The 144,179-nt window shown below is 40.3% G+C and overlaps 10 protein-coding genes and 1 long non-coding RNA gene across 11 annotated transcripts in view; 7 read left to right on the forward strand and 4 right to left on the reverse strand.

Moving 5' to 3' along the window:
• The window catches only part of LOC143266074 (uncharacterized), a 10,102-nt gene extending 1,145 nt beyond the window's left edge, over positions 1–8,957 (forward strand). The window contains exon 2 of the mRNA XM_076541647.1: positions 1–8,957. This exon is cut by the window's left edge and continues 727 nt beyond it. Within this exon, the coding sequence (XP_076397762.1) occupies positions 1,639–2,439 (801 nt within the window). The 5' untranslated portion in view covers positions 1–1,638 and the 3' untranslated portion in view covers positions 2,440–8,957.
• Positions 8,958–14,310: 5,353 nt separating this feature from the next.
• On the reverse strand, positions 14,311–15,287 carry LOC143265856 (uncharacterized). The gene has a single exon (XM_076540218.1). The coding sequence runs from the start codon at positions 15,232–15,234 to the stop codon at positions 14,650–14,652; it is 585 nt and encodes a 194-aa protein (XP_076396333.1). The 5' UTR covers positions 15,235–15,287; the 3' UTR covers positions 14,311–14,649.
• A 14,088-nt stretch (positions 15,288–29,375) lies between these two features.
• On the forward strand, positions 29,376–32,720 carry LOC143265855 (uncharacterized). The gene is made up of 3 exons (XM_076540212.1): positions 29,376–31,795; positions 31,882–32,010; positions 32,155–32,720. The coding sequence occupies exons 1-3, from the start codon at positions 31,757–31,759 to the stop codon at positions 32,617–32,619; spliced, it is 633 nt and encodes a 210-aa protein (XP_076396327.1). The 5' UTR covers positions 29,376–31,756; the 3' UTR covers positions 32,620–32,720.
• Positions 32,721–44,325: 11,605 nt separating this feature from the next.
• Positions 44,326–45,788, forward strand: LOC143266605 (uncharacterized). The gene is made up of 3 exons (XM_076542021.1): positions 44,326–45,231; positions 45,343–45,683; positions 45,771–45,788. The coding sequence occupies exons 1-3, from the start codon at positions 45,210–45,212 to the stop codon at positions 45,786–45,788; spliced, it is 381 nt and encodes a 126-aa protein (XP_076398136.1). The 5' UTR covers positions 44,326–45,209.
• A 17,812-nt stretch (positions 45,789–63,600) lies between these two features.
• On the forward strand, positions 63,601–65,442 carry LOC143266626 (uncharacterized). The gene is made up of 4 exons (XM_076542070.1): positions 63,601–64,303; positions 64,392–64,520; positions 64,836–64,997; positions 65,344–65,442. The coding sequence occupies exons 1-4, from the start codon at positions 64,280–64,282 to the stop codon at positions 65,440–65,442; spliced, it is 414 nt and encodes a 137-aa protein (XP_076398185.1). The 5' UTR covers positions 63,601–64,279.
• A 28,075-nt stretch (positions 65,443–93,517) lies between these two features.
• Positions 93,518–95,119, reverse strand: LOC105664099 (uncharacterized). Its single transcript, XM_012297065.2, has 3 exons — positions 94,167–95,119; positions 93,958–94,080; positions 93,518–93,814 (listed from the first exon to the last, which is right to left on the reverse strand). The coding sequence occupies exons 1-3, from the start codon at positions 94,203–94,205 to the stop codon at positions 93,518–93,520; spliced, it is 459 nt and encodes a 152-aa protein (XP_012152455.2). The 5' UTR covers positions 94,206–95,119.
• Positions 95,120–109,159: 14,040 nt separating this feature from the next.
• Positions 109,160–109,774, forward strand: LOC143266627 (uncharacterized). Its single transcript, XM_076542071.1, has one exon. The coding sequence runs from the start codon at positions 109,160–109,162 to the stop codon at positions 109,772–109,774; it is 615 nt and encodes a 204-aa protein (XP_076398186.1).
• A 731-nt stretch (positions 109,775–110,505) lies between these two features.
• On the forward strand, positions 110,506–111,303 carry LOC143266628 (uncharacterized). The gene is made up of 3 exons (XM_076542072.1): positions 110,506–110,640; positions 110,725–110,937; positions 111,088–111,303. The coding sequence occupies exons 1-3, from the start codon at positions 110,602–110,604 to the stop codon at positions 111,301–111,303; spliced, it is 468 nt and encodes a 155-aa protein (XP_076398187.1). The 5' UTR covers positions 110,506–110,601.
• Positions 111,304–113,590: 2,287 nt separating this feature from the next.
• On the forward strand, positions 113,591–114,351 carry LOC105663971 (uncharacterized). The gene is made up of 3 exons (XM_076542074.1): positions 113,591–113,665; positions 113,752–113,919; positions 114,184–114,351. Exons 2-3 carry the CDS (start codon positions 113,752–113,754, stop codon positions 114,349–114,351), a joined length of 336 nt encoding a protein of 111 aa, XP_076398189.1. The 5' UTR covers positions 113,591–113,665.
• A 5,080-nt stretch (positions 114,352–119,431) lies between these two features.
• LOC143265867 (uncharacterized) lies at positions 119,432–124,014 on the reverse strand. The gene is made up of 2 exons (XM_076540282.1): positions 122,106–124,014; positions 119,432–121,827 (listed from the first exon to the last, which is right to left on the reverse strand). Exon 1 carries the CDS (start codon positions 123,869–123,871, stop codon positions 122,345–122,347), a length of 1,527 nt encoding a protein of 508 aa, XP_076396397.1. The 5' UTR covers positions 123,872–124,014; the 3' UTR covers positions 119,432–121,827; positions 122,106–122,344.
• Positions 124,015–134,005: 9,991 nt separating this feature from the next.
• LOC143265868 (uncharacterized) lies at positions 134,006–138,297 on the reverse strand. The gene is made up of 2 exons (XR_013040633.1): positions 137,992–138,297; positions 134,006–134,123 (listed from the first exon to the last, which is right to left on the reverse strand). It is a non-coding gene; the product is annotated as an uncharacterized LOC143265868 (long non-coding RNA).
• Positions 138,298–144,179: the final 5,882 nt, after the last annotated feature.

The raw sequence follows: 144,179 nt of genomic DNA on the forward strand, positions 1-144,179 counted from the left end.
TTTCGCGCCCGCTGCGATAGGGAAGCTTCGCTCGAGTCCTTAGTCCTACAAATTTTTTGATTTATAAAAATACATTGATAAATATAGCAACAACGTGTTTTAAATAATTATCAATAATTATCGTTACACACGAAATCACTCAGTTTGGGTTTTAAAACAAAACTTTATTTCTTAACCCGTACTACGTTACAATGTTATTGATTATTGTTACAAAAGTGTTAATCGAACAATCTCGAATGACTGAATCACAATATCCGACTCCGCGGTATAATCGATGATCTGTCTGGCTCGCAATATGATCTGACTGTAATGTCTTATTATATCTGTCTTGCACGCGCCTACCTGCTTCTGTTTTTATACTCTTTCTTATCTCCAAACTGCTAATAATGCTGTTGCAGTATCACTTTACGTTTCTGAATATAACCAGATACGACGTAAAATTAATAAATGCGGTTTTTCATTTTTTACAACTACAGTTTGCAATATAAAAATTTGAAAAAATTCTATAATATGCGCTATATGAATCTCAATGTTTTAGAATTTTTATACGAGATTAAATAGACGAAATAGGCCAAAAACCGAAATTTTGTTTTTCCCTTTTTACTGCCCCCATGGTTGAGATAGGGGGTTGAAACTTGGTGTAAGATGTCTTTTTTTTATATGCTATCGACTGCCGTATTGGATATTTCATCTGTCTCAAGTGCATTTCTGATCATCCCCTCCCTCTTTCCTCGTGTTGCGCTCGCTAGGCTTAGGAAACTTGGCTCGAGCCCGTATTCCTACAAGTTGCTTGACGTCGAAAAATAGATTTACATCCGGCAATGATGCCTTTGCGTCCTTTGTCTGCCAAAAGTTGGTTGGTAATAGGAATAGGAATAGGTGGCTAATAAAGTTTAGATATATTTGTAGATCTAGTCGATAGATGACGCAACGCGAGTTGTCTAGTTTATAGATTTTTTATTTCTAGTATTCTCCGCTCATAGACATCATCGCTTCGATCGATTCGGAGGTAAGCCAAAACGGGGTCCTGCCCTTAAATAACGTTGCTCTAAGAACAGATAATAACAAAAGAATTCACAAGTACCAGAATAAATTGAAAACAGCCTATATGCAATAACCATAGTTTCTGTCCTTGCAGGTCATGGGTCAAATCGTGGTACTGTTGCTACTGGCAGCTTTTACTATCGGGGTGGATTCAGACGCCGCATATGAAGTAACAATGTTTAAACAGAATACAGGCCTTTACTACGAGAAGCTACCATCGTTGAAGATCTTTTACACTAAATGGAAATTGGTAATTTCAGTGGAGATCAAGAATTACCTTCGTCACCGACCATTGTTAGAGGAGCATTTCAAGAGGATTCAAGAATTTTGTCACGACAACCAAATACAGAACTGCTCAAGCGACCAGTACGGACCACAACTCCGACGTAAGTTGGAAGGAACAAACCGGTACAGCGACTTCCTGAAGGCATCGATTGGAGAAATTCCGATGGAACAGTATCATCCAACCAAGTCGAAGAGGAACGCACCACTCTTGTTGGCGCTGTCAGCAAGGTGCTCTTTGGGACCCTCACCGAAGATGAAGCCCACTACTACAATGAGGAACTGGACAAGCTCTATGCCAACCAGCGTCAGATGGCGGAGTTGGTGGCCAACCAAACCTATATTATGCGATCGGAATTCCAACAACTCCATAACCAGCTAATTAATACAACCGTTAAAGCACACAGAATATTGAACAGAGTTGCAACTCTTGCTGCTGTTCTACAGGAAACGCAGGCAGAAATCAAGGAGAGGCAGATTAACGATCTTCTGCTCCAATCGATTAATCAATTGGACAGGACGATCGAGGAATACGGATCACACTTAATAATAATTATAGATGCCATTCTTTTTGCTAGACAAGGGGTTCTTCATCCGGCCATTCTGTTACCTCAGCAGCTTTTGAAATCTGCCAAGAAGATTCGCCAGTCAACATCATACGATTTCCCTTTAACACCAGCAGAGCTGTTGGCTGAAGAATTCAGTGGAATCACCGAACTACAGGTGGCCTACTCTAAGGGCCGAGTTCTTTTCGAACTCGTGGTCCCACTACTAGACACGGTCACCTACGATCTTTACAAGAAGCATCCAAATCCGTTAACTGAAGTCCGGGAAACAACCACGGTAACCGGTTACATTAAACCTAAAACACCGTATATTGCAGTCTCAACCGATGGCCTCACTTATATCACCTTGAGCGAGGAATACCTGCAGCGATGCTGCCGGCTCCACGGAGAATACATTGGATCAGCAACGATTTCTATTAGTAACCTGCACAAGAAGCCCACCTGTGAAACAGAACTTCTAAACCACATAATGCCAAAGACATGGAAAATATGCGACATCCGTTTAAGTTTCACTCTCAAGTACCTCTGGCAACCCTTAAAAAGTTAACAGGCCTGGCTCTTCTTCGAACGAGAAGAGGTAAGGGTACAGTTCTTTTGCAAGGCACGTCCCGCTGGGTCAACGTATATACAGAGAGCCGGAATAATAACATTAAGGGCAGGATGCACCGCTGTTACAGACTCTACAAAGGTTCGAGCTCTAGACGACGTCCAAACAACAGAAGAGTTTACTTATTTCCCTACAATAACATTAAACTTCACGAAGATCTCCCCAAATTTTGGCGATCAGCATGTCAAGATCATAGAAGAGCTCAGTCACACCACTGCGCTTCAAACCAACTGGGATTGGGCGAAGAGCGACGCGGCCGTTTTCTTGGTACAGGTGGAGGAGAAGGCGAGAGCCTTAACGGAACAATATAGCATACAAAAAAGATTACATATTGGGGCGTATGCAGGAGGAAGCATCGCCGTCATGCTCACCATCGCCATAATACTAAGCTTCATCATTTTGTACTTTACAAAATTTAAAACTGTACCGGCAATAGCTGAACGTTAGGTCACGAATCTTCGGAACAGGGCTCTCGAAGATGCAGAGATGACTACTATTGAATTGGAGCCATCAGGACCATCCGTGACAACCCAGCGCAGTGGTAGAACCATAGCTCGAACACTAACAACAATAATATAAACAAACTCAAACATCCTAGGAGACGAGCAAGGAGCCAAGCAGGACCTTGCTACAGTCTTCGGACAACCTTCCGACAGGAAACCTCGCAGCTAAAATGGAAAGCCGTAGCATTCAAACCGAGCAAAGAAAAGGTCGGAGGGACATCGCCCAGCAAACGGGACAACGGGGCAGTTGGCGAAATGAGAAGTGGTGTGGAGTCATCAAATTGGCCACGGGGCAGTTCGTGCCAGGATCAGGGAAATGTATCCTGGGACGAACAAGCCAAACTCGCGTTCCCAGGACTGAAGACAGGAGCATCTCCACCAGTGACAACCCAACAACTGTACGTCTCTGAAAATGCGCTGATCTTGACCCTTTTGACGGACGAAAACATCGCCTACTGGATGCCAGGAGACTCGCTGGGAAAAAGGAGGAAATATCACACCAGCATCCAGCCGACCTCTCTACCAGCTAGTCAGCCACCTGAGAACCAGTGAACAGCCTCACCAAGGTGTTGCCGAACGGGACGACCAGCCAGTCTCTAGTCACCTCCGGACAGACACCAGCCAGCCGTCTTACAACTAGTCATCCACCTTACAACCACTCAACCAATTACTACCTCAGGAAGATACCCCAATTAAAGTTTGTTTCCCCACACATACCCATAAACAACAGTACACTACAGCGCGGCTAAATTTTGCCATGTACTTTTTACAAAACATTTCTTTTGCTTGAATATTCACCTCCAGGGAGTCAAAAGCATCGGTTACCACGATGTTTCCTCTATAAGGGGGGAGATGTTACGTACGCCGATGATTTTTATTCCTTGGAGATGAATATTCGAGAATAGTCGAAGACCACCGCGAAGAGAGAATTTAGTCTTGCCTAGCTTTCCCGGTTACCAGGGTTTCCTTATTAGGCTTCGCTCGAGAGCGTCTTCAGACTAACGCGATGAAAATTCGTTAGAAAACGTCACGTTGATTCGTTCCCACCGTTTCCACCACTACTCGTTTTCTACCCATTTTTTGGGTATAAAAAAGGTTGTGGAGAAGACGCATTGGACCCATTTAATTCGTGAACGTCGTCTAACGTGGAACCTTTGTCCGTGGACCCAGTAGATTATTAAACGTCGTCTAACACGGAACCTCTGTCCGTGGACCCAGTTAATTCTCGAACGTGGAACTAACGAGGAACCGCTGAGTTTAGTTAGAATCTTTCACGTTGAATTAAAACATAGTCACTTTTGAGCAAGATCTGGTTAGAGTCCCCTTCAAGCACTATTAATCATACAGTACGTATAGCCTACTGTTAAGGCATTTTTTTTTTCAAAGTACTTTTGGGTCCCCGTTTCGCTTGTTTTTCGTTAATCCCCACAGTTGGCAATACGGCCACGCCATCTGTGTGTCGCGAAGTGTAATCTTAACCTAATGTAACAGGCGAGCGAGAAGCTGCCCTATAATATACAGTACTCTCTCCATAAATGTTACAACTGCCAGTCTCGATTGTAACATTTACGGAATAGGTACTACATTCTTTGCAGTGTACCGAACGTAGAAAGAGATAACGACACAAAGGACAAAAAGGGACTGAGTTTTGAACGTTCGGCAAACATGAAAGACTCGTGCGTGTTCTGTCTTCTAAATTCAAAAATCAAAATTCTTTATTTCTGGTTTTTCGTTAATGGAACTTTTACCATCATATTTGTCTCGTTCTTCTGATTAAAATGACACCAAACATTATATGATTACGATCGTAATTACTTATGTAACAAGCCATAAAAGTTTTGGATGTAACATTTACGGTAGAGATACGAATTCTTAACATTATCCGTTCGAATTGGAGCAGTGAAAAAGAAAATCTTGCACCACACGCGGTTTTTATGCAATATGTGCATTGTGTCTTATTATTTAATACAACTAATTATTAATTTAAAAAATATGTGTTAGAGTTTCATATAGATCAGGTTTACGACATGACGAAAGAAAGCGGTCACTTTTGAACCCTATAATTTAGTATCCGTACCATCTGCATGCCAGCACTACGATGGTACGTGACAATTTGTAGTTTTTAGCAGATTTATTTAGCACTAGTCCTTAGAGTTTTTGGCTTCAGTGACACAGGTCATATCATAAACCTCGAGGCTTAGAAGATCAGAGGGCGATTCGGCCCTTAAAACTAAGGGTTCCAGCAGACCGGGAACCACGTCACAGGTTTTTAGAAAAACTCAAATTCTCCCCGGAACGCCGCCTTCCCCTGTAGGAACTCCTGTTCCCCTTCCAAACAGGATTGACACATATTTTTAAAAGATTAAGGCAGATGCTAATCTAAACAAACAAGATGACAGCAAAAACAGCTCCAAAGCATTTACCTTAGGAGTGCACACATTACAGTTGCCATGCCGACATTGCAAACATCGGATTTCGAGCTGTATTCTTAGTGCAATTTTCAAACGGAGCACATAATTTGGTGACTTGAATTGTGACTCTTAATCTGTGTTAAGACATCAAGGGGACAACTTTACGATATAGCCAAATATTCATAGAGTCATTTGTGAACCGTTAGTTTTTTCTTCTTTGTGAGTTCAGCAGGCCGGTCTGCAGCCAGTATGCGGCACATAAGGGTCATTTTAGAAATTTAGCTATTGTCCATTTTTTTTATTTAGCCCGGGTATCATAAAGTCGTATTCCAGAGGATTCCTTAGAATTTCAGAAATTAGTGTCCAGGGATCTTGACCTGACGGAATTTCCCCGATGTTGCCAAACATGTGTTAACGATAGTGACCAACCCGTCACCCCCGCTCCACGGATGTACCGCACTTTGGGCGCACTGGAAGGGGATGGCAAAGTGCAATATATTTATCTTATAGTGTTAATTTTGTATATATACATAGTGTTAAGTTCCCATAAATAGTATTTATTTTTTTTAAATAGTGTGAAGTGCCCATAAATAGTATAATAGTGCATAATAAGTGAAGTGATATGGCGGCTAAAAAAGTCACGCTGAGTATGCAGCAACGTTTGGATGTTTTAAAGGACTTGGAAACGATACCAATATCAGCAGTTGCTGAAAAATATCAAGTCAGCACTATGACTATTAGGAGAATCAAATGAAATACTTCAAAAATTATGGAGTTTGAAAAGGAAGATAAACGGTAGAAGAAACGGCAACGGGTAAAAATTCCAGTTTACTCCGAAATAGATCGACAGTTGTACAGCTGGATCATAGAGAGAAGAACACTGAGGGATTATGTAACAGATGCTTTGCTTTTGGAAAAGCCACAGGAACTAAAAGTAAGTATGCCGCCGACATCCGATTTTAGTCAGCCATGAGCGGCTAGCAAAATTTAAAAATAAGCACAACATTTGTTTAGTAAAAATATATGGCCAGGAAGCCAGTACTGATGAAGATGCAGCAAATACATTCACACAAAATTTTAAAACATTTATGAAGAAAAATGATAACAACACAGTAAAAAAATAACTGGACACAAACAGCGGAAGGAAAGAATTATAGTAGCTTTTTGTGCAAATGCAAGTGGGACCCACACATTAACGCCGTTAATTATTAATAAATATAAAAAACCTAAAGTACTAAAAAACATAATGGATAATTTACCCGTTGTTTATAAGTTTCAAAAAAATGCTTGGATAACTCGCGAGTTATTCGCAGATTGGTACGACAATCATTTTAAACCAAGCGTCCGAAACTTCTAGTTACAAAACGGGATTTCAGGTAAAACAATTTTATTAGTTGATAACTGTTCGAGACATAAAATGCCAGAAAATTACTCAGAAGATGAAAGTTTTATGGTAATGTATTTACCGCCAAATACAACGTCGATAATTCAACCAATGGATCAAAGCATTAATGAAAAACGAAAAGACGTTTTCGACATCAACTGATGCGTCTTGTATTACAACACTAAGATGACATACAGTCATTTTATTCGCATTACACGGTAAAAGATTGTCTACAATTAATAAGTGAAGCATAGAATACTATAACCAGTTATAACGTTAGGAATTCGTGGAAGAAAATAATTAAGATTCACACAACAGAGGAAATACCAGAAGATGAGATTATACAAGCATGAACGGAAATGCAGGAACTGCAGGACATGATTAGTATCATTTCAGTTGAAGAATCAAGTTATGTGGACAATAGGGAAAGCACGAATACAAAAATCAATGAAGAGGCAGACAATAATGGAGCAAAAGCAGAAAAAAAGGTAATGAAGATGGTAATGAAGATGACCAGTCGCCAGAAGACAGTGGCATAAAATTAAATCTCGAAGAAAGAGACGAATTAAATTCATTATTTGGCAAATTAGAAAATTATGTGCCGCGGATGCTACCATCAGCACGACTACAAGTTCAGGCATTGAAAATAACCCTTTTAGGAAGTAAGAAATAAAACGAAGATGCAGACGAAATTTTCTACAAGGGCAACGGCATTAACATAAAGAGAAATTGTATGAAAATTCTTATGCAGTTGCATGAAAATTCTTCATTCCGTTTCTTTCACACGTATATTAGATATTTTTTAGATCCGTTCCCAATTAACCTTTTCGTTACGGCGGTCCTTGCCACGGAGTGCCTCGTGTGGAACGGAGCACCGCACCGTGCCGAAAATGCGAACATTAGGCGCGCGCAGTTTTCAACGTTCGGAGCCCAAGACTTTTGTCTCAAAAACTACTTTGTAACATTACTTCTTAAAAGTAATGTTACAAAATGATTTCTCTTCATAATTTTACCAATAACATATATATTTAATTCAACAATATAATTAATATTTTTACACAACAAAATAATATCTATAATTATAATATATTATACAATAATATAATATACAATAATTTTTTAATAATTAGATTCTGTATGATATTTTTCAAAACACGGATACACACATAATTCAACATCACAGTCCTTACATTGATATCGCGTTTGACTGCCATTCTTTTTGCACATCACACATTTTCACAACGGATTTCTTCGTTTCGTTTTGTCGTTTCCATAAATTGATGGAAAATGTGTAACAACCCTGGAGCCTAAGTTCAGATAGTTACAAGCGCTAAAGAGCGGCTTTTATCCCTAAACGACTCGATTTTGCAAAATAAAGATTGTGGGATTCGTGTGGTGTGCGGTTAAGGAGTGAAATCCAAAGGTTAATATCTTTCAACAATTAGATTTATTCAATAAACGATAAGAAATGAAACTAACAAACAATAACAACAAAATAAGGAAAAGTATATAATTATAAATGATTAATTAGAATAAAGAAACTAAATGGATCTTGATATAATAATAATAATAGAAATAATAGAATTTGACAAATTAAACGAATGTAATAGATAATCGTGAATTTAACGAGTACTTTATATTGGACCGTATCTAATTCTGATCTCCGATAAAATTAACTTCGCTTTTCGTAATATTAACTAAATTTGACATACTTTATATATATATTCGATTCTCGTGTTCAAAGCTATTGCAATGACAAGATTTTACTTGATTAACACGTTTATAATTTATAATGAATCCTACCTAAGTGTAATTCGGTTTATAGATTTATATAAATGAAATTTTACAAAATTAATAATGTTAGCGCTTTATAGTCTACTGCAGCGAGGAATTCGACCTAACAAGGGACCATCCCGAAATGATAATTTCCGATTTTGATGAAACTTGGATATAATGTAGTTGTCGAAAAAATATTCGACACGTATTTTTTTTTAGCTGCCATCATTCATGTTAAGGGGGTGAAAATAGCCCTCAAAGTGGGGGGTGAGAATCACGTTTTGTGGAATATCTCGGGAACCAGTAGAGCTAGAGGGATGGTTTAAATTGCAAAGTTGTGTATTTCTTAATGTGGAATCCAACTGTCCAAATAGATTTTAAAAAAATCGCATTTGTTTAAATAATATATTAAAAAATGACGCTTTTTTGTTAATTTTTCTATTTAAAAGTTGTTGTATCTTCTCGTAATTTTTTATGTGAAAAGTATACTAGTAAGTATAACATACGGATAAAATGGAATTTTCATTTTTACATTGTAAATATTGTTAACGAAGTTGTATTTTTATCGTACCTTTGCGGGACGCGTCCTCGAATACATATAATCAAGTATGTAAAGAGCTTCTACGTCTTTACTGGTAACTCTATTACAGTTAACTTAAAAGTATTGCCTCAGGAGGAATAAATTTGGAGATCTTAAAAATCCCCAAAAATACTACAGGTTTAATTCAATCGTTAGATGTTTCCAGTTGTCGCGCTTGGAAAAATTTCGTATAAAAATTATCAAATTTGGTCATAACATTAAATATCAATATAAATTTAAATGCCAGTGATACTATAATAAAAATTCAATTACACACACACAACCAATTATCAACACCTCGATAAACAATATTGTTCCAATATGCATGGTTTCGATGCAGCTATACATGTTGACGAGAGGCTAGGAAAGTTTGAAAACTTCGTAGAATTTTGTTTCACCAACACATCAAGCATAACTTGTAATCGTTGTAGTAGCGTTATTTGTATAAAATGTTTGTGGTGTCAGGAGCATTTCTAGTGGAATATCATTATTGCAATCAATATATTGAATGAACTAATACTTTCACGATGTTCAACCTTTTAAAAAATTGCAGGAGCTAATATTAAAACCAACTCTTTTCAGAGCTCCCATATATTCGTAAACGTGAAACAGCTTGGTTTCAGTTGCCAAAAACTTGAAAAAAGTTGGGTGCAATAGCCCCCTCTATAAAAGCCTTGTGACCGCGCGAAAAAACCTTCGCGGTCATCGCCGGCTAACTCTTATATCTGAGACGGTAATTCTGATCCCAATTGAAAAAAATTTGTCAAGTTGACTGTAATACAGTTACCAGTAAAGATGTAGAAGCTCTTTACATACTTGATTATATGCATTCGAGGCCGCATCCCGCAAAGGTACGATAAAAATACAACTTCGTTAACAATATTTACAATGTAAAAATAAAAATTCCATTTTATCCGTATTTTACACTTACTAGTATACTTTTCACATAAAAAATTACGAGAAGATACAACAACTTTTAAATAGAAAAATTAATAGAAAAGTGTCATTTTTTAATATATTATTTAAACAAATGCGATTTTTTAAAATCCATTTACAGTTGGATTCCGCATTAAAAAATACACAACTTTGCAATTTAAACTATCCCTCTAGCTCTACTGGTTCCCGAGATATTCCACAAAACGTGATTCTCACCCCCCACTTTTTATTTTCACCCCCTTAACATGAATGATGGCAGCTAAAAAAAAATACGTGTCGAATATTTTTTCGAGAACTACATTATATCCAAGTTTCATAAAAATCGGAAATTATCACTTCGGGACGGTCCCTTGTAAGTGAAATTCTCTAACAAGTAAACCTACCCAAGTGTCACTCTCCGATTTCCATGAAATTTGGATATGTTGTAGTACATGGAAAATTAGGGGACACGTATTTTTTTTTAGCTGCGGTAAAACATACTTAGGGTATGAAACAACCCCCTAAAGTGTGAGAGTAAAATGGAAAAATTGCGATATTTTCGAGATCAGTGAAGCAATTTTGATGATTTTTGGTATGAAAGTATCTTTCGATAGAAGACAAAAATTGGCCTAGGTATGTTGGAAGGGGAGTGAAAATTAGGGGGTGAAATACCCCAAAGCGACCAATTTCTTGCTATAAAAAAATCGGTTTTGATCTGATCGAAATAAAATCTATTAAAACTTCAAGAGGAAAGTTAATTAGAGAACACGTATTTTTTTTTTTTTTTTTACATAAATATTTGGGACGTAAGTAACTCCTAAATTACCGCGCTCGTTCGGCACTACACATGAAACACCTTGCAAAACTGTATCTCTTAACTATTCGATCGTTTTAATATATCGGTTTTTTAGGTTACTGAATGGAAATCTGAAATCAAAATTCAATATAAAGGATCCTTTATGGCGGACGAAAACTCGAAAACCTACTTAAATAGACTGTATCTGTAACATGCGATTTTCAAAATATAATATAATTTCTGACATTCATTGTTAGGTGTGTAAGGTGAATCAAGCGTGTTAAGAACATATTGTATATTGTTTATAACAAAATGGTTTGAACAATATAGCTTAAAAATGAAATTTTTTAAAATCTGATGACAGCATTCATTGTATGCAAAAAATGTCTATGGAAACATCGATCACATATTTTATTAATTCCTTTGTTCAAATAATTTTGTTATAAACAATATACAATATGTTCTTAACACGCTTGATTCACCTTACATACCTAACAATGAATGTCAGAAATTGTATTATATTTAGAAAATCGCATGTCACAGATACAGTCTATTTAAGTAGGTTTTCGAGTTTTTGTCCGCCATAAAGGATCCTTTATATTGAATTTTGATTTCAGATTTCCATTCTGTAACCTAAAAAACCGATATATTAAAACGATCGAACAGTTAAGAGATACAGTTTTGCAAGGTGTTTCATGCGTAGTGCCGAACGAGAGCGGTAATTTAGGAGTTACTTACGTCCCAAATATTTATGTAAAAAAAAAAAAAAAAATACGTGTTCCCTAATTAACGTTCCTCTTGAAGTTTTAATAGATTTTATTTCGATCAGATCAAAACCTATTTTTTTACAGCAAGAAATTGGTCGCTTTGGGGTATTTCACCCCCTAATTTTCACTCCCCTTCCAACATACCTAGGCCAATTTTTATCTTCTATCGAAAGATACTTTCATACCAAAAATCATCAAAATTGCTTCACTGATCTCGAAAGTATCGCAATTTTTCCATTTTATCCTCACACTTTGGGGGGTTGTTTCATACCCTAAATATGTTTTACCGCAGCTAAAAAAAAATACGTGTCCCCTAATTTTCCATGTACTACAACATATCCAAATTTCATGAAAATCGGAGAGTGACACTTGGGTAGGTTTACTTGTAAGTGTATTAGGATACGCTTTCGCAAAATTAGACAGATTTATCTAGTATCTAACGCGGTGTAGTCGACTACGTAAATTACGCTAAAGTCAGAACAGTATTCTTTTAATAACTCGAATTATCAAAATTTATCTGAATCTAGATGAATTATTCTTCGGAACAGTTACTCTTTTAATTTGGCTCGACGACTAATAGTTCATGACCCTTTTAGCCAAAACGAACACTGACAACCAAAACCAGATCGCTTAATTGGGGAGCCTGCGTTAGCTAGCTGCTAAACAACCCAACGATCCAGAGTCAGATGAAAAGTATAAGTCTGACAGGGTAGCAAATCAATTAATTCTAACGTAAAGTCGTGATTGCTGAACGGCCACCAAAAAAACACGGGCTTCAGAGACCAAGCCGCTCAAATGGGGAGCCTGCGTTAGCTAGCTACGAAACGACCCAGAGCGAGCTCCGAGAATCTGAAGGCTCGTTAGCAATTCGACGAAAAAATCAAATATGAGTAGCTGAGAGCAATCGTTTCGATATCTTAGCCGTTCTTGGCGCTAAGTATAGCTCTCTCCTGACGGAGTTTCAGATACGAGATCGTTTGAACGGGGAGCCTGCGTTAGCTAGCTTCTGAAACAACCCATGACCAAGTGTCCAAATGGTATATACCCGCTTGACCAAGATTCGTTGCGGCTCTTGACAGCGAAAACTGTTCCTAATTATTCTTATCAAAGAGACGTGTATCGTGCTCGACTTCGAAGACTGTTCTGATTTTAGGCGGGTTTCGCTCGCCCTTTTACACTCGCAGGTTCGCCGAATTCCTGGAATTTCTGTGACGTCAGAATATCTAAATTTTCATATAACTTCGTTATTATACATGAATTATCAAATTTAACGGTTTAATTATATTTTAAATATTGCTCTCCAATTTCTGGCTAACAGTTCGATATTAAAATAGTAGTACAATGGTGTTTTAGCGACAAATACGTTTTCTGTCCTTTTCTAATTAACTGCATACGAATTCTATGTGAGCCGAATCTATTCCGATTTACAGCTTTTTAATTGAAGAAAATAATTGTGGTTCCGGCCATGAATAGTTTATTACTGGTTGATTTTACGTATATAAATTGATTTAGTTAATTAATTAATTTAATATCTGATAATGCCGTAAATAGAAATAGTAGCTCCATCCTTTTCTAGGATTAGCGCTGATCTCAAGGATTTCGGGCGAGTATCGCGGCACGTAGGCACATCATAGCGTAACGGAAATTTCTCATACAGAATTATATATTTATTAGAATTAAAATAAAATAATACATAATCTGGGTTTTATCATTCCAACTTAATATCCAATTATTGGTATGAAAAATATTACCTACTCTAAACCAGAATTATAAGATGATTAATATAAATGAAAATATATATATATATATATGTATCTATACTGATTACCGGTAGTCGAATCTAATATAATCGGTAATGGATGAGTAACCTATTGTCGGTAATTTGGCAACTACTGTCGATAATTGGCTATTCTAATCGGTGGGCAGAAGATTGTCGCGATGATGAAGGAACACAAAAAAAAATTCTTCCCGGGGACGTTACACCTTCCTCCTCATTGAAGTCTCTTGTCCTCAAGAGACCGTTCCTTAGCTGGTAGCTCATTGGTGGTGTTTTTCTGGCTCTGGCAGGACTCCGGGTTGCTTTTGGGCAGCACTGCACCTTGTACAAATAACCACCGGACTTTCCAAACCTTGCGTCGTGAATCTCCCCGTCTGATGTCCTTGTATGCCTCGTACGAGGGTTTGGGCATGTCGATTTTTATTAGCCTCCACTCGTTAGTGGGTTTCTTCTGATTAAATTGTAATCTTGATTATGTGTATGTGAAATATATATATGTATATGTATCTATTTTACCTGGGTTTTAGGCTTGGTAATATTTGATTTTAGATTTCTTAGCCAGCTTCGTTTTCCTGCTCTCCGTGCCATGTTAAATGTAATTCGTGATGTTGTCTACTGTTATGAGATCTATTGTGGCGTGATCAATTATGGGGGTCGTCCTATGTGGCGGCCAGTTTTTTTTGCTTTTTTGGGAAATTTTTTTAAACGAACTATGGAAACACAGTGGCTTGGCATTTTTACTATATATTTATTAACATTTTAACAGTAATCTAGAATTTTTTGAAGCCAAAATATTGAATACAATTGCCTTTACAGCTATCGAAAGAGACCTGTGCGAAGAAATAATCGATCGCTGGCTGACATGATTCAGGCTGCTCTGCTCATCTGAAATGAAAAAGTCAAACGGTATTTTAATCTGTAGACCTATGGCTATAGCCGGAACTAGAACTAAGTCAAAATATTGAAAATTAAATGTTTGGCGCAGTTTCAAATGTGTAATTACGATTTTTGTGTGTTTTTTTTTAACTTTTCAGTATGTGGAAAAAAAACTATGACAGATATTACAATAATTCTAGTTCCGGCTAGAACTATGAATGTACTGAACACACCACAAAAGTTTGAACGAAATTAATTCAGTGGTTTTTGAGACATCGTGTCAGCCAGTTTGAAAAATACAATTTTGAGAAAAACGCAATTGAAAGTTTAAATACGTACTACACACAGAAAATGTTGACCCACTATTAATCTGCTATGCCTGGTCCATACAGTTGGCCTTCCTCTTCCTCGTAAAAGTCATGTAAAGCCGATTGCTCTTCCCTGTTATCAATCCTGGCTAGTTTTGTATATTTATCTACGCGTCGCTCCGATCGATCGATACGGGCTTCGTCGCGATAGCGAGCGTATGTTTGGGCATTGAAGCCAATTTGACAGCCTAAAACATCCATTGTTTTTAAAACAGGCTCGAATCCTTGGTTAAAAATAATTACAGCTAAAGAAGTGGCAATTTCGACAATTTTTGGGCCAGAATGAAGGTGTTTCGGTGCAAAAGTCCAGATAAGCGAATTCAGCGACTCGTTGTTATTTTGAGTTTCCGCTCCTAAACATCTGGTTAATAGATCTTCTCTTGACAAATCTTCATAAATAGGTTTAATAATATTTTGCACTCGTTCTGACAAAGGTTCCTGATGATGATGAAAAGCTATTCCTTCGGCTTCTGCTTTGCGCCACTTACACCAACTGTTTTCGCCTACTGGACAATATTCGTGCTGTGGATTCTCATTTGTAGAGCACTTATGGTAGAATGTTGCCCAGATCTCTTTTCTCATTTCTTCAACGGAATTGGGATGTCTACGAATTGCTAACCCATAGTATTTTGTTAGCTCACCTATGAGTTTATCTGTTAATTTGCCAGATCCCTTGCCACCAATCCCTTTATTGGCTTTTTTTACATTTCGGAGTCGGGACCCCATCCTTTTCTCTACATGCTGTTGGGGCAATATCGCTCTTGACGGGAATCTCGTGGAGTTAGATATTGTTCCCGAGGAAATAAAAAACGATAGGTTTTGCCGGACTTCCGACGGAACAATAAACTTATATTTTAAACGAAAAAAGAACTGTACATTTGTCAAAAGTATTAAATTTTAAATCGCACGATACACACACAAATCAAAATGTCTTTTAATTTAACTAAATAACTTATTAAATAAAAAGGGAGAAGTCTCCGAAGCAGTACGCTCTACTGTTCGTCTAATTGATCGCGAGGATATCTCAAAGGCGAAAAAGCGAAATATCGTTTAGTTTGCCGAAGTTGATAATTACAATTCGGAACGACGAGTCAGTTAATCGTCGCGGAACCAAGACATATATCGTTGGAGGCTACCTCCCCCCCCCCCCCCCCCCCCCCCCCCCCCCGCGTCACCCTCGCCAAGATGCTCAGCATTCGCGCGAGCGAGACAGAACGCTCGTTCCAAAACATTTTAACCGTTGTTCGAACATTCCGCCCGCCTTCTTCGTGCAGCGAAGAATTCCATTCATAACCCAAAGACTCTCTCGTATACGCAAGCCTTAATACTACTATTTACAAAACAGAAAATATTTACAAGTCCGAATCAACGGAACAGAAACGTAAGGTGTTAGACTAGTGAACAGAAATTCGTAGGAAAGTGCTTGTGCGACCATAAGATTGCAGTGACAAGAGAAACGCAAATGAAGCAACGCGCGGACGGACAATAGCAATTAACGTAAAGCAAAGCGATAAATTCAAGGTAAGTATAAAGATGTAAATACAATATAAAGTAAATTGTTAGAATTTAGAGACCGCCCGCCGTGAATAGCTTAATCTTACGAAACGACGCGGAATCTATTTTTTCTTGATTTCTGAAGCGTCGCGTTGAGTGACGTCAGCGGTCGGAACTGGGAGGGGGCACAGTTTGACGATTGGTCTCGTCACTGAGCCGTTAATAGTGCGTAGCGTTACCACTCTAGTTTCGTCGTCTTTCCCTGGATGAACGCGTTCGACGCGGCCCATCATCCATTTTGCCGGTGGTTGTAGTTCGTCGCGCAAGAGGACCAAACTGCCCACCTCCAGATTTTCGGACCGCTGGCGCCACTTCGGAAACGGTTGAAGGTGTTGTAAAAACTCTCGTCTCCACCTGTGCCAAAATTGAGATCGCATGGTTAAAATTTTTCGCCAACGCGTTGTTAGGGATACATCACCGCTTTCCGGTTCGGGTTCGGGGACGTTGCACGTCGGCTCCCCGATAAGAAAGTGTCCGGGTGTGAGCGCCGACAAGTCCGAAGGATCATCCGAAAGCGGTTGTAACGGTCTGGAATTCACGCACGCTTCTATCTGGCAGAGAAGTGTGGACATTTCTTCAAAGGTTAGTTTTGCATCTCCCATAATGGGTCGAAGATGGTGCTTGACCGATTTAACGCCCGCTTCCCACAGGCCCCCGAAGTGCGGAGAGTAGGGGGGAATGAATTTCCAGTCCGTCCCGTCTGTTGCGAGCAAAGCGGCGGCCTCTTTGTAGAATTTCGACGCGCTGCTGAACATGGATCGCAATTCCCTGTCCGCGCCATGGAAAACGGTGCCATTGTCGCTCCACATGGTGGCACAGCGGCCTCTTCGCCCCACAAATCTTCGGAAAGCCGCGATAAACGATGCTGAGGTAAGTGATGAAACTGCTTCCAAGTGTATTGCTCGTGTTGTCAGGCATACGAATACTGCAATATAACCCTTGTATGACTTGTGTCCACGACCCGCAGAAGTAAGCAGCATTATGGGCCCTGCATAGTCCACGCCTGATGTGAGGAAAGCACGCTGCGGGGTCACTCGGTCCAGAGGCAGCTGTCCCATCAATTGCTTGGCTGGAACTCCACCGTATCTTGCGCAACGAACGCAATTTTTTATGACTTGACGGACCAAAGGACGGCCATGGAGAATCCAAAATTTTCTTAATAGCAGGCTCCTGGTCAGTTGCGGTCCACCATGGAAAGTGTGCAGGTGAGCGTCTTCCACTAATAACTTCGTCAAGTGACACGTTTTCGCCATGATCGCTGGATGCTTTTCTTCGTAGGGAAGCAGCGCGTTCCCCAGTCGCCCCCCCACCCGAAGCACCCCATGAGGATCGAGAAAGGGCTTCAGGGAGGCGAGAGGCGACGTCTTCTTTACTTCGCTGCACTGCTGGAGACGTTGAATTTCCTCCGGAAAGCTGGTCCCTTGGGAAAGCCGAATGAGACTCAGGAGTGCATGGGCCCGTTCCTTGGCGGTCAGGTGTCCAGTCTCGCAGGTTTTACGTCTGGTGAGTAGGCTGAACCCAAGAGGTTTGCAACTTTTGTGGCAGGTCCTGGTCCCACTCCACGCCGAGTATCCAGAGATCCTGCATCAAGACCTTGGCGAAAATGAGCACTGGTGCAGCCCATCCTAGCGGGTCGAACAGACTGGCCACTTCGGACAGAATTCGCCTCTTGGTATATCGAGCGGACGGGTTTGCGGGTAAGTTCACCCGGAGTGAAAATGAATCGGTTTTGGGGCTCCAGAGCACCCCAAGCGTCCCGATTCCAGAGGCCTCCTGGAAGAGACATTCTTTGGACTGGCCCTTTTCTTGCAGGCTCGGGGTGTTGGAAGCCCATTTCGCCAAGTGGAACGCCCCTGCCTCGAAGATGGCGACGACCTCCTTTTTTAAATCCTGCAGCAGTCCCTCGTCGTCCGCCCCCGCCAGTATGTCGTCAACGTAGGTGTGACGCTTGACGACGATTGCCCCCGATGGAAACCTTCCTTTCTCGTCTTCGGCCAGCTGCTGAAGCACCCGAAGGGCCAGAAACGGAGCACAGGATGTCCCGTAAGTGACTGTAGATAAATCGTAATCTTGAACTGGTTCATCTGGTTTTTTCCTCCACAGGATGCGTTGCCATTGTCGGTCCAGAGTGTGCACCCTAATCTGGCGATACATTTTGACGATATCCGAGGTGAATACGTTTCGGAATAGTCTCCAGCGAGTAAGTACGAGCCACAGATCCGCCTGAAGTTTCGGGCCCGTGCACAAGCAGTCATTTAGAGAATTTCCCGTAGATGTTGGAAATGAGGCGTTGAAGACGACGCGCAGCTTGGCCGAAGGGTCGTGGCGCTTCACCACGGCGTGATGCGGCAGGTAATAGGCGTTGGTCTTCTTCTCTAAATCCATGACGGGCTCCATGTGGTCGAGGTCGAGGTATTCCCCCATAAAGGCCCGATAACCCTCCGCCAGTTGGGGGTTGGAGGCCAGTCGACGCTCGCAGCTCAACAGGAATTTTAAAGCCATAGCTCGCGTCGACGTCAAAGCGCTGCTGGGATCCTGCTTGAAAGGTAAGCGTACGCAGTACCGACCGCTTTCATCTCGGGAGTGCGTGTCCTTGAAATGGCGTTCGCAATTCTCCTCCTCGGGCGACAAGGGCGATCGATTGGGAAGTTCCTCCACCTCCCAAAATCGTTGGAGTAGTTGTTCCGTGGTGTCGTCGCAACGACAATGATACGTCCGAGCGACAGAACCAATCCCAGCCTGGCGTCTGGAGGTGGGACCTAGTAAAACCCAACCGAAAGGCGTTAATTTTCCCACTGGGGTACCTGGCTGTCCGCTTCGAGTTTGGTCCAGGAAGAGAGCTCCAGAAACGTCCGCGCCGAGTATAAGATCCACTCGGGAAGGTGTACCGAAACCAGGATCAGCCAGTGTAACGCCGCGTAGATGATGCCAATTTTTGTTGTCCATCTGCTGGGACGGTATCAGCGAGGTCAGACGCTGGAGCACCAGAGCGCGGACGGGAAGTGTGAAGTCCTTTTGTAGCTTGGAGCGCACCGAAAATTGAACCTCACTGGTCGCTGCGCCGGCTTCCCTATCCTGCACCCCCGAGATGGCCACTTGAACCGCCCGCCGTGGCAAGCGTAGAGTTTGTACGACCCATTGGCTTACGAGGGACGTGTCGGAGCCGGTATCCAGCAGCGCCCGAATTTCAATGGAGTCCCCCGATGGCGCCTCCACCTTGACCCTCGCGGTGGCGAGTAGCGCAATTCCCCGGTTTGTGGCAGATGACGTACATGAAGTGGCCCTGAAGAGATCTTCATCCTCGGATGGCCGTTGTACCGTCGATGCGTGAGACACCGTTGACCCAGGGAGAAGCATCGCCTCGTGGAGTAACGTGTGGTGACGCTTTCCGCACGCCAGACAACCCTGTTGCGAAGGGCATTTCGCCATTTCATGGCCTGCGTTTAGGCAATTGAGACACGCCTTTAATTGAATGGCTCGATCCTTTCGCTTCGAGGCGGAGAGTGCTTTGAATTTTGTGCAGTAGCTTATGTTGTGGGTTCCGCTGCAGGAGAGGCACTTCCGAGATGTCAGATTTTTTGCCGATGCTGCGTAGATCGTTGAGTGTGTCTTTTTCACGCTCGACTCTCCTTTAATTTTAGGCGCAACGTCTTTGACTTGCGGGGAGGATCTGATCAACGATTCCGGGATCTGAGCAGCGTCCAAAGCCTGTATCCGGTTCTCGAGGAAATCCGCCAATTGCTGGAAGGACGGGATTTCTCGGCTTTTCGCGAGGGACGTCTCCCAGGCCAAGTGAGTGGTTCTGTCAAGTTTCTGACTTAATAAAAACATGAACCACTCGTCCCACGCCGTTACAGGTTTCTTCAATGCTGAATAGGCTCGAATGGTCTGTCTGAAGGTGTCCAACAGGCGCTTCAATTCCGACGTCGATTGCCGTTGAGCTGGTGGACATGTCAGGATGGCTCGGTGATGGGCGAAGGACAGCAGCCTAGTGTTTCCGTACCGGACCTCGAGGTCTTCCCATGCTCCTTCGTACCCCGCTTCCATGATGGGAGTGTTTTGGATGACCTTCAACGCTTCGCCGGACAAGCTGGACTTCAGGTAGAGAAGTTTCTTGGTGTTGGACAGGTGCGGAACATCGTGTACTAGACTCCTGAACAAATCGCGAAAACTCTCCCATTCCAGTGGGTTGCCTGAAAACGTAGGTAGATGAATTTTCGGCAGATGAGGTTGCGAAAGAATAGATAAGGGATTAGGAGCTCCCCCCGCGGCGCCCGCGTTGGGGAGTTCCTCTACCAGTTGATCTATTTTTGCAGCGGTGTCAAGATAGGCCTCTTCAACTTCCGAAAAGAGATCATTCTGCACGTAGGTTGACTTTGATGCCTCCCTGCACCGCATCAACTGTCGATGGCCCGAGAAGAAGGAATCCCAGTACCGCTCCAGTAGGGTTTTCCTTTGAACCAGCACCGAGCGTGTGATTTTTTCCTTCCCTAATTTGCATAGATTCGTCCAAAACCGTTGGATCCAACCGGCCAACTCCGTTTGCTCTCGCAGTAGATCGTCGAAAGTGGGTGAAGACATTTCGTTATTATGGAGTTTTGAATTTGTATCGAAATGGTACGGTTGACAAAACGTTATGTTCCGTTTTTGTTGTTAGAAGCAGAAAAACAGCGAGCGATAGAAACGGTTGCGCGCTGAGGTCGACCGTTGTCACCTCTTTGTTATGGGTGACAACAATACGGAGTCGACGACTGTTAACGTCTCGCCTCCACGGTAAGGTCACCCAGGAAGTCGATTTAAATGCGCCCGTTACTAACGGCAATGTAACGTTTTGTAACCGTTGGCAATGAAAAAGATACAACGCTTATTTTTTCTTACCGCCACTGCGCTCAAAAATTTCCAAAAAAACTGATCTTCCTTTTCCTTTCCAGAGCCACGAAGTCCAAGTCGTGAAGATTGGCAGGAACCGGCGATGAGTTGCAGTCTTCGAACGATTATTTCAAGCACTCACGAAAATTGTCACAAGATTGTTCGTCGAAATTATCCGGCTCGAAGGACTAAATGTTGGGGCAATATCGCTCTTGACGGGAATCTCGTGGAGTTAGATATTGTTCCCGAGGAAATAAAAAACGATAGGTTTTGCCGGACTTCCGACGGAACAATAAACTTATATTTTAAACGAAAAAAGAACTGTACATTTGTCAAAAGTATTAAATTTTAAATCGCACGATACACACACAAATCAAAATGTCTTTTAATTTAACTAAATAACTTATTAAATAAAAAGAGAGAAGTCTCCGAAGCAGTACGCTCTACTGTTCGTCTAATTGATCGCGAGGATATCTCAAAGGCGAAAAAGCGAAATATCGTTTAGTTTGCCGAAGTTGATAATTACAATTCGGAACGACGAGTCAGTTAATCGTCGCGGAACCAAGACATATATCGTTGGAGGCTACCTCCGCCCCCCCCCCGTCACCCTCGCCAAGATGCTCAGCATTCGCGCGAGCGAGACAGAACGCTCGTTCCAAAACATTTTAACCGTTGTTCGAACACATGCCCAACACATTCTTTTTTAACAATACGATGCTCTGTCCCGTATGGCTCAATTTTCAAAATCCCATTGAAAGTTTTACTGTCGCCATCACCTATGTATGTTACATATTTCACACCGTATTTATTTAGAGATCGAGAAAACATTGTGACGATGGCATCGATTTCCATTTTTCCAGAGCTACCAGTGTGATTGATAATGCATCCATCCTGATGAGAAGCATACTATTCTTCATAGCCAATTGGATCACTCATTTTTTTTGCTTTCCATACATTACATCCACCACAAAAACTGCTCATTACACACGCATCCAGAACTTTATTTGAACATTTTCCAATCAGTGTGGAAACACCAAACAAGGATGAAAATCCACGCTTTTTCCATGTGCTGTCTCCAGAAACTGTCAGTTCATCTTCTGGCTTTCCGGCTTCTTTATTCAAATCTTTTTCCTGAGAAACAGCTTGTAACAAAACAGTTTCATAAACGGCCGATACTGCTGTATGAATATTCTCTAAGCACGCGTAGTATGCAGTTTTACTAATGCCTTGACATATATCCATCAAGCCACAAAAAATGTTCAGCCCTTCACGCCCTATCCCTAGTAATCGCATTACAAAAATCAAGCGCCGATTGATTTCAGCTGCATTTCTAATCATAGGGCACGAATTAATCATTAGTGGCGAATCACACTTGCAACTCATACAAATTTTAAAACTAACACCTCGAACACTGGACGGTTTGAAATTCACTTCACCTTTACATTTCTTACAGATTACACCTGATGAAATAGCCGAAAATACAGACGTGAATTCCAAGATGCAATAAACAAAACTTGGGGAAATTGCCACGTTAAAGTCCTTATTTTTTAACAGCTTTCTCGCCGATGTTGAAGCAAACTCCGTACTTTGCTCGGCCGTATACCGATTACCATGAAATTTTCGTTTCTTGCTTCGATCAGCATGTAAATTTAAATATTTACTTCCTTTCTTATCACTCATTTTCGCTTTCTCAAACTGCTTGTCAACGAGGTACTGAACTAAATGCTGAGCGGTCAGTCACAGTATTTTTACCAAAAGACACCCCCGCCTTTCCTTCTTCGTAACTAGATCCCCAGCGGACAGCATTTCTACTTTTTTTCTTTTCTCTTGTAAGCAATACAACGTCGGGTTACTTACCTTTTCCAAACATACCCGTGCCTCCTTTTAAACAATCAGTCCTGCAATCAGTCCTGGCCAAGTCAAGCCAAGGGCCATCGTTAAACATCAGGACCGTCATTCCTAAAAGAACCTCCTCAGGTCACACAGAGGTTAAGTTCCTATCATAAATTATACTAAAGTAAAATACTGTAGGCTAGTTGTCTTCGACGACCTTCAAAAATAAGCTGCCGCAAACATGTGTAAAACGCGGCGAGCTCGGCGCATCTGGCGTGCGCTCCGAATACCTGCTCCGTTCTAGGTCTGTAACTTTTTAACGACGTCGAATATCGAAAAATCCTTTTACCTGCATATTCTATAGACATTATAGAAGTAATCTAGCGGAAAAAAAAAATTTCGATTTTTTGGACCCATCACACCGGACGACCCCCTTATGGCGCGATTAATCATGGCGTCGCTGATTACGACGTAATTTAGAATTTATTATCTTTATTATGCGTGTCCGGAATTTATTATCGTTTAACGGGGTCAGTAGTAATTAACATTATTTAGAGCAAAATGGTTTTATTATATATATTATATATATATAAATTTTTTATATTTTTTTTTTTTTTTTTATGTAAATTCAACCGTGATGTTTTGTAATTCGATTATGGGTTCCACAATTGAATTCATTAGCATCCCTCCTTCGAATGCTTCTTTTTCTTCGATGTCCATAGTTAAAATTTTGTTCCTGCACGTGGTGCACGCTATGGCAGGTCGCGTGTCCGCCAGCCGTTTCCTGCAGCGGATGCAACGGAGAATCCTCCCCACTGCTTCATTCACAACATAGTGATGGAAGCCTATGTATAAGCGCATTTGTGTGTGTTAGATTGTGTCGTTATTTAAAGGAAAAGAAAAATAGAGAAAAATGCTGAAGAGAATTTTCTTTTTTTTACTTGCCTAAACTCCACCAGTCTTTCCTTGCCTCCTGGCAAGCTCCCATCGCGCAAATGGTGCACAATCTTCCCACTTCAAGGCTGTACTTGTAGGCGAAAATGTACTCCTGGTCTCTTACACAGATCCCATTTTGGATGGGTGCGGCTCTGTGACTGCTCATCTCGTCTTCGTGTTCACGTTACTTGTTCGAAAGTTGATCGACTAACGATTAAGGGTTAATGGATACCGTGCTTTGAGATTCCTCGATCGCGTTAGGGCTCATCTTATTGCCGGTCTCTGATTTATGATTGGTAAATAGGCCCGCTTAATTCGGTCCTTATGAACGATTCTCCTTCTGTTCCTGTTGTCTATTTGTAATTCCACGTTATTGTCGCCTATGGTTCTCGTAATCCTGTAGGGACCTGAGTATTCCTTCTTAAGCTTATTCTTCCGTGCCGGATTTAGAAGGAATACATCATCGCCTGTCTCGTAATGAATCGGGTGGATCTTCTTGTCGTATTAATGTTTCTGTCGGTGCTTCGCCTGTTCGAGATTATTTCGTGCGGTTTTTCGGAAATTGTGCAATTTTGTAATAAGATCGTCGACGTAGTCCGGATAAGTGCATATTGCATCTTCTGTTGGAAAATTGGATGGTTGTCGTGCTTTTCTGCCAAATATTAATTCGTGAGGAGTAAATCTTGTACCTTCGTGGAGACTGGTGTTATAGGAAAACATCGCCTGAGGTAGCCATTCGTCCCATTGTTTCTCTACTATGAGAAAATGTTTTAGATATTCGATTAGTACTTGGTGGCTTCTTTCTAGGGATCCATTTGACTGCGGGTGGAAAGACGATGTCCTGTATGTTCGTATGTGGAATATTTTAGCTAATTTCTTCATTAGGGCACTCATGAAACATGCCCCTTGGTCAGTCAAGATTGCTTTTGGACAACCAAACGTAGAGATAAAATGTTCCATGAATGCCTTGGCTACGTCTTCTGCAGTCATTGAGGCGATGGGTGCTGCTACTGAATATTTCGTTAAATTATCCTGGATGGTTAATATATAGCTGTATCCTCTTGATGTTAATGGTAAGGGTCCTAATATATCTAATGAGATTTTATCGAATGCATCTAGGGGGGTATCTGTAATTACCATTGGTTCTTTATTCTTTACGCGAACTAATTTGTTTCTTTGACAATCTATACAGGTTTTGATGTAATCGGCTACGTCTCTCTTCATATTTTTCCAATAATAATTATCTCTGACGCGATGGTAAGTTTTCCTTATTCCCTTATGTCCCCCGGTGGGTGTTATATGATTTTCTTGAATTATGGGGATTCTTTCCCCGAACGACGGAGTCTTAATATCCCCGGTGCAAATGGTGATACGTATAGGCATGTCAGCAAAAGTTAAGTGTATTAATTTTTTAAGGTTTTTGTCATCTGGTACGCTAAGATCACTAATTTTATGTATCCGAAGGAGTAACGCGAGTTTCTTAAGGGTTTGAGGTAATTCTCTTTTTGATATGATAGTTACGCCGAATATCCATTGCTTTTTTAATTTAAGTTGAATTATTTCCTTTTCAGGTGCTGTCTTAATTTTCTTTCTCTTGACGAATAATTCCGATTCGGGATCCAGAGGATTTCCTTGGGAGTCCCAGAATACTGCTATCGGTCCCTTTCTCGTCCAGAGATGATCCTTTACTTCAATTACCGAGCTTATTATTTCTTCGGTTATTCTCGGTTTTCGCACTTTGCTTATTTTAAGTTTCCCATCTTCTCTTTTTATTTTAATGGGAGTTATTGGATCCGACTTATTTGGTATTTTAGGTGTGTAGGGAGGTTCTTCTTCTTCTCTTGCGGATTCTGAAGACGGAGGCGCAGCATTAATTCTTGGCGGATCTCTAAACAGATGCTTGGGAATTATAGTATCTTCACCGCATTCTTCTATCTCATCTCCTATTACCAGAGGGTCATTTTTCCTCAATACTAGTGGCGGCGGAGTCTTCGCTTTGAATTTGTAGGGTGGTTGGTGAATCTGCGCTTGAACATGCATTTGATATTCTTTATTTCTTCCGTGGTTAATAATTTCTTCATTTTCCTTTTCGTTAATGATGTCTTCATCAGAACCGTCCGTATCGTAATAGTTTGATTCGTCGGAGCTTATTTCCCCTTCTTTTACTCCTTTCCTGCGTTTGTTAGGTAATGGGTAGGGATTTTTATCTTCCAGTGGGCGAGTGGGGTATTGGTGATACTTCTTAGCCTTTTTGACTTCTCTCGAACTAGTGGTAGCTGATTCTCGTGATCGGGTTTTGTACTGATGCCATTCCTTTTTCCTTTTGATTTCTCGCGAATTGGATGTAGCTGACTCTCGTTGTCGAGTGTTATAATGGTGAAATTCTTTTTTCCTTTTTATCTCCTTTGAACTGGACGTCGCTGACTCTCTTGGTCGAGTTTTGTATTGATGGACTTCTTTTCTTTTCTAAGGGTACGGTCCCGTTTGAGTCTTTCTCCGAATCGATCGAAGCGACAATGTCTATGAGCGGTGACTACTGGAAATAAACTAGACAACTCGCGTTGCGTCCTCTATCGACTAGATCTACAAATATACCTAAACTCTATTACCCACCTATTCCTATTCCTATTACCCACCAACTTTTGGCAGAGAAACGACGCGAAGGCATCGTTGCCGGATTGTTACGTTGTTGCCATATCTATGAATCTATTTCTAGGCGTCAAGTAACTTGTAGGAACACGGGCTCGAGTCAAGTTTCCTAATCCTAGCGAGCGCAAAAGAAGGAAGAATGGAAGGAAAGTAGTCTAATAAAGTCAAAGGGTTGGAATGTATAATAGGACAGTATTGGAATGTGAAATTTGTTAAAATAAAGATTGTGAATAAATTGAAATTACAAATTGACAAAAATTGTAACCAATTTTAGGTTAGGTTAGATTTATTCTGACAATAAAATAAAATTTATTACAAATTACATTCATTTATTGTAGAATAATATTTAATAATTAAATATAATGCATGTGATTTATTAACAAAATATTGCTGGGTATAATTAATGAATTGCAACACAAAAATGAAACTTCTCAAATTACAAAATTCTCACGTCTTTTCCTCTCAAACTCTAACAAAGCAATGCCCTCTCAGCTTCTTCTCAAAACATTCAATCGCACCCAAAAAGACAATCTTCTAGCAACCTTCATTACATGCAAACTTCAATCATACCATACGCAAACTTCATTCATATTGTGCACCCATGTCAAACACACAACTACGTAATACATACACACACACATACCACATTATTGTTCACTTTTATATGTACGTAGAAATCTAACATGTTTTTTATAATGCTTGATTTCTTATAACATGATACAATACAATATAACAAATTTGATTAAAAATTACATTTATTTATTGATAAGCACGTAGAAATTAATGTCACGTTTTATAATTATATCTCGTTCTCTTATTTTCTCTCGCTCTGTTCTTTCGCGTCTTTGTTCAATCCTCTTGCTGACTTATACCTGCCTCAACACACCGACTTACTCGAACGTCGCGTGCCCAAGCAGATAGTGGGAGAAACTGCATCTTTCCGTGTCACTGACTTCGTTTGGTGTTTGCGCCGCACGAGTGTCAGGTAGACCTTCCAATGTAAACAAAATCTTCGAACTCAGGGCATTGACCACAAAAGGCAGCTCAACTGTTAGACGTCGCTACTTGGCCCGCATTTTTTATTTACGAAGTATCTGCAACAGATGAAATGATATCATTACATAATTATTATTTTGTTACATAATCTGTAACAAATTATTGGCAAAAAATTATGACAGGAAACCCACTCTTAGCCAGTAACACTTCTTTTATGATAATCAATTTCAACAACTTTCTTTTACTTTATTATTATTTTAAAAGAAGAATATTTGTTAATGTTAACATTGTTTTAAAAGAAGTGTTATCGCACGATGGAAACCACGAGAAGGTGGTGGGCTTCTTCCATCAGGATGGGATGAAAAGGGGACAGAATGGATAATACTGGATAAGATAATTTGGATAAAATAATTTGGACAAGATAATTTGGACAAGATAATTTGGATAAGATAATTTAGACAGTCCGACGTCGAATCCTTGCAACATTTTTTGATTATATTCTGAACCCGTGAACGAATCAACAGGCGCACGCCAAGCAAGGGCGTGCGAGAAAACGTCGAGCGACTGCACTTTGCAGCACAGTCCGACGTTGAATTTCTGCGACATTTTTTAATTTTTATATTCTGAACCCGTGAACGAATCAACAGGCGCACGCCAAGCAAGGGCGTGCGAGAGAACGTCGAGCGACTGCACTTTGCAGCACAGTCCGACGTTGAATTTCTGCGACATTTTTTAATTTTTATATTCTGAACCCGTGAACGAATCAACAGGCGCACGCCAAGCAAGGGCGTGCGAGAAAACGTCGAGCGACTGCACTTTGCAGCACAGTCCGACGTTGAATTTCTGCGACATTTTTTAATTTTTATATTCTGAACCCGTGAACGAATCAACAGGCGCACGCCAAGCAAGGGCGTGCGAGAGAACGTCGAGCGACTGCACTTTACAGCACAGTCCGACGTCGAATCGTTGCGACATTAGTATCGTTTTCGCTGAGAGATCTTTTTCGTTTTTTCAGGCGCTCTCTTTCTTCCATTATAAATTGGGGTTCTCTAATGGACATACCCCTGTTATACCGGCTGTCTATATATTCCGGTAACATGCACTCATTGTAAAATTGAATCAATTTCGGTTCCATCTGATCCTTCCAAAACACGTCGTCTCTTTCGACGGTAACGCATTTTATTCCTTTCCGTGTCCAAATGCAAAATATGCAGTATGATCTGCCTGTTACGTGCAGCTGTCCTTGCACTTGGTAGTAATACTGATGGGTTTTATTTAACGCAGTACCCGCATCATTTTCAAATATCCGCCGCATTGATGGAATTGTCTTGATCGCCTCCTCCGGCAACAAATTCTCTGCTGTCTTCGGGCACTTTATTTCCACGATGCCCTCTTCATCGATAACACCATCCGGCGATGCTCGTATGAACGGATGAGCACTATCGATGAAGATTCCGCATTCTTTAATATTTCTCCCTGTATATTTCTTCAATTCTTCACGGGCAACTTCTTCGTACTCTTGCCCGTATTTAATTGCAGGAACGTTAACAATTTTCGGATATATTATTCTTTTCACCAAATTACCACACAACGTTCCACTTCTTCGACGGCACACACTTGCGAAATTGGATGCCGTTAGAAGTTTCGACTTGTAGGTATACCATCGCGGATTTTTCGATTGTCCGATTGTTTCTACTTGAATGGCATCCTTCTTTTCTTGCCAATTACGGAGCATCTCCATATGTTTTTCTTGTTGCAGCTTATAAATGGTACTATCGATGTCCGGTTTCGCTGCGTTTGCTCCGTAATCGGAATCTTTTTCAGAACGGAATTGTTTGCTTATGCGTGTCGCGACTTCTGTTTCCTTTCGTCTCTCCAAAGTTTTTTCATTTCTCTTCTTTCTTCTTGCTTCCATGTTTGATGTAATTACAGCCGGTTTCTTCTTCATCGCTCTATTTATCTGTGAAAGTGGTTCCTCCGTGTTGTATTGTAATACGGCAGCAGCACATCTTGCCGTGTAGGAACCTCTTTGGCCGAAATTTAATCTCTTCCCACCGATGTACTTGGCAAGGACGCCGTTGAAACTCTCCACAGTGTTATTGTTGCAGTTGTACAATAAACTCTCTGCATGAGCTGTTAGCGGCTGAAGTATGTCCTTTATCAGCTCATATATTCCCATACTCTTCAATTATGGGACGATGTTTGTCTCATTTTCTTTGCTTTTTCCATCGCAGAAGTAATTTATTCTATTACATTCTGCGTGTTCGCCAAACACGTGACTGGGAATATTATAAATGTCACAGTATAAATTTGTAATTTTTGTGGCGATTGGTACATTTTCCTTACTTCTATACCGTGCGGCTTTTACAATTGCCGTTCGCATCCGTCGAATGCTGTTTTCTACAGCTTTCCTCAGTGTGCCTGCGGTCGTTTTCTTCACAATTTCTTTCATTTTTTTGCAGAAATTCCGTAGCAAATGATTCGTGCATTCAATTTTTTTTACACGAATATCTGTCTTATACGGATCTGCGTCTAAAATCTTTTTATAAACGCTGCTATCCCCGTCCGCGATTAGGGTCGAATAAATTAATCCACGCTTTGCCACGCTGGTTTTAAATCCTTCCACAATTGCATCGCTTTCCATAGCAGTGGATGCTCGACTCTTGCTCCAATTCTTGAAACACACGTGTTTTCGTGGTTCTTTCTAATCTCTTGCAGCATATTCGCATATTGTGCATCTTTTATTTCGCACGCCAATGTATAAAACTTTTCGGGTGTGATATCCAACTATCACACCAACTCCCGAAGCAGAGTTATATGCGCCGGTGCGATATGATCTCTTCATCCAGCTCCCATCGGCGACGACGGGAATGTGTGGAATTCCAGATTGCGGGATGATATCGCCTCTTTCAATGGCTAATCGTTTTTCTTCTGCAGCCGCTGCTATCATTTCTTCTTCCGCAGCAGCAATCAACGAATTTGCTATTTCGTCGTGGTATTTTACAAATTGACGTTTCGGCATACATTTTATATTCATGGCTGCCAAAAATTCTTCCATCTGTGCATAGCTGCCTCCAGTAAGCATTGTCCCAGCCACGGCACTACGATTTATATCCATTTCTTCAACATCGTCAGGTTGACTTTTGATTTCCCCTTTGTAGTGGCACATAGTGCACACTACGGTGAGCGTTGTCTTCAGACCCGACTGTTTTACGCCAGTTATTTGCAAGTATTGTACACCACAATTTTCCCTATTATCCGCATGGTGGCTTATTTTTTTCATTTCTTTAAAGATGTGCTACATATTTACAATACTTAGTCCATTTGGAAAAGACGGCGCTTCCTTTGGCCCGGCTGCTGCTACTTTTTCGACTATCAAGCCATCTTCTCCGTCGTCTGAAAATTGTGCCGACGTAGTTTCTTCTGAAGTTTCTACTACTTGTGCTGTTGTAGTTACGACGCATGGTGGAAACATGGTGGATATTTCTTTATGTTTTTCCGGAGCAGCTAAACGACGTCGCATTTCAAGAGTTGCTCTTTTCTTTGAATACCTCCTCGTCGAGGGAAACAACCGTCTTTTTTGCTTCTTCTTATCGCTTGGTCCATTCATCGTTCCACTCATTGCAGCTTCCATTCCACGTATAAATAATGAACACTAAGTAACACTAATCACTAAAAAATACACCTAAAAAATTCACCTAAAATATACACTTAAAAATGAATCACTTAAAATTACACTTAAAAAATATACTTAAGAATAAATCACTTAAAATTCACTTAAAAAATACACTTAAGAATAAATCGCTTAAAATTACACTTAAAAAATACACTTAAGAATAAATCACTTAGAAAGGAACACCTAAACAATTTTCCGATGTTCCAAAAAGTAATGTAATGTAATTTTTGCGAATTGAGAGACGATGGTGGAACTGAGGGATGGGGGTGGCACTAAGGGATGGTGGTGGAACTGAGGGATGGTGGTGGAACTGAGGGATGGTGATGGAACTGAGGAATGGTGGTGGAACTGAGGGATCGTGGTGGAACTGAGGAATGGTGGTGGAACTGAGGGATCGTGGTGGAACTGAGGGATGGTGGTGGAACTGAGGGATGAGAGTGGAACTGATGGACGGGCGTGACACTGAGTGATATTGGTGGAACTGATTGATAGTGGTGGAATTGAGTGACAGTGGTGGAACTGAGGGATGGGGTGGGGTGCATAGCTTCGAACCCTGGCATCGATCGACGATCCAGTAATTCGAAAGTGACCATGGACAAAGTGGCAACATTACAGAAAGCTGTGGAAGAAGTAAGTAGTTCGCGTTTAATGACACGCGTACGGTGTTTTGTCAGTATTAATTACAACTTTACAATATGTAAATTATTTATTTCTAGATGGAAATAAAAGGCGAAAAACAGAAAGAAAAAACGCAGGAAGGAGAGAAGAAGCCTCGAAGAGAAGAGGATGCAAAAGAAAAAAAAATTCAGGAGCCAAAAAACGAAGAGAACCTGTCTAATAACAAAGTAAGTAATGTCTCTAACATTTATTTATTCCGATTTATTTCCCTACGATAAATTACGTATTGGCAAAACCAATACGAACCCATATCACATGTTGACACAAAATGTGGAGAAAAAATAATTTACATTTTCGTATTTCTGTTTCAGATTAGAAGAATGATAAAACAAGTCATTCATCATAGTGCATCAGCCCGGCATGAATTCCGCCGCCAGGAGTTTAGCAGACGAGTACGTGAACACCGTGAACGCGAAATGCTAGAAAGAAGAATCCGGCAATGCCGCGAACGCGAAATGCTAGAAAGAAGAATCCGGGAATGCCGCGAACGCGAAATGCTAGAAAGAAGATTCCGGCAATACCGCGAACGCGAAATAGTAGAAAGAAGACTCCGGCAATACCGCGAACGCGAAATAGTAGAAAGAAGACTGCATGAACATCGTCAACGCGACGTCCTTCCCACAAGATGGGATAATTATCGGGAACGCGACGCGCCGCGTACAAGTTATCGTGGGCGTACCACCCACCACGGGCGAAATGGCCAGCGCCGTGAATATAAACCCAAAGGCGTACAAATTTATAACAATTGCACAATTCAATGTGTACAAAATAATTGAAATAAAAATAAATTATAAACTATTAATAAATAATTTACTATTTCATTTGCGGACCTCATCCCCTTTCGGTCGCGATATTCTTTTCGGATCAATTGTTTACGATGTTGATGCGCTGCTAACTTTCTTATTTTTAATTAATGTTTCATAAGACTTTCGTCATTATATTCAAGACATTTTCCTGATTAAAATAAGATTAACGACGTAACTCGGTTCATGTTTATTAGCAGTAACTTATTCAAGTAAAGTTTTTGATATAAGCGTAACATTTGAAATTACGAATAAATATATTGCAATAGTAGATTCTAACAGCTGTCCTTTTCTATGTTCGGTGAAACATTAATCAATGTAGGATCTATACGATATAGGCAACAGTTCAGATGTAGACAAGTTTTGTTAAATTTTCAATTTAATTAAATTAGCCAGAATAAATGTATATGTATTGAAAAGTCGATAATCGAATTCCTGCGTCGATCAATTAATTCTGAGATACCGCTCGATTTTAATAAACAAATATATTGCGTTGTTAAGATATTTGTAAATCAAGTTTAATTAAAATATTTTAAAGAGGTCCTTCCAAATCATTTTTTTAATAATAAATTCATTTAATTCTTTTAAAAGTTACTGTGTTTCAGTTTCATTTTAAATATTATTACCACTCCATATCCCATCAAGTATTACTTTTTAGTTTTATTGGAAAACCCTTTGAATCGTATATTAATATTATTACAAAAGAAAAGAAAATGGAAAACATAACGTGGACAACACAAAGTCCATCGGGATTCGAACTTGTGACCAAAGAGCATGTACCGATTACGAATTAAGACTCCCAATTTTTTTTTAAACCATTTTTTAAACGCACAAAACAATTCATTTTTAACAAACGAAAGTAACACGCTAAACAACAAAACTTTTAATTAACTATTTTAAACGAAATTAATACACTCAAACGCTATTTCTAATTGTTCTCGACAACTTTCTCGTATTTTTATTCGTTCTCGAAACGTCTTTCGCCTCTGAAATTCGCTCAGAGATTTCCTGATTAAAATGACACCAAACATGATATAATTACGTTAATAATTGCGTGTGTAACGAGTGATTAAAGTTTTTAACTTAAAGGAGGACGGCGAATGGAAAAGAAAGAGAAGCAGAAGGTTGACGCTTTCGGCAAACATGAAAGACTCGTGCGTCTTCTGTCTTTTAAATTCAAAAATCAAAATTCTTTATTTTTGGGGTTTCATCAATGAAACTTTAATTATCGTATTCGTCTCGTTTTTCTGATTAAAATGGTACTAAACACGGTATAATTAAAATCATAATTACTTGTATAGCAAGCCTTTAGGAGGAATTCGCACCTCTACCGTAAATGTTACAATCGAGACCGGCAAAAGTAACATTTACGGAGTGAATACTGTATATGTTTCGAATTCGTCTCGATGTCCTCTAAAGCTATGAATAAAAAAAAATGTATGTTCCTATTTAAGAAACCCAAGGTGACCTTGACTTTGCCAAGAGAACAAACTGTTTTCAAAATTTGCTTTACTAATATCTATTGTGCACTTCATACCCTGCAAATTTTATTCTAAACTTTTTTTCGTAAGGTGGCTGCAAGTGGGAGAAAAATCGTGAGTAGCGTTACAGGTAACACCCTGTATATGTATGCATTTTGTTATTATTGCTATTTTAATTTGTTGAAATAAAATACTCAAAGAAATATTTATGTCCAAAAATGATAGGTCATCGCCGTTACTGCGGCAATAAAGTAATTGGGAAAAAGTTACGGTTGAACGTGCAGCTAGTTTTATTACGATCACATGCGATAAAAGTTGACCGCTTGTAGATTGAAACCATCGAAGACTGTCATAATTCGAATAAGTTAAGTTTCAAAATATTTAAGACAAAAACTATAGATTAACAAAAAATTATAGATAAAAATTAACCACAAATTATTGATCACTGTCAGCCATTAGCTGTGGAAAAGATGCATATTAATATAATTTCAATGAATATACTTTTCGTAATACGACAGAATTACTATGTATCAGAGTGAGAAAACCATATATATGTTCTGTCCTTTTTCCACTAAACTGTTTGGTCAACCACGAACATTTATGATTTCCCCGGTTTCATGAACTTGCCACTCTTTTTCCGATCTCTCACTCAGCCACATAACTGTTTCTTGTTACGAATCAATACCGTATAACTTGAATTACGTCCTGTTTGCTCTCAGTTTAATCAGGAAAATGTCACGAATATGATGAAGCAAGTTGTATAAAAAATGGATAAGAAATAAAAAGTTAACAAAGCATTAGCATTGCAAACAATTAAATTTTTATTCTTGTACCACAGTGCCTACTCTAAGGAATTTCTTTCGGGACGGCACGTTAATTCATAGTACAGTATTGCCTCGAAATAAACAATAGTTTCGAAGCCTCGAAATTAGCAAATTTTTATCCCCACTTCTTTGATTGAAGCCCGCCGCTGAGTGAGAGATCCGAGAAGAAATGAGAGATCCGTGAAACCGAAGAAGTCATAAATTTTCACGGTCGACCGAACAGAATAGTATAGAGAGGACAGAACATATATATTGTTTTCTCACTTTGATGCATAGCGATTCTGTCGTATTATGGAAAGTATATTCTCTGAAATTATATTATATCAATATGATTTTTTTTAAATCTAATGGCTGACAATGATCAACAGTTTCAGGTACATTTTCATTCATAAATTCAATTAATTTATTTAACAAAAATAAAAAAATGTTGAAGGAAAAATTATTTAATAATTTTACTTTTTTTTCTCTCCGATTCCGTAATATTATATCGTAAATGAAATCTGACGATTCTGATGAATTGTGAAGAATACACAATTCTCCAAAATCTAACGTTAAAATATTTTTATTCTTGCATCACAGTGTCTATTGTAAGATTTTATTTTGCTTTGGTATATACACTACACGGTACAGTATTGCCTCGTAACAAGCAACACGTTTGGGACCGGCCAGTTGATTATTTCGAGGGTGATATGCTATTCGGCTTGCCTTTGTTCCCGAGCGCGCTGATGGTGGCGGTAAACTATAAAGTAATCGGTCGAGCAGCGATGTTATTCTTTAGACAAGGACAGAACATAGTATGCTTTCCTTTTTTAATACAGTAAATATTCGATATGTGCACAAATGATAAGTACGATATGTGCACCAAAGTTATCCCCATCACTGGGGGGGAAGACCCCTTCAAACGCCAAGAAGTTCGATCGCCGAGAAATGTAACATGATCCGGGGTCGGGTACATCCGTGAAGCAATACATATACAAATATAAAACTTTTTTATTTTTTATTTTTCAGAGATCCAACTTTGACCAATACATAGATTCTTTAGATTTTGCTGATTAAAAGAAGACCAAACACGGCATAATTTGGGCTATATTTACTGGTTTAATTGACGATAAAAGTTTCTCACGTCGAAGAGGATAGAGAGTCAAAAAGAAAGAGACGCTACGATTGTGGCAGTCGGCAAAGATCAAAAGTCTGTTCAATTGTTTGTAATGCTTAAGGCGAGTGTCCCGCGGCGGCCATCTTGTTTGCATAGATCAGCGTCTGTCTCACTCATGCAGCTTCGAAAATTCGACTTTATTCTGTACAGAGTATTTATTACTATCTAAAACGACCAGAGCGGCCTGTAGAGAAGTCCACTGATGGCCGCTGTACTCGTAAAAACTTCATTTTCGCAATATTCAAGCGTTAAAGTCGAATTTCAGAAAATCGAGTCGTTTCTCTCACACCAATGCGATGTGCGAGGAAGACGAGGCGATTTCCGAAATTCGACTTTAACGCTTGAATATTGCGAAAATGAAGTTTTTACGAGTACAGCGGCCATCAGTGGACTTTCCTACAGGCCGCTCTGGTCGTTTTAGATAGTAATAAATACTCTGTACAGAATAAAGTCGAATTTTCGAAGGTGCATGAGTGAGACAGACGCTGATCTAGGCAAGCCAGATGGCCGTAAGCCGTGAAATATAGTTCAACGATTATCCGATAGCAGCGCTCGTAGTATTTTTCGCCTATTTTGACATTTTTGGCCAAGTTACCTAGAGCGTCGATAAAAATACGAAACGGTCGATAACTGTTCATAGTTTTCAGAACTGTGCTCGTCATATATTTCATTGCATTATTCATTTGATAACGAATTAAAAATACCCAAATATTTTCAATCGCATCATGTTCTGTTTATATTTCGTATACTTTATCGCAATAAGCAGTAGTGTTATAAGTGTGGGGTGCGAGATAAGAATGTTTGTGCGGTATATATCAAAGCGATGTGCGAATGAAGAGTGTTTGGATCGATTACAACGTGAATGAAGAGTGTTTGGATCGGGTGACAATTCGTCGTAATAGGAATGCGTGTGTGATTGAATTTGGGGGAGGAAGTGTATCGTGGAGTCAGAATAAATTGAGGAGTCGAGCGTAAGAATCGAGCATGAGAGATTGAAAAGTAAAGTCGTGCGCGAATTGTATCTTGTTGTTTTTCTTATATTAAATACTTTTGTCTTCTAAAACGACATATTTCAGAATGACGCGTAATATACTTTTCATTCCTTCAAATAAAGATTTTCTGAATTGTATTTGAGAAACCTTGTAATAATTTTTGACGTGTTTTGCTCAAACGCATCCAACGGAATTTTTTATTTTTAACAATTTATCAGAATCGTCGGATCTCATTTACGATACAATAGTATGAAATCGGAGAGAAAAAAGTTCGTGTTGATTGCCGGGAATCGAACCCGGAACCACAAGATTTTAATAACAGAACCACGGAATTTTAATAACAGAAAATAATATAACACATTATCTCTTGCCGGCTGTTAATTCGTCTTCTTATTATAAAATATATTTGAAATAATTATGAATAATTATCAAAATGTGACATTAATGCATTAGCTTCTGATGTAAAAATCTTTTTGAATTATTGTTATACATTTTATATCCATAAGATAAAAAGAAATTGTATATAATAGTACATGCGGTAGTATTTAACATAATACTGGAACTATTGTGGATAATATTACGTAACCTAACCCATATTAAAAGTATTACAAAAAAGTAAATTAAAAAAATATAACATGAAAAAACTAAAAAACTGTTCAAACCAACGGGATTCGATCCCGCGCTCTAAAGATTACGAGGAAAGATTCCTACCAATTTCGCCAATAATACTTTAGAACTCGTTTTCTATGTTTCTGAATATAAGGAAATATGACGTAAAATTAATAAATGTAGTTTTTCATTTTTTACAACTACAATTTGCAATAAAAAAATGTGAAAAAATTCTGTAATGTGTGCTATGTGAATCTCAATGTTTTAGAATTTTTTCGGAATTTTTGTACGAGATTAAATAGGCAAAATAGGCCAAAAACCGAAATTCTGTTTTTCCCTTTTTACTGCGTCCATGGTTGAGATAAGGGGTTGAAACTTGATGTAAGATGTTTTTTTTTGATATGCTATCGACTGTCGTATTGGATATTTCATTTGGCTCAAGTGCATTTTTGATCATCCCCTCCCTCTTTCCTCGAGTCGCGCTCGCTAGGATTAGGAAACTTGGCTTTCCGTATTTCTACAATTTGCTTGATGTCTAAAAATAGATTGATAGATATGGCAACAGCGTAATAATCCGGCAACGATGCCTTCGCGTCGTTTCTCTGCCAAAAGGTGGCGGGTAATAGGAATAGGAATAGGTGGGCAATAGAGTTTAGGTATATTTCTAGATCTAGTCGATAGATGACACGACGCGAGTTGTCTAGTTTACAGATTTTCTATTTCTAGTATTCTCCGTTCATAGACATCGTCGCTTTGATCGATTCGGAGGTAAACAAAAACGGGACACTCCCCTTAAGCATTGCAAACTTTTTTATTTTTCATCCATTTTTTTATATAACTTTTTCCATCATATTCGTGACGTTTTCCTGATTAAAATGAGACCAAACACGACGTAATTTGAGTTATATTTACTTACAATATCTTGTTAGGGTAAAATTGGCGATGTACGCGTAACACTTGAAATTACAAGTAAATATGTCCCGAAGTATGTCGTGTTTGGTCTTATTTTAATGAAAAAAATGTTACAAATATGATGGAAAAAATTTCAACAAAAAAAAAATCAAAAATAAAGAAGTTTTATTCTTGCATTAGGAGTGTCCTTCTAGTAAGGTCACTGTTTGTTTACGTTCAGTCTCCTTCGCTCGAAATGTAGGAACTGTACGATATCTGCACCAGTTCGATCCCGAGAATGGTGCACATATCGAATATTTACTGTAGTAGTAAAATTTCGTGAATGGAACATGTACATAATGCATACATATTGCCTCGAAACAGGTAACAGTTTCGAACCTCGAAATTAGCAACTGGCCGGTCCCGAGCGAGTTGCTTGTTACGAATCAATGTAGAATCATTTTTTTACAATTATGTGAATATCAGCTTACAGCTACATATATATGTGTTATGTTATTGTTGTGTATTGTATATGTATAATTCATATAGTATTATTATATTGTATATTCTATATACTGCATTACACTTAAATAATGTTTCCTTTGATTGTTAAATAAATTTATTAAAATTATTAACTAGCCATTACAATTAAAAAAAAACAAACCAGCACTATAATTTCACAAAATATATTTTTCGTAATACTTCAAAATCGCTATGTGTTGGAGTGAGAAAGCAATACATTTATTACAGTTAAATAATTTTTCCTCTAATTCTTTTTTATTTCTGTTATATAAATTAATTAAAATTATAGGGAAAAATATACTTGAAATTATTGATCATTGTCAACCACTAGATTTAAAAAAAAAAAGCATATTGATATAATATAATTTCGGAGAATATACTTTTCATAATACGACAGAATCGCCATGCATCAGAGTGAGAAAACAATATATATGTTCTGTCCTCTTTCCACTATACTGTTCAGTCGACCGTGAAAATTTATGACTTCTTCGGTTTCGCGGACCTCTCACTCCTTCTCGGATCTCTCACTCGGCGGCGGACTCCAATCAAAGAAGTGAGGATAAAAATTTGCTAATTTCGAGGCTCGAAACTGTTGCTTGTTTCGAGGCAATACTATATTAACTTTTATTCAGTCTAGCTGTAAGAATTTCGGTGCGTATGAAATGAGATATTGAGTTGCGTTTGCGATAGGATGTTTAGATGATCGGTTCGAATGTCGCGTTGGGTGTCCGAGTTCGAGGAATGCCTGATAAGAATAATCTCGGGCGAGAATGCGTCAGCGTGCGTGGAGATGAGTAATTGTTCGTGCGAGTCAGTTCATCACTGTTAGCGGAAGCGAATGGTCGAAGACCATCTCTGTTAATAAAGCACGGAAAAGTTAAAGGTGGAAAATTGAATTGAATACGTGACGTGCGCAGTGGAATGCGCAGTGTCATACCTAGTCCAGAAAACTGTATGCAGTTACCGACCGTTTCGTGTTTTCATCGACGTTGTAGGTAACTTGACCGAAACCAGGAAAATCCACGACAAATACTACAAGCACTCCAAGTGGAAAATCGTGAAACTACAAATGTATGGCGGAACACCGTTGACAGGCGCAAGTGCACAAAATCGTATTTTTCATCTTATTTCTTCTAGAAGTGATAAATTAACAAAAAATGGACCAAGCCGACATCGTACCATTATACTGATGCTGCGCTGATATCGTTTTTCGTGATTAAATGCCTAAATTTTCTGTAAAACCGAAAATACGGCGCAACGTGGGTAGGGGCCGCCATCTTGACTGCTCAGATCTATGTCTGTCTCACACTTACCTGTCACGAATATTCGTTTTATTCAATTTGTGATGTTTGTTGGCGAAAACCCGACATCAGCGCAACATTGCGCATATCTACCGGTGCTAAAACTATCCACAGAAAGTGAATTTATGCAATTTTCGAGACGTAAAATGAAAACTACGAAATCGGACCTCTCTCTCGCACATCGCCTATACGTGCATGCGCCGCTATGTGTTAGTGTACATTCACAGTTACTGCGGGACCGCACCCTTAACTTCTCTTGAACTGGACGTGGCTGATTCTCTTGATCGAGTTTTGTACTGGTGGAATTCCTTTTTCTTTTTTATTTCCCTTTGGGTGTCTGTACTTGTAGCTGATGGACGAGGCCTTTTTGCGTTGACCGGTAGCACTTTCGTTGGAACGGGGACGGGATAATGCGTCCGTATTGGCGTTCAGGCTTCCGGCTTTATATTTGATTTCATAGTCATACTCACTTAATTTAATTCACCAGCGTAGCAACCTCGATGTCGGGTCTGCGACGCTGTTCAGCCAGACTAAGGGTTTGTGGTCAGTTATGAGGAAAAATTTTCTTCCGTAAACGTACGGGCGGAAATGATGTACTGCGTGAACGATGGCGAGTAATTCTCGCTCCGTGGTTGAGTATCGTATTTCCGCAGGGTTGAAGACTCTTGAAGCATATGAGATCGGCTGGTCCTTTCCAATTTCACCCTGGCTGAGAATGGCTCCAATCGCTATACCTGACGCATCCGTAGTAATATTAAAGGGTTTGGAAAAATCTGGATACGTGAGGATCGGCTCTTTACACAGTCTCTCCCTAAGGATTGTGAAAGCTTCCTGTTGGAGGTTGGTCCATTCGAATTTCCGCTCCTTTTTCGTCAGGTCTGACAGTGGCTTCGCTATTTTTGAGAAATTTTCGATGAATCATCTGCAGTATCCGCAGAGTCCTAAGAACTACCTTACATTCTTCACCGTCTCTGGTACCGGGAATTTTTCCACCGCTTCTATTTTCTTGAAGTCCGGTTTTTCCCCGTTTTCGTCGATGATATGGCCTAAATATGTTACCTCCTTGTTTAGAAAATGTCATAAATTATAAAATCCTGAATAAATCCAGATTTCTTGTCGCACAACACAAAAGATTTAATACCAAATCTACTCCTTTCTGATGGAATATATTGCTTAAAGGACAATTTGCCCTTACGCAACAACAAACTTTGATCGACACATAAATCTTGAAATGGAAATAATGCACTTTTTTGTGCGTTTTTCAGATGTTGTTGAATTTTCTTCCTCCGATTCTGAAGTACTGAATATATTCCTTCGAATTTTATTGTTACAAATAATTCTGTCATCTGCCGATTCCGAGTCAGTATGCTGACTTTTATTATTATTTTGATTTTGATTATTTTTAATCATTTTCTGAAATGGGTCAAATCTTTAAAAATATATTACAACTGAAGAATAATATAATAGTTAAAAAAATAATCAGTAATACCTTTATGCTGCTGTACAAAAATGCACGTGGTTCTCAATGTACGTAATGTTCTAAGTTTTCCTATGCTACAATGTTGTACTAAGCTACAACATGTGCTCTAACTACATATGTTCTCGATTTACTATGACTGTTCTGTTTTTCGATCTGACTTTTTGGCCTTTTTTGCCGTACTTGAAACCTCTGGGTTACCTTTCCATTGCGCCCTCCCATTGGGGGTGGGCGGGGGTCTTTGGACATTTCTGGGTTTTTCCCCGTGTGTCATCAAAGAGTTTCCGGATGTCCTCAAATTGCATTTTTTAGGTCCGAATTGCTCCCTGACCATCTAGGCCACGAGGTTAATGACATGGCCTGTGTCACTTATGCCAACCACTCTAAGGAATAGTGCAGCAATAAATAAATAAATTATAGGATTCAAAAGTGGCTGCTTTCCCTTGTCATGTCGTAAACCTCATCTATGCGAAACTCTAACAATTTATACATTTAAAATGATTATACCCTAATTCACAATATTTATGTAATTCTACTGCAGTTTTAGCACCTATAGGTTTCGTTCCTATCTTCTAACGCATTCAAATTGCGACTGACTTTTACTATATTTGAGTGCCAGAGGCCAATGAAAAAACACTCTCGAACAAAAAAAAAACATTGCAACAGTGCTTGCAATTGTTTGCGAACAGAAAAAATCAGATGTATTGCATCTGGCTTGATTGTTGGCTCCATTTCTGTAAGAAATGCAACGGGTAACTGTAGTTACCCGTCGTGTATAAGCGGTATTTTCTGCCGGGTGACTATGGTCACCCGTCGTATCCATGTGGCCGTTTGTGGCCGCAAAGGTTAATAAGTATCGAAAAGGTTAAGGTGCTTGGGTAAGTGCCGAGAGGTCAAACTCAGTCCTCATACCAAAGGCATACCTGCCTCCCCACTACGTGGCCAGATCCTCAAGGAACAACGTCCCTATTCGACTAAGCAATTCAATAACGAACTATCTATTCTTTTCTACAATCTCAGAAACTAATAAAACACACAGTTCTGCGACATCTGATGACCATACGACTCCAAGTCAATAGCCATCGTCTATCGCCTCACTTGGACTCTCATAAACAACCTTTCGCTCCGACTTCCCGCAGTCTATCCCTATCATAAATCGTTCAAAGGCAAAATAGCACAGGCTAATTGCCCTCGATGACCCTCTAAAATACGTTGACGCCAACACGTACATACTGCCATGACTGTACCTCGTACGAATCATAGATTCAGGACCGAATGATTTCCCAAGTTTATCCTCAAATATACTTTTTAAAATTAATTCGCAAATATAGTGACGGCAAAGAAGGTACAATACATCGAGTTAAATTAATTACTCCAACAGAACACAAGCTCCTTGCAATTGTCTTGTATTTGAGGATGTGATGTCACAACAGAGAGCTTGTACTCTGCCTATGAGGTTCCAATCCTCTAGCAAACCATAAATTGCTAATGCTTGTTCCTTGCCACTACCATTTGGAATTATTGAAACTCCTAAAAGTTTTTCCTTGTTGTCGTAGGTAATTATAATCGGTAATCTCTCTAAATTTTCTATATTTATTCTGGATGGCAACATTTTCCAATCCCAATGAACCGTAACCGTCGACGGTAAATTTCTTTCAAATGCTTCCCACAACTTTGTTCCTTCGTTCATTTCTTCGTTGTGCACGAAGGCGATGTCGACAGCGTTATATCGACAATCTATTTATTATTAGTTCATCTAAATCATGATTTAGAGCTTCAGCAGTAGTAATTATTACACGAACTGCATCACGATTACTTATTTCACAATTGTTAACACTGCCACAAGTTTTTCGGAAATAACTTATGTCTTTCCTCTTCGCTTCTTTGCGTTACTTGGGGCAGGTGCACCAAAAAATTCAGACGCAAACGAAATATCTACAGCATGATGTTCAATGTGTTCTGCTCCACTGCTTGATGAAGACTGGAATTCTACCTCTTCTATGTATAATACTGATACATAAATAAGATATAGAGTGCATAGATGAACAAAAATAGTTCATTAATAAAATAATTTTTAGAAAAAAAATACACCGACTTCGAAATGCACTAAAAAGTATAAAATAATTTCTATTTCCTAATGAAGTAATTTCTATTTCATTCAATCATACAATTACGTAACAGATATGAATGAAACCTATTTACTCGTTAGATATTATATTAAATACATTTCAACCTTTTCGGAGGCGGCGCAAAATTAAAAGATTATTTTGAATATGTTATTTAATTTTGCGCCGCCTCCGAAAAGGTTGAAATGTATTTAATATAATACCTAACGAGTAAATAGGTTTCATTCATATCTGTTACGTAATTGTATGATTAATGAAATAGAAATTACTTCATTAGGAAATAGAAATTATTTTACACTTTTTAGTGCATTTCGAAATCGGCGTATTTTTTTTCTTAAAATAATTTTTTGATTTTTCTTAAATAAAACTTTCGCCAATATATTTGTAATATTTTTCAAATTAAAATGTGTTAGAAAATAGAAATTAACGAATAGTCGACACTGGCCAACCGCTTTTTGTCGTCGCACTTCCCCTTCCTCAGGGAACTTCGCTGGACCCAAGTGCCCTAAACAGCCACGCTGACGGGGGTGTCCTCAAGACAGGATCGTGTCAATGAAGACACTCTTGTATTGACTCTCGTTGAGAAAACGTCAGTCAAAGAATCGCAGTCATTTACTTTAAAATCGCCCACGTATTATTGATACCCTATCAATAACCTTTCCTGATATATATCCTACAAATGAGACCAAACACGGTGTAATTCAGCACATATTTATTTGTCATTTCAAATGTTGAGCGTACATCGATGACTTTACCACAATAAGATATTGCCAGTAAATATAATTCAAATTACACCGTGTTTAGTCGCATTTTAATCAGAACAATGTTACAAATATGTTGGTGAAAGTTATATGTAAACAAAGTCAATAATAGAAAAGTTTTACAATTTCATGTGTAGTGTCCCCAATGTTTATCGTATGTCGATGGGTCTTTCCCTCTCCTTTTGGGGTCCCTCCCCTTATTCCTGGTGGTGGGGATGATTTTTTCGCGTGTCGCTTATTTTGCGGGTAGGGGCACGAAACAAAAATCATTTCTACGTAAAGCGTGCGAGCGGTAAGTACGTCTCCGACATTTCTATTTATTCTTCCACTTATTTCATTTAATCTTTATCACGGCATTTTCCATAGCATATTAATTAAATAATCTCTTTCTCCTTTTTCAGAGAAGAACAAAAGAAATAAACAATGGAACCTCTGCGTGAAGATGGTAAGAATATTATTTTGCATATAGTTGTAGGAGGCCAAAAGCTACGCAACAGTTATGTTGCGTAGAATATACAAAAAATATTGTAAGATTTATATTACATTTTTCATGCAGGCCAGATCGAAGAAATTGTGATGAGGCCACCGCCTCAAATGCTGTGGCCCATCCAGCTACCGCTGCCGCAGCCGTGGCCCATACAGCCGCCGCAGCCGTGGCCCATGCAGCCGCAACCGTGGCCCATACAGCCGCCGCAGGCGTGGCCCATGCAGCCGCAACCGCCGCTGCCGCAGCCGCAGCCGCAGCCGTGGCCCATACAGCCGCCGCAGCCGTGGCCCATGCAGCCGCTGCCGCAGCCGCAGCCGCCGCAGCCGCAACCGCCGCTGCCGCAACCGCCGCAGCCGCAACCGCCGCTGCCGCAACCGCCGCTGCCGCAACCGCAACCGCAACCTGCTCGTGTAAGTTGAATAACAATTCCTCGTCGTGTTTTTCTCATTACAATGCCACCAAACATGATATAATGGACATCATAATTATTTGTGTAGCAAGTCAAGTTAGAATGAATTCGTATCTCTGCAGTAAATGTACAGTTTGCCGTAAGTGTGAAAATCCGAAAATTATATGGTTTACTACACAAGTAATTATTGTTGTAAATATATTGTGTTTGGTGTCATTTTAATCAGGAAAACGAAACGAATACGATTGTAACAGTTTTTGTGTTGCTATCTTTTTTTACGTTCGACTCATTACAAAGCATGTACAGTATTCACTCCGTAAATGTTACTTTTGCCGGTCTCGATTGTAACATTTACGGTAGAGGTCCTACATTTTTTATAGTGTGCCGAACATAGAAAGAAATAGCGATACAAAAGACAAAGAGGGATAGAGTTTCGAGCGTTCGACAAATATGAAAGACACGCGCGTGTTCTGTCTTTTAAATTTAAAAATTAAAATTCTTTATTTTTGGTTTTTCGTCAATGGAACTTTCACCATCGTATTTGTCTCGTTTTTCTGATTAAAATGACACCAAACACGATATGATTACGATCGTAATTACTTATGTAACAAGCCATAAAAGTTTGGGATGTAACATTTACGGTAGAGGTGCGAATTCCTTCTAAAGGCTTGCTATACAAGTAATTATGATTTTAATTATACCGTGTTTGGTACCATTTTAATCAGAAAAACGAAACGAATACGATAACCAAAGCTTCATTGATGAAACCCCAAAAATAAAGAATTTTGATTTTTGAATTTAAAAGGCAGAAGACGCATGAGTGTTTCATGTTTGCCGAACGCGTCAATCTTCTGCTTCTCTTTCTTTTCCATTCGCCGTCCTCTTTTATGTTAAAAACTTTAATCACTCGTTACATACACAATTGTTAACGTAATTATATCATGTTTGGTGTCATTTTAATCAGGAAATCTAGACAAATACAACAGTAAAAGTTTCATGAAAAAATAGTAAGAAATAAGAAAGTTACAATCTTTTCCTTTGCTTGCATTAGTATGTGTCTCACCGATATTCGATCATCGTCGTTTCGGCGACCGATCGTGTTTCATTTTTGACAGATTTCGAGGGAGATCCCCCCAGTAGTGGGGATAGAATTTTAACATTTATGGTAGAGATCTTTTTAACATTTACGGAGAGAATATTATAGTACCTATTATATAAATGTAAAACTCCAGACCCGAAAATATTTTTACACCTCACTATTTTTATCTCATTGCAGATGAGCCGCCGGCAACGGAAGAGGTCGGCGGCCGCGTTGCGGCAGGTGGCGCATCTGATACCACAGCCAGTACGGGGCCGGGGCCGGGGCCGGGGCCGAGGCCGAGGCCGGGGAATCCCGGAATTTAATTCAAAATATCTTTTAATAAATCAGTTTTATTAATTACGTCTACGTTTTTTTTCATGTGTAACCTTATCTTAGAATTAAGTACAGTCAACCCTCCTATAACGCGGTGAGTACGTACCGCGTTATATGGAAACCGCGTTCTGAGAGTACCGCGTTATGGGAGGGATGACTGTAAATAAATAGTAGAAATTAACCGTTTCACTGCGGCGCAATTTTGGAGTACAGTAAATATTCGATAGGTGCACAAATGATCTGTACGATATGTGCACCAAAGTTATCCCCACCACTGGGGGGAAGACCCCTTCAGATGCCATGAAGCTCGATCGCCGAGAAATGTAACATGATCCAGGGTCGGGTATATCCGTAAAACAAAACATATACAAATATAAAACTTTTTATTTTTGATTTTTTCGAGATCCAACTTTTACCAATAGATTCTTTACATTTTTCTGATTAAAAGAAGACCAAACACGACATAATTTGGACTATATTTACTGGTTTAATTGACGATAAAAGTTTCTCACGTCGAAGAGGATAGCGAGTCAAAAAGAAAGAGACGCTCAAAAAAAAAAAATTAAAAAATTTAGCATGTGGTGTCATTTTGCAGTGCAAGCAATGCACGATGTTAGAATAAAAAATAATTGAAAAATGCACTTCCTTCTTCTTGTAGTGAAATGAAAACGCGCGCGGTGTAAATTGGTGTATGAGAAAGTTATTTCATCGTTATTAATTAATTTTAAAGTTAATATGTGTATTCTTTATGTTTAACATTAAATAATTAATTTGTAATTGGAAGCGTTGTGGCGTCAATTTAGCGGCCGCCACATCCTTGCCTAATTTATTATATTTAGTCTAGGCTTAAAGATTTTAGGTGTGAATGAGATGCGTTAACGAATGGTTTGCCTGAGTTCGAGTGGATGCTGCATAGCGTTTGCGAGAGGATGTTTGGATCATCGAGTCGAGTGTCGCGTTGGGTGTCCGAGTTCGAGGAATGCCTGAGAAATACGCGTGTATCGTTGAATGATTGGTTTAGAGTGAGAGCGATTCGGTTTGGAAGAGAAAAGAATGATTCCGAATGAGAATGCATCAGGGTGTGTGGGGGTGCGTGTTTTAAGTACGAAAGTTAGTCAGTTGATCACTGCGAGTCTTAGAGTTCGGTCGTGGGCCACTCTTGTAAAATAAAACGGAAAGTTAAAGGTGAAAAGTAGAGTTACTATTTTTTCCCTGTCGCGTCCTCATCCCATAGTGTGTTATTAGTTTTTGATTTTCTCCGATCCTGATTATTTAACAGTAACAATATTAAAATAAATTTAAAGTGTTTTTAAGTAATTGTTATTTACAAGAAGTAAAACATCTGCAATTAATAGTATACATGTACAATAATATTTAATACATGTAATAGAGATCCTTTATCACGTACAATATGAACTACGTATTATGAAAATAAAAATCGAAATAGTGAGGCAGGTTATGACTGTTTATGTGTTGTGTACAAATGCAATTCCCCTTCCAAAGAGACGTTTCTTCGCAGTAAAGAATGAGTGTGTCATCAGGATGAATTGTGTCGTTGACGACAGTTCTGTATCGGCTATTGCTACGAAAGAATAAAATAAAGAAGTATAATATTTTAAACGTGCTCACTTTGCAATAATCGATAGAAAAATGAATGAAGAGCAAGGTGTAACCGAGTGTCATATATGATTTTCAAACTTTGTCGTAGGTTGGCGCTCCATCAAGATTGCTCTTTACTTTTTACTATTATTTTTATGGTATCTCTTCGTTAACTTATTAGTGTGTTAATTTCATTATTTGTTCGTTATAATTTCCTATTCGTTTAAAAAGAAATAATTATATATCGTAGAAAAGATCGGGAAAATTGTTAAAAAAACATAAAACATAACTAATTTATTATATATTATTTCTGGAATTAATATTTTGTGTTTGCACATGATACATTTGAAAAGAAAATATCATGATACGATTGTTATTAGTTTTGATGCAAACTATTTTTTAATGGTGGGCCCTTTTAGCGGTACCCTCTGGGGTGCCATATGTATGTACGTATAGCCAGTCCTGAACCCAGTCAGCACCAAGCAGCGCGATATCCCAGCGGCCATGTTGTTATTCAAACGGTTCGGATGTATTGAATTACGCTTGCCAAAACGCCTCTGCGAAGAAGTAATATTTCGACATAATTTCTTTTGCATACTACTCTCAGAAGTTTAATCTAGGTCGGTCCGCGGGCCGATTTTGCAATTTTGTCCAAAACAATTTTATGCACTGAAAACTAATATTTCTCATAGAAGAAAATTTTTCACGTCCCATTTTTCCAAAATCGGCCCGCGGACCGACCTAGATTAAACTTCTGAGAGTAGTATGCAAAAGAAATTATGTCGAAATATTACTTCTTCGCAGAGGCGTTTTGGCAAGCGTAATGCGTATTTTTTCGTGTACATCATATTTACCGTCCTTGTCTCTCTAACCAAAAACACAGTAAATAGACAGAGAACATTCGACGAACTTCACACCATTCGCTTGCACTCTATGAGGGCGCCTCGATCATTTAGGATTGACTCTTTAAGTTGTAAATAGTAGTTGGTAAGACTAGTCTATAAGGAACGCGGCGCGAAAAAGAAGAACGTCGTTCTTCCACTTCTTGTACGAAAGCGAAAGAGTCCAGCACGTGCGCGTATTAATAAAAAGTGCAATCCTTGCAAATAGCAAGAAAACGTCGTCGTACGTCGGTTTTCTCGCGATCTCGAGGTCCGCACGATCTCGCGGTTTTCCGCGACCTGCCGGTTTTCACGCGGCCATGCGGTTTTTTCTGCAGCGGACGTTTTATGTGGAATTGACAAATCCGGTTGGCGGTGCTTTCTCGTTTTTTCTCCTTTTCTCGCTTTCACGCCGGCGCGATCGCGCGGTCTACCGCGACCTCGCGGATGCTGCGATCTCGCGGTTTCTCGCGATCTCGCGGTTCGCACGATCTCGCGGTGTTCCGCGTTTTCGTGACTTCCCGCGATCTCGCGGCTCCTCGCTCCTCTAGCGACCCCCGCGACCCATTCACGAGCAAAGAACAGCCCACAAAAGGAAGCAGCCCGCACCACAAACAAGAAGGAGAAGGAGTGCTGCATAACACTTGTCGGACGACGCCTGAGTAACGGCAACAAGGGCAACGACAACGCACGAAGGACAACACTGAGAGAAGTAGCGATAGGGACAACCTGGCGACCGAATTAACCGACAGGACAGAGTGAGGAGGAACAAACAGAAATTCAACTCGAAGGGAGTTTCGAATAGCGAAGCGGCTTAAGCTTCGATCCGAAAGGAAATGGAGCGTTGCTGGCAACTTCCGGTTGCCTCCCCCGCATCAAATGGAAGCAGCAACAAACAGCGGGCAACGCTACGAGAAACGATCCAGGAGGGAGAATACTACCGAACAATCGAATGTTGGCGATACGAGGAAACCGAATGTCCACCTGGTCACAGTACCATTAGGGGACATCTCGGGGACTGAGTAAAACTGACAGGAGAGAGGGAGGAGAAACAAACAGAAAATTCAAGCTCGAAGTGAGTTTCGAACAGCGAAGCGACTTAAGCTCCGATCCGAAAGGAAATGGAGCGTTGCTGGCAACTTCCGGTTGACGCCTAAACAGCGGAAACAAATGGAAGCAGCAACAAATGGCGGGCAACGCTAGGCAGAACGATCCGAAGGTTCGGACAGACCTTTCAATCGAAAAGTCTGGAACAAAGAACTCGGACGTCAGCCTGGTCACAGTACCATTACGGGGCGATCCGGGAACCGAGGGAAAGTGCTTGGAAAAAGGAAGGAAACGAATACCGAGAGCAATGGGCTCATGTAGCGTTGTGGAAAAAGACTGGGGCGTAATAGGAAACGCGGGGTAAATCGGTAAACAACGGGAAAACTGAGAAGCGGAATATTAGCGGCGATTGGCCGCTGAGGGATGAACTTTATGGGGAAAGTAAACGTAGCAAATGAAACGCGAAATCGAAACGCAAACGAAGCAAATAAACATTAGCGATAAATACGCGGCGGTAGGAATAAGCGAAGCTGCGAATATTCTTATCTTTATATATACTTTATTTACATAATATATACATATATATTTACTTATACTTACTTATATATCCTATTCTATTTAGACAACACAGTGTAAGGCATAGGCAAGTAGGAATGGAAATCAAGTACAAATATGGCATACAGGAGCGCAAATACGAGTAGGGCAAGTAAATAGCGGAAGCGAGGTCAATAGCAACGACAGCGGAAACAGTAGGGAAACAACGTGCGCGGGGGGGATTCAAACTCAAATTTTCATGCGCGGGAAATAAGGTGGCAAATAACGCAGGATACACAAAGATAATACCACATATTTAGAGGGCAAATTTGCTCACGGGGGGGGGGGGGGGGGGGGGGGCGAGATTCGAAATTCGAATTTATAAATGAAAGAGACGATTATAGGTTGCATTATATTATTATGATACTTAGGTGGGAAATGGTGGGGAGAGGTCGCGGTTTTACTGTATGCTTGAGCCCACCGGGAGGCGGGCCGAGGGGGCGTTACAAGGCAAGCTGGAGGCCAGCGTATTTTTACTCGGGAGCCTTCCCTTAGACCTTGACGTGGCCTATCGGACCAAAACCTTTTGGTTGAGAGCATCCATTCCCCACACATGGAACACACACACATGAGGGGGGGGGGGGGGGTAGTCTTTCTTCTACAACTGCGAGCGATGGCCTAGACCAGGTATACTATGCCCAACTGGTAAGGAAGCCTGGCGGGTTGCCGCCAACCTCCGCCCTTGTGGCGCGGGCGGGAGACAGTTTTAGTGGGTATGCGTGGAAACCGTCCCTCTTCTAAGGGCGCCGGAAGCGAGAGTCCCACACTATCTGGGCTATCTTCCCAAATGCCCGTTATTGGATTTCTGTCTTCCTCGAACAAAAAAAAAAAGGCCAGTGTAGTCCGGGAAGTAGCGATACAGGTGTTCGTTTTGGAGGCGGTATTCCGGATATTGGTCGGGCTGGTCACGGACGGCTTGGACGGTCTTGAAGTACCAAGGGTCGTCTATTGCGTCTACCTCTTCGGCCGGCTCCTCGGGCTGACGTGATAGTGCGTCCGCCACCAGGTTACTTTCCCCACGGCGATATTGGATGTGGAAGTCGTAGTGCTGGAGCTCCAAACTCCAGCGGGCTAGGCGTCCTGATGGGTTATCTATGGCCTGGAGCCACTTCAGAGACTGGTAGTCGGTCATGACGATGAAGTGGTTCCCCTCAAGGTAGTGGCGCATCTTCCAGATGCCTCATCGGACTGCCAAGCACTCCCAGGGTGTTCGGCTCACATAGGCAATGACTCGTTCTCCCTCTTCGTCTTCCTGGGTAAGAACGGTTCCCAAACCGTCCAGGCTGGCATCGGTTTGAAGAACGAAGGTTGTAACGCACTAGTAGGCGGTTGCCTACTATCAGGCGCGAACGCTGTCACAATCGATCACCGGTAGATGGCGTCTAGCCGCAACCGCGGTTCTCGCGGTAGAATCGGCACCCGCGGCATATATAAGACAGAGAGCACCAGACGAACCGCTTGTAAGAGTAACCGACTGCTCACCGATCGTCACCGTGCGGCTCTCTCCACGATTTTTGATTGTAACTCCCTTACTTTCCTCCAACGGAAGGTGGCCTGGGGCAGGGCGTATTCGATCGTCCTCAGGTCATAAACCAGACTCCGCATCCTCACCTTACGACGCCTGGCTACGCCGCGAGACGGAGGTATCCCGACCGCCGAGGGTCACCAGTAACGTGCTCTTGGACCAACGGTCTCCTGCCAGGGGGACGGCGCAGGGCTATAAGCAGCATCGGACCCAAACCAGCGGCAAAGGGTCGAATTCCTTTCCCGATTCTCCTCCTTTCCCCAGCGATAGTGTTAGCGATAGATAATAAGTGCGTCCCCGCGTTCCGTTCGTGTTCCGTTCCGCGCTCCGCTCCGCGTTTCGTAGTCAGTAAGTTGCGTTAGTAAGTATGACCCTATAGTGTACGCCGGACCGAACCCGGCATACCGGCTGAGCCGGCAAAACCTTTTAATAAAACCACCGGACATAGTCCGGCGATTACAAGGTGAGATCCCAGTTTGGTACGGCTAGGACTGGCACCTCCGTGAGTCTTCGTCGTAACTCTTCGAAGGTTCGTTGCTGCGGTTCTTCCCACGACCATTTGATTTTCTTCTTCAATAGTTGGGTCAGTGGGGCCGCGGTCTGGGAAACGTCTCGTAGAAATCGTCTGTACCATGATAACAGTCCAAGGAATCGGCGGAGTTCCTTCAGGTTGGTTGGTGGAGGCAACTCCGCGACTGCGGCTACTTTCTCAGGATCGGTTCGAAGGCCATGCTGGTCAACCAGATGGCCGAGGTACTTTAGACTTGTCCTCGCGAATTGGCATTTCTCCCAATTCGGTCGCAGTTTCGCGGCTCGTAGCCGGTGGAATACCTCGGTCAGGACTCGGAGCTGATCTTCGAAGGTGGTCGTGCCGACCACGATGTCGTCTAGGTAAGCGAATACGTGAGGAGCCATTTCAGGAGCGATTACTCAGTCGCGGAGTCTCTGAAAGGTGAAGGGTGCGGAGTGGAATCCGAAGGGCATTACCGTGATCTCCATGAGTCCACGGCCAGGAACGGTAAAAGCGGTCAGCGGCTGGCTTTCTGGTGTTAGCGGTACCTGCCAGTAAACGTTTTTAAGATCGATGGTCGACAGGTATTTTGCCCCTCGCAGCTTGTTCAATGTTGCGTTGACCTGTGGTAACGGGTAGGTGTCTTTTCGCGTGACGCTGTTTAATAGGCGGAAATCGACGCAGAATCGGTACTCTCTTGTTCTTGGCCATCACGATCGGTGATCCCCACGGACTGCTGGACTGTTGTATAACCCCTTCGTCTAGCATCTTCTGTACTTCTGCGTCGATCAGGCGCTGCATGGTGGGGTTACGGGGCCGATAACGTTGCTTGATCGGTGTCGGGTCTTCTAGCCGGATTTCGTGCTTGATCAAAGGTGTAGGTCCCTTGACTTCTTCGAACCTCCGCCTCTTCCGGGTGATGATCTGGTCTAGACGCTTCAGTTGTTGAGCTGAGGCCTCGATTAGTCCGCTGGTCACTGCAATGGTGTGGGTTTCTTGCGCTGTAGGTGGTCTGTGCTTCCTTCCGCAATCTGTGATAGGCTGGCCACGCAGCCAGACTTGGAGTTGCAATTTGTGGAGGATGTCCATTCCCAGCACCATGCTGTAGGCCAGGTTTGACATTTCGTAGAGTAGGTGGTTTTGCCGTGCCCCGCGGATGATGACCTCTCCTTGGTAGCTGTTCTTAGTTGGTATGTGTTCTCCGTTGGCCAAGGCGGTTACCAAGTTGTGGCGGTGTCTCCTCCACCCGGTCCCACGGCAGATCTACGCGGTGTGCTGGTCGATGTACGAGGAGACTGCTCCAGTGTCCAGGAGCGCGGGCACGGTTCTTTCCCCTATCCGTACGTCCAGTATCAGTCGATCTTTCTGGTCAGTCGGTTTGGCTGGTTCTGGTCGGTCGGTTTCCCGGTTACTGGTCGGTGCTGGTCGTGATTGCAGGTTTCCGGTGTCTGGCTCTGATCGGACGGTTTTTCGGTTATTGGTCGGTTCTGGTCGTTTTCGTTGGTTCCTGGTGTCCGGTTCTGGTCGGTCAGGTTTTTACTGACTGGTTGGTTCTGGTCGGACGGTTTCTTCCAATCGCGTCGGTTGACTGCGATGGATCATGGTGGCAGCGGATTGCTCCTGCTGCTTTATCATTGGAGCCGGGCTCCCCCGGCCCTTTTGGCGTTTCCCGGCTTGTCGCACGGACAGTCGCGGCTTAATGTGCCCTCCTTTCCGCAACGGGCACAGAAGCGGATGGAACGGTTCTGACATTGAAGTCGGTTGTGTCCCCGTTGGCCGCAACGCCAGCAGTGGGTCTCTTGGACTCACGTGGTCTCTCCTCTCATGAGTTGCAGAATCATTCCCTTTGGTGGAAAGGACCAACGTGGCTTCAATCCGTTAAATTGCCCTGGCCAACTCAGTCTCTTACTTTATCTTCAGATCTTTTGCCCGAAGACCGTAAGAACGCCATAACTTGCGCGGTTACCACCGTAAAACCTAGCCCGTCATGGATTACCTGGTTTTCCTCTTGGCCAAGGTTACTACGAGTCACCGCCTATTTACTCCGATTTTCAACAAAGTTACGCCTGCGGACAAAACACATGGTTTCTGCGAATGCATGCACCGACACGTTCGACCAGCCAAACGTCTTGCATTTGCACGAAATTCAGCACGCCAAAATTATTATACTGCATCTCATTCAACGCTAGTTATTTCCCCAGGAAGTAGAGTTACTCACAACGAAGCAAAAAATTCCAAGTTCCAGCCCCTTAGCACCTCTTAACTCTTTCCTTGGCGCCGACGGTTTAATACGCGTTGGAGGGCGTCTTCATAAATCTAACCTTCCGGATAAAACAAAACACCCCATAGTCCTGCAATCCCATCCCGTCGTCGATGCATTAATAACGCACCATCATTTGCGTAATCTGCATGCTGGACCATCGCTCACGTTAGCTGCACTCCGCGACAAATTTTGGATCTTACGCGCTCGGTCTATTATTTGCACCGTATTGCATCGTTGCGTACCATGCACGCGAGAAAACGCATTCGTACCGACGAAGCTGATGGGAACCTTATTGGCCGTGCGCATATATCGTGCAATTAGAGCATTCCTTCATACCGGTGTTGACTACGCCGGACCCATACTCGTGCGCAATGTATCGGGACGTGGGCACAAATTCCACAAAGCATACATAGCCTTATTCATTTGCATGGCAACTAAAGCAATACATTTAGAATTAGTTCACGATTATTGGTTCGCTGCTTTTATTGCCACGTTGCAACGATTTATTTCGCGTCGCGGATTACCACAAAGCCTATATTCCTCATCATCTAAATCGTTGCATCGACAATCACACGCTCACAGCGGAAGAGGTGACCACCTTATTATGTAGAATCGAAGCGTGTTTAAATTCTCGCCCCATTGCCGCAGTGTCAGAAAACCTCGAGGATTACTGTCCGTTGACTCCGGATCATTTTTTGATAGGCGCCCCGTTGATTGCGCTTCCCGAACCTGCCGTACTCGATCTTAACAAGCAACGTCTCTCTCGTTGGCAATCAGTGCAGCGAATCACCGAGGGTTTCTGACGAGCCTGGTCAAAGGATTATTTATGTACCATGCAACAACGACCCAAATGGCGTACCGTGCAACGTCTCGCGAAAGTAGGCCGTCTTGTGTTGTTACGCAACCCTTCAGCGCCTCCTAGTCAATGGTACCTCGAACGCATCGTGTCCTGCCATCCCGGAGATGACAGACTTACTCGCATGGTCACCGCGAAGAGCGCCAAAGCTTCCTACGTTCGACCGATCGCAAAAGTATGTTTTTGACCCGTCGATATTAATGAAGAAACCGTATCCGCGGATAGCATGGCGGGCGGAAATTTAAGCGAAAACTCTCACGCCTCGTAGCTGGGCCCAAAATGCTTTATAATTGTTTTCTTTTCCGTACGTGTATATCTGCGTTTAGCGTCGTGTTTATTGTATTCGTCTCTGCGATTATGCATTCTGTTCTGTATCATAATAACTTGTAAATAGCGTCGCGTGCGTTTGACATTTCGAATGTAAACATTCGAGGCCGGCGGTATGTTTAGAAATGCAAGAGACATCCGTTTATTCTTTCGAAATAGAACTGTAACCGCTAATCCGGTTAACCGAAATTTCTTTTGTTTCGACCGTCCGTGCCCCCCCCCCCCCCCCCCCTTGCCGAAGCATCTAACACAATATAAATACTGCTCAGCTAACCGTGTTGTATTATTGCCATTATCGCCTTTATCAAAGTTATTGTCCGAATTCATCGTCAGTTTTTTTTTCGTCTTGTTGCGTGTATAATAAACTTTAGTTTTTGTGAACGTTAAAATCGTGTGTCATTATTTGCGGCCAATTCAACCAAGTCCAGCTCCAATTCAGCCAGCGTCGGAAACAATAATGTTGCTCATTATTTTTTAAATATTATGTTCATCCAGTATTATTAGCTTTTTATATGATACTTTAGTATTATAATTATGTAAATTGCACAAAAAAATGTTCATTTTTAACACTGAAATGGAAAAAGATATAAACCATAGATATATTCAATGTTTATGGAAGGTGAAAGTTGTGATCATCATCTCGGTTCACCTACCAAGTAGATTTAAATGAAAACTGGAAGCATCCCGAAAAAGGATCTGTAATGATATCTTGCGGTAATTTGCGGTCTTCTGAGTTATTTACATTTTTGTTCACACACGGGCCTTATTATCATACGTAACAATAACGGTTCCGGACGTTTTTCAAATATATCGTCGCTGATCTTTGTAAAAGATCTTGTTTTGTAGGTAAGATTTCAATATGCTCATCCATATATATATTACATATTAGATATTTAAAATTTATTCAACAATTTAAAAAATAAAAATTTATTTACAATTTCTAATATTAAAAAATTAATTTGTTAATGAACAAAATATTATTCTGATAGTTCAAACATTCAAGATTAAATTGAAAAAATTTAACTAATTTCGATAAATAGCTTCCAACATAAAAGTTCATACGTACTAGTTAACTAACTGTATTAGTTAACTAACAAATCCAAATTCGATTTTTAACACAAAAAATCAATTTGTAACACTAATATAATCATCTTATCGAAAATCATTTGAATAATTTATCTCAGAATCGAAGACATTAGTTTTGTCCACGTTTTCGCCGTGTTTCGCCACTGTGCGACGGCTTCGTCGATGAGGCCGTGCGCCGCCGCCACCATGAACCCGGCATATGGGATCGGGAGCAGCGACTCGTCGCTGCTCTGCATCTCGGACCAGGAGTCGGGACGCGGGTCGCCAAACGTGGACGGCAGCACCGTGGGATGGAAGGAGGTCCTGCCGAGGAGGAGGACCCGAAGAGAATACCGCGACGAGGGATCAGACACGTTCGCGTCGACGATGTCCAACAAGGGACTCCCGGCGGTTAAGACCCCGGTCAGGAACAGGGGCAAACTCGTGGAATCGCAAAATGGTAGGAAGACCACTGCGAACTTAGGGGAGGCGGACGTGAAATGGATCGCGAACGCGCTCGCGAGACCTAGTCGCGAGAAGCAGAGGGCCATCACTCTCCAGGTCGAAGAGGCTGCGGTGGCCAAGCGCAAGACAGCTGCAATGTTGCAGCTGACGCTCGAAGAGGAGGGTCTGTCTGGCGCAATGCCTGACAGCCAGACCCAGCAAAGGGAGCTTGCCCCTTCCAGACGTCACAGATGTCGCCAGGGAGGCGTAACACCTCCCCGGATGTGACTTGACCTCCCGGATGGTCAACAGAGCGGAGGAGATCAGGATGGTTGCCGGGAAGTCAACCAACCTGAAAGGTACATACGTCCGGAAGCTCAGGGAGATATCCATTGTAGTAGAGACCTACGCCACGGAGATGGGGAAGAGGCAACTGAACCCCCCACCCCTCATACGTGAATAAAGAGACGCGCGAATTGCGCGACGCCCTCCATCCTGAGAAGGAAAGGACCTCAGCACTGCAGCGGTGGCTAGAGCAGGCGCGGACCGGGTTGGGACAGAGCCCCACCCCACTATGCCCCCTCACCGGCGAGTGATGCCCACTTGTACGCCGACCGATTGGACGGTCCCGATTCGACGCATTCCAATTCGAAGCGGTGCCGATTGGACGCGTTCCAATTCTGAGCAGAGCTTATAGAACATAACCTAACCAAATTTAACAGCTTCGAATTGGGACGCGTCCAATCGGCACCGCTTCGAATTGGAACGCGTCGAATCGGAACCGTCCAATCGGGACGCGTCCAATCGGTCGGCGTCCAAGTGGGACACCCCCCCCCCCCCCCCCCCCCCCCCAGCAAATCTGGGGAGACGCCGGTCGGCCCAGCAATGAGGAGGAAGAGACCCAGGAGAATCTCCTCATCGACGGACAGGGAGGAAGCCAGGATTCCAAAGGTGGCCCTGACAAGAGCCTGGACGCCGGCCACCCTCGCAGAAGGCGAGGGACTGTGCGAGGAAGATGAAGGAGCAACGGCGATGTGCCCCGAAAGCCTCTTCCAACCCGTGGCGACCGAAACTTCGGTCCGAGAATTCCCAACGCAGGGAATGGGGATTCAGGACATCATAGGGGCGCACAGTGGTCCAAATCGAGAAATTCAGTGACATTTTAGTGTAACTTTTAAACCGTACGTGATATCATCACACAATTTGAACCAGATAATGTAGAGATACTAGGTTATTAATAGGTAAAAAAAACTGTATCATAGTTGTTGTTGTTGTTATTATTATTATTATTGTATTGTGTTGTATAATGTGTTATATTATTTTCTGTTATCAAAATTCGGTGCAATGTGATTCCGGTATTACGACTATTAGAAACTGAAATTTCAGGAAATTGTGTGGGTAAGTGCGTAGAACCGGTGACTAGGAATTTGTAGTTCCGGGTTCGATTCCCGGCAACCGATATACAAATTTTCTTTCAAAGAAAAATACAATTCAAAGAAAATCTTTATTGAAGGAATGAAAAATATATTAGGCGTCGTTCTAAAATATGTGTCGTTTTAGAAAAACAATCTCTTACGCTCGACTCCTCAATTCATTCTGACTTCACAATATTCAATAAAATCTGTATAGAAATTATATTTATTTATCGTTCATTGAAACACATGTAGGACAGTGACATTTTTTACAATACTATATTTTTTCACGCTTTGTGCATTCCGTTTTTTGATTGCTGTTATTGACACGTCAATCTGCTCGTTATCTGATGTCTTTTATTCAAATAGGAGTGGAGGAAACTCCCTCTTGCTTTGTCACTGATCTTGTTCCATATTTGCTAAATCAGCTGCTACTTCTTCTCCGCTTGATTCGGTTTTTTCATTTACAAAGTATCTACAACAGATAAAATGATATGATTATGTTAAATATTATTTTTATGTAACAACGAGGTAAAACGGTTATCGTTTAACTACTACAATAATAATTTTTTTTTTTACGTGGGGGAAATCCAAAGATACCCCGCACCCTTGGGGGAGGGCACGGGGTTATGTGGGACTTTTACCCACTAAAACCCCCACGATGGTCCTTCTCCAGCGCATGAGTGAGACCCCAGGAACTCTTAAAATAAAACCAAAACTAATTCTTACGGCAATGCCCGAACCACCGAGGCACCACCGTCCCCCCTGGGGCAGCGTGCAGGGCGTCCTGGGCCCCCACCCAGAACGCCACTGCCCTTGCACAATAATAATTACTATAATATGTATGTTAGCTTGAATGCATTTTTGGGGAATCGTTGAAGTCAATTAACCGTTGGTATTTTGTCCTTGAACGATTTATGAATGAGAACGATGTTCATTATGAATGTGGCCGCAGAGTGGGGAAGGCGAGGATGCTGAAAGAATGAACGAAGTCCGTGATATATAAAAACAATATCTAACATATATTATTGTTATTTTATGTATATATGTAAGATATTTATAGACGTAAATATAGTATTAATTACTTTAATAATCTGTAACAATAAAAATTATTAACAGTGCAAGCAAAATTTTTACTCACGGATGGATTCTGACAAATCTATCGTACGATGCCCCTGGAGAACGACGTCACACGGCAGTCTACAGCGAGAGTGTGGGTACGGTGGGCGGTTACTCAGGAATCGCTCCGAAATGTGCAACTAATTACGAGTTCTGCTTTATAGGAAGGGAAAGGGTTTAAAGTGCTTTTAGTTATTTGCGGTTTACCAGCGTCCAGAAACTCGATAGATACCATGATCTATGAGTACAATTGCAGAATGCAATTGTCAACCATCGGTAGAGGTCGATGGTACTGCACTTTACAGTACAGTGCGACGCCGGACTGTTACAACCTCTGTATTAGATTTTTTAAGCGCTCTCTTTCCTCTATTATGAATGAGGGTTCCCTAATTGGCATACCCCTGTTATACCAGCTGTCTATGTACTCCGGTAACATGCATTGCATGTAAAATTGAATTAATTTTGGCTCCATTTCGAATTGCCAAAATGCGTCGTCTCTTTGGACGACAGTGTATTTTATCCCTTTCGGGATCCAAATACAAAATATACAATATTTTCTACCTGTTATGTGCAGTTGGCCTTGCACTTGGTAGAAGTATGTATGTGTTTTGCTTAGTTTAGAACCTGTTTCTTCTGTAAATATGCGTCGGATAGACGGAATCGACTTGATCGCCTCTTCCGGCAACAAGTTCTTAGCGATTTTTGGGTATTTGATTTCAACGATGCCCTCTTCATCAATAACACCATCCGGTGATGCTCCCAAGAATGGATGCGAATACGAGAAAAATTCCGCATTCTCTGATTTCTGTACCTATACATTTTTCCAGTTCTTAACGGGCAATATCTTCACATTCTTGCCCGTATTTAACTGCAGGTACACTAATTATTTTCGGATACAATATTCTTCGGACCAAGTTCGCACATAATGTATCACTTTTGCGACGGCATACGCTTCCAAAATTGGACGCTGTTAAAAGTTTTGATTTATAACTGTACCAGCGTTGATTTTTGCTTTGCCCAATTGTTTCCTTTTCAATAGCGTCTTTTCTTTCTTGCCACTTCTGGAGCATTTTCAAATGTTTTTCCTTTTCCAATTTATAAATATCTGGATTCATATCCGCTTGTGCAGCGTTTGGTCCATAATTAAAATCTTTTTGGGAGCGTAATTTTTTTTGTGCTCGCGCTCCAATATTTTTTGTGCTCGCGCTCCAATATTTTTTTGACGTTTTTCATTGACTATGTTGTTGGCACGTTTTCTTTTCTTTTCCATATTGCATACAGCTGTGGCCGGTTTCTTGTTCATCCTTATACTCAAGCGGGATAGTGCTTCTTTGGTGTTGTATTGTAATACAGCGGCAGCACATCTTGCCGTGTACGAACCTCTTTCTCCGAGATTCAGTCTTTTTCCACCAATATATTTGGCGACGATCCCGTTAAAGCTTTCCACGCTATTATTGTTGCAGCTGTATAATAAGCTTTCTGCATGAGCTACTAATGGTTTCAGTATATCCTTAATTTGTTGATATATTCCCATATTCTTTAATTGTGGGACGATATTTTTTTCGTTCTCTTTGTTTTCCCCGTCGCAGAAGTATTTTATTTGACTGCACTCCGCATGTTCACCGAAGACATGGCTTGGCATGTTATATATATCGCCGTATAAATTTTTAATTTATTCGGCGGTCGATACATTTTCTTTATCTCTATATTGCGCGGCTTTTACTATCGCCGTTCGTATCCGCCGAATGTTATTTTCAACAGCTTTCCCCATACTTCCTGCTGTCGTTTTTTTTTGCAATTTCTCTCAATTTTCGGCAGAAATTCCGTAATAAATGATTTGTGCATTCAATTTTCTTCACACGAATTTCTGTTTTGTACGGATCGGCATCAATAATTTTTTTATATACGCTGCTATCTCCATCAGCGATTAGTGTGGAATAAATCAATCCCCGCTTCTGCACGCTGGTTTTGAAACCTTCCACTATGGCATCGCCTTCCATAGCGGTGGACGCTTGATTCCTTGTCCAGTTTTTGAAAGAGACATGTTTTCGGGGTTGTTCCTTTCTTCTTATAGCACAATCACAAATTTTACATGTTTTGTTCCGCACTCCGATGAATAAAATTTTTCTGGTGCGATATCCAATTATTGCGCCAACTCCCGACGCAGAGTTATATGTTCCGGTGCGATATGATCGTTTCATCCAGCTTCCGTCGGCGATGACGAGAATGTGCGGGATTCCAGAACCTGGAAGAATATCTCCTCTTTCAATAGCTAATTGATTTTCTTCTTCAGCCGCTGCTATCATTTCTTTTTCTGCTGCAGCAATCAACGAATTCACGATTTCATCGTGATGCTTTACATATTGCCTCTTCGACATACATTGTATGTTCATTGCAGCAAGAAATTCTTCCAATTGGGCGTAGCTGCCACCAGTAAATATCGTACCAGCCACGGCACTTTGATTAATATTCATTTCTTGAACTTCATCAGGTTGACTGTGGATTTCACCTTTATAATGGCACATAGTGCACACTACGCTGAGGGTTGTCCTCAGGCCCGACCGTTTTATGCCGGTTATTTCCAGATATTTTATTCCACAATCTTCCCTGTTCTCGGCATGGTTGCTCATTTTTTTCAATTCTTCAAACATATGGCGCATATTCACAATGCTCGAGCCATTGTAGATAGATGACATTTTTTCTGACTCGGTCGTTCTTATTTTTTCTATTAGTAAATTTTCTTACAGGTCTGAATTATCCGCGGATATGGTATTTTCCTCAATTTCTTCCGACGGACAATAAATCCCATCGGATGTTGACGGCTGATTTATAAATTCTACACCAATATTTTTCTTCTTATTAGTTATGCCGTCAACACTTTCCAATTTTTTCTTCTGAGCGGCTAATAAGCATTCTCTTCTTTTGCGCCACGCCCTTCTTTGTGAATATCTTCTTTTTGAAAGGGGCAATGTTTTCTTCATTCCTTTCGTATTATACACATTTTCCACCGTTTCTTCGCCTTCGGCAATGCACACATTTATGGTGTTCATATTACAAACTTTACTCACAATTTTTCACGCACTGTTTGAAACACACAGTTGTGTACACTTACAGTGAAATAAAAAAAATTCGCGATCGTTTCATACTTTATCCTTATTTGTACTTTTGTACGTTATCGCAGTAAAATGTCGCGAACTATACTGTGATATATTTTTTTTCCGGTCGAAAAATGCTTGGTGAGAAGGCATTTGTTTATTTCTCGATACTTGTATACAGGGTGTCTCACAATTCGTGTAACTCCCGTAAAGGAGTGGTAGAGGATTTAATGCTGAATAAAATTTCCCTTTGCAAAAATAGGCTTTGAAACTTCGTTTTTTAATTATGAGCGAAAAGCATGCACCAATCATAGCGTGAGGATTACATCCTTTACCATCTCTTTACCTTGAGTTACACGAGTTGTGAGACACCCTGTATGTGTGTGGATGATCGGGACTCGCCATCGGTCGCGATCATCGCTTGTTCGTCATTACAAGAGAAACCATGGCCGAAGCCGCATCAAGCAAGGTATGTACAACATTATGAATATAAGAAATTAATATTATTACATGATAGTAATTACGATAAAAAAATAAATAAATCGTTTTATATGCAGATGGAAGTTGTAGAAGAGCAAAGGGAAATGAAAGAAGTTGTAGAAGAACAAAGAGAAATGAAGGAGACTAACAAGGCGACGGAGGAGCAGCCAAAAAATAGCTCAAACGACGGGCCGCCAACAGGCACGGTAAGTCAAGCATTTGATATTTCTTTCTTTCGATGCATTTATTTAGAACACATTACATGTTCATGGAATATTATTATTACGAACATATCGAAATCTGGCTGGAAATGTGTGTCCATGTTGATTGCTCAACGATTTCGTGAAGAAAGAAACAGTTGACAAGCAGCTGGCAAACGATGAAAAACGGCAGAATTCAATGCGTTCATAATAATATATACTGTCGCAATTATTTCAGAAACTTATAATTACTGTCGATAATACATGTCGGTGATCCTTTTTTGAAAATTAAAATGTGTAATATTTATTATTCTGTTTCAGCTAAAAAAAATTACTAAAGAAATTAATTTATGGAGGCTATGCTGGGCGCGGACGAGGAGGCCACGGCCGGTCGCGCCGAGGCAGGCGCGGAAATTCAGGCGGTGGCCGTGGCGGCTCCCAAGGAGGCCGTGGCGGCACCCAAGGAGGCGAACACTCCATACGGCGCGAGCGCGGAGTAATTATAAAGTTGTTTACGAATAATTATAAAGTTGTTTTGTAAAATTTTTTGGAATAAATGTATAATATAAATTTAATGAAAACTTTGATTTAATTTTAAAAAATCTCTCCCTCCCTCCCTCCCTCTCTCTCTCTCTCTCTCTCTCTCTCTCTCTCTCTCTCTCTCTCTCTCTCTCTCTCTCTCTCTCCCTCCCTCTCTCTCTCTCTCTCCCTGTCTCTTAAAAAACAGTTATTTCACTGGTCATAGTAGGAATTGTTTACTAAATTAAAATCGAATAAACGTACATGCAGCAATTTTTTTATTTTTGTATCTTATCTTTTGCATATTTAGCAATCCGTACAAGACTTTGTCATTGAACTATGTGACATGCGCGACGATATGCGCAATGGTATGCCAAGTCTAGAAAGCTATGTTGTAGTTACCGACTAATTTATATTTTTATCGACATTGTCGGTAACTTGGCCAAAACAGCAAAAATAGGTGAAAAATAGTACGAGCGCTGCTATCGGATAATCGTTGAACTATATTTCACGGCTTACGGGCATCTGGCTTGCCTAGATCAGCGTCTGTCTCACTCATGCACCTTCGAAAATTCGACTTTATTCTGTACAGAGTATTTATTACTATCTAAAACGATCAGAGCGGCCTGTAGGGAAGTACACTGATGGCCGCTGTACTCGTAAAAACTTCATTTTCGCAATATTTAAGCGTTAAAGTCGAATTTCGGAAATCGCCTCGTCTTCTTCGCACATCGCATTGGTGTGAGAGAAACGACTCGATTTTCCGAAATTCGACTTTTTTAACTATTAACGAAGAGCATATTTCTAATTTAGAAAAAATACTCTTTATTAAGAAAAAAAAAAATGAAGGCAAAATATTAAAATAGGCTCTGAGAAAATCTTCAACAGAAAAACCCGATTTTTCGGGCGAACAGTTGTACTTTTAAAATATCCAACTTTGAATGCTCATATTATTTAAAAGTGGTACTATATTTTCTCAATTTTTTCAGTTTCGACATCAGTGGACATTTAGGAATCAATGTGTACTAGGTAGGTATTCATATTAGAAAGTTGATTTTTTCATGAAATGTCACTGAATTTCTCGATTTGGACCACTGTGGGGCGGTTGACAAGGTTATGACCAAGGTGCTCGAACAAAAGTTCGAGACCTTGGCCGAAGAGTTCCGGACCGGCATGGAAAGGGCCCCGACTGCGAAGAAGCCGGAAGGGGGGCCGAAGACGGCTTTGAAGAGCCGGGAAGAGGACAGGGCCGCACAGAAGAGCGCGGAGCCCTCCCCTAGGCATCAGCCCACCGCAGCCACGCGGGAGGCGTGGGCCAAAGTGGTGGGTAGGAAAGAGAAGCGCGCCGCAAAGAAGGCCCCGAAGTCAGCGGCCAGCGCGGAGGCGAAGAAGTCCGGAAGCGCCAAAGATCAGGTGGCTCAAAGAGTCATAATGCCGAAAAGACAGCGGACAGCGGCGGTCACCCTAACGATCGTTCCTAACGGGAAGACGATCTACAAGGAGGCGCTAACGAAGGCGGTTAGTGCGGTCAAGCCTGAAAATCTGGGCATCAAAAAATTGAAAATCAGCAAGACCAAGGCGGGAGAGATCCTGCTGGGCATCTCAGGCCAGGAGGCCATGAAGAAGGCCCAGGCCCTCGTGGAGAAGCTGAAGCTGGTCTTCGTGGATTCACAGGTACGAGTCGCGAAACCGGTGAAGATGGCCGAGTTCAGGCTGGTGCGACTGGACGACTCCGCAACCAACGAAACAATCACGCGCGCGGTTGCGCTGATCGACGCGAGTGAAGTACGCATCGAGAAAGTGCGTCAATCGATTACGGGGCTTGGGACAGCCTGAGTACGTTGCCCAGTGATCGCCGTCCGCAAGGTGGTTGAGACCGGGAAGGTGCGTGTGGGTTGGGCGCGGACAAAGGTTCTGCTCCTTGAGTCGCGTCCGCAGCACTGCTTCCGGTGCTTGCATACAGGGCATACCCGATATAAGTGCAGCGGATCGAACAGATAGGGACTGTGTTATGCGTGCGGCGGTGCCGGACATATTGCCGCCGACTGTAACAATAAGCGCAGATGCCCGTTGTGCGTCAGCCTGGGGCGTCCAACCGAGCCACAGTCTAGGAGCGAAAGACTGCTCCCAGTTCACTTAGACCCCGACGATAAAGACGCCGGTGGAGAAGAAATAGGAGAAGCCGGCAGCGACCGCCACGAAGAGAATGGAAGACAGGGATGTCCCCAGCAGGAAGAGGAAGGAACCCACCCCGACCAGCAAGGGAGAGGTAGCCCCGACGCCTGCTACGAAGAAGGTTGCCGCGGAGGAGGCAACGGCCAGCGAGGGACCGTCCGTGGAGGGAGCACCCGACGAGGGACAAGCAACCCTGATGGTAGAAGAAAAGGACGTTGTGGAGGCAGCCGCCGACGAGGTAGGTAAGTAATGGGGCCGTCGAGCTCCTTTATTTTAACAAACGTGAACCACTCGGCGAGGACACAGGATCTCCTGATCCACACCCTTAACGAGTGGCAAGCGTCCTTAGGAATTGTAGTAGACCCGTACAAGATTCTCGCTGATAGGAACGGTTGGTTCGGGGACCCGGAAAGATTGGTCGCGATAGTGGCGCGGAATCGCCAGGGTTTTCCGATGTACACTGCATCGGCGGCCGGTCGCGGTGCTGTAATGATTCGCTGGGGTGAAATGGTGGTCGTGGGTGTCTATGCCCCGCCTCATTGGCCCTTAGAGCAGTTCGAGCAATTTCTCGACAGGGTGGGTACAATAGTAGCTGGATGCCCATCGCGGGGCGTAATAATCCTCGGGGATTTTAACGCGCACGCGGTAGAATGGGGAAACTCGTCGACGGATTCGAAGGGCGAGGCGGTCCTTGATTGGGCTGCGGCGCAAGGGCTCCTGTTGTAAAATAGGTGTTCCTTGAGCACGTTCGTGGGGCCCCAGGGGGAATCGGTCGTTGATTTGACCTGGACTTCGCCTGCGGCTGCTCGACGTGTCGCGAACTGGCGGGTGGAGGAGGGTGTGGAAACGTTTAGCGATCATCGCTACGTGCGCGTCGACATTTCTTCTGAAGCCCGGCGTTGCAGAGGTGGGCGTTAAGTGCAATCGACCGCGACTTAGCGGAAGTTGCTGCCCTCGCGGCTTGCTAGCCGGCTTCTCCGGGTTCCTTGGGTCTATGGAATGCGATTGCTGGGGGCGGCCGTACAAGCTTGTTATGGAGAAGTTTCGTCCGTGCCCCCCCCCCATAACAGAGACACCGGATCCTCAATTACTGGTTAGCGTCGTGGAAGTCTTGTTCCCCCGTGTAGAACAACTGACGCAAACTGGACCGTTGCTTCGCCTTCTGCGAAATGACGGTGTGGAGGTAACGGTCGAGGTAAGGTTCGGAGTACTGCCGCGGGCCTTTACGACGTACCTAGCAAGGTGTTGTTCTTGGTGCTCCCACACATCGGGCAAAGGGCGGCGTGACTTTTTACAGGGCGTGTCTCAAGGAGAGAAAATTCCCGGGAATCTGGAAACGGGACAGGCTGGTCCTCCTGCATAAGGGGGGCAGTCGTCCTTCTAGACGAGATAGGGAAGCTCTTCGAGAGAGTTATCGCGGAGAGATCTATCCGAGGTGGGCCCAGATTTGGCGCCATGCGAATTCGGGTTTAGGAAGGTGCGCAGTACGATCGACGCCGTGAATCGAGTCCGGGAGATCGTGGAGGCTGCGACCTCAAGGGGAGGTCTAGCGAAAGCCGTATCATTGGACATCGTCAATGCATTCAACTCGCTTCCGTATTGGGCGATAGAGGAGGGGTTAGGCACTGCGTTCCTGCGGAACTCCGGGATATCATCTCTGACTATCTCCGGGGCCAGTGACGAGATATTGGACGGGTTTTTGCGCGCATGCGCGAGAAATGCAGGAGCGTACGCAGCGTATGTATTTAGTAGCGCCACTAGATGGCGTAGTGTTGTTGGCGGGAAAGCAGTGAAGAAGCAGCCGTTACAAGGTACGTTGTACATATTTAATTATAATGTTATTAAATAATGGTGAAGGTGCCGTAAAAATGCGTAGGATCCGTAGATTTAATCATGCATGGTTAGACAATGACAGCTATAATGTATGGTTAAGACCTACTGTAGATAGAAGTAGAGCGCTTTGTATCGCTTGTAATAAAACTATTAGATGTAGCAATTCCGATGTAGACAATCACGAAAAAATAAATGTACACCGCAGAAATGTAAATTCACTCGATGTTTCGGACGCTGGTGAAGGAGGATACTCGCGCAGAATAATATCACGGATTGCACAAATTTTAAAGTTCACCGAATGTTTATTCACACAGAGACAAAAAGAGAAACAAAACCAAAGATGAACACAAAAAAAATAATGAAATACACAAAATTGTTTAATAACACTTGAAAGATAATTGCCCGCTGAGTGGGATTAAATAATCAATTTTTATGTCTGTTGGGTTTGGCGGTTAGAACCTCTCTGAGCTCGCTGGTATTCGAAGTACGGTAAAGAACGGTGTACGTTGTATTCGGAAACAGAGAGGTAGAGGACGAACAATATGCTCGGGAGACACAGTCGTTTAAATTTGTCATCAAGTAATCAAAACAGGGATGAAAACAGAAAGTTGTTTCAAATGCGTGGACGATCTGAAATAACGGTCAACCGGTGTCCCGAACACTCGATATAAATGATAGCAACAATGATAGTAATAATAATAATGTTACCGAGAGTAGCTTACTGCATACAAACAAAGTGAAACGAGCTGAAATTAAATTATCTGCATTTTTCGCTGAACATAATGTAGCATTTTGTACCGATCATTTAATAAAAGATATTTGTATTGAACCCGAAGTTGTACAGGATCTTTCACTTGCTCGACATAAGTGTGCAAAAATTGTCAAAAATGTAATTGCCAAACGCGAAATTGAGAACATAATTGATTGTCTAAAACCGTGTAGATTTTCGATTGTAATTGATAAAAGTACTGATATTTCCGATACAAAATTAATGTGCGTGCTGGTGAGATATGTATCACCATTAGATGGCATTATAACTTAGGTATTAAAATTATTAAGATTAAATGCTACCGATTGTTCCGCGAGTAAAATTTTCCAAATTTTCAAAAATTCTTCAGACGAGAAACAAATTCCCATTCAAAATATTATTGGACTGGCGTGTGATAATGCGCCAGTTATGTTTAGCCGCAATAATTCATCCATGTCACATTTAAAAATAGAAGTTCCCGAATTAATTACCATAAATTGTATTTGCCATTCTTCCGCTCGTATAGCTAGTCACTCTTGTGACCAATCACCTTCGGCTTGTGAGAATTTAATTAGAGGAGCTGCCACTTATATTTCGGGCAGTGAAAAGAGATGTGCAATTTTGGTTGAATTCCAGGATTTTTTTGAAGTTCAGCGATTAAAAATTTTAAAATTATCAAATACTAGATGGCTTTGCCTCCATAAATGTATTATTAGATTATTAGATAATTGGGATGTTTTAAAAAATTATTTCATTTTAGCAGCAATAGAAGAGAAATCTAGTTTCGCGGAAAGTATTCTGGATTATTTTAACGACCCCGCGATTAAAGCCTATATACTTTTTCTTGAATATTCTCTACATTTTTTTAATAATTTCAATGCTCTGTTTCAGTCTGGCAGTATTTTAATAGATAAATTATACGAAAGTAGCAAAAAATTAGTTCATCAAATAGGGCAAAATTTTATCAAAATTGACGCGTTAAAAAACATAGAATCCTTGAATATAGATAATGTAAATAATATTCAGAATATTGAAAATGTTTATATAGGTCCGGAATGTGAAAATTATTTAGAATCTGTAGAAGTAGAATCTGCCCCTCAAATTAGAATAAATTGTTTGAATTTTTATACTACTGCAGTTCGAGAGAGGCTTGTACGTCTATGTTAAAAACTATGTCAATTAAAACGATCTTTTCGCTACGAAGATTCTGGGGTAAGTGCCGAGAGGTCAAACTCAGTCCTCTTACCAAAGGCATCCCTACCTCCCCACTCCGTGGCCAGATTCTATAGGAATACCCTAATCTCTATGCACGTGTCACGCAGCACCATGACGTCGGGTCATCGGCCACGAGACACGACACCTTCGGTGATCCTCAAAGAAAAAGGCATCGACCGTTAACTATAACATCCGCGACTCTTAGAATTCGTCGCGCAGTTAGATATCGGCCGCCGCCGATCCTTAGCCGATGACAGACGTAGGTTCTCAATATCGGCAACCTAAGACCTCTTAGAAGCAGGTCAAAGACCTTGAATGCATTGCCTTCTGACACGTGTCTCACTTTTGGCACGTGCATGTCCTCTATAGAGGACTCGACGAAAAATTTTTCTGTTTTTAAAGGTCAATAATATGGCGTAAGTGGATTTTTGAAAAATTTATTTGTTTAAAAAATATGTTAAAAATTAACATTATTTTGCAAATTTGTTTAATAAAACGTTGTTCCATTTTGATCAAATTTCACATACATAAACTATAGGCCCAAAGAAAAAATACGGATAAATTGGAATTTTTAATTTCGCTTGTAGAAAAAATATTACTATCGTTGAAGCTATGCGTACGTTTCATACCTTCTGTTCGGTGCTCGTCTGATTTCTGTACGTAGTATTCAGACAATTGTATTATATTATACTTTTTTATAATCTGTTCATTGACAACGGTTAACAACACAGGTAAGTATGTTCCGTATAATAGTATTCATTGTTCGAAGGACCGATGCGCGCTTATGATTGTACACGGCGCGGTGACTTTAAAAGCATGATTAGGATTTCGTTCGGGTAAAAGTAATTATTCGTTTAGAGCTATTTCGCCTTTCGAAACTTTTGTTTTATAACAGACACTTTCGAAATCTGATTCCGCTCTGTATCACCATTTTTTATTACTTTACGATACCACCAAGCATAGTAATTTAACTTTTTAGCGCCGAAGAATTTTTAAGTTTATTGTTCGCAACTGTTTGTCGGGGATTAACATTTATCGTTATATGTCGATTTATTTTCACATTTTTTCAAGGTACCTTTTCAATTGCTACGGTTATTCTTTATTGCGCATGGGATTGTCCATTTCCGTCGCTAAAGGATACCACTCTATACCTGAAAGCTAATTACCGCTGTCTAGACAATTACTATTTCCTTTACTTTTTCTTGACGTTTTTGACCAATCAGGTAAATCGACAGTTTCCCTTTCCAAAGATTGTTACAAAAATGATCAGCCAATCCATGCATTTTACCCCCTCAACATATTACTTTTAAGGTGATTTGTAAAATATTATTTCCAAGAGACTTCAGAACAAATCGAACCATTGAACAGTTAACTGCTAGCCGAGTATAGAATTGCAAGAAGTGTGCTGAACGATTGTGTAGAGTTGTGATTTTTGTTGCGGAGTGGTCTTTCGAGTGCTATTAATTAATCCAAATTAAGTGTTAAGTGATTCATATACATCCACAAGGCTAGAAGGATTTCCAAATCAACTAGTAGTGTTATAAGTTCATTTAATTTTAAACGGTTTATAGTTACATTTTTTTTATTTTTCATTTAATCGATTAACTGTATCGCTATGAAAGTAAATCCGGCTAATATCATAAGCATTTTAATAGATTCCTATAATTATGAAGGTACAGTTCAGCGTACACCTGTAAACGCCAAAGAAATTGATTTAAGTAGCTAATACGATTAAGGACTTAATTAACCGATATGCACAAGCCGGTTATGCTGAAATTGAAACCGAACAAGAATTATTGTTTGAATATAACGTAGATGAAGATAAATTCCCATCATGCAGTCCACATGAGCCAGAAATAAGTGTATCATCGTCACCTGTAGAAGTAAGTGAATCTTCATCTAATTCACCTGATGAAAACGTACATGGGAGGTGTCACATTAGTATTGAATATAAGAAGGATGCTGTAAACTTTTGGAAGAGTGGTAGGAAAAGACCATTATCTTTCAAAAGTGTACAAGCAAGATTTAAAAAAGTAAAAAGTCGCGCACAGTTATATAGGTGGGAACAGCAAATTAGTAGCGGTGGGTCGCGACTTGATAAACTTCGTGATATTGGTAATGTTGTATTAGAAAAATTTGTTTTAGCGCGTAATAGAAATGTAATAGTACACGATATTGATTTAAAACGTTGGGCATTACAAGAGAAACAAAAGTTGAGTTTTGAAGGATTCCAAGCATCACATATGTGGTTATGGAAATTTAAGCGTGCTAACAATATTGTATCCAGAAAGACTACGAAATTCATAACTAGAAATTATTCTGATAATTTGTCCGAAATAAACACGCGAGCAAATGAATTTGTTTCCTGCCTATCTCAATATTTTCGTAGTCATGGCGCAATGAATATTTTCAATTCCGACCAAAGTGGATTTCAACTTGAAATGCACTCTGGAAGGACGCTTTCATGGAAAGGTGAGAGACATACATTATCAGCTATACAGTCCTCATCTGCTTTAACGCATTCTTATACAATACAACCAACTATATCAGCTGATGGTCAACTTTTGTCTCCTCTGTTTATCGTTTTAAAAGAAGCAAGTGGTCAATTAGGACCACGAGTAAGAAGTAGAATATTTACGGCACCTAATGTTATTATCGGAGTATCAACATCAGGCAAATTAAACAAAGATCTTTTCAGACAATGGTTAGAAACAGTGTATTTTCCAAATTCACCAGAAAACAGCATTTTATTACTGGACTCATGGACAGGATACGACCAAAATTTGATAACAAATACTACGCCATCAAACAAAACTTTAACAGTTTTAACTATTCCAAAAAACACTACTGGATTGATACAGCCTTTGGATGTATATGGTTTCAGAATATGGAAAAATTTCACGCGTAAAATATCAGATCTTGTACTTACGTTAGACTTGCAAATTAATTTACATGTACGGGATACAATCATCAAAATGCATTCTTTAATTCATAATCAATTATCCTCACCTAGATATAAAGACCTATTTAAGTACGCATGGTTTCAGTGTGGTTACATCAATAGCAGACCGGAACATTTTGATAATCCTGTTGATTTCAGTTTCAATCAAATTGAAACCATGTATTGCTCAAATTGTCCAGAGGTAGTTGTCGTAAAATGTTCGTGGTGTAAAAGTCATTTGTGTTTCGAACATTTGTTTGAAAATTTTCATTATTGTAATAACTATATAGAATAACTTTTACATAACATGAGTTAGAAGTAATGATATCTGCTTCAATTTTAAAATATATGACTGCATTACATTTTTTACATTTATAATAGTTTAGAAGACCACTCCAAAATGAAAATCACCCAGAATTAGCTCTTTTCAGAGCTTTAAAAAACAGCTCTTTTCAGAGTTACCATATTTTTCAAAAATGAAGAACAGTTCTCAATGAACAATCCTTTGCATGTACAGTTATACGTTTAGATCTTGCGTACATCCAAGACCACCACCAGTAGCGCAGAGCAACCGGGATGCCTACCTCGGGTCCCAAATTTTATAAAGGCACATATGGACCTTCAAATTCTTTTTTTGAATAAGGTAGTATAAAAAAATATAATCTAATATCATTTCCAGAATATTATATAAGAAATCAGACGAGCACCGAACAGAAAGTATGAAACGTACGCATAGCTTCAACGATAGTAATATTTTTTCCACAAGCGAAATTAAAAATTCCAATTTATCCGTATTTTTTCTTTGGGCCCATAGTTTATGTATGTGAAATTTGATCAAAATGGAACAACGTTTTATTAAACAAATTTGCAAAATAATGTTAATTTTTAACATATTTTTTAAACAAATAAATTTTTCAAAAATCCACTTACGCCATATTATTGACCTATAAAAACAAAAAAATTTGCACTTTGAATTTTTCGTCTAGGCCTAATGGTTCCCGAGATATTTGCGAAAATAGTTTTTTCAACCCCAACTTTAAGGGTTATTTTCACCACTTCAGAGTGGATGTTTGCCGATAAAAAAAATACGTGTCAAATATTTTTTCGAGTTCTATAACATAAAAATTTCATCAAAATCGGCGTGTATCAATTGGGTGATGTCCCTTGTGAGACTAAAATTGCCGCGCATGCGCGAAAAAACCCGTCCAATATCTCATCACTGTCCGGGGCAAGTCCGTGGAATGCGTAAACCGAGAAGGGGTAACGCACATTTGGAAGGTCGAGCGCGAGGTTCCACAGTGAGCGGCAGTGGGGCCGCACCTGTGGCTCGTCGGGTATAACGCGGTACTCACGGTTCCATTGCCAGCCGGCGTATGCGGGACTTGCTTCGTGGACGACACCCACATACTGGCTGTGGATCGCGAGTGGGGGAGAACCAGCCGTAATTTAGAGGTAGGAATTTCGGCGATTATCTCGGCGATCCGGGGACTCGGACTGAAGGTTGGCCTTCAGAAAACGGCGGCAATAGCCCCCGTGGTGGTCGGCCTCCGGGAGGAGCCGTAGTGCGGATCGACGGAGAGGAGGTCCGTGTCGGGGCCGAGATGCGGTATCACGACCTGGAGCTTCGAGGGTCACTTCCAGGCTCTGGCCCCCATGTTGGGCTGTGCAGTGGACGCGTTGGTGCATCTATTACCCAACCTGAGGGGTCCGGGAGAGAAGGTAAGGCGTCTCTACATGGGGGTCGTGCGGAGCATGGCCCTGTACGGCGCCCCAGTTTGCGCGGCCGATCTAATGGCTAGCAAAGGCTCGCAGCAGCGACTGTAGAAAGTCAAACGGCGGCTAGCCATCAGAGTCGCAATGGGCTACCGCAAGATTTCTTATAAGACGTCGATGGTCCTGGCGGATGTTTTACCTTGGCGCTTCCAGGTGCAAATCGAGGCGGAGATCTACGATCTTAGGCGCCGTCTGCACGATCGTAGCACGATCGAAGATAAAGGGGGGGGATACCTGCCGGACCAGAGGCACTGTAAGTAAGCAAGCGGTTGGGGCGATCTTTCCGCTGCTCGAGAAGTGGATGGATCGTAGGCACGGAGCGCTCACATTCCGGACTTCACAGGTGCCCTCCGCGCATGGTTGTTTTGCTGAGTACCTGTGTCGGGTGGGCAGGAAACAGTCTCCGCAATGTCATCATTGCAGGGAGGGTCCGGACATTGCTCAGCACACGCTGGGCGAGTGTCCCGCGTTCGCGTGGGAGAGACATGACCTGCACTGCGAGGTGGGGAGTGATCTGTCCCCGGGAGGGGTCGTTCGGGCCATGGTCGTTCAGGCATGTTAGATTCGGCCATCAAGGAACCATTAGGGGGCGACAATGGGAACCGAGCGGGATCGGCAAGAAAGAAGAAGAAGAAATAGAGCGTTCGGGAAAATAGAGACTGGGTAGAAAGTTAGGGGCGCTATTAGTAAATATAAAGACACGAAATAGTTGCGTAAAATTACCGGGGGGGGATTGCGACGTATTTTATAAGATGAATGTTTCGGACGAAATTTTTGAAAGAGTGGGGCATACACGCAGTCACGAGGATCTTAGTAATTTAGTAGATGCGATATGGTGGGGAGAGGTCGCGGTTTTAGGACCGTATGTTCGGACGCGGTGGAAGGCGGCGCTGGGTGGCGTTACAGGATGAAGCTGGAAGCAGGAGCGCTTGCGCAAAAAGACCTCCCCGAGGAACCTGACGAGACCACCTGGGTCACGAGCCACCGCGTAAGGACATCCTCTCGTCACATACGGAGCACACGCGGAGGAGGGGAGGGGGAGGGGGGTAATCTCTTTTCACGAATGCAAACGATGGTCCGAAAGCAAGTGGAACATGTCCCACTGATGATGAAGCTTGCCAGATTTCCGCCAACCTCATTCCCTCGGGGGGGGGGGAGACAGTTTTAGTGGGCACAAAAAAAAAAGATACGGTCATCAAGTGGGAGGTCGTCGTCAAATTCTGCGAGACAGTGGTCTCAAAGAAGGAGAATGCGATAGGAAACGTCGAAGGACTCGGCGGATCGCGAGGGTGGTTCGACCCGGGAGAGGGAGAGGTCGACGGTCGCGCGCGGTTACACCGACTTCACCGCGTCGCACAGTGGGCCAGAACGGCGAATTAGCTGTTCATTTGTCAAAAATTTGATTTTCCTAGATCGATATGAAACGAACATATATCGCTTGCTAAATATATGGCGAATTCAAAACCGATTAAAGTAATGAAATTCGTTAAAAATTATAGTCATGACAACCATTCAAAGATCAGACTTTTATGAATGCTATTTTTCACCGAAAAATTTACTCTTTTTCATATTGATGCCCTGGCAAAAGTATTAAACATTTTTGCAAAATTTTTTTTTCTTTAATAAACAGCATATGTTTATATTGAGAATACACATGCCGTGACAAATTATTAGCTGTAGTTTATTTACAAAATAATTCTCAATGAACTAAAGATTATTTTCATAGTCTTTCATCTTTAGCAAGGGATATCTTTAAAAGTGCAAAGAATTGCAGGCTCTATCATAGTGCAAAATTTTCAGCAGGATTTCCTTATTTTAGTCCAACAGGAATCATGTCCCCCCTCGTCCCACCGCAGAAGTTATTATTGTTTGAAGCGTCGCGTGACACACGCTTCAGCAACACGTAGGTATATATTGTGTATTTAGTCGAATAGACATTACTATATTTTATTATATATTCTGTAAGTATATTAATTAATTCATTCGATTTTATTTCGAGAATATGCAATGACAACATTTAACTTATATGTAGCAGAGTACGACTGGTTTTATATGCCATTAAGTTTGCACAAAATATTATTGCATGGTGCAGATATAATACAAAGTGCTGGGTTGCCCATTGGAAACCAGGTTGAAAACCTTCATTGTAAACCTTCTTGTTTTCTGAAGAAGCAATGGAGACACGAAACAAAGATTTCTGAGATATTAGAAGAGACCACACACGAAAATTTTCGCAATTAGAAACATTGACGGACCTTTTTCAGACTTTATTATATACGTCCAATATTTTAATATCTTCAAATTCGGCAGAAGACAGAAAAGTTTATAAAACACTTTCGCGTTTTAATATTTTCAAGAATGAAATAGAAAAATTAATGTTACAAGAAGACCTACAAGACGATGACGATGATACATAAGTAATAATAAATAAATTTTATTTTTATTCATAAAAATTGTTTCCATGTTAAACTTATGTTTACGTTAATAAAAATTATGCTTATAAACTGAACGTCCACATTAAGAGTATAGTATATTCACTAACTTTTTGAAATATAACGCTTATTTTTGTTTTATTTTTAATTTTTTTGGCAAGAAAATAATCCGGTGTGATTAAATGTAATAATAATACTTGTTTTAAATGCTGGAACGACACAGCGACCGCTATACTTTCGTTTGAAGTCTTCAAATAGCGCTACAATTGGCGGTGAACAGCTAATTCGCCGCGCTGGCCCACTGTGCGTCGCCCGCATCGACTCCACGGGGAGTCACTTTATCGTTAATTAGGCGATGGGGGCGCTCGAGCCCTATTCGTGAGGGATAACGACCCCATTCGGGAGAGCCGGCCTCCGAACGCACTGGGGTATGAAGATGCCAACGGCTCAAAATGGGCGATAGGAAGGGGGTGTTACTCGGTCAGGTGTTCTTTTCTGGGAAACACTCCCGCTACAATTAGAGCGGAGGCTTAACCTCCAATCAAAAACGGTGCGGTATAGCACGTAGCGGGGGCAAGTGGACCATCATTAGTCCCGGTACCTTCACTCGGTTAACTCGCGATGAGTAATCTTTGAAGTAGTACGTGCCGGACCTCTTAGGAAGCAACGAACTGGAGCAGTTTTAACTGGTAAGAGCCTACAAGATTCTTTTGACTGGACAACGGGTATCAGCCATTTGGATACTCGATCGTTGGGTAGTTCTAGTAGCCAGCTAACGCAAAGATCGAGCGAGGACTGTCGTGGCGAGCGCACGTATTCGGGGGTCGCTCCGCGTTAAAGTTCAATTTTGGTGGGAAGGAGTGGTAGAGGTGTGGTGGATGGTGTTGTGAAATGGGGGGAAGCCGCGGGGGAGTTGAGCGGTGAAAGTTTTGTGAAAATCGGAGGTGAAGTAGTGCAGTTATAAATAAAAATCGAAATTTCGATGGAAGAAGAGACCTTAGAATGCAACCGTCTACTGACCGCTGAAAGTAGCTGACGTCGTTGTAGGAAATCGTTAAACCTTCAACCTGTTGTTTCGTTCCAGTGTGAGCTGATTAGTCGTGATTGTTTTACCGGCGATTGGTTGGCCGGTGTGTTTATTGCAGTGTACAATTCAAACAGTGTGGGTGCTGGATTAATCGGAGTCGGAGTCTGTTAGCACTAGGGCAAGATGGCCCAGAATTTGGAGCATAAAGACCATTTCTATGGCGGAGTAGTGTGGTGGAACACTTGCGGAAAGTAGATGCCCACATGTTCGGCTCCGGGGTCAAAAATGTAGTAGTTAGTCCCGCCGCTGAAGAAAGCGCGATATTGGACTCACTGGCTGTGGAATTTCTGACATCACATATATATTTAACCATGAGCTCAACTTCGTGACCCATAGTGTTGACATACTCATAAACGCTCGAATGACCGTGGAGTAGACACCTAGCACAGGTACCGGGAAGAAACGGATGAGTTGGGATGTTGAGCGCGTGGCTCCACTGTGGGTGGATTCCCGTTATAGCGTGAAAACAGTACCAACGAGCGAATTATCAATGGGTAAAACTGGCGATTTATTAACGAGGAATGATAAGGGAGCAAGGCTGTTCCATGATGACTTAATTAAAGCCAGTGCTCTGCACGGTGGGGCAATTGGTGATTTAAAGTTCGAGAGTATAGGTGCTCTGCACGGCATAGTTGCCAGAGGCACAGAATTGCGGATGTTGGCTTTAAAAGCAATATTGTGTATGAAGCAACTAAGTTTGTCATTTACTTTTCTTATTATCAAATTAGTATACGCGACGGGCTATTCTTAAACATCCCCCCCACGCCCGATCTTGATCAAACTTGACACATTAATCGGGGGATGGGTGTTGAATATGATGATGCAATACCAATCTGCGGAAACGCCCCCTAGCGGAGATATGAAAAATCGAAAACTGCCATTGCCGGTCTCACGCAATGCCTATATAGTACTGTATCAATGCTGTCCCCATCACGATCGAATATTCCATACCTCGAGAATCTTCATCAGCCCTCAAATCTCTAACATCTAAGGGTGAATATCGGTTTCATGCTGTTCCTGGCTGGCTCGTAACGCCGTCACTTGCTTACACAATTGCTCCTCACTCGCTCACTCGCTTGCTCACTCACTTGCTCACTCACTCGCTCACTCACTTTCTCATAGCCTCATCATTCACCTACTAGCATTCATTCTGTTCACTTCATCATACAATGGTTAGGTTAGGTTAGGTTAGGTTAAGTTCTTCAATGTTAAATGATTTCATCAGTCTCTTTTTGCGATTCCTGGAAGATCATCTCGCTGATCGAGCTGCACGGCCATTCCGAGCAAAGGAAACTACTTTTCTTGAAAAATCCCCCTCAACTCGGGGCCCAATGTGCCCTTTCCCCATCAAAAGACTAGTCCAAAGCATAGAAATGGTTTCTTCAATATCTTCGCTCTGGTGCGTTTCCGCAGATTGGTATTGCATCATCATATCCAATACTCCCCCCACTACTGATCTGTGAAGTTTCATCAAGATCGGGCGTGGGGGGGATGTTTAAGTCTTACCCGAATCAGGTATATTTTCGGCTTGCCTTTGTTCCCGAGCGCGAGGACGGTGACAGCGTAGAAAAAACAGGGGGTTGGGTGTAGCGGTATACTATAAAGTAATCGGTCGCGCGGCGATGTTATTCTTTAGACAAGGACAGAACATAGCATGCTTTCCCTTTTTAACCCTTTCACTGCGGCGCGATTTTGGAGTAATCCATCAACAGAGACGACGCGTTAGACGCATGTCGGTCGCTGCGCCGTGCAGACCAGTGACCATAACAGTATCCGGAAATTTGATACTATTCGTAGGACTTAAGGGGGTGGTCTCGCAGTAACTGTGCGTGTACACTAACACATGGCGGCGCATGCACGTATAGGCGATGTGCGAGAGAGAGGTCCGATTTCGTAGTTTTCATTTTACGTCTCGAAAATTGCATAAATTCACTTTCTGTGGATAGTTTTAGCACCGGTAGATATGCGCAATGTTGCGCTGATGTCGGGTTTTCGCCAACAAACATCACAAATTGAATAAAACGAATATTCGTGACAGGTAAGTGTGAGACAGACATAGATCTGAGCAGTCAAGATGGCTGCCTCTAGACACGTTGCGCCGTATTTTCGGTTTTACAGAAAATTTAGGCATTTAATCACGAAAAACGATATCAGCGCAGCATTACTATAATGGTACGATGTCGGCTTGGTCCATTTTTTGTTAATTTATCACTTCTAGAAGAAATAAGATGAAAAATACGATTTTGTGCACTTGCGCCTGTCAACGGTGTTCCGCCATACAATTATAGTTTCACGATTTTCCACTTGGAGCGCTTGTAGTATTTGTCGTGGATTTTCCTGGTTTCGGTCAAGTTACCTACAACCTCGATGAAAACACGAAACGGTCGGTAACTGCATACAGTTTTCTGGACTAGGTATGACCATGCGCATTCCACTGCGCACGTCACGTATTCAATTCAATTTTCCACCTTTAACTTTTCCGCGCTTTATTAACAGAGATAATCTTCGACCATTCGCTTCAGCTAACAGTGATGAACTGACTCGCACGAAAAATTACTCATCTCCACGCACGCTGACGCATTCTCGCCCGAGATTATTCTTATCAGGCGTTCCTCGAAGTCGGACACCCAACGCGACATTCGAACCGATCATCTAAACATCCTCTCGCAAACGCGATTCAATATTTCATTTCATACGCACCGACATTTTTACAGCTAGACTAAATAAAAGTTAATACAGTATTGCCTCGAAACAAGCAACAGTTTCGAGCCTCGAAATTAGCAAATTTTTATCCCCACTTCTTTGATTGAAGTCCGCCGCCGAGTGAGAGATACGAGAAGGAGTGAGAGGTCCGCGAAACCGAAGAAGTCATAAATTTTCACGGTCGTCTGAACAGTATAGTGGAAAGAGGACAGAACATATAATATATTGTTTTCTCACTCTGATGCATGGCGATTCTGTCGTATTATGAAAAGTATATTCTCCGAAATTATATTATATCAATATGCTTTTTTTTTTTAAATCTAGTGGTTGACAATGATCAATAATTTGAGGTATATTTTTCCCTATAATTTTAATTAATTTATATAACAGAAATAAAAAAAAAATTAGAGGAAAAATTATTTAAGTGTAATAAATGTATTGCTTTCTCACTCTAACACATAGCGATTTTGAAGTATTACGAAAAATATATTTTGTGAAATTATAGTGCTGGTTTGTTTTTTTTTTTTTAATTGTAATGCCTAGTTAATAATTTTAATAAATCTATTTAACAATCAAAGGAAACATTATTTAAGTGTAATGCAGTATATAGAATATACAATATAATAATACTATATGAATTATACATATACAATACACAACAATAACATGACACATATATATGTAGCTGTAAGCTGATATTCACATAATTGTAAAAAAATGATTCTACATTGATTCGTAACAAGCAACTCGCTCGGGACCGGCCAGTTGCTAATTTCGAGGTTCAAAACTGTTACCTGTTTCGAGGCAATATGTATGAATTATGTACATGTTCCATTCACGAAATTTTACTACTAGGGAAAGGGAAAGCATGATATGTTCTGTCCTTGTCTAAAGAATAACATCGCTGCTCGACCGATTACTTTATAGTTTATGGCTACCATCAGCGCGCTCGGGAACAAAGGCAAGCCGAATAGCATACCACCCTCGAAATAAGCAACTGGCCGGTCCCAAACATGTTGCTTGTTACGAGGCAATACTGTACCGTGTAGTGTATATACCAAAGCAAAATAAAATCTTACAATAGACACTGTGGTGCAAGAATACAAATATTTTAACGTTAGATTTTGAAGAATTTTATATTCTCCACAATTCATCAGAATCGTCAGATTTCATTTACGACATAATATTACGGAATCGGAGAGAAAAAAAAGTAAAATTATTAAATAATTTTTCCTTCAACATTTTTTTATTTTTGTTCAATAAATTAATTGAACTTATGAATAAAGAAACTGTTGATCATTGTCAGCCATTAGATTTAAAGAAAAAACATATTCATATAATATAATTTCAGAGAATATACTTTTCATAATACGTCAGGATCGCTCTGCATCAAAGTGAGAAAACAATATATATGTTCTGTCCTTTCTCTACTATTCTGTTCGGTCGACCGTGAAAATTTATGACTTCTTCGGTTTCATGGACTCAGCGGCGGGCTTCAATCAAAGAAGTGGGGATAAAAATTTGCTAATTTCGAGACTCGAAACTGTTGTTTATTTCGAGGTAATACTGTACTATGAATTAATGTGCCGTCCCGAAAGAAATTCCTTAGAGTAGGCACTGTGGTACAAGAATAAAAATGTAATTGTTTGCAATGCTAATGCTTTGTTAACTTTTTATTTCTTATCTTTATTTTTTAGACAACTTGCTTCATCATATTCGTGCCATTTTGCTGATTACACTGAGAGCAAACAGGACGTAATTCGAGTTATACGATATTGATTCGTAACAAGAAACAGTTATGTGGCTGAGTGAGAGATCGGAAAAAGAGTGGCAGGTTCATGAAACCCGGGAAATCATAAATGTTCGTGGTTAACCAAACAGTTTAGTGGAAAAAGGACAGAACATATATATGGTTTTCTCACTCTGATACATAGTAATTCTGTCGTATTACGAAAAGTATATTCACTGAAATTATATTAATATGCATCTTTTCCACAGCTAATGGCTGACAGTGATCAATAATTTGTGGTTTATTTTTATCTATAATTTTTTGGGTAATCTATAGTTTTTGTCTTAAATATTTTAAAACTTAACTTATTCGAATTATGACAATCTTTGATGGTTTCAATCTACAAGCGGTCAACCTTTATCGCATGTGATCGTAATAAAACTAGCTGCACGTTCAACCGTAACTTTTTCCCAATTACTTTATTGCCGCAGTAACGGCGATGACCTACCATTTTTGGACATAAATATTTCTTTGAGTATTTTATTTCAACAAACTAGAATAGCAATAATAAAAAAATGCATACATATATGTATTGTGAAAAATTAGGAATTGGAGCGTATTCCACTTCTTATTCCACTCCATATTCCATTCATGCAATTTTACTGCTATTAAAAAGAGAAAGCCTTGCAGTGCGCGCGCGTGTGTGTGTGTGTGAGAGAGAGAGAGAGAGAGAGAGTGGACATAGCGAGAGGAACCGGTGCAATTCAGAAAACTGTAATACTATTATAATAAAGTATAAGGAACCATAGCAGCATATTATATTCTATCTTTGCCTAAAGAATAACATCACTGCTGTACCGATCACTACAATAGTTTACTGCTACACGGGTCCCTCCGTTTTTTTTCTGCGCGGTCTCCGTTGTCGCAGCCAAATGACAAATAATGACGAGCCAAACAGCAGTACCTGATTCACTTTTTGCCGAATATTTCCCCCGCGTTGGACGCACATGGTCACGATACAGCGACCAACTCAATAACGAGGCTCGCCATAAATGGGGGATCCTTTAGTTTTCCCTTCAAACCAAGTAACCTTCCTGCACGTTGAAACTTATCTGTATACGCGTAGGCTATAAACTCGCCCAGGCGTAGCCGTCAAACTTTTTACGAGCACTTGAAGACTTGTTACTTTTTATTTTATAGTTTTGAAGTGTCCTTTTGTATCTCGAAAAGAAAGTCTTGAACATAAATAGCAATATTTGTGTATTATTTCTCTACCCATTTCCAACAGTTGTATGTATATTGCATTTTTTGCCGTTTCCTTTTTCTAAATTATATTGTGCTTCGCTAAGTAATTATAAGAACCCAAAAATATAATCCATAATTGAAGCAACTGAAATTTGTATGTCGCATATGTTTGACAAAATATAAGAATGTAATGAAATTTACATACATTTTTTTATATCTGCTGACATGCATGTTGAGGGGACGAAAATATGGATCGAAATGGGGGATCCGTGTTTTTGAAATTTTTTGTTTATTGTAATTTAGCAATAATTATTACATACACAATTTTCGTCTACTTTTTACGGAGAAAAGTGTTGAGATTCGTTTCAGTACAGCGTGAGCCCCTTTTATACCACCATTTGCCATGTTTTCAACAATTGGACAATATAACATGTTTATTGTCAGTGACCAGAAAAGGTCCAGCAGGCAGGTATTATACATATAAATCCGCTGCGGTTCCAGTCGTCGTTGTACGGAACGTAGGTTTTTATAGGCAATAGAACTTTTAGCCGAAAGCATGAGTTTAGTTATTTAGCTTTTAATATTTTCAACCAAATTGTTTCTCATTTAAATGACTTGATAATCCTGACAGCTGCTAATTTTGTTATAGTATTCAGGGTAATGTAGAAATCGAAGTGTAAAAATATCGCAAATTCCTAAAGACAGTACCGGCTTTATACAGCCGTAAGATGTGTTCGGTTTTAGAATATGAAAGAATTATAAACATGATATTAATGTGAAAAGTTGTACGATGTAGCAGGGATACCTCGGATGGATTCGTTTATCATCCAATTGACACGAGACCATATGCCAGTATAAGGAAAATAAACTCCACTTTTATGTGATTGTCGAGTGTGGAATTATTTGTAAATAGTTGTGTTTGAGAGAATCGATTGTAAACAGTTGTAAATGTTGTGTTCGAGAGTTATCGATTTGTTTAAAAACTGATTAGCGAGACAAAGAAGCGCGGAGAAAGAAACGGCAATCTGGGCGAATTTCAGAGGCGAAAGACGTTTCGAGAAAGTTGTCGAGAACGAATAAAAATACGAGAAAGTTGTGGAGAACAATTAGAAATAGCGTTTGAGTGTATTAATTTCGTTTAAAATAGTTAATTAAAAGTTTTGTTGTTTACAGTGTTAGTTTCGTTTGTTAAAAATAAATTGTTTTGTGCGTTTTGTTAAAATCTTTGATTTTATTCCCACATGATGTTCTGAATAAAAATGGTTTAAAAAAAAAAATTGGGAGTTCTGATTCGTAATCGGTACATGCTCTTTGGTCACAGGTTCGAATCCCGATGGACTGTGTGTTGTCCACGTTATGTTTTCCATTTCCTTTTCTTTTGTAATAATATTAATATACGATTCTAAGGGTTTTTCAATAAAACTAATAAAATAATTTTCAGAAAAAGAATACAACGACTTCGAAATGCACTAAAAAGTATAAAATAATTTCTATTTCCTAGTGAAGTAATTTCTGTTTCATTCAATCATACAATTACGTAACAGACATGAATGAAACCTATTTACTCATTAGGTAGTATATTAAATACATTTTAACCTTTTCGGAGGCGGCGCAAAATTAAAAGATTTTCTTGAACATGTCAACCTTTCGACAGCCGAACATAGGCAAAGCATTTATAGCTATTTTTTTTCTATACATATAACTCGATAGCACGCCGCGAAGTAGGTGTTAGTGCGTATAGAATATAAACATGGTCTATCTAGCCCTTTGCGGAGGGGACGGTAGAAGTGAACCGTACCGTGGGGCCGAGCTCCTGCCGTGATAGTCATTAAAAATTGCTAGCACATATTTCTGTTTAAACGCGGTTTTCGTTCATAGCATTCCAAGTCAAATTCTGGACATATTATAAATTTCTCGGCCATACCCACGCATTTACGTGGGACACTTATGTGCGTTTCTCGGCTCAATCAACTGTTTTCGCCAAACGCATATATGAGTTCTTCGGCCAATTTGATGATTTACGCAGAACGCATATATGCGGCGGTAGTCCGCAAAGGGATAGATTCATAGAGTATGCGACGGAAAGACTCAATCGCCGCATATGCTATGAAGATAGAGCGCGTCTGCCGCAAATTTGGTAATTCCCGCCCTTTTTTTTTTTTTTTTTTATTTAGGAAGACAGAAATCCAGTAACGGACATCTGGGAAGATAGCCCAGATAGTGTGAGACTCCCGCTTCCGGCGCCCCTAGAAGAGGGGCGGTTTCCACGGCCTACTCACTAAAACTGTCTCTCGCCCCCGCTACGCGGGGGTTGGCGGCAACCCGCCAGGCTTCCTTACCGGATGGGGCATAGTGTACCTGGTCTAGGCCATCGCTCGCAGTTGTGGAAGAAAGACTACCCCCCCCCCCCCCCCCCCCCTCGCGTGTGTGTTCCATGTGTGGAGACTGGATGCTCTCAACCAAAGGGTTTTGGCCCTAGGGGCTGCGTCAAGATCTAGGGGAGGCTCCCGGGCAAAATGCGCTGACCTCCAGCTGACCTTGTAACGCCCCCTCGGCACCGCCTCCCGGTGGGCTCGAACATACGGTAAAACCGCGACCTCCTCCACCATTTCCCACCTAAGTGCCGATCTGTAGTCTATTTTCTACTGCCTATCCCCTGCGTGTTGCCTGTCGCTCATATTTCGTTTCCGTATTTCCGCCCCCGCCCCCTCGATCGTCGATTAATAGGTAGATATCTCCGCGCTTTACAATCTTTCCTTCCCTATGCCTAATTAACGCTATTCGTTTCTACTCTTGCCTCTGTTTCGGTCCCCCCCCCGGCGCTGTTTCTTTCCTGCTCCCCCTATTTGTTCATATGCGATTCCCTGTGTGCGTAATCAATACTAATACCGTCGCTGTTAGACCAATGAAGTAATATAATGAATAAGTATGTAAATAACAACAGATAGATAAATATGTAATAAGTGACACGTAAAATATACATATAGAGTATAAATATATAGTATGACATAATATATGTGTAACGTATTCTAATATTCCTCTCATCCCCGCCCCCTGCGCAAATTCGTTGATATTTGCTCGCATGATTGCGTTTCCGCCCCGCGCCTAATTTCGACTTCCGCTTCTCGCTTAGGACTCCGCTTATCTCTTTTCCCCTTTTCGCTGCCCGCTTTTCCCCTTTTGTTCCTACTTCGTCCCAGTCTTTCTCCACAACGCTACATGAGCCCATTGCTCTCGGTATTTATTTCTTTTCTCTCTTCCAGCACTTTCCCTCGGTTCTCAATCCGTCCCCTAATGGTGCTGTGACCAGGCTGACGTTCAAGTTCCTCGTTCCAGTACTTTCCGATCAAAAAGTCTGCCAAGCCTTCGGGTCGTTCATAGCGTTGCCCGTCATTGTTGCTGCTTTCATTTGTTGCCGCCGTTTAGGCGCCAGCCAAATTTCCTTATGTTTCCTCCTTCTTCTCTCCCGCCGATCCCCTCGGTCCCCATTGTCGCCCCCTAATGGTGCTATGACCAGGCTGACACCGGTTTCCTCCTTTGCAAGTTTGAGTCGTTCGATCGACCATGTCTTGTTTTCTCCTTCTCTCCCGCCGATCCCACTCGGTCCCCATTGTCGCCCCCTAATGGTGCTATGACCAGGCTGACGACTGGGTCCCTAATTGAATCAGCAGTTGATCAGAAGGATCCTCTGCTCAGTTTAATCTCTCTCCCTCCTCTCCCCCGCTCCGTTGGTCACCGTTTTGTGCCCTCTACTGGTGCTATGACCAGGCTGACACCGGTTTCCTCCTTTGCAGGTTTGAGTCGTTCGATCGATCGTGTCTTGTTTTCTCCTTCTTCTCTCCCGCCGATCCCACTCGGTCCCCATTGTCGCCCCCTAATGGTGCCATGACCAGGCTGACGACTGGGTCCCTAGTTGAATCAACAGTTGATCAGAAGGGTGCTTTGCTCAATTGACCTCTCTCCCTCCTCTCCCCCGCTCAGTCGGTCCCCGTTTTGTGCCCCCTAATGGTGCTATGACCAGGCTGACACCGGTTTCCGCCCTTGCGGGTTTGAGTCGTTTGATCGGTCGTTTCTATTTTTGTTTCGCCGCTTCTTCTGCTCCTGCTCTTCCTCTTCTCCCTCTCGCTGTCCTCTTGCTTCTTTCCCTCCTCTTGCCGTTACCTCTTCTCCCTCTCGCTGTCCTCTTACTTCTTCCCCTCCTCTTGCCGTTTGAAAAGCGCGCCGTGCCTCCGCCGTCTTGCTTGTTGCTGCATCCTTTTGCTTCACCCTTTAGGGCCGCTCTCCAAGTGTTCGCAGCGTTCCTTCCCTCGCCATGCTGGATATTCTGGTTATTCTCAGTGCGGCCCCTTTTCTCCACCATCGTTGTGTCTTCGGAGTTTCCAAAGTGCTGGAGCGTTTCCACAGTTCTTCCAGCACTTTTCCGTCATTTTCCCGCTTTGCACTGTTCTTCTGCACTCGCGCACGTGGTTACGTATATTCCCCTGTACCCGCAACACTCCTAGCACTTCACTGCACTCTCACAACACTTTCCTAACACTACACCGAGTTAGTTGCCTATCTGTTAATTATTTATTATTTATTATTTATTAATTTATTAACCTACTAATCACTTCACTATTTATAATAATTTATTTGTTAATTATGAACTAATTAATATTATTATTATTATTATTATTATTATTATTATTATTATTAATCTCATTCACTTCACTTCATTGATTAATTAATTAATTAATTTATTTATTTCTTCCTTCCTTCACTTCGTTCCGTGTCGTTTCGCCTCTTCCTCTTTTCCTCCTCCCTGTCTTCTTGCTTCAACCAATCCGCTTACCATTTGAAAAACGCGCCATGTCTCCGCCATCTTGCTTGTTGCCGCGTGCCTCCGCTTCGCCCATAGGCTTCGTCCCTGAAGGCAGCTCTCCAAGCGCTTGCGGCGATCCTTCCTCCGCCATCTTACTTGTTGCCGCATGCCTTCGCTTTGCCTTTAGGCTTCGTCCTTAAGGGCCGCTCTCCATGCGTCTGCAGCGACTCTTCCCCGGCCATGTTGAATGTTTGTGAACCGGCCTTTACGCTCTACGCTTTCCCTCGCGCGGAGATGCCCACGTGTTCGTACGATATATCGAAGCATGCTTGACCGACGCCATTATTTATTTACTATCAAGAAAATACAAAAATAGCCAAAACCAATCACCGCGTGCATTCAGTATGCCTCATTCGCCCCTTCCCGCACTCTAAATCCCTAATGACATTTGCTTTATAATTAATTAATCTAATTTCTACGACTTTCTCTCGCAACTTCTACATGCCGCACGACCACGTGTTCACGCAAGTCCTTCTTCGAGGGCAGCTTTCACCCTTAAATTGCACTATTTCACTCGCGATATATAAAAATAATCGTATTTAAGTCGCGCACATATTTATTTATTCCGCGGTCGATCCGAACACTCCGAACCGAACACTCGCTTCCTCGTTTTCGATTACTCATGGGTTTGCACCCCATGCTTTTCCTCGCGTCGCGTGGAGGTCGCCATTACCGAAATTTCGTTTTTTATTTATTTATAACTTCACTATTCCACTTTCGATTTTCACAAAATTTCACCGCCCACTTCCCCCACGGTCTCCCCTCACTTCACAACATTATTTATCACACTTAAACCACTTTTTCCCACCAAAATTGTAATTTATCGCGGAGCGACCCCCGAACACGTGCGCTCGCCACGACAGCCAACGCGCCTCCTCTTGGTAATTCCCGCCTCGTGGGCTCCGTTTATAGGTTCTTAGATCCATGGCTTCCACACGCGAACGAAGTCGATTCAATTTCATTGAAATGAAGATGTAATTGTTGCATTTACGTATATTACCAGACATATCTGTAATGGTACGTATTCTTTCTCAGGATTTATTAATTTCCAATACGTCATACCACAATCAACTGGTTGTTGGCAGCAACGTTTACTGAGGTATTTTTAATTTTGCGCCGCCTCCGAAAAAGTTGAAATGTATTTAATATACTACCTAACGAGTAAATAGGTTTCATTCATATCTGTTACGTAATTGTATGATTGAATGAAACAGAAATTACTTCACTAGGAAATAGAAATTATTTTATACTTTTTGGTGCATTTCGAAGTCGGTGTATTTTTTTTCTGAAAATTATTTTATTTCACGCTTTTTAGTGGAATGGGGAGAATTGTATAAGATACTGTGAGACAATTCTTCCGGGCCTATTTTTTGTCTGCGTAAACGCCATGAGCATAATTAAGTAAAGGATAACATGGATATTCGTTTTTCAATTTTGTTTGCAACAGTAATCCTTTGCGACTAAAAAATGAAAAAATGTTTGATAATGGTACCAACGGGGAGTCAGCATCTTCCATATGCAAAAGGTTTCATTTCGATCGGTCCATCTAGCTAGGCGTAATGCACGAACTGTGACGGATCGGTGGGGGAAAACCCGAAGGGGGTTCCCTGGAGTGGGGGCAGTTAGGGAAAACGGCCCTCCACGCACCGATGCTCACACCCACGGACGATTTCTTTAATGGGGCGCCAGTGCTAATGCACTAGTCCGTAGTAATCGCCCTTCCGGCTGCTCTGTCGGGAGCGGGAATCAGAGGGGGTCAGAAAAAAACTAGTAAAAGACCCGCGAGTTCGTATCCAATAGAAAGTGATTTTATTCGGGCCTCCAAGTAGGCCACGTAAGCAGAACAGAAAAAAAATGAATTCGCGTGGGCCCCACGCGTTACAAGCAACGGTCGAGGAAAAGGGGTCGACTCGCCAGTTGCGAGGGAGGCTTTCGCGGCGCGGGGGCTCACGGTACGCGCGAGTACAGAAAATATAGAAATGCAAAAAGAACGCTGAGGTATTCGCCCGCAGGGAGCACGCCCTCTCAGGGGTCGTGGACAGCAAGGGGACGTTGGTCCTAAATACCAAAATACAGCGTAAAAAAAAAAAAACTAAATGAGAGGGGACGGTGTCGTATGACCCGTCCGCGGCCTCTAGGGTCCTCGTCACTGGGGCCAGGGGTCCTATCGCCCTCGCCCACGCGCAAATGAATAACAACAAAGAAAAAGAGAAGGGTAAGGAGATGACTCCTACCTTTTTGCGCTGGTGGACTCCACAAAAAACAAATTCCTCGGTGGGGCGGCGGCGACGAATAATCCACAGGCACACAATACAAAATGACACAAAGTATAAAAACGGAACGCACTACTATTAACAAAAAAAAACTGCGACGCAAAACACGACAAAGCAACGAAAGAAAAAGGAAGATTCGAATTTTAGCGGGAGGGCTTTTCGAAAATCGGCTTCCACACGCGGCGGCTCGCTGGCTTCTGTCGATCTTCTTCCCCGGTTCACGGTATTCCCCCACCCCGAGGATTTCGGCGTCGAGGATGGGCCATTCCACGGTGGTGTTTGGTGGCCAGGTCCTGGGGCCCTCTCGAGGTGGCAGTTGGGGGTGGCTTGTCCCCAGACCTGGCGTTTCCCGGTGGCGGCTCCGCCCCCGCGGAGGATGACGGGGTGGCGCCGCGACCGGACAGCCGGTGTCTCCTTCGGTGGACCCATCCCGCGCCTCCGTCGCTCAGGGAGAGGTTCCTCCGCGACCGGGGACGACGACGGCTCCTTCGGTGGCGGTTGGAGGCAGCAAAAAAAAAAAAAAAAAAAAAGGGGGGGGGGAAAGGGTGGCGTCCGATACGATTTAAAAAAAAGAAAAACACACACACTCGCTCATTCATACCTGCCCCAGCGGCGAGGGGGTCCGCTTGGGCGGAGGAGTGGGGCTGGCAATTCGGGAGGATCCTCGTAACGAGGCATAACCAAAAAAAAGAAGGTAATCAACCAAATGAAAATATGCCTCGTTACAGAACATACATAGGAAAAGAAAAAAAAAAAAAATACGGATCGAATTGAGTAACCTCCTTTTTCGAAGTCGGTTAAAAAGTAATATTTGATGGGATATGAAGAGGTAATAATATTTAAAATGAAACTGAAACACAGTAACTTTTAAAGGAACTAAATGAATTTATTATTAAAAAAACGATTTGGAAGGACCTCTTTAAAATATTTTAATTAAACTTCATTTACGAATATCTTAATAACGCAATATATGTTTATTTTTTGCAACACACAAAAATCTGATCAAAATTGAGCGGGATCTCAGAAGTAATTGATCGACGCAGGAATTCGATTATCGGCTTTTCAATACATATACATTTATTCTGGCTAATTTAATGAAATTGAAAATTTAACAAAACTTGTCTACGTCTGAACTGTTGCCTATATCGTATAGATATTACATTGATTAATATTTTACCGAACATAGAAAAGGGCAGCTGTTAGAATCTACTATTGCAATATATTTATTCGTAATTTCAAACGTTACGCTTATATCAAGAACTTTACTTGAATAAGTTATTGCTAATAAATATGAACCGAGTTACGTCGTTAATCTTATTTTGAAAGTCTTATGAAACATTAATTAAAAATAAGAAAGCGCATTAACATCGTAAACAATTAATCCGAAAAGAATATCGCGATCGAAAGGGGATGAGGTCCGCAAATGAAATAGTAAATTATTTATTAATATTTTATAATTTATTATTATTTTAATTTTTGTTAACACATTGGATTACACAATTATTGTATATTTGTGCAACGTTCCGTCGCTCGCGGTAAGGGCTGCGTGTACGGCGATACGATCGCGCACGCAGCGCGTCGCGTCCACGCAAGTGCTGGAATCTTTCACGCTCGCGATGTTGATATAACTCTCGTTCTACTATTTCCAATCTTCTTTGCAATTTCTCCCGCTCGCGACGTTCGTAAGTCCTCCTCGCCATGTCCTCCCGGCGGATTCGCTGTCGAGCTGACACATGGTAGTCTATTGTTTTCAATATTCTTCTAATCTGAAACAGAAATACGAAAATGTAATTTATTTTTGTCCACATTTTGTGTCAACATGTTATATGGGTTCGTATTGGTGTTGCCAATACGTAATGTATCGTAGGGAAATAAATCGGAATAAATAAATGTTAAACACATTACTTACTCTGTTATTGGAAGGTTGTTGGTGCGGCTCCTGAACTTTTTTCCGCTTTCCCTCTTCTGTTTCTTCAGGTTTCCTCTTTTCTTCCTGCGTCGTTACTTTCTTCTTATCGCCTTTTATTTCCATCTAGAAATACATAATTTACATATTGCAAAGTTGTAATTAATACTGACAAAACAGCGTACGCGTGTCATGAAACGCGAACTACTTACTTCTTCAACAGCTTTTTGTAAAGTTGCTACTTTATCCATGGTCACTTTGTAAATACTGGATCGTCGATCGATGCCGGGGTTCGAAGCTATGCACCCCACCCCATCCCTCAGTTCCACCACTGTCACTCAGTTCCACCACTATCAATCAGTTCCACCACCACCCCTTAGTGCCACCCCCACCCCTCAGTTCCACCACCGTCTCTCAATTCGCAAAAATTACATTACATTATTTTTTGGAACATCGGGAAATTGTTACGTGTTCTTTTTTAAGTGATTCATTCTTAAGTGTAGTTTTTAAGTTTAATTTTAAGTAATTTATTTTTAAGTGTATTGTTTAGGTGAATTTTTTAGGTGTATTTTTTAGTGATGTGTTGTTAAGTGTAATTTTTAGTGATTTATTCTTAAGTGTATTTTTTAAGTGTATTTTTTAGGTGAATTTTTTAGGCGTATTTTTCAGCGATTAGTGTTAATTTGTGTTCAATACTTATACGTGGAATGGAAGCTGCAATGAGTGCAACGATGAATGGACCAAGCGATAAGAAGAAACAAAAAAGACGGTTGTTTCCCTCGACGAGGAGGTATTCGAAGAAAAGAGCAACTCTTCAAATGCGACATCGTTTAGCTGCGGAAAAAAATGAAGAAATATCCACCATGTTTCCACCATGCGTCGTAACTACAACAGCACAAGTAGTAGAAACTTCAGAAGAAACTACATCGGCACAATTTTCAGACGACGGAGAAGATGGCTTGACAGTCGAAAAAGTAGCAGCAGCCGGGCCAAAGGAAGCGCCGTCTTTTCTAAACGGACTAAGTATTGTGAATATGCAGTACATCTTTAAAGAAATGAAAAGAATAAGCCATCATGCGGATAAGAGGGAAAATTGCGGTGTACAATACTTGGAAATAACTGGCGTAAAACAGTCGGGTCTGAAGACAACGTTCGCCGTAGTGTGCACTATGTGCCACTACAAAGGGGAAATCAAAAGTCAACCTGACGATGTTGAAGAAATGGATATAAATCGTAGTGCCGTGGCTGGGACAATGCTTACTGGAGGCAGCTATTCACAGATGGAAGAATTTTTGGCAGCCATGAATATAAAATGTATGCCGAAACGCCAATTTGTAAAACACCACGACGAAGTAGCAAATTCGTTGATTGCTGCTGCGGAAGAAGAAATGATAGCAGCGGCTGCAGAAGAAAAACGATTAGCCATTGAAAGAGGCGATATCGTCCCGCAATCTGGAATTCCACACATTCCCGTCGTCGCCGATGGGAGCTGGATGAAGAGATCATATCGCACCGGCACATATAACTCTGCTTCGGGAGTTGGTGTGATAGTTGGATATCACACCCGAAAAGTTTTATACATTGGTGTGCGAAATAAAAGATGCATAATTTGCGAATATGCTGCAAGAGATCAGAAAGAACCACAAAAACACGTGTGTTTCAAGAATTGGAGCAAGAATCGAGCATCCACTGCTATGGAAAGCGATGCAATTGTGGAAGGATTTAAAACCAGCGTGGCAAAGCGTGGATTAATTTATTCGACTCTAATCGCGGACGGGGATAGCAGCGTCTATAAAAAGATTTTAGACGCAGATCCGTATAAGACAAATATTCGTGTACAAAAAATTGAATGCACGAATCATTTGCTACGGAATTTCTGCAAAAAAATGAAAGACATTGTGAAGAAAACGACCGCAGGCACATTGAGGAAAGCTGTGGAAAACAGCATTCGACGAATGCGAACGGCAATCGTAAAAGCCGCACGGTATAGAAGTAAGGAAAATGTACCAATCGCCACAAAAATTACAAATTTATACTGTGACATATACAATATTCCAAGTCACGTGTTTGGCGAACACGCAGAATGTAATAGAATAAATTACTTCTGCGATGGCAAAAGCAAAGAAAATGAGACCAACATCGTCCCACAATTGAAGAGTATGGGAGTATATCAGCTGATAAAGGACATACTTCAGCCGCTAACAGCTCATGCAGAGAGCTTATTGTACAACTGCAACAATAACACTGTGGAGAGTTTCAACGGCGTCCTTGCCAAGTACATCGGTGGGAAGAGATTAAATTTAGGTCAAAGAGGTTCCTACGCGGCAAGATGTGCTGCTGCCGTATTACAATACAACACGAAGGAACCACTTTCACAGTTAAATAGAGCGATGAAGAAGAAACCGGCTGTAATTACATCAAACATGGAAGCAAGAAGAGAGAAGAGAAATGAAAAAAAATTTGAGAGGCAAAAGGAAACAGAAGTCACGACACGCACACGCAAACAATTCCGCTCTAAAGAAGATTCCGATTATGGAGCAAACGCAGCGAAACCGGACATGGATAGTACCATTTATAAGCTGCAACAAGAAAAACATATGGAGATGCTCCGTAATTGGCAAGAAAAGAAGGATACTATTCAAATAGAAACAATCGGACAGTCGAAAAATCCGCGATGGTATACCTACAAGTCGAAACTTCTAACAGCATCCAATTTCATCATCCTCGATGCGGAAAACTTAGAGCGTAATGGACAATTCTTTTCGTTTCGTACTCTTCGGACTTACCGTTGGGACCGTAGACCCTCGGCTATCAGTTTCGGCAAGCAGAGTCAAACCCGCGGCACTTACCGCAACAATAAGACCGATTTTATGACTTACTACTCAAACCGAGACGTCACTGCTGAAAATCAGTAAATTTCTAAGCGTTATATCTCGAAAACTAATAAAAACCGGGTAAGTACATAAAACCTTGATGAATTCGTCTTGAAAAGTACTATCGCCTGATCGAAAAAAAAATATATAATTCCATTTAAAAAACGAAACTTCACCGTCATATCTTTTATATTAATAACAATAAAAAAATTTTGCTTCCGCCAAAACATAGGGCCTCTTTTGCCCTGCAATTTCCATATAAGCACTTTTTCGTGACATCAATAGTTCATGAGATATCACGCTGTAACACTTTGGCGCGGACACCCTGTATATGATACCGCTCGATTCAATTAGATCCTCAAATGTTAAAATAAAATAATATCTACACTGCTCAAAAGAAATATGGCATAGAAAAATTTTAGACAAAAATTGGGCAATTTAACTGATGATAACTCCGTGAAAAATTATCGCAAAATTATGCTGTTTTTTTTTAAATTAAAGCTTGAGATCTCTACTTTAAGACCCTATAATTTGATTTTCGATTTGATGCATCCCTACCACAATAACACCGTACATGTGAGGTCATGTTTGCAATATTGAAAATTACAAAGTTTGACGAAATGCATGGATTTGCCACATTTTTTTTTGGTGATACTGTTTGGAGCAGCATAAAGTCCAAACCTTCATCTTTAGTTTCCAGTACGTGAAAAACCGCTACCATTTTTTTCCGCAAAGATACAGAACTTTGAAGAACGATTTTTCACGGAGTTATCATCAGTCAAATTTGCCCAATTTTTGCCAAAAATTTTTCTATGCCATACTTCTTTTGAGCAGTGTATATAATTATTCTTTACTGTTCTCTCTGCAATTACGATATCGTACACGTATATTAAAAGATCTTGTGTTTCATTTAAAGTTCCTTCCTTGTTATTTCTCGTTTTAAAATAAATTCATTTGGTGTTCAAATTGTGTTAATTGTGTTGTCTTATATTTAATAGTTTTCAATATTATATTATAAATCTGTACTCCCATTTCCATCACAAATGAATTAAATATATCTATTATTGATTTATTTTAAGTAGCCTTTTATAAAAATGTAGCAAAGCTACATCACATTCTTTGCATTCATACCTAGTTTCTCGACGAATTTTGTGTTTACTGCATACTGCACATTTTCGAGCAGAATCTTTTTTTTTTCAAAAGACGGATTAAAATATGTGCTAGGAAAATGCCTTTCAATAAGACGTAATGGGCGTATATTTAGGTCTCTTGTATATATCGATGAACATCTAGGGACGTATATTTACGTCTTTCGTGTACATCGATAGATTTCGCAGCCGTATATATACGTCGTTCGTGTATATCGATAGACTTCTCAGGACGTATATTTACGTCTTTCGTAGTGAAAGAATTAATAGTAGTAAAATTTCATGAATGGAATAATATACCGGATTCATAACAAGCAACTGCCCAAACCCAAGCCAGTGGCTTATTACGAGTGGCTTATTTCTAATCGATGTAGAATCAGATGAATCGAACACGCTGCAATTCCTAATTTGTCACACTTCGCCTTATTTTTTTATAATTATGTGAATATTATACCTATATACAGGGTGTCTCACAACTCGTGTAGGTCCCTGAAATGGGGGATAGCTGACGTGATTCTAAGCAAGATTTCCCTTTGCAAAAATCGGGTTTGAAGCGTCGTTTTCGAGTTATTAACGAAAAACACGGACCAATCAGAGCGCTGGGATTACGCGCGCCGAGAAGCGAGAGCAAAAGCTTCGAGTCGGTCGCCGGAGTACGAGCGCGATCAACTGAGTTTTCCTCGGAACTGTCTTACCGTCTAATAAGAAGTCTTTACATCGAAACTCAGTTAAATAACAAACAGAATAATTAAAAGTAATGTTCATTTATTCATTGCTCATTAAGGAGGATCGGAATTAGTTATGGCCATCTTAACTGTCAAAATCTATGTCTGTCTCACGTGTACGTCCGAAGAATTTTTCGTTTTATTCAGAATGTGATGTTTATTGACGTAAAATCGATAGCAGCGCGATATTGTGGATAGCTGACGGTGCTAAAGCTATCCTCAGAAAGTGAATTTATGCAATTTTTAACCGACTTCGAAAAAGGAGGAGGTTACTCAATTCGATCGGTATATTTTTTTTTTTTTTTTTTCCTATGTATGTTCGCCGATTACGCCTAACTGGGTGGACCGATCGGAATGAAACCTTTTGCATATGGAAGGTGCTGACTCCCCATTGGTACCATTATCAAAAAATTTTTCATTTTTTAATTGCAAAGTGTTGTTATTGCAAAACAACCGGCAACTTTTTTCTTTTTCTATGTATGTTCGCGCATTACGCCTAGCTAGATGGACCGATCGGAATGAAACCTTTTACATAGGGAAGGTGCTGACTCCCCATTGGTACCATTATCAAAAAATTTTTCATTTTTTAATTGCAAAGTGTTGTTATTGCAAAAAACCGGCAACTTTTAAAATAAACTGCTCTAGATTTTAGTGCGCTTTCAATATCTTATCGCGGACATGATTCTGTACAATTTTCTTCATATACAAATTTCGCGGAAATGTTTAGTTTTCGAGATATTAGCGAAAAAAATTGTTATTAACTTTTGAAATCAACTTCGAACGATTTTAGTGTCCTTTTAATATGTTGTCAGGGGCATGGTTCTGAACAATTTTGTTCATATACAAATTTCGCCGAAATGTTTAGTTTTCGAGATATTAGCAAAAATTGTTGTTAACTTTTGAAATCAACTTTGAACGATTTTAATGTCCTTTGAATATGTTGTTAGGGGCGTTGTTTTGGACAACTTTTTCCTCTTGCAAAATTGACGGAAAGCTTTTGTTTTCGAGATATTACAGAAATTGTTGTTAACTTTTGAAGCCAACTTCGAACGATTTTTATGTCCTTCTAATACGTTATTAGTAGCATGATTCTAAACGAGTTTTTCCTTATGCATAATTGACGGAAAACTTTAGTTTTCGTGATATTAGCAAATAACTATTGTTATTATTATTAGTGGAACGCCCCGTGCTATGCACGGGAAAGACAAGAAAGGGAATTACAATGCACTGTACCAAAACACTAACTAAGCTTTGCCACTTTGACACGCAACTTATGCAGCAAGATGAGTTCACGTTGACGTTGGTGTATTATTCCCATTGCTTGGTACAGTCTCCCTACCGTTCTAACAAACATTTTTTTTATTTTTTAGTTGCAAGGATTATTTTTTCTATGCATGTTCGGCGGTTTTTCCTAGGTGGGTGGTCCGATCGGAACAAAGCCTTTCGCATCATGTGGAGTCTAACTCCCCATTGATACGATTATCAAAAATTTTTTCATTTTTTAGTTGCAAAGGATTATTGATCGAAAGTACGAAATCGGACCTCTCTCTCGCACATCGCCTATACGTGCATGCGCCGCTATGTGTTAGTATACAAGCACAGTTACTGCGGGATCCTGCCCTTAAAATAAAATAAAAGATATAAATTTAAACGTTCACAAAATGATTTATTAAACACTTCACACGCACGCTCACCCCAGGACAGTGATGAGATATTGGACCGGTTTTTGCGCGCATGCGCGGCAATTTTAGTCTCAGTAAAGTACAAGTTTCAATAAAACAGGGTACCTCAATCACCCCCCATTATTTTTCAAAAATTTTTATAATTTGGTTGTGAAATATGAATGTATAGGTTGCATAAGATTACATTATATACATATTTTAATATTTGAGGAGCAGATGGAAAGGAAAGGTACTATAATAACTGCAAGCAAAATATATAATAAAGCCACCTAGTGGCGCCACTAAGTACATACGCTGCGTACACTCTTGCATTTCTCGCGCATGCGCGCAAAAACCGGTCCAATATCTCATCACTGTCCCGGGACAATGAACAATTATAACGATAATACAAACTGGTTGAAATACTCGGAAAAGCGGTTAAAATTTAGGTTGAAAATTGCTAAGACGTTTGCTTTCGCTAAAGGTTCACAAGGATCTGAATTTTAAAATCGGAACGGTAATCGTTTGAACCTTCGATCCGATCGATGGCGTTGCGATAGGACTAATCCCGTGCGGGAGGGATTAGTCCCTGTACGCAGCGGCGTAATATGGCTCAGAAGTGCCTAGGTCTATTATTATTATCTTTATTTCGGAACAATGTCGAAAAGACAATTTGTAACACACCACGACGAAATAGCAAATTCGTTGATTGCCGCTGCGGAAGAAGAAATGATAGCAGCGGCTGCAGAAGAAAAACGATTAGCTGTGGAAAGAGGCGATGTTGTTCCAGAATCTGGAATCCCGCACATTCCCGTCATCGCCGATGGGAGTTGGATGAAGAGATCTTATCGCACCGGTGCATATAACTCTGCGTCGGGCGTTGGTGTAATAGTTGGATATTACACCTGAAAAGTTTTATTCATTGGAGTACGCAATAAGAGATGCAAAATTTGCGAATGTGCTGCAAGAGAACAGAAAGAACCACGAAAACATGTATGTTTTAAAAATTGGAGCAAGAGCCGAGCATCCACCGCTATGGAAAGCGATGCCATCGTAGAAGGATTTCAAACCAGCGTCGAAAAGCGTGGATTAATTTATTTCACGCTAATCGCTGACGGAGATAGCAGCGTATACAAAAAGATTATAGATGCAGATCCGTATAACACAGAGATTCGTGTAAAGAAAATTGAATGCACGAATCACTTATTACGGTATTTATTATGGTATTTATTATGGTATTTTGGGACTCCCAAGGAAATCCTCTGGATCCCGAATCGGAATTGTTCATCAATAAGAAGAAAATTAAAACAGCACCTGAAAAGGAAATAATTCAATTTAAACTAAAGAAGCAATGGATATTCGGCGTAACTAGCACATCAAAAAAAGAATTACCTCAAACCCTTAGGAAACTCGCGTTACTCCTCCGAAACCTTAAAATTTGTAACCGCTCTTCCCTCTCTATATGCTTTTTATATGACTATCCCTTTTGATTAAGTAGATTAAGGTAGACACGTGAGGAAAGTTCAGACTGTTTTTTTTTTAAAAGGGTTCGCGTTGAAAGATTTCAAGGCAAGAGGAAGGATAGCAATTCAGCCAATGACACACTCGTTTAAATATAATACACACAAATTTATTAAATTTAGATATTTAATATGACTGGTCTATAAATTATTTGTCCTTTATGCCCCGAGCACTTGAACGAGGCCCTGCGATACTAACGGCAAAATTCTTTGAAAAACAAATACGCTGATGGGAGATTGCGATATCTGCTTTAACTATATTTCGATTATTATTACTCCGAAGAGTTTACAAAAACGATTTTGGAATTCGCTAGCTATCGATGTTTACACCCAGACGAACGTTCGTCACCTCGCGCGGTAAATAGAGACTCGGCCTTGACAAGGCCGTAGCAAGCGACACACTAAATAAAGAAAAACCCCTTTCTCGACTTTAACGCTTTGTTCAAAGATATTCTAGCTACGACGCTGGTGCTCAACTTGCGGCGCACTATCGTTATACTACGCTCTTTAGAGCGTGTGACACAGGAATGTCAAAATATGATCAGTGGGTTTATGAGCCACTTAATCACGTTTGACATTGGCCACGCCACTGTGGCTATGAGTTAACACGAAGAGAGGGAATGCACACTCAAGAATTGTATGGGTTCCGGCCCCTCTGTAACTCACAACACACAAATGTAACGATAGCTCCAAATCCTCAATTTTGGTTCCGAATCACGCGTAAAGGAACTTCCAAATTGCAGTAAACTGCCCGAGCTCAGGAGAGAGTGAATAACGAACCTGAGGGTTTCTGGGGCCTGAAGGCTTCGTTATCACCCCTGGCTTTGCTCGTTTGTAATTCGTCTATACGTGAGATGGGAGAGGCACTCGTCTGAGCGAGCGGGTCTCGTTTCTCCGATTTTCAAATTAACAATAACTTGGAAGTTTTCTGTATATTAGATTTATCACGTCACCTACTTCGCACTCCAAACTGCATTAAAAATGCCTGAGCTCAGGAATGGATGAAAAACGAGTTTTTGGGATCTAGGGCCTCAAACACGTTATCACCATTGGCTTCACTCGTACGACATTCGCGAGTACTCAAGATGGGAGAGGCACTTTTTAGAAATAAGTGAGTCTCGGTTCTCGGATCTTCGAATGTACGTAAATCTGGAGTGGTTTCCTAATTGACTCTGATCCCCCGGTTGCAAAATCTCCGATTTTCCAAATCGCGGGAATAACGCGTAACCGTGCCGTGATACAGTTTGGATCAACGACTCCTCAGTTTGAGGCGCGAACAATAACCGCGAGTACCAGCCGTTTTACTGCGTGTTCGATAGTCAGTTTGACTCAAGCTATGTTCCGTTTTTCGTTAGGCGGACCCCCTTGTTAGAATTACGAGTGATCTAGAAGCCGGTCGAGATCAGAGTGACGATCGATTTCACGGCTTGCGGGTCGATCGCTCACCTGTCCCCTGGAGGGGATAACACGCATGCGCTATTAGGACGCGTGACGAAATAGTCTGCCTAATTGCTCTCTACCCCACCCCGCAATCCGCGAACTATGAATCGTTAATATGTGAGCGTACTTTGTACGGTTACAAATTAGTGACCTTAGCTTACCAGATAGCAAAAACCTAAAAAAATTAATACACTTAACTTTTGCTGACATGCCAATACGTATTACCATTTGTACCGGGGATATTAAAACTCCGTCGTTCGCGGAAAGAATCCCTATAATTCAAGAAAAAGATATAACACCCACCGGGGGGCATAAAGGAATAAGAAAAACTTACCATCGCGTCAGAGATAATTACTATTGGAAGAATATGAAGAGAGAGATAGCCGATTTTGTAAAAACCTGTGTAGACTGTCAAAGAAACAAATTAGTCCGCGTAAAGAATAAAGAACCCATGGTAATTACGGATACTCCCCTAGATGCATTTGATAAAATCTCGATGGATATATTAGGACCTTACCTTTAACCTCAAGAGGATACAGCTATATATTGACCATCCAAGATAATTTAACTAAATATTCAGTAGCCGCGCCTATCGCTTCAATGACTGCAGAAGACGTAGCGAAAGCATTCACCGAGCACTTTATTTGCACATTTGGCTGTCCAAAGGCGATCTTGACTGACCAGGGGGCATGTTTCATGAGCTCCTTAATGAAGAAATTAGCAAAAATTTTCCACATACAAACCTACAGGACGTCATCTTTCCATCCGCAGTCAAATCCCTAGAAAGAATCCACCAGGTATTAATTGAATATCTGAAACATTTTCTCACAATAGAAAAACAATGGGACGAGTGGCTACCACAAGCGATGTTTTCTTATAACACTAGTCTCTACGAGGGCACAAGATTTACTCCTCACGAATTAATATTCGGCAGAAAAGCACGACAACCATCCAATTTTCCAACAGAAGATGCAATATGCACTTGTCCAGACTATGTCGACAATCTCATTACAAAACTACACAATTTCCGAAAAACCGCGCGGAATAATCTCGAACAAGCGAAACACCGACAGAAACATTACTACGACAGGAAGATCCGACCGATTCATTACGAGACAGGCGAGGACGTATTCCTTCTTAATCCGTCACGGAAAAATAAACTTAAGAAGGAATACTCAGGCCCCTACAGGATTACGAGAACCATAGGTAACAACAACGTGGAAATACAAATAGACCATAGAAACAGAAGGAGAATCGTTCATAAGGACAGAATTAAACGGGCCTATTTACAAATGAATGAATGGAAATCAGCAGGGGTATGAATACGTGCGTAAGGGCGTAACCGTACGAACAAGGAGTCATTAATAAGGGTGCAGTCCAAAGGAATGGTCACGAGAGACAACGCGGAAAGAAGAAGAGCTATCGAAACCTCTACGAAGATGAACACCACCGAAAATAACAATTTGCAATCAGCAATCTGCGTAATCGATAAGAAAATCGCCTTTTCTTACAAGTTCAATCAGAGCATAGGACGGCTGTGCTTGAATTGCACAAGTACTTCAGACCCCGAAGCCAGGGAGGAATGGTGGAGCGCAGGCAAGTAAAAAGAAAAAGAAAAAAATAATATTCGTTATCCTAATAATGATGTCTAGAGTAAAATATGTTATACGTATATGTGCAAATAGGAAAACACCATTTTATAAAATACTAGGGGGCGGTGCCCCCTGGCCGCTTCGCGGCCCAACCCCCCGAGGCGCTTCGCGCCTATTTCGTGTGAATACGTTTCTAAAATGACATGGTGAGTGGATCTTGGACTGTGGAGTAGAGGGGGTAGCGATTCGCGTGACAGCGTTACGCGTTACGCGTTACGTTACGATTTTATATTATAGAGCAGGGGTGGCCAAGTTCCTTGATAGTCCAAACCAATTTTCAAAGTTTGAAATGTTTCGCGAGCCGCAATTTTCGATAGCGCAGTTTTCGATGAGTCATATTATTCTTAACTTGGACCGAAATGAAATTTGTTACAACGTTACAATTAGTCTTTCATATTTGTCGTCAGTAATTTCAACGACATTTTGAAACACATATAGAACGATAATAATTTTGTAAAATATAATAGCACAAAAATGAAAAGGGAACTTAGGTACATTTATCGAGAGCCACAAATAATCCTTCAAAGAGCCGCATGTGGCTCGCGAGCCGCAGGTTGGCCACCCCTGTTATAGAGTATGATGAGTCGGCGGTGAAGAAAACCCGTTGCATGCGGTGCAAACAAAGACTCTCAAACATGCTACCCGCAATGGCTTGCACGAGCTGCCGAAACCGCATCATCCAAATGGATAGCGACGAAGAGGAGGCGTTCAATGCGGGAGTCCTCCTAAATTCGGACGGAAACTATACCATAATGGAATTAAAGGATATCCAGTTTCATTAAAATCTAGATATGAGAATCTACTAATTATATACACACATGTAAATTTTATATATATATATATATATATATATATATATATATTAAATAAATTTATATATATATATATATATATATATTAAATAAATTTATAATTAAACACTCTCCCTCTGATAAATAACTAACACCACCCATGAGACTAAGTTATAAAAAGAAACAAAAAGCAAAATAAAATCTAAATTACGCCGTAACTATCACATGCGCCGACGCCATGATTAATCACACCACAATAGATCCCATAATAGTAGACGACAACACGCATTACAATCAACATGGTTCGAAGGGCAGGAAAACGAAGTTGGTTAAGGAAACTAAAATCGAATATTACCAAGCCCAAAACCCAGGTAAAATAGATATACATATATATATTTCGCATATACATAATCAAGAATATGGTTTAATCAGAAGAAACCCGGTAACGAATGGAGGCTAATAAAAATCGACGTGCCCGAACACTCCTACGACGCATACAAAAACATCAAACGAGGAGACCCACGACGCAAGGCCTGGAAGGCTCGGTGGTTATTTGGACAAGGTGCAGTATCACCCCGGAATAACGCGGAGTCCTGCACTAGGGGGGAAGGTGTAACGTCTCTGGGGAAACGTTTTTTTTCCCTACCACCAACATCACGACAATCTTCTGCCCACCTATTAGAATACCCAATTACCGACAGTAGTTGCCAAATTATCGACAGTATGTCGCGTATCGATCATCAATCTATCAAATTCAACAGTCGGTAATCAGAGTAGATACATATATATATATTTCATTTATAAATTATCTTATAATTCTGATTTAGAATATATTTTTCATACCAATAATTGGATGTTAAGTTAGAATGATTAAAATCAAATTATGTATTATTTTATTTTTAATTCTAATAAATGTGTAATTTAGTATGGAAATTTCCGTGACGCTATGATGTGCCTACGTGCCGCAATACACGTCCGAAATCCTTGAGATCAGCGCTAATCCCAGAAAAGGATGGAGCTACTATTTCTATTTTCGGCATTTTTGACCATTAAACTAATTAATTAATTAAATCAATTTATGTACGTAAAATCAGTCATTACTAAACTACTTATGGCCGGAACCACGATTATTTTCTTAAACTAGAAAGCTGTAAATCGAAATAGACTCGCCTCTGATAGAAAAGGATAGAAAATGTATTTTTCGCTAAAACACCATTAGAGTACCATTTTAGTATCGAAACGATAGCAATTAATTAAAGAGCGACATTTAAAACATAATTAAACCGTTCAATTTCATAATTAATGTATAATAACGAAATTATATGGAGATTTAGAGATTCTGACGTCATAGAGATTCCAGAAATTTGGCAAGCCTGCGAGTATAAAAGGGCGAGCGAAACCCGTCTAAGAGCAGAACAGTTTTCGCAGTCGAGCACGATAGAAGTCTCTTTGATAAGAATAATTAGGAACAGTTTTCGCTGTCAAGAGCCGCAACGAATCTTGATACTTGATTGGTCAAGCGGGTATATGCCATTTGGACACTTGGTCGTGGGTTGTTTCAGAAGCTAGCTAACGCAGGCTCCCCGTTCAAACGATCTCGTATCTGAAACTCCGTCAGGAGAGAGCTATACTTAGCGCCAAAAAAGGCTAAGATATCGAAACGATTGCTCTCAGCTACTCATATTTGGGTTTTCGTCGGATTGTTAACGAGCCTTCAGATTCTCGGAGCTCGCTCTGGGTCGTTTCGTAGCTAGCTAACGCAGGCTCCCCATTTGAGCGGCTTGGTCTCTGAAGCCCGTGTTTTTTGGGTGGCAGTTCAGCAATCACGACTTTACGTTAGAATCAATTGATTTGCTACCCTGTCAGGCTTATACTTTTCATCTGACTCTGGATCGTTGGGTTGTTTAGCAGCTAGCTAACGCAGGCTCCCCAATTAAGCGATCTGGTTTTGGTTGTCAATATTCGTTTTGGCTAAAAGGGTCATGGACCATTAGTTGTCGAGTCAGATAATAAAAGAGTAACTGTTCCGAAAAGTAATTCATTTAGATCCAGATAAATTTCGATAATTCGAGTTATTAAAGGAATACTATTCTCACGTTAGCGTAATTTACGTAGTCGACTACACCGCGTTAGATAGTAGAATAAATCTGTCTAATTTTTGCGAAAGCGTATTTAGGTGCGTTTAGAGAATCTCACTTAGGTTGAATTCCTCGCGGCGGTAGATTACAAAGCGCTAACATTATAAATTCTATAAAATCTCATTTATATAAATCTAGATACCGAATTGCTCTTAGATTATAGCGTCGAGCACAAAAATCGAATATCAAATTTAGTTAATATTACGAATGCGAAGTTTGCTTTATCAGAGACCCGATTCAGATACGGTCCAATATAAAGTACTGACTAGCGAGTCACATATTACATATTGTTTAATTTGTTGAATTCTATTATTATTATTTCAAGACCTATTCAAGTTCTTTATTCTAAATGAATCACTTATAATTTATATATTTTTCTTCATTTTGTTGTTATTGTTGTTTGCTAGTTTCATTTCTTCGTTTATTGAATAAATCTAATTGTTGAAAGATTTTGACCTGTGGATTTCAATCCTTAACCGCACACCACACGAATCACACAATCTTAATTTGCGAAATCGAGTCGTTTAGAGGTAAAAGCCGCTCTTTACCTTTTAGCGCTTGTAACTAACTAAACTTAGGTTCTAGGGTTGTTACACGATTAAGAAAAATAAATTTGGTGACAGCGGTGGGATACGTGGTAAGAGAACTTTTCTCTGCGGAGGCCAAAATCTTTCATCTCTGAAATAAAAGATAAACGCGTAATAAAGCATACAAGTAGAAAACGATCTAGTTAAAGAGAATAGGAAAAATTAATAAATAATACATACATATATTAATTAATTAACTATAGTAGCTTAGATTTTGTAATCCAAAATGGAAGTATACCAGCTCATAAGGGAAATACTTCAGCCGCTAACATCTCATGCGGAAAATTTATTATATAATTGTAACAACAATCCCGTAGAGAGCTTCAACAACGTCCTTGCCAAATACATCGGTGGGAAAAGATTAAATTTCGGCCAAAGAGGATCGTACACGGCAAGATGTGCTGCTGCCGTGTTACAGTACAACACCAAAGAACCATTGTCGCGATTAAATAGAGCGATGAAAAAGAAACCGCCCCCAGTTTTATCGGATATGGAAATAAGAAGGAAGAAGAAAAATGAAATAAATGCTGAGAAAAGAAAGGAAACGGAAATTGCGACATGCGCACGGAAACAACTCCACTCTGAGAAAGACGCGGATTATGGAGAAAACGCTGCAAAACCTGACATGGATATAAATATTTATAAGTTGCAGTAAGAAAAGCATATGGAGATGCTCCGTAATTGGCAAGAAAAGAAGGATGCCATACAAATAGAAACAATCGGACAATCCAAAAATCCGCAATGGTACATGTACAAGTCGAAACTTCTAACGGCATCGAATTTCGCCAGTGTATGCCGCCGAAGAAGTGGAACATTGTGTGGTAACTTGGTGAAAAGATTGATATATCCCAAAATCATTAATGTACCTGCAATTAAATACGGGCAAGAGTGCGAAGAAATTGCCCGTGAAGAATTGAAAAAATATACAGGGAAAGGTATTAAAGAATGCGGAATCTTCATTGACAGATCCCATTCATTCATAGGAGCATCGCCGGATGGTATCATCGATAAAGAGGGCATAGTGGAAATAAAGTGCCCGAAGACAGCAGAGAATTTGTTGCCAGAAGAGGCAATCAAGACAATCCCATCTATCCGGCGGATATTTGAAAATGATGTGGGTACTGCGTTAAATAAAACCCATCAATACTATTACCAAGTCCAAGGTCAGCTGCACGTAACAGACAGATCGTATTGCATATTTTGCATTTGGACAAGAAAAGGAATAAACTGCGTTACCGTCGAAAGAGACGACGTGTTTTGGAAGAATCAGATGGAAGCAAATTGATTCAGTTTTACACTGAGTGCATGCTACCGGCATATGTGGACAGCCGGTATAACAGGGCTATATCCATTAGAGAACCCCAATTTATAATGGATGAAAGAGAGCGCTTGAAAAAGCGAAAAAGGTCTTACAGAAAGTAACGAAGACGTTGCAACGATCCGGCGTCGGATTGCGCTATAAAGTGCAGTTACAGACGCCGGCCCGCACGCCCCTGGTTGGTGTGCGCCTGTTGACTTGGTCACGGATTGAAATTATAATTATCTTATCTTTTCTGTTTCATTTCATCCCATCATGATGGAAGAAGCCCACCACCTTCTCGTGCGTTGCAAATAATGTGTGCTTTTCAAACAAAATGTAGGATTTAGTTTTAATTAATACAGGTCTTTGGTAAAAAATAAGCTGCAGATTCCGCAAAATAAAATTTTAAACAATAGTCGATATAATATGAGGAATAATAATTATATATTTATATTATTTTATCTGTTGCAGATACTTCGTAAATAAAGAACGCGGGCCAAGCAGCGACGTGTAACAGCTGATCCGTCTTCTGGGGTCAACGCCCTGAGACAGATTCTCCCACCACCTGCTTCGGCACGCGACACTGAAATAGGTCAGTGCGGTAAGGCAAGTACGGTCAAGAGATATGAACATAGACGCGAAAAAAGCGAGAGAGAAAATAAGAGAAGGAGAGCGTATTTTGCAGAGCATACTACATATGATGTAATATTCCTACCCGTAATGAGAGATGGTGGTGGAACTGAGGGACAGTGGTGGGATGCATAATTGCGAATCGCGGAATTGATCGTCGATCCAGCAATTGGAAATTGATTATGGACGGCGTGATACGCATAAGCGAAGGAATTCAAAAAGTAAGTAATTTGCGTATAATGACATGTGTACGGTGTCTTACTAGTATTAGTTACATTACATTATGAAAAATTATTTATTTCTAGATGGCAATAGCTCAAGCTGCAGCCCACGAAGCAGAAAAAGTAATACAATCAAAGGAGAAAAACATGGACGAAAAGGAAAAAATAAAAGAACAAGAAACGAAAGAAATAAGAAAAGAGGAAGAAGCGAAAGAAGAAACAAGACGAAATACAGAAAGACGGAGGGAAGCGGAACGAGTACGCGCGGAAAGCGTATATCCGCTTTCCAGAAATAAAGTAAGTAATGTGTTCAGCTAAATTATGTATTCGCCATAAATTATTATAACTAACACATTGAAGTGTCAAGTGTGTGTGAACGAATTCGTAAAGAGTTGTTGACACAAAATGTATAATAAAAATTTTGAAATTTTTATTTTTCTGTTTCAGATTAGAAAAATGATAAAACGCCTCTTGAAACACGATCGACGAAGTCGTAGCCGCGGTCGCGGCCGCGGAGGAGAAACTTCGTCAGGATGGCGGCGAGGCGGCCACTCCGGGTGGCGGCGAGGTGGCCGCAGAGGAGGCGGAGGCCACTCCGGACGGCGGCGAGGCGGCCGCGGAGGAGTAAACAAAAATTTTTTCATAATAAACCAGAATAGATAGTTTTCGAATGATATAATTCCAGTTATAATTCCAGTTATAATTCCAGTTATAATATATAAAAATAAAACATTTAAAATCAAGAATCATTCATTCTTTTTACGCTCAATTCATACCAATTATACTTACCGCCAACTTCATTCTCTCTCTCAGCATCCTCGCCTTCCCCACTCCGTGGCCACATCCATAATGAACATCGTTCCCATTCATAAATCGTTGGAAGACAAAATAGCGACGGCTAATTGACTCCAACGATTTTACAAAATGCGTTGGAGAATGCTAATATTAAAAATATAGGGAATATATCCAAAACTTCTAGTCCACTCTAAAATTCGCGATATCTCGCGATCACCCTCCCGCACCGCACCACTCTCCCCGAGGCCAACGAGGCGGGAAGTCCGCAAACGGAAGGAAAGCGCGTCATTATACGACGTTCCTACCGCTTTCGTTAATAATGCTGTTGCAGTATCCTTTTACGTTTCTAAATATAACGAGATACGACGTAAAATTAATAAATACGGTTTTTCATTTTTTACAACTACAGTTTGCAATATAAAAATGTGAAAAAAACTCTGTAATGTGTGCTATGTAAATCTCAATGTTTTAGCATTTTTTCGGAATTTTTGTACGAGATTAAATAGGCAAAATAAACCAGAAACCGAAATTTTGTTTTTCGCTTTTTACTACCACCATGGTTGAGATAAGGGGTTGAAACTTGGTATAAGATGTCTTTTTTTGATATGCTATCGACTGTCGTATTGGATATTTCATTTAGATCAAGTACATTTTTCATCATCCCCTCCCTCTTTCCTCGAGTCGCGCTCGCTAGGATTAGAAAGAGCTAGCTTGGCTCGAGCCTGTATTTCTAAAATTTGCTTGACGTCTAAAAATAGATTGATAAATATGGCAACGGCGTAACAATCCGGCAACGATGCCTTCGCGTCCTTTGTCTGTCAAAAGTTGGTTGGTAATAGAAATAGGAATAGGTGGCTAATAGAAATTAGATATATTTGTAGATCTAGTCGATAGATGACGCAACGCGAGTTGTCTAAGTTATAGATTGTTTATTTCTAGTATTCTCCACTCATAGATATCGTCGCTTCGATCGATTCGGAGATAAGCCAAAACGGGATCCTGCCCTTAACAACTTCACGTGACTCTGCCTAAACATCCTGTGCTCCGTATCCTCGCTAGGATAGAATTAGCGATCCGAGAATCGATCAACCGACTCGAGAAAACTCGTCGGAAAAGGTGATCACGAAACAGACATGCATTTTATATTCATTGCTGCCAACAATTCTTCCATTTGCGCATAGCTACCCCTAGTAAACATTGTTCCAGCCACGGCACTACGGTTTACGTCCATTTCTTCAATTTCGTCGGGTTGACTGTGAATTTCCCCTTCATAGTGGCACATAGTGCACACTACCTTGAGGGTAGTCTTCAAGCCCGACTGTTGCATGCCAGTTATCTGCAAGTATTTTATCCTGCAGTCTTCTCTATTGTCGGCATGATGGCTCATTTTCTTCATCTCTTCAAACATGTGCTGCATGTTTACGATGTTTAATCCCTTTGAAAAAGACGGCGTTTCTTCTGGCCGGGTTGAAGGTACTTCCTCTACGGTCCAGGTACCGTTTTCGCCATCTAAGGTGTGTGCTGATATCGTATCTTCTGAAGTTTCATCATTTTGTGCTATTTGTGACATGGAGGTCCTTCCGTCGGATGTTGACGGCTGATTTTCGTACTCCTCAGCAAGTGTTGTATTCCTTGTCGAAGCATCTAAACTACATCGCCTTTTATGAAGTCTTTTTTTCTTGGAGTACCTCTTCGTTGAGGCGTATAATTTTCTTTTTACTTTTGGTGCACTCACTGCCGTTGCACTCACTTCCGTTGCACTCACTTCCGGTGCACTCACTTCCGTTGCACTCACTTCCGGTGCACTCACTTCCGTTGCACTCACTTCCGGTGCACTAACTTTCGGTGCACGCACTTTCGATGCACTCACTTTCATTTCACTCGTTTCACTTTCGAACAAAAAAAATAATAAAAATACTAAACAAAATACTAATAAACTAAATAAAATTAATACTAAAAAAAAGTAAATAACTAAATAATTTAAAAACTAAATCACACTATACGTAGACGTAATGCAAAAAATTCCGATACGTTGCATTCGGATATTGCAGAACGTAATGTGATGTAATATGCGTACTCATATTGAGAGTCGGTGGTGGGAATGAGTGATAGTGGTGGGAGTGAGGGATAGTGGTGGGGTGCATAGCTTCGAACCCCGGCATCGATCGACGATCCAGCAATCGCAGTGACCATGGAGAAAGTAAAAAGTTTGGAGAAAACAGTTGAATAAGTAAGTAGTTTGCGTATAATGTCACGCGTACGGTGTCTTGCCAGTGTTAATTACAAATTTGCAATATGTAAATTATTTATTTCTAGATGGATATAGCCTCAACTGAGGAAGAAAGCAAAAATAAAGAAAAGAAAAAAGTAGAGGAGAAGACTCAGGAAGAAGAAAGACAGGGAGAGCAGTCGCAAAACGAAGGACCAAAAAGGAATAATAGCAGCAGTAATAGCAGCTGTAATTCACAAATGTCTGGAAAAAAAGTAAGTAATGTGTTTCACATTTATTTATTCCGATTTATTTCCCTACGATAAATTATGTATTCGCAAAAAAATTATTATAACTAGCCCGGAATGCTTTTAATTCATTATGGATATTATTTACATCAAAGCTTTGAGCAACCGCGGATTTTATCAATAAAATTAATTCTTCGACAGTCTTCAAAACCTTGTCCCCTATTTTATATACTATATATATATATAATATATACATATAGAATATATTACATTTTCATTTTTCTGTTTCAGATGCGAAAAATTGTTAAACGCTTATTGCGTTATGCGGCACCCGGAGGAGCCGCCAGAGGCTTCCGCGGCAGAGGAAGAGGGGGCTACCGCGCAAGAAATTACCGCGGAAGAAGCTACCGCGGAATAACGATATCGGGCTGCAAAATATATGGTGGCATTAGAAATTAAAAAAACAAATAAAAAGTAATAAATATTAGTGAATGTTGTACTGTTTCCTTTGCGGACCTCATCCCCTTTCGGTCGCGATATTCATTTCGGGTCAATTGTTAACAATGTTAATGCGTTGCTAACTTTTTTGTTTTTAATTACGTAGACGTAGACATGTTTCGTTGAATTTTTAATTTAATTAAATTAGCAAAAATAAATGTCTGTATTGAAAAGTCGGTAGTCGAATTCCTGCGTCGATCAATAGATACCGCTCAATTTCGATCAGACTCTCGTGTGTTACAAAAAAATAAAATCTATACTTTTCTTCGTTATTGTTTTTCCGGTTTAAAATTTTTCACACGTACACAAATATACTGCGTTATTAAGATATTCATAAATCAGGTTTAATTAAAATATTTTAAAGAGATCCTTCTAAAGTATCCTTCCTAAAGTGATGTAAGTGTGAACTATTTGCTTGGTCATCGGTTTGAAAATAATAAAATCGTAAAAGTAATTAGGTTCTAGGAAACATGTGTGACGAGGCAACTACGCAATATAAAAGCAAAAAGAATTTTATTAATTCAACTAATCATTCGATGTAAGCGTAACGTTTGAAACGAGAAATAAATATATTTCGAATTATGTTGTGTTTAGTCTTATTTTAATTAGAAAAATGTCAAAATTGTAATAGTAAAAGTTTCATATGAAAATAATGGAACATAAAAAGGCTTGACTGTTACATTACGATTATCCTAGTGATATGTTATTGTTTTTTACAATTACACTTTGCGCTCGAAAAATATGAAAGAATTGTATGATATGTGCTATGTGAAACTCAACGTTTCAGTAAAATAGGCCAAAAACTAGAAATTCGATTTTTTCCTTTTACATATGCTACCGACTGATGTATTGGGCGTTTGATTTGGCTCAATAGCACATTTCATTACCTTATTCGGCTGTATGCATTGTAACGAATCAAGGACGCAACGCTAGAAAAATCTGTCATAAGTTATCGTTTTATTTGATTTTTTATTTTCGTTTGGTTGCGCGAAATTCTTGTACATTTTCGAACATATACGACATAGAGTGAATATTTTATATACGCAAATCTTTCGGGTCTGAGGTTTTGCGTATATCGTAAAGGTGCAGTGAATATTCTATATACGCAAATTTTTCGGGTCTGAGGTTTTGCGTTGTGACGTGGTATTTTATACCCGTCACAAGGAGCCTCCTCGGGAGACCGGATGGGTCATAGGTCGCCGTCAGATACCGTCTAGAGAGAGAACGAAGCACGTATAATATCGTAAGAACAAATTCTGCCGCTATACTATTTTATATGTACCGCCGGAGAGTGACGTCACTGTCAACGAAGGAGCGACGTACGTCGAGGGAAAACGCCGCTGCTCTGCCGCTACCCCGCTCGGATCCTCCGATAGACGAAGAGAGGCAGCGGAGTAAGAGGAGAGAACCCAGCGAGAAACCGACGTACGCCGGAGGAAAGTGCCGATTCTCTGCCGCTTCCCCGCTCCGGCCCTACGATAGAAGAAGAGAGGCTGCGGAGACGGAAGAAGCCCTGCCAAGGAAGACCTCGACAGAATTCGGAAACTCCGGCAGAGGGTCGGGGTAGGCTACGAGGTGTCCTAATACCGGCGCAAGGGCTCGCGGATCCTTATTCTGTATTCGGCATCCGCCTTAGTTTTTTCGTTTCCGTAAAGAAAGTAATTATCGTTCCGTGAGGAAAATCCACGAATCCCGATTCCGCTGCGACCTGTGCCTGGACACCTTGGTAAGCCCCCTCAATTACCGCTATATATTTGTAAAAGAGCGCGAAATCGAGATCGTCATATCGTGGGTTGTAGACCACCTGGCTTGCCATTCACGGGCAGGTTCTGCAAAGTGTGACCGGAGTGGCTTTGTCTCGTAGGGAAATTAGTTTAAGTTAGAAGGGTAAAAACCCGGGGGCCCCTGTCCGGGACGGTCGCGGATCCCGACGTCCGGACTTTTTCGTGTCGTCGAGAGATCGCTTCTCGATCTCTCGAATCGCCACTCGGCTGGATCACCGAACCTGTACCGGGGAATGGTACAGCGTAAGCTACAATCAAAGTATCGTCTCGAGTAGGCCTTTGCCAATATTGTACCCTCCCACGTCTCGATTTCGCGAACTCTTTCGTGTTTGTCGCGCAACTTCTCGCTTTCTCTCTCTAGACGGTCGCCGATACAGAATCGTTCCGCGTGTAGAAGTAAATCGCGTCTCGTATAAGTTAAGTGCGTTAGATTCCGTTGCGTTTAGTATAATTGCGTTTCGTCGCGTCTCGTCACGTCCCGTCGCGTCTCGTCGCGTTTCGTCGCGTTTCGTCGCGTTGCGTTCCGTTAGAATAATTGCATCGCGTTTTGTTAAGTATTTGCGTTGCGTTTCCGTTAGATTAGTCGCGTCGCGTACCGTTCCGGGAATCGAGGAAATATCAAAGATTGTATTCCGCTTAGGAACTTGCATATTTCGCTTCCGTGGTTAAAATCTCGCGGAGATCGTATCTCGGCCTTCCGCCGAGAGCGTTACGGTTAAATCAAATTCCGATACTGGAGCACACTGTACGCCTAGGTTACTTAGATTTTTAAATAAAACACCGCTGTTAACAAATACCGCTGAATTGAGGTTTCTCGCGAATTATCCCGAATCACGTACTCTCGTCCGCCTCCGCGTCTAGCTCCTTTACCCTTAAAGAATCCCGCCACTCTACCATTGCGTTCGGATACTGAGCTACCGAGCCGTTCCGCCGCCGATTCGAATCTTCCGCGTTTTTCCGAGATTGACATAAACGGTTTTCCCATCTTTCCGCTCTAGAGTCTCGTTTCGCGTCTAAGTTCTTTATCGCGACGCTGAGAAGCGTCTGGCGCCCAATTATCAAATAAAATAAAGCGATATCGAACGGGTTCGGATCGGGCGCCGAAGTGCTACGCGCTCGCGAATCCGCGGAGGCGCCGCGGCGGTCATCGTCGCGGGCACGGTCAAGAAGGGCCGATCGAGAATTCGCGGGCGAAGCGGGGTCGCGGGCCGTTACCGAGCTAGCCGCGAAATACCATGTAGTAGCGTATATCGTAAAGGTACTGCTGTATCGGCTTGGGTTTTTTTCCGTGACCGTTATTAGCAATGGTCATGCGAGGTACTTTTGGGGAATAGGAAATTTCCCAAAAACCGTTACACGGGGCGATTCGCTGTTGTTTTATAGGGGTACGCGTGGCAACAAGCCTCGTGGCATTATGAATCGCGCCTCTTGACCGAACACACGCGCAACGAAGAGATCTGTTTATTAATAAATTGTTATTGTTCTTATTAAATAGTTAACAAAACTTTATTTTTACCTCACCAAAACCTAAATATCGTGAGAGATTGTTCCAGTGAGCTCGCTTGTAAACACGGCGGCAACGTCTCCTAACAGCTCGCCTAGCCACTTATACGAACATACAACAATGCCGACGTTTCTGTTTCCACGCATTTAACACGTTCGCCACGAGGCCTGTATTTAGTGTCCGCGCCGTTGGGCGACGCTGTTGTTTGTACTTTTTTCCACCTGGCGGCGCTGATTTGAAATATTGGTCTTTTGAGAACATAAGACGATCAAAAGCTTTTGTTTCTGTCAGAACTACACCCCATTGTTAATCGTTCAAAAAGTATAACAAAATTAACATTTTGATTTAATAACTTATGTAACATTTTTTCTCTAAGGTAATGTTCTATATATATCACAATATTTAGTTGGAATACTTTTGAAGTAATACAACGTCTGTATATGTATTGTAACCTTAATTCCACATCGAATTTCAATCAAAAATATTACCCATAGGATGTCGCGAAGGAAATTTAATGACTCATCAGATGAATCTGATATACAATGTTATCGAAGAAAAAGGCCACGACCTACATTTTTGCTATACTTCAGATGAGAGTATGTCAGGGTAAGAATTTAGTATCGACAACTCATGCATTCGACTTCTAATTTACATTTGTCTCCGAATACAATGTTCCAACAAGCAGAATGGCAAACAATACAAACAACACAAACGCAAAACGAAGTGGCAGAACAAGAACGTGGCCAAGACGCGGAACTTCTAATCGAAAATATTAATTGCAATGATCCGTTAGAAATATATAAACTGTTTGTAACCGACAGCATAATTCAACTTATGGTCCGACAAACAAACAAATATGCCACGCAAAGTGGCACTGCTAAAAAAACAAAACAACATCAGAGTTCCTGGATACCTGTTTCAATAGGCGAAATGAAGGTGAAGTGGTTGCGTGGATTAATTACGCGAAGTGTAACTTAAACTACTTTATTAGAATAAACACTTAATTAATTTTTACAGACTAGAATAATAGTAATAAACTAAGAACTAGGGACTATAAACTAATACATGTTAGCGTCAAGCCGTGTGCAAAGGTGGCATACGTGTCAGGGTCATCGAATCCCGGATTTTGACCTGGTTGTCAGGGGTCTTGGGATGACAATAATACAATAAACTCATGTCCGTCATCGAGCTAAGAATCGGTGGTAACCGATAGCTAAAGACCGCGACGAATTCTAAGAGTCGCGAATGTTATGGTTAGAGGTCGATGCCTTCTTCTTTGAGAATCACCGAAGATGTCGTGTCGACGTCATGGTGCTGCGTGGCACGTGCACAGAGATTAAGGGTATTCTAGTAGGATCTGGTTACAGAGTGGGGAGAATATTGCATCCTTCGTTAAGCGGACCTTGAGGGACAGCAAGGCACTTAACCCAGAACTTTCAGAGAATACACATCGCAAATTATTACAAAGACTTTTTATCTAACATACACTATAAAATTAGACTTTGTACAAGAGAAATGTAAACGCGCGTTGACAAGATGACTGAGTGTTCGGCGTGCGAGCTGGACATCGACTAACTGATTCATTTTTTTTTTCCAAGATGGCGATGAGATGTTGAGGTAGGGCAACCACAAACCCGAGGTGATAGTTCTCCCTAAGCACAATAGGTTGCGGCCTCCTCTAGAGTCGTTCCTGCCAGCCTTAGCCGACTTACCGACAGACATGAAAATAAAAAATGTCGTTAGCGACCTGAGATTAGAAATACTAATAGTGACCTGAGATGGGATGTGGAAAATTTGCAAAAAACCACAAAAAGGAAAAATGGAATAAGCAGACGAGAGATGAACAATCATGGCCAGGGGAAGGGGCCGGTTATGAACAATACCACGAGCGAGACAAGCAGCCCGTGAGAAAGGATACGAAATTCACAGGACAAACATTCCAGAGGAAAATAGACAGAAGAAACTCAAGAGAAGCAAAGCAAGAATAAAAACTAGGATGATAATTAGGTTAAGCATGGTTGGCTAGTTGGTTGAACCTATTAATAAGAAGAAATCTGTTTAATTCTGTATGGAATGTTATGAATATTGAAGTTTTTAAGGTCGTGAATAAGGAGATTTTCAGGAACATCAATGTTAAATCCTTCAGAAAGGCCTAAGACATATTCGTCTAAACGAGGAGTGCGAGCCATAGCACATAGGTCAGCTGTTCTAATTACGAATGGGAATTTAGGAATATTCAAGATAAATTTAATAATTTTGTTTTGCACACGCTGAAACAGAAGCTTGCGCGAGTCTGAAACACAATCCCACCAGACCACGAACCCGTATGTGAGCACGGGTCGGATGCACATGCGGTACAAGGCCAACCTGATGTTAGAGTTCAGGTTCGAAGATCTCGCGATGTGTGGCTTAAGTACTCCGAAAGCCTTCCAGGTTTTGTCTATACGGTCGTCAATAGCCGGGATCCAGTTGAGTCTATTATCAAGTATGACTCCAAGGTATTTCACAGAGTTGGACCACTCAATCGAGATGCCGTTCACCTTAAGGGTGGTGCAAACGGGCTCGCGCTTCCTGGAGAAAACAATCGCTTCAGTTTTTTCAGCGTTAAGAGAAAGTTTCCATCTCACGAAGAAATCAGTAATAAGGTCGAGGTAAAATTGAACGCGAAGACAAGCCACATGCACCTTGAAGGAAGAAGTGAGTAAAGCGGTATCATCAGCATATAGAGCAAGCATGCAGTTAAAAAGAGAAGGAATGTCGTTGATGAATATATTGAAAAGAATAGGGCCGAGAACAGACCCCTGAGGTACGCCCGCAAGGACCCGACGAGGGGAGGAACAGGACCCATCAACTTTGACGAAAAAGGATCTATTGGAAAGATAGTTAAAAATGAGCATTATTAGATTCCGGTTAAATTTAAGGCAGTGAAGTTTAAAGATTAAAGCATGGTGCCAAACAGAATCAAAAGCCTTTGCCAGGTCAAGCAGGACCATGACAGAGGACTTGTTAGTATTAAACCCGTGGATTATGCGTTGGGCGATTCTAGTAATCTGGTGTAGGGTGGAATGTGACTTCCTGAAACCAAACTGTTGGTCAATGACAATTTTTTGTTCTTTTAAATGACTATTGATTGATCGGGAGATGATTATTTCAAGCGTCTTTCCGAGAATAGAAAGCAGGGTGATGGGCCTGTAGCTCGAAGCCTGGTCGGCAGGCTTGCCGGGCTTGTGGATGGGGACGACCTTCGCCTGTTTCTAGTCGACAGAGAAATAGGAGTTAATCAGACAGAACTGGAAAATGTAGAAGATCTGTACAATGAGCTTTTTGGAGGCGTGTTTAAGCATAAGAGCAAAAACTCCATCCTTCCCAGGAGCTTTGGAATTTTTAAAGCCTGAGATAACATCCGAGACAGCCCTCGGCGTTAGATCAGCCCATGACGTTGGGGAGGGGGTTTGGTTCCTGGAGAACTCCATAATGAAGTTGTCGACCGTTAATTGAAGGGGAGAGCTAGCAGCGCTAGCCTCGATGTAGACTGACTCAGACTGGTCCGCGAGAATCTCAGCTTTTTCAGGCGCACTAGAAATAGGCTGGCCACCCCTACTCAAGACAGGAAGCGGTGTACTTGTAGATTTACCGGCAAGAATTTTATAGACTGGCCAAAAGGTAGGGTTAGGTTTTTGGAAAGAACCCAGTTTATTAATCCAGTCCTTATGTATAAGGATCCGAACAAACGGATGTAAAAAGGAAGATCCAAAACGCTGGACGTGCTTTCTAAGATGCCTCCTTTTCCTGATGAGTGAGAGAAGATAAGGATCATTTTGAAGAAACGCGTGTCGAGTGCGAGATGTGTCAATTTTCAGGGTGGCAGCCCTTCTAGCGGAATGCATCAGGGTGACAATGCTCCGGACAACATCATCAATATCCCGCGGACCAGCGAAGGCAGAACGCATATCAAAGTTGCCCGTCAGAGATCGATACTTCTCCCAATCAATCTCTACATCAATTCCCCAGGAGAGGCTCTCCGTAGATGCAGCAAGGACCACTGGGGAGTGGTCAAAGGGACCCGGGTCACGGGTGTCACATATGAATGAAAGGTCCGAGTCTACCAGAAAGATGTCTAAGGTGGAGGGGCTCACACCAGGGGCCGACCTGGTGAAATGGTTTGGGAAAATCACTTCATAGTTGTTGGAGAAGTGCTGATATAATATCTTCCCACTGGGATTGGCCCTGGAATTGTTCCAATGGCGGTGCTTGACATTAAAATCCCCACCGATGACAAATGGAGAACCAATACTGGTCAGATTATCCAAATGGGAGGGAGAGAGAGTGGTGGAGGGTGGGACGTAGGCCACCCCCACATAGAATTTTGGATGCCTCAGTTTAACAGCGCAGAACTCATACCCGACAACTCTATTCATGTTGATCACTGAATGAGCGAGATTTTTATTAAGAAGAATAGCAACCCCGCCTCCAGTGCCAGAGATTCTATCCTGTCTAACCATGGAAAAGCCTGGGCTGCTGACGACATCAGTGGGAGACAGAAAAGTTTCTGTAATCAGCACAATATCAGGTTGTTCCTTCGAGATGAGAAGGAGAAGCTCATTTCTGTTCCTTTTGAAGGACCTGATATTCCAAAGAAGAATGTTGGGGAAGGAAGCCATAGATTTTATTTTAGACTACCAAGAACTGAGATAAAGACTTGAAACTTTTGTGCATCGGAATTACAGCCACGAAGGCGAGTATTGAGGGTTTTGACGGTCGACAACATTAAGTCAACATCTACCAGCGAGTGGAGGGCCTGGAACTCGCTCATTAATTCATTGAACTTAGCCCCCTCATCGGAAGGAGCTGACTGAATACGGGGCAGTGGCCCATGCTTAGCAGCATCAGCGTATGACAACGCACGAGGCATGGGCTCCTCAAACGGAAGAGGACCCATGGGGCGGGATGGCCTGGCGGGACGGCTAGGAGGGGAGGCCAAACTACTCAGATTTTGCCTGTTTTTGAGGCCAGGAAAGTCAATCGCCGACGGAGGGGGAAGAGGCTTGGACCTCTTGGAGTCTCGACGACTAAGATAATCCAGTAGTGAGGGGCAGCCGGAGTAGTTATCTGTGTGCTGCCCGCCGCAGTTCGCGCACCTCGCAGGGGTATCGGGCGTCTTGGAGCAATCCGCAGTGCGATGTTTGGCACCGCATTTAACACACCTCGGGGGCATGTTGCACTTTGACGCCGAGTGCCGGAAGGCCTGGCAGCGGAAACACTGAGTGTGGTTCTTATTGGAATAATATCTGACCCAATAGACTCTGGTTGAAAACAGGAAGCCAATTTTGTTGACTTGAGAGAGACTAGTACCGGCAGGGAAGTTGACACGGAAGATTGGCTTGGAAATCGACTTGCCAATTTGAAATATGGAGGTTGGCAGCAAGCCGTGGTTCTTGATTTCAGACAGGACAGCGTCCGTAGGAGTGGCAGGGAGGCCACGAAGGACAACGCTAAGGATCTTCTCGCTGTTCCTTGTAAAAGTGAAGAAATTCTTATTGTTCTCTTTAAGGAAGTTAATCATTTTTTTATGAGAGTCGAGATTATCGAATTGGATGCGGATCCCTTTTTTGAGCAACTTAAGTTTGAAGGTTTTGCCGCATAAGTCTGTGAGTTGCTTCTCGAAAACCGAGGCAGAGCAAGAAAAGTGGGAGGCATAGATAGGTGGAACTTTCTCCGAGGTTTGGCGCGAGTGTCTGTTAGGTTCCGCTACCGGTATATCAGTGTCGGTATTAGAGCGACCGTCGGTAATTTTACCGGCCGAAGACGAATTCTGCAGGGGAGCGCTGGAGTTCTCCTCCAAACAATCGGATGCGTCAGCAAGAACGCTGAAACAGTTACTAGTAGGGACGCATGGGATGGCGTCCATTTTGTTTGATGAATTAATGGGGGCCACACGGTTGGGGTTTTCAAATATGGAAGAAACTCCGCTGGCAGCGGCCAATATGGATAATTTCTCGCGATTCGTGAGGAGAATTCGATTTAACTCCTCCTTGGAGGGGGTACCACTCGCTTGAAGGCTAGCCGGCATGTCGATTAATTTAATCGACTTACAAGGGACATTACCCAATCGCCAATCGCCGATTTTGATGCGCTTTGAGTATGATATAGAACGCAAAAAAATATTTGACACGTATTTTTTTTTATCGGCCATCGTCCATGCTGAAAGGGTGAAAATGGCCCCTAAAGTTGGGGCTGCAAAACATATTTTCTCGAATATCTCAGGAACTATTAGGCCTAGACAAAAAATTAAAAGTGCAAATTTTTCTGTTTTAGAAGGCCAATAATATGGCCGAAGTGGATTTTTGAAAAATTTATTTGTTTAAAAAATATATTAAAAATTAACATTATTTTGCAAATTTTTTTAATAAAGCTTTGTACTATTTTGATCAAATTTTACACATGTAAACTATAGGTCAAAAGACAAAATACGGATAAATTGGAATTTTTAATTTCGCTTGTGGAAAAAATATTATTGTCGTTGAAGTTATTTCATTCAGTACACGACTGATTTCTATACATAGTATTCTAGAAATTATATTATATAACATTTTTTATACTAATTTATTTAAAAAATGAATTTGAAGGTCCATAGGTGTCTCTATAAAAATATGCTGCTCGAGTCAGATATTCTATTTGATCCGCGTTATGGTCGCATATTGGTGGCAGTATTCAATGCACGGAAGATCTTAACGCGTAAATTGTACTTATGTGAAGAGTAATATCTTCGTAATAATGTAGAGTACGTGCAATTAAAGGCATTGCATGTGTTGATGAAGAATTGCCCCACGATTGAAAATTACATAGCAACTCTGAAAATATAATTTTTTTATCATTTCCAGAACGGTAATTTGTATGTTGAAATGATATTCTGAATGGTTTAAAAATAGTAGTAAGTATAAAAAGATTTACGATATCTATCTTAAAACTGGAATAAAGATAGGACGATGACGGCTGTTCGAGAATCCAAGCAAGAGGTAAGGCAAAGCCGGTAGAAACGCGAAAAGTACACTTTTTCTGGTCGCCTACAATAACACCGGCTAAATTCGTTGGAGGTTACATTGTTTTTCTAACGTAGTCGTTGTCGCGACTCTAACCGTCAAACCGACGCACGGCAACAGCTAAGTCAATCAGGTTACCACGCGAACTCCACTCTTTGTTTGGATTCTCGAACTGCCGCAACTGGGAACAATCAAAATTGTCCAATAGCGAAACCCAGACAACTGCATATAAGAGCGTCGAACCTTGGGCGAGCCCTACTCGTTTTCTAATCAGCACGTTTGAAGAAGCGCATACGTTTACATCTCGGTGAGATGTTCGTTTCACGTCAATTATCTAAGCGCGACTGCGTCGCCAAGTTAAAGTGACTAAAGTTCTGCAATCGCGAGGCTGCCCAAGGTTCAACTAGGAATCTGTTCGATCTTACAATAAGTGGCAACTCGCACGTATCACTCAACTGCATCCGGGTACGGATCAAAAGGTTCGTGTTATCACCATGAGTACTATAGACGGCGAATCAAAACGACCAGTAACGCAGATCTGTCTGCTACCAATTTCGATTTTAGAAAATAATGATTCAAGCACCACGATATAATTAGATTATATCCATTGTAACCTGTATTGTGATCGTCTATTAGTTAATGCGTTATTTCAAATTCATTATGTATGTCTTACTTATAAATCTCGTTAATCATTAAGTTATAAATATTAGGTTATTGTTCGTTATTCTATTCTTGTTTTTTCGTTTAGTCTGCAAGTAAATCACATTTATCTATCAGTGTTCTTAATGTTTACAAACGTTGAGCTAATTTATTTTGTCGTCGTGAGCTCATATGTATCGTTTCGCATTCTCTGAATGCGAGGCGGGCGGTATGTTCAGTTTCACATATGTATTCAAAAGAAAGCGATTCGAAGAAAACGTTGGCGACTCGTCAAGTAAATCGACAACATTCATTTTCCGCAACCTGCCCCGCGTCCCGCATAACTATCTATCTTTATTAAACTTCATTTTCGTATATGTCCGGCGTTTCTGTTGAGCAGGATTATTTAAAGAATAATTATATTTTAGACTGTACTTCCAAAAACCTACATGCTCCAAATTGCCTGAAAATTTGAGAGTGGGTTTCTTTTTAATAAAAATATTGATTCCGAGAAGAATTTTTGAAGAGTCAAAAAAAATTTTACATCATTTAAATGTCATTCCCTACTTTACAGACGCAATTATTCCCGGCAGGATACTTGAGGCAGATTTGAAGGTGATTTTGATGTTATGAAATCTGCTATTTTCAGTTGTTTTTTAGAAGGTATCAATGTATCAAGAGTACTAGAATTACAATATAACACATGGTTCATTGTGCTTCGTTACTAATGTATTACATGTATAAAAATGGATTGCATTAATTTATACTTTCTTGCAAAGAAAATGAGTGACCACGAAAGAGCGCTTGAATGGCTAAAAGAAGTAAATTTAATATCTAGGGAAAAGTGGTGTCCAAAACATAAAATGAAGAAGCTTTACAATAATGAAACAGAACGATTAGGCAATTTCTGATGTTAAAGATCAGGAAAAATATGATCACAGTATTATAGCTGTTCACAACACATCGTAGTCACGCCTTTTATTAATTAACTTATTTTGAAATTATGCTTGCACAATCACTAGAAATTTTCTATGTGAAAATTTCGATAGGTTCGAGCACTGGCATTTGTGTATTCAAAAGTCAATAATAATAACTTATGCTTCTGCATGGCAATTCTCATATAATCAGACTCAGCATGAGTTTCCTATCGTTGAGGACGAAACGGTTTCAACTGAATCAATTGTTGATAGATTTTTGTTATGTTCAGAATTGTGTGTTTTAGCCCTTGACAGACAATATGAATTAGGAGAATTAATCAATGGTCTTGCTGTAATAGTTGAAATTGATGAGCGTAAAATTGGACGAAGGAAGTTTGAAAGAGGACGTTTGCGTGAAGAATATGGGTATTATGTACAATTTTTATGGCTGTTGTTATTTTAATATATTTATTTTTAATTTTTATTTCCTATTTCGTATTAAAAATTTATAATAGGGATGATAGAGCGAGAAGAGCAAAAATATCGGTTCGAAATATGTCCTGGAAACAAACAAAATGAAAATACTTTTGTTTCATTAATTAGGAATCATGCGGCAATCGATTTGGAAACACATAGGGATTGTTGGAAGAGTTATATAAATTTTAATAATTATGGTTATGTTAACAAAACTATAAATCATAGCACTAATTTCGTAGACCCAGAAAGCGGTGCTTATACTCACAATATTGAATCGTCCTGGTGTGTTTTCAAAGCATGATTCAGTAGAGGAGATAATAGACAAGATAGTTTCATTGATCATATGTGCGAGTTTCTGTGGCGTTTCCAAACAAGATAAAATGAGAAAGAACCATTTATCCAATTAGTTGATGATATTAAACATGTATACTCTGCATATCAATAATATTTTCATACCAATATAATTCAAGCCTTAACTTCAGTAAATTAGATTAGGTTAGGCTAGGGTAGATTAATATTAAAAAATCATAGGCATCAGTTGAATTTAATTTCTATGGCTTTTAACTATTGGGGTTGCCATTGTAGAAAACGTAGATAACATTAGGTGCAAATACTATGCCGATAAAATAGGAAATGACACCCAAATGATAAAAAAATTTTTTCTCGAGTCGCCAAAAATCCTTCTTGGAATCATTATTTTTATTTAAAAAAAAATCCGTCCCTCAAATTCGAACCAATTTGAACCATGGTAGTTTTCGAAAGTTTATCCTGTGCGGAAATGCAGTTTCCGGTGAAACGTTTGACTGTATGTAGGTGTCGCCACAGTAATACCCTCTGTGAAGACTTTAATCAAAGCAGGATTTAACTTTACCGACTAATGTTAAGTGGGTAAAAATGGGTAATCACTTGTTTTATTAATGTGCAAGAGTTTTTATAATGTTTATTAATAATGTCTATTTTAACTTATAGAGACAATTTAGTATAAAAATAATTCGCGAAGTGATTTGAAAGCTTCCTGCGAACACGATGGATCAAGGAATAATACAAAAACCAAAAAAACATTTCCTGCATAAACTAACTCGACATGTAACCCGAAATAAAACGGGAATTCAAGATTTTTATCAGAAGTACACAATCAAGGATTGCATTGAAATAATTAATGACGCATGGAATACAGTTACGCAAAGCAATATCAAAAATGCGTGGAAAAAATTATTACGCCACACCACCAGATGGAAACTGAAGCAGAAGAAGAAGAGGAAAAAGATATAATTTCCGAAATGCAACATAATTGCACGCAGTTTTCAGAAGAGAACATAGCTACAAAAGACATAATAGAATATTTATCTACATGTACGACGGAGAAAAATACATATTTAAAAGAAGCTGAAAAAGCTGACAAAAGGAGATAGTATGAAGAAGAATCACTCATCGCGCATAATGTGTCATGTGTACATGGTGAGGAACTTTCGTAAACGAATTGATGTGTAAAAAAGGTGGATATTTTTAACGTTTCGATACTAAGGACTGGACAATCGTGGTGCTTGTGTAATTGTGTGTTTGTTTAGTGTAGGTTCCGAAAATTGTACTATTATTATATGGAAAACATCAAATATGACAGTCACCCTTTTTACTTGACAATCCCATAGAGCGGATATTGATATGCTCTTGTGGATTTTAGCGAGTAAATAGGTTTCTTGCCATACGACGATATGCTTCAAAATTAATGAAGAATTCTCGCATCGTAAATTCACTCATGAGGTAAGCGTCCGAGTATTCTTTAATTTTATGTCGTTAAACAAATAATCATTTTTTTTAATTATCTAAAGAAACTGCGCTTGATCTTTACCTTTATTTTCGCTTAATCCATACAATTAGTTTCGTTAATAAATTTATACTTATTAATAGTTGTGAATTTTATAACTACTTACCGGGCTAATGACCACAGTAGTCGACGCCCGCAACAAGAATCAATCGATCAATCAATCAATAACTACTTACCGGCTGACGTATTACCGATGATGGTAACTATGTTACCGATATCGCGTGATTTGTTTGTTCACGACCAGGGTCAACCGTCACGCTTGCACCCGTCGCTCACACATCTGAGCGCGCGCTATTCTAAGCGCTCTGATTGGTCAGTGTTTTTCATTAGTAATTCAAAAACTAAGCTTTAATCAGCATTTTGGCAAAGGAAAAAGTTGTTCAGAATCACCCCAGCTACCACCCCCTAAAATTATGCCCACCAGTAGCCGAACACCCTGTATAAAGGGAATTGAAAATTTAGAGGAGCGTTGGAATCAATGTATCACACTGGAAGGAAAGTATATTGATGATTAAAGTGGAATTTCTAAAAAAAAATTTGTTTTTCTTAGACGGGAGACTTATTGAGTGATGTGTTACAGTATTCACTCCGTAAATGTTACTTTTGCCGGTCTCGATTGTAACATTTACGGTAGAGGTCTTACATTCTTTGTAGTGTGCCGAACGTAGAAAGAGACAGCCATACAAAAGACAAAGAGGGATAGAGTTTCGAGCGTTCGGCAAATATGAAAGACTCGTGCGTGTTCTGTCTTTTAAATTTAAAAATTAAAATTCTTTATTTTTGGTTTTTCGTCAATGGAACTTTTACCATCGTATTTGTCTCGTTTTTCTGATTAAAATGACACCAAACACGATATGATTACGATCGTAATTACTTATGTAACAAGCCATAAAAGTTTGACATGTAACATTTACGGTAGAGGTGCGAATTCCTACTAAAGGCTTGCTATACAAGCAATTATGATTTTAATTATACCGTGTTTGGTACCATTTTAATCAGAAAAACGAGACGAATACGATAATCAAAGCTTCATTGATGAAATCCCAAAAATAAAGAATTTTGATTTTTGAATTTAAAAGACAGAAGACGCACGAGTGCTTCATATTTGCCGAACGCGTCAACCTTCTGCTTCTCTTTCTTTTCCATTCGCCCTCCTCTTTTATGTTAAAAACTTTAATCACTCGTTACACACACAATTGTTAACGTAATTATATCATGTTTGGTGTCATTTTAATCAGGAAATCTAGACAAATACAACAGTAAAAGTTTCATGAAAAAATAGTAAGAAATAAGAAAGTTACAATCTTTTCCTTTGCTTGCATTAGTATGTATGTGTCTCACCGATATTCCATCCTCGTCGTTTCGGCGACCGATCGAGTTTCATTCTTGACTGATTTCGAGGGTGATCCCCCCCAGTAGTGGGGATACGATTTTAACATTTACGGTAGAGATCTTTTTAACATTTACGGAATGAATACTGTATCTGCAAATGTTTATACAAACCAAAATGACGACCGTTTGTTCGAGCGAGCGTGAAGAGCGCGAGTAAAGCATTGTATTTTCCGTCGATGGAATATTCCATCGATCGTTAACCGCGCACCACATGAATCCCACATTCTATCGATTTAGTAATTTTTCAAAACGAATCGTTCAGTAGGTAAAAGCCGTTCTTTACCTCACGAGCGCTGTTAACATCTGGGTCTAGGTTCCAGAATCGTTACACATATTTAAAGTCCTCCATTTTGTGGAAACACGTTAAGATATTTATTTTAAACAAGAATATGCATGTCGAGTTGCAAAATGTTCGATGTGGGAAAATATTCTCAAAACAACTCATTGGCAGTGGTAATGGCGAACTCCCTGTAGACGTTTTGACTGGGTGTGTCACGTTTGTTAATAATCTTTGTCAGTTGACTAAATCAAAAGCTGAACTTATTGAAAAGGTGTTCCCAAACGTTGTTAAAAATTTCAGAGATTAGATTTGGTTAAGCGAACGAGCTGTACTGGCTCCTAAAAACATAGGTGTAAATGAATTAAATTTCAAAATTCAAAATGAAATTGCCGGCGAATTGAGAACATACAAATCAGTTTATTCCGCTACTAACCAAGATGATGTCGTCAACTATCCACCCGAATTTTTGAACTCGCTAGATTTGCCAGGGCTGTCACCCTATAATCTTCAATTAAAATTCAGATTGGTTGTCATAATATTACGAAATATCAACCAGCCGCGTCTTTGTAACGGTACACTGCTAGCGATCAAAAAATTACTTAATAATGTGATCGAAGCAACACACATTCCAATGATTCGAATCGACATACCGTTTTAATTAAAACGGCTGCAGTCTAAAGTGAGGCTTGCTTTCGATATAACCATAATTTAGAGAACCCACGTTTCTCGCCTGGTCAATTGTATGTTGACTGTTCGCGCGTTGGAAAACCATCATCTTTGTTTATTTAAGCACAAAATAAACAAACAAAAAATATTGTGTACCAGAAAGAGTTACAATGAAAATATCATTTAATTTTACAATGTGTAAGTACAGTGGACATGTATGTTAAGTATTCATATAAAATTCATTGACATAGCACTATGTATTGACACAGCAATACTTATGTATATCCTAAAGTCTAATATAAAGTCTAATATAACAAATAGTTAATCAGACATTGTTAATAAACTTATGAAACTCTTTCACGTTAAATAAACGAGTGATTATTTTACCGGATTAATATTAGTTGGTGAAGTGGGGTCCTTAATCAAAGGAGGACTCACTCTACAAAAGTGTGGCGCCACCTACTTCTGGTTTGGCGATCCGGCGGAAAGTGCATTTCCGCACGTAGGTGAGCTTCATTCTCTTGTGAAAGTGTACATGTAAGCGTACAGACGTGGAAATTGTAGGAAAATGAGTACAAGTTTAGCTTCGCAATAGTTACGTATAATAGTGCGCGATCATATTTTATGTAAAGTTTTAAACTCGCACTATATTTGTGATTATTATTGTTAATAAATATAAAGAAACCTTTGTTATATTTAAACCATGTGTGAAATTCTTTTACCACTTTCACGTCGATAAAGTAAAGTTCTAAAAATCACGAAGAAAAACTCTACAAAGGGGGATACTATGGCGACACCTACATACAGTCAAACGTTTCACCGGAAACTGCATTTCCGCACAGGATGAACTTCCTACAACCTCCATGCTCCAAATTAGTCCAATTTTGGGGCATGGGTTTCTTTTTAATAAAAATAATGATTCCGAGAAGGATTTTTGGCGACTGAGAAAAAAATTTGTTATCGTTTGGGTGTCATTCCCTATTTTATCGGCATAGTGTTTGTACCTAATGTTATCTACGCTTTCTACAATGGCAACCCCAATAGTTAAAAGCCATAGAAATTAAATTCAACTGATGCCTATGATTTTTTAATATTAATCTACCCTAACCTAACCTAATCTAATTTACTGAAGTTAAGGCTTGAATTATATTGGTATGAAAATATTATTGATATGCAGAGTATACATGTTTAATATCATCAGCTAATTGGATAAATGGTTCTTTCTCATTTTATCTTGTTTGGAAACGCCACAGAAACTCGCACATGTGATCAATGAAACTATCTTGTCTATTATCTCCTCTACTGAATCATGCTTTGAAAACACACCAGGACGATTCAATATTGTGAGTATAAGCACCGCTTTCTGGGTCTACGAAATTAGTGCTATGATTTATAGTTTTGTTAACATAACCATAATTATTAAAATTTATATAACTCTTCCAACAATCCCTATGTGTTTCCAAATCGATTGCCGCATGATTCCTAATTAATGAAACAAAAGTATTTTCATTTTGTTTGTTTCCAGGACATATTTCGAACCGATATTTTTGCTCTTCTCGCTCTATCATCCCTATTATAAATTTTTAATACGAAATAGGAAATAAAAATTAAAAATAAATATATTAAAATAACAACAGCCATAAAAATTGTACATAATACCCATATTCTTCACGCAAACGTCCTCTTTCAAACTTCCTTCGTCCAATTTTACGCTCATCAATTTCAACTATTACAGCAAGACCATTGATTAATTCTCCTAATTCATATTGTCTGTCAAGGGCTAAAACACACAATTCTGAACATAACAAAAATCTATCAACAATTGATTCAGTTGAAACCGTTTCGTCCTCAACGATAGGAAACTCATGCTGAGTCTGATTATATGAGAATTGCCATGCAGAAGCATAAGTTATTATTATTGACTTTTGAATACACAAATGCCAGTGCTCGAACCTATCGAAATTTTCACATAGAAAATTTCTAGTGATTGTGCAAGCATAATTTCAAAATAAATTAATTAATAAAAGGCGTGACTACGATGTGTTGTGAACAGCTATAATACTGTGATCATATTTTTCCTGATCTTTAACATCAGAAATTGCCTAATCGTTCTGTTTCATTATTGTAAAGCTTCTTCATTTTATGTTTTGGACACCACTTTTCCCTAGATATTAAATTTACTTCTTTTAGCCATTCAAGCGCTCTTTCGTGGTCAGTCATTTTCTTTGCAAGAAAATATAAATTAATGCAATCCATTTTTATACATGTAATACATTAGTAACGAAGCACAATGAACCATGTGTTATATTGTAATTCTAGTACTCTTGATACATTGATACCTTTTAAAAAACAACTGAAAATAGCAGATTTCATAACATCAAAATCACCTTCAAATCTGCCTCAAGTATCCTGCCGGGAATAATTGCGTCCGAAAAATGGCACCTAACTCATGCAAAAATTTTTTCTCAAGTCGCCAAAAATGCTTCTCCGAATCAACATTATTATTAAAAGAAATCCATTCCCAAAATTTCATGCTCCAAAACTTAGAGCATGTCGATTTTTGGAAGTACAGCCTGAAAGTTTTAATGTGCAATTTAAATGTTCAAGTCAACCAAAATGTGGACTGAGGCTTCATTTTTCAATTGTTAATCAAAAACATGCACCAATCAGAGCACAATAATTGCACGCGTCCAGAAACTAGGGCGACAGTTTTGAGCCTGTCAGCTAGGCATAATCATGAACAAGTACGTTTACGCCATGACTGTGTAATTGCTAACAAAAAGCCGCTACATCAAAGTCACGTCAAATACCAAATAAAAGAAATAAAAAATTAGGTTATGCGTTATTTACAAAGAATAAGGAACAAAATATCAAAAACTGTTGTACACAATTACACACAATTTTGCACCTTACAAAGATGCAAAAAAAAGTTGCATATTTTGAATGAAAAATAACTTTTCTATTTATCAGAAAGATTTTAAATCTAATATTTAATAAATGTATTAACACCTGTCTACTTTAAATTCACAAAACATGCAAAAATAATATAAATCGGACTCACTTAGTGTTTAAAAATAATGTTACTTCGGTGAAAATGAGTCCTCATGAATGAGTCGTTTCACTGATCTTGATACTCACTACATAACAGCTGATGTCACAGTCGGGTGAGTGAACTTTGCTTCGCTGACACTTTTCATTGCCATTTTTCACTGCAATATTTTATTGTCACTTTTAAGTAACTTATAATAACGATGGATAAAGAAGCGAAAACGCGTGAACTACTATTATCCAAAAATAACTTTAACGATTGTTTTTTTCTTAACGTTGTGCTTCGATCGTTTTACCCTAAACTGGTGATCGTAACACGATCAGCGTGACTCCTTCGATTCCTCTTTCTCTTTCTCTCTTCCCTGTCAAACATATTTCTCAAGGGTCTGTTATAAGAAGATGTAGAAGCTTGCACATGTTTTTCTGCCAAGGATGTTAATCGCGTTACGATCAGTAGTTCAGTGTACAGCGTCCTGCAGTGAATTCTCCTTGTCGATGGCATTTTGCGAAAAAGTAATATTGCGCCATGATTTCTTTGAAATTCCATGAAATTCGCCATGAACGTTAATCTATGTCGATAGAGAGCCCGAGCTTACTATTTTATCATTAAAATTTCACGAACAGGAAGCTAAAGTTTTAAATAGACGAAAATTTGTCACGCACTATTTTAGCAAAATTGGGCTCTGTACCGAACTAGATTTGAGGTCTGAGAATAGTCTGAAAAGAAAATCATGAAGAAATATTACTTTTTCTCAAAATTGCACTGGCGACGAAAAATGGTGTTTTCTATATTTTTGGCAACTAGATATTTACTCTTCTTGTTACTCCTAAATAGAAACAATCTAAGTTAGACAAAAATTGTTCAGGTTTTTTTATTACTAGATTAGAGACTTAACAAGAGATTTCACTCGTACTGATTTTAAAATCTACACAGCTAACGGTACAAACATGGAAATGTTGGACACAACCAAATTGAAACCTCGGATTATGGCATCCATTTTTATAGAATAATTCTAACCGAATATGGTCAAATGCACCCTTAATTTTGAAGTGATTTGGTTTTTCCACGTTACGTTTTTCATTTTTTTTATCGCTTGTAAGTGTTTTTGAATAATTGTTATACATTTTTATATCCACAGGTACAAAGAACCTACATTTAATAGTATTCATATCGAATAATATTTAAGGGGTAACACCACTCTAGAGCCCGAAAAAGAGGCCTAACTTTGACAATTTATTTTGGAAGAACGACAAACGGAAAAGAATTTCTTTTCAGAGGGTTTATTTAATACATATTGAACTACGACAAAATAATTTTTGATTGTCATTTTCGTACAAAATGGAGGCGACAGAGCCGATCGGCGGAAACAGCTTTTGTAAAAACACTCCTACGGGAGGACGGATTTCTCGTTATGTATGAGTCGTGGAATCAAAAATAAAAGGAATTTATAATCTATATACAATTGGTTTTGGAAGTACGTAGGGGTTTTTTGATTAATCAATTTTTGTGCAAGTTATGCGTTTTTTAAGGAATGAATCGATTTGTTTATAAAGTGAGAGAGAGAGAGATGGCGGGTAAGTGCTCCGATTTGAAAAAGCAATTCGTTTCATTTTCTTTTCTTTTATATCATTTTATTTTCTTTTAAACTTCCTACATATATCGGTTTTTGATTTTTTTGACTACGGCGCACCTTGCCGTAAAATATAAAAAAATGAGAGAATAATAATTGTACCAATATCTAACTATCACATTTATACAAAAGTAGTGCTCCGTCATCTTCAATAGAAAATAACATTTTTTTTATTTTTGATTTTTCACAATTACAATTTGTGATCAAAATATCTGAAAAAATTCTATAATATGCGTTATGTGGACTTCAATTTCAGAATTTTTATGCAAAATCGAATAGAAAAAATAGGCCAACAACTGGAATTTTGTTTTTTCCTTTTTACTCTCTCCATAGATGAGACAGGGGATTGAAACTTGGCATGAGATGCTTTTTTTTCAATGTGCTATCAACTGACGTATTCATTTGGCTTAAAGGCACATTGGACTACCTGATTCGACTAGACTTTTTATTGTACCAAAGATCCGATAGGTAATACTTATGCTATACACATGCAATAGAAAATTCATAAACTAATGAAACTACATTCTCTTACACGCTTTGCAGTTCCAATCTGTATCGATTCCTTTAAAACAGTATATTAAGATCACATGACCAATATCATAATAAAATGTACCAAAGTATAAAACATCACATTGTTACTAAAGCTAAAACTAAAACTCCCTCTGGAAAAACTGTAAGCAGTACAAAGAAAAATTAACCATTTTCTTGCTCAAAGGATTTGCGTCACTTTTGTAGATCCTCATGACCAAGAAAAACGGTGATTAAAGCCTATGTGGCAAATGTAGAAAACTCAATAGCCTCACATTATCAGACATGCATTCAATACTCCACATCCAATACTTCTCTCACAGACTAAACAAAATGACAATATTCACAATACTGGATCTAGAAAAAGTATATCACCACACTCAGATTGCATTAAAAGACTGGAAAAAAGCAACCAAATATAATGTAATAACCTTTGGCCTAAGAAATGCTGCACAGTCTTTTTAAATATTTATGAACAATAAGAAACAAACTGCTGCACAGAAACAAACCTCTCTAAATAAATGCTTAGAATGTTAAGAAACAGGAAACTGAAGGGGAAAATTGGTGAATGCACTTTTGCTGGCACATCCCAAAATTAATATACTATTACTTTTAATTACAAATGCTTCTGGCTTAACAAGTGAAGTTGTGCTACATCAAAAAGTTAATGAAACATGAAAACCCCTCAATTCACATTTAAAGAACAGTAGTATAGCACCTACAACATGAAGTTTACTACCATTCTTAAGGCAATAAAACATTTCAAGCATTTTACCAAAGGATGCTACTTTACTATTTAGACAGACTACAAACCACTTATGTACAATTTCCTTCAAAGATCTGATAAAGCAGCACTGAGACAACTATGACAAATTGACTACGTTGGACAGTTTACTATAGACATTATGCACATTCGACAATCTTCCAATGAAGTTGCTGATGCTTTGTTGTGGTTGAACATGATCAACATATCAATTGTGTTGAACACCCAGCAACCAGCTGATCAACAAAAAACTTACCCAAAATTGATTCTATTACTACAGGGTAAAATATTGCTGCACCTAAAAGAGTTAAGACTACATAACACAGAAGAAACTATTTATTGTGAAGTTTTGGATGAACAACATTGACCATATGTACCAACAACATTAACCATATGTACCAGCAACATTGACAAAACAAATTTTCAACAATACGCATAACCTTTCACATCCCAGCCATTGGACAACTAACAACAACAAATTCGCCTGGCCCAAAATAAATAAGAATATCGTACACTGTGCTAAGACCTATATTCCTTAACAACATAGCGAAATCATGAAGCATATAGTAAATTCTAACCATGTGTGGTTGTTTCATACGAAAGATTTAAACATATGCATATTGACATTATTAAGTGCTTTATCATCGATAGATACCTAAGTATTGCTTTCTATTGATCGACTTCTCTGGGTAGCCTGAGACAAACCCATTTAACATCATGTCAGCTAACACAGTGGTCTAACACAATTTTTGTGCCTTTTGGATAATAAGATTTGAAGCTGTATGCACAATAACTATGCTCATCACCTGAAGGTACAATATTCAAGAATATTAACAATTTAATAATGTATAAACACATACATACCACAGTATATTATTCAAACAGTGTAGCAGAAAGATAACACAGATGATATCAATAATATGCCATGAAAAAAGCAATTGGGTTGCAATTTTTCTAACCCTGTTACACGAATTGAGATACAATTTCAAAAAGGATGTTGGCCTAATAGCAGTGTTTATATATTGAATGTATTTTAAGTGACGTCCATCAGTGCTTTCGACAGACCGGTTAAAACTTGTGTTTATAGGAATTCATAAATTGACTAACCTGCCAAATATAGATACAAGGATAACGTTGCCTTTTTACCGGAACAAGTTTGGCGGGAGCACAGACTAAAGATGGAACCAGAGGCGCACTCCCTGGTGGGATCTTTCGTCTTTTGAGCGGGAAGTTCAAATCCAATTTCATATCAATCTCTATAAATTTGGAATATATTTATAATAAATTTTCGGTATATTATTAATATTATCTTTTGAGGTATTTGCATCAATTTGACGACGTTGAAAAATTGGAAAACAAAAAAATATCGGAAAATTATTACTCTACAAAATATATTTGAAGAATACGTATTACGGAAATGATTAGCTCAAATAACTTATAAGAAAAAGAAAAACTATATATCAAGTAATGATGCCTTTTTTAAAATATAAACAATAAATATAGGAACTAATATCTATGAATGATGTTATGATTAAAAAATGTGTGATTCGTCAAAAGTAAATATTAATATACTTTGCTAGGTATGAACAGGATCATTTAGTCGTATACGAAGTCTTGTCGTACTGTTTTGAGACCGGTGGTATAAAAAAACCGATCATAATAGCGGACAACACGACTCACCTACCTGAAACGGTGGTACCCCGCGCAGTGTTGGGCAGTCGTGAGATTTTATCTCACGCGAGAGCTTTATGCGCATGCGTCAGCTGACGCCACAGCTTGCTACCAGTGCCGTACCTAGCTGGTACACGCAGTGGTGACTGATGAGGGCACCTTAATGATCCTACATAATTTTTCAAAAATTCTTATAATTGCACTGTAAACTATGAATGTATAGGTTGGGTTAGATTGGATTAAGCTGACCTAAACGGCGACAACAAATGAAAGCAGCAACAATGGCGAGCAACGCTATGAGCGACCCGAAGGCTTGGGCAGACTTTTTAATCGGAAAGTACTGGAACGAGGAACTTGAACGTCAGCCTGGTCACAGCACCATTAGGGGACGGATTGAGAACCGAGGGAAAGTGCTGGAAGAGAGAAAAGAAATAAATAGCGAGAGCAATGGGCTCATGTAGCGTTGTGGAGAAAGACTGGGGCGAAGTAGGAACAAAAAGGGGAAAAGCGGGCAGCGAAAAGGGGAAAAAGAGATAAGCGGAGTCCTAAGCGAGAAGCGGAAGTCGAAATTAGGCGCGGGGCGGAAACGCAATCATGCGAGCGAATATCAACGAATTTGTGCAGGGGGCGGGGATGAGGAAAACAGTAGAATACGTTACACGCACATACTATGGTATAACATATATTTTATACTTTTATATTTACATTTTACGTGTCACTTATTACATATTTATCCTTCGGTTGTTTATTTATTTACTTATTCATTATATTACTTTATTTGGTGTAACAGCGACGACATTAGTATTAATAATGCGCACAGGAAACCGCGTATAGATAAATAGGGGGAGCAGGAAACAACAGCGCGGGGGCGAGGGGTGGGGGCGGCAGGCCCGAAACAGAGGCAAGAGTAGAAACAAATAGCGTTAACTAGGCAGAGGGAAGGAAAGGATTATAAAGCGCGGAGATATTAATTTGTTAATCGGAAATGGAATATGAGTAACAGGCAATACACAAGAGATAGGCAGTAGTAACAGACTATAGAACGACACTTAGGTGGGAAATGGTGGAGGAGGTTGCGGTTTTACCGTATGTTCGAGCTCACCGGGCGGCGGTGCCGAGGGGGCGTTACAGGATCAGCGGGAGGTCAGCGCATTTTGCCCGGGAGCCTCCCTCTAGATCTTGACGCAGCCCCTAGGGCCAAAACCCTTTGGTTGAGAGCATCCAGTCTCCACACATGGAACACACACGCGGGGTGGGGGGAGGGGGGAAGTCTTTCTTCCACAACTGCGAGCGATGGCTTAGACCAGGTCTACTATGCCCCATCCGGTAAGGAAGCCTGGCGGGTTGCCGCCAACCCCTGCGTAGCGGGGGCGGGAGACAGTTTTAGTGAGTAGGCCGTGGAAACCGCCCCTCTTCTAGGGGCGCCGGAAGCGGGAGTCTCACACTATCTGGGCTATCTTCCCAGATGTCCGTTACTGGATTTCTGTCTTCCTAAATAAAAAAAAAAAAAAAAAAAAAGATTGGATTAGGCTGAGTTAGGTTAGTTATATATATAACTGTATAAAACTATACAACTATATATATCGTGAAGTATATAATATAATATAATGGGAGTAGGGTATGGTTTCTAATGGAATATGGGAGATTATTATATTTAAAATAACACAAAAACACAATAACGTTTAAAACACTAAATAAATTTATTATTGAAGAAAAACGACTTGGAGGGACCTCTTTGAATAACCCACTATATTTTATACGTGTGAAAATTATAATATCAGAGAAACAATAACAAAGATATACATGGATCTTATTTTATTAACATGCGTAGATCTGATCAAAATCGAGCGATATCTTTTTCCTTTGCCTTTGCAACAAATGTTGGTATTCATATAACAAATCGGCTGCAAACGTAAAAAATAATAATAATCATAAATAAATTTAATATTACTTTTATTATATATAATCTGTTGTATTATTTAACCCTTTTATTCTCTTTCCTGCAATTTTCTTCAGATTTATTTTTTTTCCTCACTAGGGCCTAATGATACCTTATATTTCATCAAAGTGTATACGCTACTGAGGACTTCTACGGATAGCTTACTGCGCATGCACTGGGACTGCCCAACACTAACCCCGCGTCCTTTTCCAGCTTGTAGCGTCAATTTTTGAGGCTCCATCGTTCTGAAAAGCTCATTTTAAAGGGGAAGCTTCAAAGAATATAACCATATGTTTTATAAATTTTAACCTTTTACGCCCCTCATTGAAAAAAATGCAGAAAAAGAATTTGCTCAAATTTTCCGACATTTTATAGAAAATTGACGGAATTAGAAAAAATATTTTAAAATAGCCCAATCCTTCGTGAATAAAACAAAAAAAAGTTTAGCTCAATCGGTTGAGTAGTTTCTGAGAAAAAAATTCCTAAGGGGACCCTATTTTTGCCAAAATGGGCAAAAATTGCAAGCTTTGAAGGCTTGCCATTCATTAATAAATTCGAAACCGGCAAAATGATGACTTAAACGCTCCCTAATTTCACATGGACTATAACATATTTCGATTAGAACAAAATCGGAAATGGTGACTTCCAAAAGTGATCGATTTGACGTGGAATGACCCAAAGGCAATATTTCGCAACAACTCATGGTAAGTAGGGGACAGTATTGGACGGAGCATTAAAAGATTTACAGTGCACACTAGCTTACAAAGACTTTTCATAGAGAATCAAAACCCTTAAAGATTTATTTGAATAGGTAAAATCACTTTTTCAAAGAATGGTTAGGTTCTTCATATACTTTTAAAGGTATGAACAGTGTTAATTTAATCGCGCACGAAGTCTTGCTTTGATACCTGTGATATAATACAACCGGTCAGAGTTGCGAAGGATATGACTTGCCTACCTGAAACGGAGGTACACCGCGTCCTTTTCCATACGATAGTGACGTCAATTTTCGGAGTTTCATCGTTATGAGGAGTGATGGAAATGGGAATGTAGATTTATAATATAATATTGAAAACCATTAAATATAAGACAACACAATTAACACAATTTGAACACTAAATGAATTTATTTTAAAACAAGAAACAACTAGGAAGGAACTTTAAATGAAACACAAAATCTTCTAATATACGTGTACGAAATCGTAATTGCAGAGAGAACAGTGAAGAATAATTATATAGATCAGGGGTGGCCAACCTGCGACTCGCGAGCCACATGCGGCTCTTTGAAGGATTATTTGTGGCTCTCGATAAATGTACCCACGTTCCCTTTTCATTTTTGTGCTATTATATTTTAAAAAATTATTATCATTCCGTATGTGTTTCAAAATGTCTTTGAAATTACTGACGACAAATATGACAGACTAAGTGCAACGTTGTAACAAATTTCATTTCCGTCCAAGTTAAGAATGATATGACTCATCGAAAACTGCGCCATCCAAAATTGCGGCTCGCGAAACATTTCAAATTTTGAGAAATGGCTTGGACTATCAAGGAGCTTGGCCACCCCTAATATAGATATTATTTTATTTTAACACTAGGGGGCGGTGCCCCCTGGCCGCTTCGCGGCCCAACCCCCCGAGGCGCTTCTCGCCTATTTCGTGTGCATACGCTTCTAAAGTGACATGGTGAGTGGATCTTGGACTGTGGAGTAGAGGGGGTAGCGATCCGCGTTACAGCGTTACGCGTGACACCGTTACCTTATGATTTTATACTATAGAGTAAGATTTGAGAATATAATTGAAACGGGCGGTATCGTATAAATAGTAGATAAATATACATACTTTATTACCGACTTATCAGCAAATTACCGACATTTTTCTGCATTTATTTATGCTATTTTCAACAAGGGGCTCATTTTGAAGGGTAAATTTCAACGAATATGACCATATTTTTTTTTATATAAACCCTTTAGGCCCCCTATTGAGAAAAACAAAAAAAGAATTTTTTAAATTTATCGATATTATAAAACAAATTGACGAAGTCGAAAAAATATTTTATAATAGTCCAATCCTTTATGAATAAAACAAAAGAAAAATATAGGCAAGTCGAATGAGTAGCTTCTGAGAAAAAATTAGTAAGTGAAGCCTATTTACCCTGGGCAAAAATTGTAAATCTCCCAGGCTTGTTATCTCTTAAGGGGGAGACCAGTATGACACCTTAAAAAAAATCGATTTTTTTTTATCATCTTAAAAAATTCTCCCTTCTTTTCTGCGTATAATGGCGAAAACCGGGTTTAAAAATTCGAAAAACTCCCGTCGCTAGACCTGTTTTTGTTGTGATTTTATTTATGGACACACTAAATAAAACATGTGTAATATGGTTGGCCAACACTCACTTTATTGAATAATTGAAAAATAATAATATGGAAATAAAAATTATATAATAAGAAAGAAAACACATGCTCTTTACTTCATAACACTCTTCATCTAGACCGCAGGTGAACACAATAGGTAACATAAACACGGTAAAAGAAAGCTAGTAATCTAGAAAAACAAAAGAACCTGGCGCTCTATTTAAATTGTATATTCGCCGTCATTGACCGATTTCCAACAGTTTTCGTATCGCACATAGCACTAATTTCGCGTATGCACATGTAACTTTAACCTCGTTTTTCTCGGAACACCATTTTTGGACCTTGCATCCATCCTACAGCCTAAACGGAGGTTCAGATCACCTTGGAATTTTATGTGGTAGTATTTCAAATCAGTGGCTATCGGCCTAACATAAAACATCCCAGAAAACAAATCTAATTTTAGAGAAAAAAAATAAAATGTTGGAAAAATTTGCGTAATGTGTTTTGCTACTTTGATAATTTTTATATGCCATTCGGTTGAATAATCAAATCAGGTCGGAGATTAGGCCGAAAACAGCGTCGATTTCCTTTACTTATAATTTTATTTTATGCATTTCTGACGACTCGTTTGATCTGTACCCTGGATACAGTGAAGAAGTGCGCCGAAGTGTAGACCATCTATCTTTTTTTGTTTTTAACTATACCATCCTAATTTGGACTGATTTTTTTTTTAAATATTTAAATAAAGGTCCATTTTAACTGAATTCATCAAAAGATTTGATTTTTCTTAAGCGACAAAACTCTGACGATCTTTTAAAGATAGGCCCGTTTTAGGTTGCGTCATACTGGTCTTCCCCCTTAACAACTTTGAGACCCGCAAGATGATGACTTAAATCCGCCTTAATATCACATGGACTACAACATATTTTGATTAAAGCAAAATCGCAGATAGCAAGGTTCAAAATTGATCGATTTCGCGTAGAATAACCCAATGGAAGAGATTTCAATTTTCTTATTTCGCATTATTTTTTCAAAAAACTTTTATTATTGCATTTGTCTCGCTATTCTGGCTGAAATGGCACAAATAAGATATAATTACGATCACAATTACTTATGTAGCACACCATGAAAATTTCGGACTTCTATACTTATGACAGACGTTACATTAACAATCAAAATGCATTTAGAATAAAAAATTAAATGAAACAATGAATTTCTTAATGTTATTTACAAAAATAATTTCTCCCGAAATTTTCGGAATCGACTAAATTCCTTACTTAAACATATACAATTTAGAACAAAATAATTTTAAGAAAAAAAATACGCCGACTTC

This window comes from Megachile rotundata, chromosome 2 (genome assembly GCF_050947335.1).
Source record: "Megachile rotundata isolate GNS110a chromosome 2, iyMegRotu1, whole genome shotgun sequence".
NCBI lineage: Eukaryota > Metazoa > Arthropoda > Insecta > Hymenoptera > Megachilidae > Megachile > Megachile rotundata.

What these genes read in the sequence shown, in the direction of transcription:
- LOC143265856 (XM_076540218.1), bottom strand. Translation starts at nt 15,234, where the DNA reads ATGAGAAAAGAGATCTGGGCAACATTCTACCATAAGTGCTCTACAAAT.
- LOC143265855 (XM_076540212.1), top strand. Translation starts at nt 31,757, where the DNA reads ATGGACAAAGTGGCAACATTACAGAAAGCTGTGGAAGAA. An exon ending in TACAGAAAGCTGTGGAAGAA is followed by an intron (nt 31,796 to 31,881) that starts GTAAGTAGTTCG and finishes ATTTATTTCTAG; the next exon opens with ATGGAAATAAAAGGCGAAAA. An exon ending in AGAACCTGTCTAATAACAAA is followed by an intron (nt 32,011 to 32,154) that starts GTAAGTAATGTC and finishes TTTCTGTTTCAG; the next exon opens with ATTAGAAGAATGATAAAACA.
- LOC143266605 (XM_076542021.1), top strand. Translation starts at nt 45,210, where the DNA reads ATGGAACCTCTGCGTGAAGATG. An exon ending in GGAACCTCTGCGTGAAGATG is followed by an intron (nt 45,232 to 45,342) that starts GTAAGAATATTA and finishes TTTTTCATGCAG; the next exon opens with GCCAGATCGAAGAAATTGTG.
- LOC143266627 (XM_076542071.1), top strand. Translation starts at nt 109,160, where the DNA reads ATGCTCCGTAATTGGCAAGAAAAGAAGGATGCCATACAAATAGAAACA.
- LOC143266628 (XM_076542072.1), top strand. Translation starts at nt 110,602, where the DNA reads ATGGACGGCGTGATACGCATAAGCGAAGGAATTCAAAAA. An exon ending in TAAGCGAAGGAATTCAAAAA is followed by an intron (nt 110,641 to 110,724) that starts GTAAGTAATTTG and finishes ATTTATTTCTAG; the next exon opens with ATGGCAATAGCTCAAGCTGC. An exon ending in ATCCGCTTTCCAGAAATAAA is followed by an intron (nt 110,938 to 111,087) that starts GTAAGTAATGTG and finishes TTTCTGTTTCAG; the next exon opens with ATTAGAAAAATGATAAAACG.
- LOC143266626 (XM_076542070.1), top strand. Translation starts at nt 64,280, where the DNA reads ATGGCCGAAGCCGCATCAAGCAAG. An exon ending in CCGAAGCCGCATCAAGCAAG is followed by an intron (nt 64,304 to 64,391) that starts GTATGTACAACA and finishes TTTTATATGCAG; the next exon opens with ATGGAAGTTGTAGAAGAGCA. An exon ending in ACGGGCCGCCAACAGGCACG is followed by an intron (nt 64,521 to 64,835) that starts GTAAGTCAAGCA and finishes ATTCTGTTTCAG; the next exon opens with CTAAAAAAAATTACTAAAGA.
- LOC143265867 (XM_076540282.1), bottom strand. Translation starts at nt 123,871, where the DNA reads ATGGCCGATAAAAAAAAATACGTGTCAAATATTTTTTTGCGTTCTATA.
- LOC105663971 (XM_076542074.1), top strand. Translation starts at nt 113,752, where the DNA reads ATGGATATAGCCTCAACTGAGGAAGAAAGCAAAAATAAAGAAAAGAAA. An exon ending in CACAAATGTCTGGAAAAAAA is followed by an intron (nt 113,920 to 114,183) that starts GTAAGTAATGTG and finishes TTTCTGTTTCAG; the next exon opens with ATGCGAAAAATTGTTAAACG.
- LOC105664099 (XM_012297065.2), bottom strand. Translation starts at nt 94,205, where the DNA reads ATGGATAAAGTAGCAACTTTACAAAAAGCTGTTGAAGAA. An exon ending in TACAAAAAGCTGTTGAAGAA is followed by an intron (nt 94,081 to 94,166) that starts GTAAGTAGTTCG and finishes ATGTATTTCTAG; the next exon opens with ATGGAAATAAAAGGCGATAA. An exon ending in AACAACCTTCCAATAACAGA is followed by an intron (nt 93,815 to 93,957) that starts GTAAGTAATGTG and finishes TTTCTGTTTCAG; the next exon opens with ATTAGAAGAATATTGAAAAC.